This window comes from Pan paniscus, chromosome 14 (genome assembly GCF_029289425.2).
Source record: "Pan paniscus chromosome 14, NHGRI_mPanPan1-v2.0_pri, whole genome shotgun sequence".
NCBI lineage: Eukaryota > Metazoa > Chordata > Mammalia > Primates > Hominidae > Pan > Pan paniscus.
In genome coordinates, this window is record NC_073263.2 from 45744065 (window position 1) to 45847703 (window position 103639).

The 103639-nt window shown below is 44.1% G+C and overlaps 1 protein-coding gene across 5 annotated transcripts; it reads left to right on the forward strand.

The window, feature by feature from the left end:
• The first annotated feature begins 24815 nt into the window (after window positions 1-24815).
• ERICH6B (glutamate rich 6B) lies at window positions 24816-99250 on the forward strand. 5 transcript variants are annotated; one of them, XM_055096732.2, is made up of 16 exons: window positions 24827-24870; window positions 28587-28678; window positions 32940-32991; window positions 43516-44210; window positions 49889-49937; window positions 53354-53523; window positions 59926-59988; window positions 60617-60658; window positions 65648-65736; window positions 72016-72152; window positions 76687-76748; window positions 78946-79103; window positions 90162-90247; window positions 90433-90585; window positions 95507-95732; window positions 98809-99191. In XM_055096732.2, the coding sequence occupies exons 4-16, from the start codon at window positions 43574-43576 to the stop codon at window positions 99025-99027; spliced, it is 2091 nt and encodes a 696-aa protein (XP_054952707.1). In that variant the 5' UTR covers window positions 24827-24870; window positions 28587-28678; window positions 32940-32991; window positions 43516-43573; the 3' UTR covers window positions 99028-99191. The 5 variants fall into 5 exon arrangements, with proteins under 5 accessions (XP_003804258.1, XP_054952710.1, XP_054952709.1 ...); XM_055096733.1 differs by lacking the exon at window positions 28587-28678 and adding an exon at window positions 25236-25325 and having other exon boundaries at window positions 24833-24870; window positions 98809-99192; XM_003804210.4 differs by lacking the exon at window positions 28587-28678 and having other exon boundaries at window positions 24816-24870; window positions 98809-99250.
• Window positions 99251-103639: the final 4389 nt, after the last annotated feature.

Sequence of the window (103639 nt, forward strand, 5' to 3'; positions counted from 1 at the left end):
CCATAACGTGAAAGCAAATTTATTAGGAAAGTAAAGGAATAAAAGAATGGCTACTCAATAGACAGAGTAGCCAAGTCTTGATTTTCAAATAGTCAAATTTTGAGAGAGGTGAGAGCAGCAGTAAGAAGAATCTTTTTCTTATTATTTTACTGTTATTTGATTGTTACCAGAGAAGGTGACCTTTGAAATCTCTATTTTCAATTCCCGGCCAAGATGGCCAAATAGGAACAGCTCCAATGTGCAGCTCCCAGCAAGACCTACACAGATGATGGGTGATTTCTGCATTTTCAACTGAGGTACCCAGTTCATCTCACTGGGAATGGTTAGACAGTGGGTGCAGCCCATGGAGGACAAGCAGAAGCAGGATGAGGCATCACCGCACCCAGGAAGCGCAAGGGGTCAGGGCATTACCCCTCCTAACCAAAGGAAGTCATGAGGGACTGTGGCATTAGGGATGGTGCTATCCAGCCCACATACTACGTTTTTCCACTATCTTCACAACCCACAGACCAGGAGATTCCCTTGGGTGCCTATACAACCAGGACCCTGGATTTTAAGCACAAAACTGGGTGGCCATTTGGGCAGACACTGAGCTAGCTGCAGGAGGTTTTTTTTGTACCACAGTGTGCCTGGAACACCGCGACACAACTGTTCACTCCCCTAGAAAGGGGGCTGAAGCCAGGGAGCCAAATGGTCTTGCTCAACAAATCCCACCCCCATGGAGCCCAACAAGCTAAGACCAATGGGCTTGAAATTCTCACTGCCAGCACAACAGTCTAAAGTTGACCTGGGATGCTCAAGCTTCATTGGGAGGGGGTCGTCTGCCATTACTGAGGCTTGAGTAGGCGGTTTTCCCCTCATAGTGAACACAAAGCCACCAGGAAGTTTGAACTGGGTGCCAAACCCACCGCAGCATGGCAAAGCTGCTGTAGCCAGACTACCTCTGAAGATTCCTCTTCTCTGGGCAGGGCATCTCTGAAAGAAAGGCAGCAGCCCCCGTCATGGGCTTATACATAAAACCTCCATCTCCCTGGGATAAAGCACCTGGGGGAAGGGATGGCTGTGGGTACAGCTTCAACAGACTTAAACATTCCCACATGCCGGTTCTAAAGAGTGTAGCAGATCTCCCAGAACCATGCTTGAGCTCTGCTAAGGGACAGACTGCCTCCTCAAGTGGGTCCCTGACCCCCATGCCTCCTGACAGGGAGACACCTCCAAGCAGGGGTCGACAGACACCTCATACAAGAGAGCTCCAGCTGCCATCTGGCAGGTGCCCTTCTGGGAGAAAGCTTCCAGAGGAAGGAGCAGGCCGCAATATTTGCTGTTCTGCAGCCTCCACTGGTGATACCCAGACAAACAGGGTCTGGAGTGGAACTCCAACAAACTCCAGCAGACCTGCAGAAGAGGGGCTTGACTGTTAGAAGGAAAACTAACAAACAGAAAGCAATAGCATCAATATCAACAAAAAGTACACCCATGCAAAAACTCCATCCTTAGGTCAGCAACAGCAAAGATCAAAGGTAGATAAATCCACGAAGATGAGGAAAAACCAGTGCACAAAGGCTGAAAATTCCAAAAATTAGAATGCCTCTTCTCCAAAGGATCACAACTCCTCACCAGCAAGGGAACAAAACTGGACGGAGAATAAATTTGATGAATTGACAGAAGTAGGCTTCAGAAGGTGGGCAATAACAAACTCCTCTGAGCTAAAGGAGCATGTTCTAACCCAATGCAAGCAAGCTAAGAACCTTGATAAAAGGTTACAGGAACTGCTAACTAGAATATCCACTTTAGAGAAGAATATAAATGACCTGATGGAGCAGAAAAACACAGCATGAAAACTTCATGAGGCATACACAATATCAATAGCTGAATCAAAGAAGAAGAAGAAAGGATATCAGAGATTGAAGATCAACTTAATGAAATAAAGCATGAAGACAAGATTAGAGAAAAAAGAAAGAAAAGGCATGAACAAAGCCTCCAAGAAATATGGGACTATGTGAAAAGACCAAATCTACGTTTGATTGGTGTACCTGAAAGTGATGGGGAGAATGGAATCAAGTGGAAAAACACACTTCAGGATATTATCCAGGAAAACTCCAACCTAGCAAGACAGGCCAACATTCAAATTCAGGAAATACGAGAACACTACAAAGACACTCCTGGAGAAGAGCAACCCCAAGACACATAATCATCAGATTCACCAAAGCTGAAACGAAGGAAAAAATGTTAAGGACAGCCAGAGATAAAGGTCGAGTTACCCACAAAGGCAAGCCCATCAGATTAACAGCAGACCTCTCTGCAGAAACTGTACAGGCCAGAAGAGAGCGAGGGCCGATGTTCAACGTTCTTAAAGAAAAGAATTTTCAACCCATAATTTCATATGCAACCAAACTAAGCTTCATAACTGAAGGAGAAATAAAATCCTTTACAGACAAGCAAATGCTCAGGGATTTTGTCACCACCAGGCCTCCCTTACAAGAGCTCCTGAAGGAAGCACTAAATATGGAAAAGAAAAACCGGTACCAGCTACTGCAAAAACATACCAAAATGTAAAGACTATTGACACTATGAAGAAACTGCATCAACTAATGGGCAAAATAACCAGCTAGGATCATAATGACAGGATCAGATTCACACATAACTATATTAACTTTAAGTGTAAATGGGCTAAATGCCCTAATTAAAGGACACAGGCTGGCAAATTGGATAGAGTCAAGACCCATCAGTGTGCTGTATTCAGGAGACCCATCTCATGTTCAAAGATGCACATAGGCTCAAAATAAAGGGATGGAGGAAGATTTATCAACCAAATGGAAAGCAAAAAAAAAAAAAAAAAAAAAAAAAAAAAAAAAAAAAAGCAGGGGTTGCAATCCTAGTCTCTAATAAAACAGACTTTAAACCAACAAAGATAAAAAAAAAACAGATAAGGGCATTACATAATGGTAAAGGGATCAATGCAACAAGAAGAGCTAACTATTCTAAATATATATGCACCTAATACAGGAGCACCCAGATTTATAAAGCAAGTTCTTAGAGACTCACAAAGAGACTTAGACTCCCACACAATAATAGTGGGAGACATTAACATACAACTGTCAATGTTAGACAGATCAACGAGACAGAAAATTAACAAGGATATTCAGGACTTAAACTCAGCTCTAGACCAAGCAGACCTAATAGACATCTACAGAACTCTCCACCCTAAATCAACAGAATATACATTCTCCTCAGCACCATATAGCACTTATTCTAAAATCGACCACATAATTGGAAGTAAAACACTCCTCAGCAAATGCAAAAGAACTGAAATCATAACAGTCTCCCAGACACAGTGCAATCAAATTAGAATTCAGGATTAAGAAACTCACTCAAAACCGCACAACTAAATGGAAATTCAACAACCTGCCCCTGAATGACTACTGGGTAAATAACAAAATTAAGGCAGAAATAAATAAGTTCTTTGAAACCAATGAGAACAAAGACACAATGTACCAGAATCTCTTGGACACAGCTAAAGCAGTGTTTAGAAGGAAATTTACAGCACTAAATGTCCACAGGAGAAAGCAGGAAAAATCTAACATCGATACCCTCACATCACAATTAAAAGAATTAGAGAAACAAGAGCAAACGAATTCAAAAGCTAGCAGAAGACAAGAAATAGCTAAGATCAGAGCAGAACTGAATGAGATAGAGACACGAAAAACCCTTCAAAAAAATCAATGAATCCAGGAGCTGGTTTTTTATAAAAATTAAATAAATAAATAGACAGCTAGCCAGACTAATAAAGAAGAAAAGAGAGAAGAATCAAACAGACACAATAAAAACTGATAAAGGGGAGATCACCACTGATCCCACAGAAATACAAACTACCATCAGAGAATACTATAAACACCTCTACACAAATAAACTAGAAAATCTAGAAGAAATGGGTAAATTCCTGGACACAAACACCCTCCCAAGACTAAACCAGGAAGAAGTCGAATCCCTGAATAGACCAATAACAAGTTCTGAAATTGAGGCAATAATTAATAGCCTACCAACCAAAAAAAGCCCAGGATCAGACGGATTCACAGCTAAATTCTACCAGAGGTATACAGAGGAGCTGGTACCATTCCTTCTGAAACTATTCCAAACAATAGAAAAAGAGGAACTCCTCCCTAACTCATTTTATGAGGCCAGCATCATCCTGATACCAAAATCCAGCAGAGACATGACAAAAAAAGGAAATGTCAGGCCAACATCCCTGATGAACATCAATGTGAAAACCCTCAATAAAATACTAGCAAACTGAATCAAGCAGCACATTAAAAAGCTTATCCACCATAATCAAGTTGGCTTCATCCCTGGGATGCAAGGCTGGATCAACATACACAAGTCAATAAACATAATCCATCACATAAACAGAACCAATGACAAAAACCACATGATTATCTCAATAGATGCAGAAAAGGCCTTCAATAAAATTCAACAGCCTTTCATGCTAAAAACACGCAATAAACTAGGTATTGATGGAACATATCTCAAAATAATAAGAGCTATTTATGATAAACCCACAGCCAATATCATATTGAATGGGCAAAAGCTGGAAGCATTCCCTTTGAAAACTGGCACAAGACAACGATGCCCTCTCTTACCACTCCATTCAACATAGTATTGGAAGTTCTGGCCAGGGCAAGCAGGCAAGAGAAAGAAATAAAGCGTATTCAAATAGGAAGAGAGGAAGTCAAATTGTCTCTGTTTGCAGATGACACGATTGTATATTTAGAAAACCCCATTGCCTCAGCCCAAAAGCTCCTTAAGCTGATAAGCAATTTCAGCAAAGTCTCAGGATACAAAATTAATGTGCAAAAATCAAAGGCATTCCTATACACCAATAATAGACAAAGAGAGAGCCAAATCATAAGAGAACTCTCACTCACAATTGCTACAGAGAGAATAAAATACCTAGGAATACAACTTACAAGGGATGTGAAGGACCTCTTCAAGGAGAACTACAAACCACTGCTCAAGAAAATAAGAAAGAACACAAACAAATGAAAAAACATTCCATGCTCATGGATAGGAAGAATCGGTATCATGAAAATGGCCATACTGCCCAAAGTAATTTATACATTAAATGCTACTCCCATCAAGCTACCATTGACTTTCTTCACAGAATTAGAAAAAGCTACTTTAAATTTCATATGAAACCAAAAAAGAACCCGTGTAGCAAAGACAATCCTAAGCAAAAAGAACAAAGCTTGAGGCATCATGCTACCTGACTTCAAACTATACTACAAGGACACACTAACCAAAACAGCATGGTACTGGTACCAAAACAGATATATTGTCTATTATTGGATCAATGGAACAGAACAGAGGCCTCAGAAATACCACCACACATCTACAACCATCTGATCTTTGACAAACATGACAAAAACGAGCAATGGGGAAGGGATTCTCTATTTAATAAATGGTGCTGGGAAAACTGGCTAGCCATATGCAGAAAACTGAAACTGGACCCCTTCCTTACACCTTATACAAAAATTAACCAAGATGGATTAAAGACTTAAACGTAAGACCTAAAACCATAAAAACCCCAGAAGAAAACCTAGGCAATACCATTCAGGACATAGGCATGGGCAATACCTTCATGATTACAACACCAAAAGCAATGGCAACAGAAGCGAAAATTGACAAATGGGATCTAATTAAACTAAAGAGCTTCTGCACAGCCAAAGAAACTATCATCGGAGTGAAGAGGCAACCCACAGAATGGGAGAAAATTTTTGCAATCTATCCATCTGACAAAGGCCTAATATCCAGAATCTACAAGGAACTTAAATTTACAAGAAAAAAACAATCCCATCAAAAAGTCAGCAAAGGATATGAACAGACACTTTTCAAAAGAAGACATTTATGCGGCCAACAAACATATGAAAAAAAGCTCATCATCACTGGTCATTAGAGAAATGCAAATCAAAACCACAATGAGATACTATCTCACACCAGTTAGAATGGCAATTACTAAAAAGTTGGGAAACAACAGATTCTGGAGAGGATGTGGAGAAATAGGAACGCTTTTACACTGTTGGTGGGAGTGTAAATTAGTTCAACCATTGTGGAAGACACTGTGGCGATTCCTCAAGGATCTAGAACCAGAAATACCATTTGACCCAGCAATCCCATTACTGGGTATATACCAAAGGATTATAAATCATTCTGCTACAAAGACACATGCATACATATGTTTATTGCAGCACTGTTCATAATAGCAAAGACTTGGAACCAACCCAAATGCCCATCAATGATAGACTGGATTAAGAAAATGTGGCACATATATACCATGGAATACTATGCAGCCATAAAAAAGAATGAGTTCATGTCCTTTGCAAGGACATGGATGAAGCTAGAAACCATCATTCTCAGCAAACTAACACGGGAACAGAAAACCAAACACTGCATTTTCTCACTCATAAGTGGGAGTTGAACAATGAGAACATATGGGCACGGTGGGGAGCATCACACAACGGGGCCTGTCAGGGAGTGAGGTAAAAGGGGAGGGATAGCATTAGGAGAAATACCTAATGTAGATGATAGGTTGATGGGTGCAGCAAACCACCATGACACATGTATACCTATGTGACAAACCTGCACATTCTGCACATGTACCCCAGAACTTAAAGTATAATAAGAAATAGAAATAAAAAATAAAATTTCTATTTTCTTCAATTTGTGGGGGATTCCTTATAACCAAATACATTATGAATTATTTTGTTTTTTGAACAAACAAAAAGTACGTTTGCTTCTTAAAGGATATACTATTCTAGACAAATCTATTAAAACAATTAATCTTGATTGTATTTAATTCCTCTATGTCCTTCCTCTTGTTTATCTACTATTTATGTCTGGTCAAATTTAAAAGGAATGTAAAAAAATTTCCTGCTCTAATTGCTTTTCCTGAATTTCTAGTAGATTGCACTATGTTGCTACTATATTTATGCATAAGGTTATGTTTAGCATATAGTCTTTGTAAATTGAAACTTCAGTCATTGCAACATGTTTCTGTTTATCTTGTTGAATGTTTTACCCTTAAATTCCACTTTGCCTAGTGTTGCCATTTCTTTCTTTCTTTGCCTTTGCCTTCTGTCTCTTTGCCTATAATTTTGTTTGACTTTTATCAACTAACACATGTTTATTATAAATGTCATAGGACTGAGTGTTCTATGCAGATATTTTGGAATGCCTTTACTATCCCTTCTTTCTCCCCATCTGAATTTCTATGTTTATGTAAGATAGTTTAGCACTTTGTTTTCCAGAATATTATTAAAACTTTCTTTGTCCCTTGTATTTCAAGACTACTCATTTAATACTCATATTACACACTTCCAATCTGACATTTTCCAGTCATTTTATTTATTTATTTATTTATTTATTTATTTATTTTTTAGAGACAAAGTCTCACTCTGCCACCTAGGCTGGAGTGCAGTGGCACAATCATAGCAGCCTCGAACTCCTGGGCTCAAGGGATCCTTCCACCTCTGCCTCCCAAAGCACTGAAATTACAGGTGTGAGCCACTGTACCCAGCTCTCCAGTAATGTTTCACCATAGCAATAGCTAAGGTAACACCAACTGCTGTAACAGGTAAATCTTGAAATCAAAGAAGCCTAAGACAATGTCAGATTCTTTCACATTTCTGTAAAGTCAAATCTGAGGGAGGAAACCCTGGTCTGTGCAGTCACTCAGAAATCTAGGTTGAAAGGCTTTGTCTTTCCAACTCCTGGCTTCACCCTAAGTGTCAGCATCTGACTGGCAGGGAGAGAAAGGGACAGCACAGGCCAGCCTGAGGGAAGCTTACAGTCCTTCCACCTGCATTCCACCAGCCAGATCTCAGTCCCGTGGCTACACCAAACTGCAAAGAAGTTGGAGAAGTATAGCTTTGCTATGCCCCCAGGACGAAGTGGAAATATATTTGGCCCATAAATTCTAGTCATTAAATATCCAGTTGATGAAGAACTACTCAACTTCACTCAAGAAATGCAACCCAGTCCAGGCACAATGGCTTATGCCTGTAATTCCAGCACTTTGGGAGGGTGAGGTGGGAGGAACACTTGAAGCCAGGAGCTTGAGACCAGCCTGGGCAACATAGTAAGACCCCATCTCTCCAAAAAAATTAATTTAGCTGGGTGTGATTGTGCACGCCTACAGTCCCAGCTACTCGGGAGGCTGAGGTAAGAGAATCCCTTGAGCCCAGAAGTCAAGGCTGCAGTGAGCTATGACTGCACCACTGCACTCCAGCCTGGGCAACAAAGCAAGACCTCCTCAACTCAAAAAGGAAAAGAAAAGAAATGCAACCCAAAATCACCTCGTCACCGCATCCAGCTCAAAATCCAGAAACTTTCCAGTGATGTAAAGTCTTCTCCATCAGGAGAAGCTATAGCCCTGAGCAGCAGTGACCTAACTTGGAGATTTATTTTATAGTTATTGAAGGAGCTCTTTCAGGCTTAGACAGATATATATTTTTATCATGTTTTACTCTTGTGCATTAATAAAAACGAGAATTTGACCCAATAAATTGGGTAAGGCACTCCTAAAGCGTCTTCCCATAGAATCCTAAACTGGTCATTAACTCAGTTGTGACAATTTCTTTTCCCACAAAATATCATCTTCTCTACCATCGAGAGAGTTCCTGAAAGAATGCTCCATTATTCTTTCCAGGATTTGCATCCAAGCTACTAACATCCATTCTTCAGATTTTGATGCCATCATTTTTTTAAAAAAATCTGTTCAGAATATTTCAACAGATTCATACAACAGTCAGTCCTAGGACTCATATTCATTTCTGGTCATTTAATGGTATGCATCAAGCCACTGCCCCAGCCAGAAGTGGGCTAGGAAGCTCCGCAATCCCCAACTGAGGCCTCACTCACACGTAGAGTCAGATCTGCCTCATCAGAAGGAGTAGAGGAGCTGGAGTTGGAAATGGAAGGAAGGTGGGATGCATTCCAGTCACCACCTTCCCAGAAAGGCCTCAGCTTTTTTCTTGTATGTTGATTATAAAAGATGAAAGATATCTAAGTAGAATATAAAGAAATGGTCAGGGTACACATACCATTCCATTTCTTCCCACCATTGGAACCATTATCTCACACCATGAGAAGCAGCTCAGCAGTTCACATCATAAGAACATGTATCTGCCTATGGGAACTGATGTGGGATAGGAACAGAAGATATGACACAAGAGGATTAGAAGCTGAAACTTCGGAATGGTTTTGGTACAAACACACTGCATTCCCCTCCCCTCCACCGCCGAGTAGAAATTCACATAAGACCAGCAAAAAGAGCATTTCAACTTCTCAGGGAATTCATCCAGAATGAGAACTGGCCAGCATGGCTTAGATGATGGCCTCAGAGCCCTCCATTCGAACGTGGTCACAGCTTAGCCATGGGCAATTTACTTAACCTTTGCTTCCGATTTCTCATCAGTCGCACTAAAAAGATATTACCTACTTGAATGTGCTGTGAAGATTAAATGAGATCACATAAGAGAAACCACTCAGGGCCAGGCGCAGAGGAGGCCCTCAGTAAATCTGCATTCCTTTCCTAATTCTCATAATATTCTCGCCTGCCCTAGGGGCTACTGTGGCATGGTCTGGCTGGGTTCCCCAGGCTGACACACCAGAGGATGCCAACACAGTTCTTGGTTGTGCTTGAACCAATTCACTCTCCAATGTGTTGCCCTCAAATGCTTCAAAGTTCCTTGTTGAATCCAAGGCTGGTGGCTGCTTCTGCTCTTCAAATTTGAGTGACAAAACACATGTAAAGTACTAAGAACAGGGCCACACACCTAAAAGTACCTAGTCAATAGGATCTATTATTCTCTTTGCATCCTCCTTCCACCCCTCCGCCACCTTGTCTGTTTCTACTGTGTAAAAGAGGGAAGATAAACTGTTCAAAGAATCATGAAGCTAGTGAATGAGAGCAAAGGGAAAAGAAATGAAACGAGCAAAGTGAGGGGTGTGCTACAAAGAAGAAATAGAGAAATTTACCCCTCTGGTGCAGAGGAGAAAAAAAAAATCCTGCAGCATGGCAAACAATGTGGATAATGACATGGAAGATAGAATTTTGCATACTGAACCTGCAAACCATAATAGCAGACTCCAAAAGCCTACCGTATTGCTGGGTAGTTGTGTCTTGGTGTGCACTCCGGGACACTTAAGTACAAAATTCTCACACTGTTTCAGGAACAAATGAACATAACCAGTGGGCATTGCCACTCAGAGTTCCAGAAATAAAAGTTCTCTAAGATGAGATTGCCTCGGATCTTAACAGGCTTGGAACAGAAAACAGGTCTTCATAGATAGTCCTCTGTACTGGTTTCAACCAGTCTTTCATGGACTTAAGTTGTCATCTTTTCAATGAGATATGGGGAGCCACCCTCTGGGGCTCAAAATAAAGTCTTGACTTGCCCAAGAACCCAGCCCTCTCACTATTTATGTTTAGCAATAAATACCTCATGCAAAAAGAATGACCTTGGCTCCTGGGGCTTCTGCTGCTTCAGAAAGAACTCAAGTCACAGCTTTAGCCACCAGGCTGTCATCTGAAAGGGACACAGGTTAGTAAACCAAGTGGTAAATAATTCCTGGCTGGTACATAGCTTCTAGTTTCCCTTCATTTAATTAGCTCAGCCAGGTAAAGGCTGAGTTGTTTAGAATTCTTATTAAATTCCTACTGGAAAAGTTAAATCAATTATATCCCAAATGTTTAGAAAACAAAAGCATTACCCAGGAGTCTCAATGTTAAATCTCGGATTGAAACAAAATATACTGTATGATTTGTCTTAGGAAAAATCAGCTTCCCAACCATAACCTGAACAAGCTCTGACTTAAATGGAGCCATAAAAGTGCTTCCTGCGGTACTCAGAGACAAGAGCTAATAATTCCTTTGTGAACTATGAAAGAAATCTATCACTGAGGCTTTGTTGGCAGGAACACAGCTTTAGGGGGTCAAAACACGAAGCATTCCCATCCTGACCCCACCACATGAACCCCTAATTAATTATGAGCATCCTAATGTGAAAAATACTTTCATAACTGAAGGGCGACCTATTCCCATTCATAAGCAGACCACGAATCAGTCATAAATCCCCAAACACCAAGAAGGAGCTGCTCAGTTTGTATCTGTGTTGAACTTCCAGTGTTGCATAATTTATATCCAAAATCCACTCTCATATATCTACTAAAATACCCACTCTGACCTTCGCTCCCAATCCCAACTGCATCAAAAGGAACTATAATCACTGGAACGCAGGTATCCAATCACAGTTCTGCTCTCTTGGAGCCAGGCAACTTTCTTCCCTTGATGAGTTCATCATCCCCTAGAACAGGTTATAGAAAGTGTTCACATTTTGAGATAATAATTCAAAGTCTCTTTATTTTACACTGTGGCTCATCATCCGCCTGGCTGAACCAAGTGAGAGTGTAGACAAATGGAGCGGCCAGATTCCACGGAGCCTTCCGTTTATCCCTGCCTTGAGAACACTGCCCTCAGATCCATGCTCACACCCTGCAATGAACCTGCCCTCAATTTAGCAGCACTCTGCTTATGCCTCACAGACCTTACATCCAAAAGCAGCCTGAGCTAACTGGCAGCTCATATCATCTTTTTATTACAGCAAAACTTTGCCTTGAGATGCAAAATGTTTCTTGATTCCTAAAAGACAATGTTCTCTTTGCTCAGTGTGGCCAGGGGAGAAAAGCTTTGAAAAATTCTTTCAATCCCTGGATACAGTTAAATCTGATCATCCTTAAATGCTGATGATACAAAGTTTACCTCTACCCCAAATCACTATACGAGCAGAGAACAAGAAACCCTGCGGCAAATAAGTGCACCATAAGAGGTTCCTTCCATCAGTTTCCAGGGAGATTCTCCAACGGGATCCAGGAAGAACTGTGAAGAAGTCTTGCTACCAATTGCCACCAGCATTGGGACAGCTCAGGATTTTCCTTGGCAGCTATGGGGTCATCTATGTCTAAGAAGGGGCTTGGTCCATCCAGGGTGGTAGCAGAGGGCTCTTGGGCTGGGACAACAGCTGAGCTTGCTTCAGACCAGACATCCCACGAGTCTGCTTCCAGAGAAGCAGTGTTCTTGTGGTTGGCATTTATCTGCCTTGTTCAAGGGACTCAGTCAGTGACCCCCACAGTAGGGTGCTTGACTGAAGCTCAGTCCCTCCAATCCACAAGGAACATATTGTGCTTGGCTCCCTACAAAGGCACATACAGCTTGTGAGTGTCACAAATGCAAGCTGATCACCCTGCTAAAAATAAGGTAAAGGAACTTGAAGCACACCTCTTTGCCCTTTAGCTTATTAAGAGATTTAAATTTTCTAGGCAGGATATAACACAAGAGGGAAAAAAAACTTCTATATGAGCCACCATGTACAGCAGAATTAGATCTGCTGTACAACCAAAGAGAGAGATCCACATGGTGTTTGATTTCTTTCTCTTTTTTTTTCTTTTTAACTATTCAGGGATTATTTTTTTTCTTATGACACTCTCAAATGTGGTTAAGGGCTCTGTACAGTAAAGCCAAGATAGCAATGTGCTGACCTGTTTGTTCTTCTTATATTTCTGGGCCTGTAGATAATCCCTAGCCTCTGTTACCCTGGGGTACAACTTCTTATGGCTGAATGAGGCAAAGAGCTTGAAGACACATAAGGGAACTATTCATCCTGGAGGGTGTTCTTTCATTCTTCAATTACAGAAGGACCAAAGGAAGCACTGCCCTGGGGGAGGAAACACTGACTATCAATATATGAAAAGGCAGGATTTTCAAAAACTAGTTTGCCCCTGTTGTTCTTTGGAAAAAAGTTATCTGAGTTTCAATTGTCAGAGCCATTCACTCTTAAAATGAGAAGATGGAAATCCAAATGAGACTAAGAATTGAGAAGCCTTACCACTAAGCAGGACATGATGCACAGAACCTAGTACGAGTAAGACCCTGATAAGGGTTAAAGCAAGCCCCCTGTCCCATCCCTGTGCCTGGGCTCTAAAAGAAGATAAAGGTAGTACCCTGCTTTGTAAAGAAAAAAGGTGCCCCTGGCAACTTTAGAGTATTCTGCGAAACTGTAATATCTGGACCGATGTTAAAATGGATTTTCCCCAAGTCTGTTTGCAGTCATTGGAACAATATGAGGTAAAGAGAAGCCATCAGCTTGGTTTTGTGAAAAACAAATTGCTATCAGCCTAACCTCATTTGGCTCCACAGTGTAACAGGCAGATGCTAGAAAGCAATAGATGTTATCTCTGGAAACTTCTGTTAGGCTCTGGGGTCTCTTATTACTACCAGCAACCTAAGGAATTGGCCTTTGAATGAGTCATTTCGAGGCCAGTGGCTGAAGAGGAGAGAAAGCCTGGCTTTGGGAATGAAGGAGCAACAGAAGGCAGGAAGAGAAGTGAGGTGAGCTCACTTCCCTCTTGATTCAGGGGTAGGCAGACACCAGACCTAGCTCAAAGTGCACCCAGGAACTCAGGGTGGGAGTGCTGCCTGTGGAAAAATTTCTCTGAGCTCCAGGGAGTAACTCTATTTGGTATCCTTCTGTTTGTCCCCTTCGATTCTATTGCTTTTCACTGCTTCCTCTTTACCAGGTTTTAAAAATGCTCTGCCAAAGTCAATGCTGAGAAAAGAAACAACAACAAAAGTTAATCTGCTTTTGAAACTCTTTTCTAATGTAGAGGAACATATCTCTATTCAGTGCTGGTGGCACCTCACGGTGGCTTTTGTTTCGTCCTGGCAATGAAAACCGTTTTACTTAGTCTTACTTTTCTGAACTTCAGCCTAACTAATGAATGTTTGAAAATTCTATTCTGAGTTGTAAATGAGTCTTGAGTAAGGTTTGGTAATGAGAAAGGTTAAATAAACTCTTGACTACGATCGAAAAGTGCGAATACATTTGTACTGTTATTGGTAAACCATAACCTTTGTTAAAGGTTATTAAACTCCTATTGGAAACCTTTGGAACTGCTAAAACGTTATTAAACTCCTATTGGAAACCTTTGCCATTTGTCCTAGTTTGACAGATGTTTGCCTAGTTATCACATTCCCACTGGGAATGGTCCCAGTTCATGCCTATTGTCTGAGCAAAATTATTCATATCTTCACTGCCATAAGGGTCCCAGGCTGGATGACAAATCTTACACTCACCCCAGCCGTAAATCACAAGGAAAACTTCTTTCCCATCGACCTCCCCTCCCCTAATAACCTTCTACTCCTTTCTAGCCCATTGCTTTTTTTTAGTTATACCGTAGATCACTAATAATGTATTATTTATATATATATATATATCCCACTTATATCCAGAAGAAATTAAAATGGCTTGCAATGCATTCACTTGACAAATATTTATAGGAAGCCTAAAAGGTCCATGAATACTACCTGAGGATATACCTATGCACGAAGCTGTTCAAATGAAAGTTAAAAGGAAAGGGAGGGTAATAAAAACTACAGAGAGCTGGGTGCAGTGGCATGTACCTGTAGTCCCAGCTACTTGGGAGGTTGAGGCTGGAGGATCACTTGAGCCCAGCAGTTCAGGGCTGTGGTGCACTATGATCACACCTGTGAATAGCCACTGCACTCCAGCGTGGATGACACAGTGAAACTCCATCGCCAAAGAAAAACCCACCCACCATATAAAGGAAGAAGATGACTAAGCTAGAGACCATGGACAAAACCATAATTCTAATTCCTCCTATATTTGACTTTGAGCTTCCTAGTAGTAAAACCAAAAATAAATTACAAAATATATCACATCAATTATATTTCCTGAGGACATGAAGCTTTAACATGAAATATCTTTGTTCTCCTGACACTAAATTCCATGAGAATTTAATTATACCTTCGATAAATATGTATTGAGAACCTACTATGTCTCAGGCACTGTTCTAAGTAGGTTTTGGAATACAGAAGTGAACAAAACAGAACAGATAAAAATCCCTACCTCCAGGGAGCTCATGTTCCAGTCGGACAAGACAGACAATAAATAGAATACATCATGGGTCAGAGAATGATAAGTGCTGTAGAAAAAAAGTAAAGCTGGATGGGAGAAAAGAGAGAGCTCAGAGAGGGGCTGCAGTTTTCATACAGCCCCCTATATACAGTTTCAATACATGGGGTTTAGGAAACCCCCCATTGAGAAGGTGACATTTGAGGAGAGTCGCAGAGGGGAAGAGGCAGCAGTTGTGTGGATATCTAGGGAAGAGTCTTCCAGACAGAAGGAAAAGCAAGTGCCCAGGCCCAGAGATGGGGGCACAGGAGACCAGTGTGGCTTGGCAAACATGAATCAGGAACAGATGATGAGGACATCAAGTCAGGGGTGGGGCAGGGAAGGACGGGAAGTGGAGACCTTGGGGATTTTCCTCCCAAGAAGATGGAAAGTCACGGGAAGATTTTGAGTGGAGAAGTGTTAGCACCAGACGCATTTTAAAGGATGGTTCTGGCTACTATGTTGAGCATGGATGTAGCGGAACAAAGGGCAGAAGCAGAGGGGTCAGTTAGGAAACTTGTGACAGGTCCCAGTCCAGAGAAGGTAATGAGAAACCATTCGATTCTGGACTGTGCTTGAGGCAACAGGGCTTGATAATAGGTTGCACGTGCGGAGAGAGAGAAAGAGGACTCAAGATGGTTGTGGGTTGCTTGGTCTGAGCAGTGGAGCTGCTGTTTACTGAATGACAAAGACTGAAGGAGAAGCAGATCATTGGGGGAAGATCAGGAGTTCAGTTTGGGCCCCATTAGATGTGATATGCCTACAGGACATCCAAGTAGAAATGTCAAGTCGAGCAGGTGGTTAGATATGAATCTGGGGTTCTTGTGAATCCTTACACTAAAAACATGGAATTGTAAGGTGGATGGCTTTAACAGATCTTTTTGCCGAAAGTATAGAAACATTTGTTTTAAGACCACTTTTATATTAGCCTGCAATAAAAATCAAGGGCATACTCTTCAATCATAGCTAAGTAAAGGCATTTCTGGAAGCAGCCAAGCTAGTATAGTAAATGTCCTGAAAGATGTTGCCTTCGGGAATCTAACTTGGAACAAGCGTAGAGCTTACTGAACCTGAAGGAATGGGCAGTTCACATGGACCTCAGGCCTGTCTCTTGCAATTGTGATTTCAAATTTGCCTTTGGCAAGGATGAACTCTTTGTATGCGTTCTCTGGGGTAGATGGTCAAATAGCAGGACCAACTTTTTTTTTATGAAAGCAAAAGAGTCTGATAAATTCTCACCCAGATCAAAGTCCATCTCACCCTTACTTGAAGGCAGGTCACTGGGATACCTGAAAGACCTATCAGAATTTTTCTTTAAAAGGAGCCATGAATTTACTCAGATGTCAGGCAAACCCAAAGCTGAGACCCTAGAATGATCAGCTGGTGTTTAGCAACAATTTGGAATTATTCAAATTAAGATTTGGTGTTTCCCTGGCGAAAGGATGGATCTCAGAAGGTAGCTTACACAGACAGATAAAAGGTAATTCTTTCCCCAGCCAAATAATAAAAGAATCTATAGTTCCTCCAGGCCACATCAGTCTAGAGAAAGAAAAATGTGCAACTGTCGGAAATGTAGCATAATATCAGCAACATAAATGGAGACACTTACATCACTGTTCAGTTTCACCTTGAGAGCATAAAAATCACAACTTTTTAAAATTTTTTGAAAACAGAAATTTAGTCTGTTTTGCTTAGCTTGGATCTATAACACCTCCTAGAACAATGCTACCACAAAGTAGGTGTTCAATAAAATATCGACATAGTAATCAATCTATCAACAACAAAAAAATTTTAAAACAAAACTTAAGAGCACCATCTTGTGGAAGGCCTTATCATGACAACAACCAAGACTCTAGTCACCAGCGAGTGGACATGGAAATGTCTGTGTGACAGGGATTTAGGTGCAATGGACTGTTGGAAGTGATGGGCTAGGAAAGTTGTCCTGAAGCTGTGTTTGCACAACAAATACACTTTTTAGATTCAGGTGAGGTCGATAAAGATTATAGGGGGCTACAGAAGTTTCCCCAAGCCAGACCTTGGCATTGCCCCGAGTATAATTGAGAGGTGTAGCTTTCAAAAATAGTCTTTGACAAGTTTCTCATCCCCATCACCAGCAAAGCTTGTTGTCATAACCCAGCCTCAAATTCTTCCTTTGTGCTCAAGAGATCCTTGGGGTGTGGTCTAAAGAGTTTTTTGGACACTTCATAGGACCTCTGTCTTCCTGTTCCTCCTACATTCTTCCCCATACCCTCTGATACTGGTATGGACTTGGCCTCTCTTCTGTTTTCTCCAACTTTCTCCACATCAGGAGGAGGAGGGGGAAAGTCAGAGATAGTCATCTTGTCACCTTCCACTTGCTTAGCTCCTCTGGGATCACCAAGCAGAGTAGCCTTGGGTTCTCTGTGTCCCACATCTCTTCCACTGAACTTCCCTTTTTTGGAAGCATTCCCACCCCCCTCCCAAGATCCTGGCACAGGTCACCAAGAGACAATGTTTAAAAACCCACTAACATACACCTGGTATGTGCAGGGTACTCATTATTCTTCAGGTTTTGTGAACACCTGGAGCTTATACAATTTGATGGACCCTCTTCAAGAAAAATAATATAAAATCATAAGTATGAATTTAGGTGCAAAAGTGAATATTTATTTAGAATGGGAAAAGAAACTGCAGGGATTCCCAAGCAAGTAGGCCGAATAGGAACAGCTCTGGTCTGCAGCTCCCATCAAGACCAATGCAGAAGGTGGGTGATTTCTGCATTTCCAACTGAGGTACCTGGTTCATCTCATTGGTTATACAGTGGATGCAGCCCACGGAGGGCAAGCCGAAGCAGGGTGTGGCATCACCTCAACTGGGAAGCACAAGGGGTCAGGGAACTCCCTCCCCTAGCCAAGGGAAGCCCTGAGGGACTGTGCCGTGAGGAACAGTGCATTCTGGACCAGATACTATGCTTTTCCCACGGTCTTCACAATCCACAGATCAGAAAATTCCCTCGGGTGCCTACACCACCAGGACCCTGGGTTTCAAGCACAAAACTGGGCTGCCGTTTGGAAAGACACCGAGCTAGCTGCAGGAGGTTTTTTTCATAACCCAGTGGCACCTGGAATGCCAGCAAGACAGAACCATTCACTGCCCTGGAAAGGGGGCTGAAGCCAGGGAGCCAAGTGGTCTAGCTCAGAGGATCCCACCCCCATGGAGCTCAGCAAGCTAAGATCCATTGGCTTGAAATCCTCGCTGCCAGCACAGCAGTCTGAAGTCAACCTGGGATGCTGGAGCTTGGTGGGGGGAGGGGCATCCACCATTACTGAGGCTTGAGTAGGCAGGTTTTCCCCTCAGAATGTAAACAAAGCCACCTTGAAGTTCAGACTGGAAGGAGCCCACCACAGCACCACAAAGCTGCTGTAGCCAAACTTCCTCTCTAGATTCCTCCTCTCTGGGCAGGGCATCTCTGAAAGAAAGGCGGCAGCCCCAGTCAGGGGCTTATAGACAAAACTCTCGTCTTCCTGGGAGAGAGCACCTGGAGGAAGGGGCGGCTGTGGGCGCAGCTGCAGCCAACTTAAACGTTCCTGCCTGCCGGCTCTGAAAAGAACAGCGGATCTTGCAGCACAGCACTCGAGCTCTGCAAAGGGACAGACTCCCTCCTCAAATGGGTCCCTGACCCCCATGCCTCCTGACAGGGAGACACCTCCCAGCAGAGTTTGACAGACACCTCATACGGGAGAGCTCCAGCTGCCATCTGGCAGGTGCCTCTCTGGGACAAAGCTTCCAGAGATAGGAGCAAGCAGCAACCTTTGCTGTTCTGCAGCCTCCACTGATAATACCCAGACAAACAGAGCCTGGACTGGACCTCCAGCAAACTCCAGCAGACCTGCAGAGGAGGGGCCTGACTGTTAGAAGCAAAACTAACAAACAGAAAGCAATAGCATCAACATCAACAAAAAGGACATCCACACAAAAACTCAATCCGAAAGTCACCAACAGAGAAGACCAAAGGTAGATAAATCCACAAAGATGAGGAAAAACCAGGGCAAAAATGCTGAAAATTCCAGAAATTAGAATGCTTCTTCTCATCCAAGTTGTGATCCAAGAATCACAACTCCTTGCCAGCCAGGGAACAAAACTGGACAGAGAATGAGTTTGACAAATTGACAGAGGTAGGCTTCAGAAGGTGGGTAATAACAAACTCCTCCGAGCTAAAGAAGCATGTTCTAACCCAATGCAAGGAAGCTAAGAACCTTGATAAAAGTTAGAGGAATTGCTAACTAGAATAACCAGTTTAAAGAAGAACATAAATGATCTGATGGAGCTGAAAAACACACCATGAGAACTTCGTGAAGCATACACAAGTATCAACAGGCAAATCAATCAAGCAGAATAAATTATATCAGAGATTGAAGATCAACTTAATGAAATAAAGCATGAAGACAAGTTTAGAGAAAAAAGAATGAAAAGGAACAAACAAAGCCTCCAAGAAATATGGGATTATGTGAAAAGTCCAAACCTACGTTTGATTGGTGTCCCTGAAAACGATGGGGAGATTGGAACCAAGTTGGAAAACACACCTTAGGATATTATCTAGGAGAACTTCCCCAACCTAGAAAGACAAGCCAACATTCAAATTCAGGAAACCACAAAGATACTCCTCGAGAAGAGCAACCCCAAGACACCTAATCATCAGATTCACCAAAGTTGAAATGAAGGAAAAAATGTTAAGGGCAGCCATAGAGAAAGGTCAGGTTACCTACAAAGGGAAGCCCATCAGACTAACAGCTGATCTCTTTGCAGAAACCCTACAAGCCAGAAGAGAGTGGGGGCCAATATTCAACATTCTTAAAGAAAAGAATTTTCAACCCAGAATTTCATATCCAGCCAAACTAAGCTTCATAATTGAAGGAAAAATAAGATCCTTCACAGACAAGCAAATGCTGAGGGATTTTGTCACCACTAAGCCTCCCTTACAAGAGCTCCTGAAGGAAGCACTAAACATGGAAAAGAAAAACTGGTACCAGCCACTGCACAAACATACCAAAATGTAAAGACTATCAACACTATGAAGAAAATGCATCAAAAAATGGGCAAAATAACCAGCTAGCATCACAATGACAGGATCAGATTCACACATAACAATATTAACCTTAAATGTAAATGGGCTAAATCCTCCAATTTAAAGGCCCAGACTGGCAAATCGGATGAAGAGTCAAGACCCATTGGTGTGCTGTATTCAGGAGACCCATCTCACATTCAAAGAACACACATAGGCTCAAAATAAAGGGATGGAGGAAGATTTACCAAGCAAATGGACAGCAAAAAAAAAAAAAAAAAAAAAAAAAAAAAAAAAAAAAAGCAAGGGTTGCAGTCCTAGTCTGTGATAAAACAGATTTTAAACCAACAAAGATCAAAAAAGACAAAGAAGGGCATTCATTACATAATGGTAAAGGGATCAATGCAACAAGAAGAGCTAACTATCTTAAATATATATGCACGAAATACAGGAGCACCCAGATTCACAAAGCAAGTTCTTAGAGACCTACAAAGAGACTTAGACTCCCACACAATAATAGTGGGAGACTTTAACACACAACTGTCAATATTAGATCAACCAGACAGAAAATTAACAGAGACGTTTAGGACTTAAACTCAGGTCTGGACCAAGCAGACCTAATAGACATCTACAGAACTCTCCACTCCAAATCAACAGAATATGCATTCCTCTCAGCACCACATAGCCTTTACTCTAAAATCAACCACATAATTGGAAGCAAAACACTCTGCAGCAAATGCAAAAGAACGGAAATCATAACAAACAGTCTCTCAGACCACAGTGCAATCAAACTAGAACTGAGGATGAAGAAACTCACTCAAAACCGCACAACTACATGGAAAGTGAACAACCTGCTCCTGAATAACTACTGGATAAATGACAAAATAAGGGCAAAAATAAATAAGTTCTTTGAAACCAATGAGAACAAAGACACAACATACCAAAATCTCTGGGACATAGCTAAAGCAGTGTTTTGAGATAAATTTATAGCACTAAATGCCCACAGGAGAAAGCAGGAAAGATCTAACATCGACACCCTAACATCAAAATTAAAAGAATTAGACAAGCAAGAGCTAACGAATACAAAAGCTAGCAGAAGACAAGAAATAACAAAGATCAGAGCAGAACTGAAGGAGATAGAGATACGAAAAACCCTTCAAAAAAAATCAGTGAATCCAGGAGCTGATTTTTTGAAAAGATTAACAAAATAGATAGACCACTATCCAGACCAGTAAAGAAGAAAAGAGAGAAGAATCAAACAGACACAATAAATGGGAGATCACCACTGATTCCACAGAAATACAAATTACCATCAGAGAATACTATAAACACCTCTACACAAATAAACTAGAAAATCTAGAAGAAATGGATAAATTCCTGGACACATACACCCTCCCAAGACTAAATCAGGAAGAAGTCGAAAGCTGGAATAGACCAACAACAGGTTCTGAAATTGAGGCAGTAATTAATAGCCTACCAACCAGAAAAAGCCCAGGACCACATGGATTCACAGCTGAATTCTACCAAAGGTACAAAGATGAGCTGGTACCATTCCTTCTGAAACTATTCCAAACAATAGAAAAGAAAAGACTCCTCCCTAACTCATTTTATGAGGCCAGCATCATGCTGATACCAAAACCTGCCAGAGATACAACAAAAAAAGACAATTTCAGCCCAATATCCCTGATGAACATCAATGTGAAAATCCTCAATAAAATACTGGCAAACCGAATCCAGCAGCACATTAAAAAGCTTATCCACTACAATCAAGTCAGCTTCATCCCTGGGATGCAAGGCTGGTTCAACCTGTGCAAGTCAATAAATGTAATCCATCACATAAACAGAACCAATGAAAAAAAACAAATGATTATCTCAATAGATGCAGAAAAGGCCTTCGATAAAATTCAACACCCTTCATGCTAAAAACAATAAACTAGGTATTGATGGAACATATCTCAAAATAATAAGAGCTATTTGTGACAAATCCACAGCCAATATCATACTGAATGGGCAAAAGCTGGAAGCATTCCCTTTCAAAACCAGCACAAGACAAGTATGCCCTCTCTCACCACTTCTATTCAACATAGTATTGGAAGTTCTGGCCAGGGAAATCGGGCAAGATAAAGAAATAAAGGGTATTCAAATAGGAAGACAGGAAGTCAAATTGTCTCTGTTTGCAGATAGCACGATTGTAGATCTAGAAAACCCCATTGCCTCAGCCCAAAAACTCCTTAATCTCATAGGCAACTTCAGCAAAGTCTTAGGATACAAAATCAACGTGCAAAAATCACAAACATTCCTATACACCAATAATAGACAAACAGAGAGCCAAATCATGAGAGAACTCTCACTCACAATTGCTACAGAGAGAATAAAATACCTAGGAATACAACTTACAAGGGATGTGAAGGACCTCTTCATGGAAAACTACAAACCACTACTCAAAGAAATAAGAGAGGACACAAACAAATGGAAAAACATTCCATACTCATGGATAGGCAGAACAAATATCATGAAAATGGCCATACTGCCCAAAGTAATTTATAGATTCAATGCTATTCCCATCAAGCTACCATTGATTTTATTCACAGAATTAGAAAAAAGCTACTTTAAATTTCATATAACCAAAAAAGAGCCCGTATAGCCAAGACAATCCTAAGCAAAAAGAACAAAGCTGGAGGCATCATGCTACCTGACTTCAAATTATACTACAAGGCTACACTAACCAAAAAGCATGGCACTGGTACCAAAGCAGAGATATAGACCAATGCAACAGAACAGAGGCCTCAGAAATAACACCACATATCTACAACCATCTGATCTCTGACAAACCTGACAAAAACAAGCAATGAGGAAAGGATTCCCTATTTAATAAATGGTTTTGGGAAAACTGGCTAGCCATATGCAGAAAACTGAAACTGGACTCCTTCCTTACACCTTATACAAAATTGACTCAAGATGGATTAAAGATTTAAAGTAAGACCTAAAACCATAAAAACCCTAGAAGAAAACCTAGGCAATACCATTCAGGACATAGGCATAGGCAAAGAATCCATGGCTACAACACCAAAAGCAATGGCAACAAAAGCGAAAATTGACAAATGGGATCTAATTAAACAAAGAGCTTCTGCACAGCAAAAGAAACTGTCATCAGAGTGAACAGGCAACATACAGTATGGCAGAAAATTTTTGCAATCTATCCATCCGACAAGGGCTAATATCCAGAATCTACAAGGAACTTAAACAAATTTACAAGAAACAAACAATCCCATCAAAAAGTGGGTGAAGGATATGAACAGATACTTTTCAAAAGAAGACATTTATGCGGCCAAGAAACATGTAAAAAAAACTCATCATCACCGCTCTTTAGAGAAATGCAAATCAAAACCACAATGAGATACCATCTCATGCCAGTTAGAATGGCAATCATTAAAAAGTCAGGAATCAATGGATGTTGGAGAGGATGTGGAGCAATAGGAATGCTTTTACACTGTTGGTGAGAGTGTAAATTAGTTCAACCATTGTGGAAGACGGTGTGGCAATTCCTGAAGGATCTAGAACCAGAAATACCATTTGACCCAGCAATCCCATTACTGCGCATATACTCAAAGGATTATAAATCACGCTGCTGTAAAGACGCATGCACACGTATGTATATTGCAGCACTATTCACAATAGCAAAGACTTGGAACCAACCCAAATGCCCATCAATGATAGACTGGATAAAGAAAATGTGGCACATATACACCACGGAATACTATGCAGCCATAAAAAAGAATGAGTTCATGTCCTTTGCAGGGACATGGACGAAGCTGGAAACCATCATTCTCAGCAAACTAACACAGGAACAGAGAACCAAACACCACATGTTCTCACTCATAAGTGGGAGTTGAACAATGAGATCATATGGGACAGGGAGGGGAACATCACACACTGGGGCCTATCGGGGGCGGGGGGGACAAGGGGAGAGATTACATTAGGAGAAATACGTAATGTAGATGACGAGCTGATGGGTACAGCAAAACACCATGGCACGTGTATACCTATGTAACAAACCTGCACGTTCTGCACATGTATCCCAGAACTTAAAGTATAATGAGAAGAAAAAGAAAAGAAAAGAAAAGGAAGGGCAAATTGCAAGCACTTCAAAGACTGAGGTCCTTCTGAAACCTCTGTGACAACTGACCAGGAATGCCTACATAGAAGTGGTTTGCAACCCAGCCTCCCACCCCACCTGACCATTCTGCCACTCCTGCAAGTCCACTCACAGTGGCCAGGGCATGGGAACTTAGCTTTCTCCAACCCTTGGCCCCAGATCAACCCCTTGTGGGTCTCTCTATCCCTTTCAGGGCAGTTCCTTTCCTGGGGACCAGCTCCAGTGAGCCCATTCAGGGCCCTGAGAGCCACATGTCCCATCTCTTCATCTACGCAGCCACCACAAGCTTAGCACTGGACCCCAGGATTCTAGAAAGTCCCAGCCTGGAGGTCTGACGTGTACGGTCTCCATTCAGGGAAACACAATCCCCACGGCTGCAACTTCCCCCGACACAGGCGACCTTCACGCAGACAGCAGGAAAACTTTCTGGCCGCCGCTGACGCCTGGTCCAAACAGTTCCCCGCCAGGAGAGAGGCTGGGAAAGGGAAGGCGAGGGCAGGTGCAGAGGCTTAGAATTCTCCGCCACGCACACACGCAGATTAGATGGGGCCCAGGGAGGCTGCGGAGTGCGGTTCCCATGGTAACCGAGAGCTGCCACAAACGCTGGGGCCTGAGATCGCGGTGGATGCGCGCGCGGGCGCCTGGCTTGGGTAAGGGCTGCGCACGTTAGCAATGCGCTCCTCCTCCTCTTTCTCCTCCGCCTCCCTCTCCACCCACTCTCCTCCTCCTCTTCCCCCTCCTTCTCTGAGGGAGAAAGCAGGGAGCAGAGTGGAGGATCTGGGCAACAAAGAAGCGCCAAGTACATAGACTTCTTTGTTTCTCTCGCCCTTTCTCGGCCTCTCCATTCCCTTGGCCTTTCTGACATCTGCTTCGACCCAGCTTCTTCCCATTGTGAAGGCCGTTGTTGGGTCATGATATTTCTACAAATAAAGGATAAGGGGTCACTTTCTCTCTAGAGAGCCCCTAGCTCTGGGGGAAAGTGCGAGTGTGGATATTATGACTTCTTCCTTGACAGCCTGAATATAGACCAGTCCCCCAACCAGGAACAAATTCCCCAGATCGAAAACTCCAGCCTTGCCCACGAAGCGACTCCTGTGGCCCAAAGGCAAGTCACTCAGCTTCCCCTGTTTCCTTCCCCTACCTCTCTAATGTGGGGGGTAAACAGCAGTCCTAACTGGCCTTCCAGGGAGATGTGAGCAGTGACCAAGGTCAGTGTTTTTACAAGTGTTCTGTGCCAAGTGATGGCTCAAAGTCACCCTCCTTGAAAGTTCAAACCTGAATATATTCGAAATTCTATTTATAAAAAAGGCCCTAGGAAATGATGTTGTAATGAGTGCACTGGGTGTCTATAGTGCTAAACACTGCACTGATTGGTCTAAGGGGGTTGCCAGAACGTTTTGATTTCATGTTTGCCCCCTGGCATGTTTTAATGTGGATCCAGATCAGCCCAGGCCTGGCACCATGGAATTCACGGAAGTAGGTCATCAGTTGTTCCCCTCATGGGGGAGAGCAGCAGACTTCAGCCAAGAATCACACAAGTTAATGAACAAGGTTATAAACAGCTATCGTAGACGATAACAACAACAAGAACACATTACGTTTGCAGAGCGCCATGGAATCCTTGGAGTCCTTTACAGAAATGAGGCTTCTCACCTTGATCCATCTAGGGTTTCCAAGCATCAGCTGGGAGAAGCCCAGTGAAAGCCAAGGGTCGCCCACTCCATCTTCTTCACCAGCTCCCAGCTTGCTGTCTTAGCCCACCCATAACTCATCTCTTGAGTTTCCCCCATAGCAGGAGGGAAAGTGAAGTGTTGGGGGCTGAAAAGTCCAAACCAGAAATTTCATTTGTGGTCAGCCTCCTGTGTGCCTCTCCTTCCGTTGGATCATCCATTCGATCCACATCCTTCTGTTGAAATCCTGCTACGTGCCTGACATGGTGCCAGGCTACAGTCTCATAGGTGAGGCAGACACACAAACCAAGGAGAAGTGCAATAGGAGAAAGGCAGTGAGAGAGCAGTCAGGAAAAGAGAGACTCTTTCTGGAAGAGCTTGTGTGTCTTCCCAGACGAGGTGACTTTGGGTTGGGTTTTAATGAGTGAATAAACTTGCTACAAAGTGATAAGGAAATTCAAAAGAAAGGGTGGGACTCCAAATAAAATCCCACTCTGGAGGAGCTGTCAGAAATATGTACTGGATCCTGCAGAGAAAAAAGAGGGCCCGTTAATAATATTGAGGTCTCTGGTTGGAAGGGACACATACAACTGTCTACCGAAGCTCAAGGCTTCTCTTGCACCAGCAGACAGGGTGAAGCCCTGTCCTCCCATTTCTCCTGTTGGAGATGGGGCTGATGTATCCTGCTAAGACAGACCCTGGCAGCAAACTCCTCAGCCCTTCCAGACCTCAGCCAAGAATCTGTATCCATGAGTCCCCCAGCCCAACACCGACTGGTCTCCTCCTAGACCTTAGTGGTTTACCAGCCTCTTCACTTGTGTTGTATAACTAAAAAAATCTTTGTATAGAAACATTTGCCTATGTTCTTCCTATCCCACTAAAAATAGCAAGTGTGAGTTTAATAACAGAGCTTATTCTGTGTTTCATATTTAATCCCTCCAAACTCCAAATGTGGAACCAGGCATCTGTGCCCTCTCAGACTGATGCTTTCTAGAAGAAAGGGGTTGCTTAGGCAGCACACCCCAAGTCCCAAGCCTGCCTCTCAGCTCTATATCCATAGAAGATCCCCAGTCCAGTTTTGACTGGTGGTTGTGATAAACTTCAGCTTTATGTTAGTTCACCGCTTCAAGTAATGCTTTTGGAGCATGACTATATGTGTATGAGCATGACTATATTCTGCACTTAGCCGTGACCATTGGCTGAGTGCCCTGGGAGCTACACCTGATCATGTTCATGGACACAATCAACAAAATAAACACTGTCAATATTCCTCATCCAGGCCTAATTTTCTGAACCCCTGACAAAAGCTGGAGCTTGCAGCCCTAATCAAACCAGTCTGTACAACCAGCTTTTCTACAAGGTCTCCGAGGTTTATGGAGGCACCAAGGAGAGATTCAGGTACAGTTCCCAGGTACTATTAGGAACCTGGTCCACAACCCACCAGTTCCCAGAACTCTGTAGCCTTTTGGCTGTGGATATTTTTTTCATTAGGAGGGGCTCACTGCCACAAGGGTACCCCGCTCTTTGAACAAGGACATAGGTACATAGGTCCAACATAGGATAACATGTCTACCAGGGTCAACCATTCTCTATCCTGCAAAATTCCTAACTCCTGGAAACTTGCAAACTCCTGACACCATCCTGGACTCTGTGGTATGTGCAAATGGGCTCTTTTGCCTGGATGTCTGAAGAGTCCAGTCTTCACATTGAGGATGGCCTCTACGTGACCTGGGAAATTATGCTTGGAAGAAATCCCTGAGCAGTCAAAACCCGAAAGTCCCTTTGCTCCCGGTCTTACCAGCCTTCCCAATGACTAAGTGGGGCAATTTCAGGTCATAAAAGATGCCCTTCCTCTCCGATTCTATGCCTCCCTGATCCCCCATTGAAATCTAGAATGCTTGCTGCTTCTGTAGTCTGTCATGTGAAAACACAGACCCTCTAGCCAAGGCAGCTGCCCTTGATTCTTTAGGGAGGTCAGCAGCGGGAGGAAGAGCCCTGCTGGCCAGGCAGGTTAGGAGGGAGGAGAAAAGGCTGTCACATGGGGCATTAACAGCATAGGCTCCTTCCATAAATAAGCTCCCCTGGAACATCCTCTGGCTAGCTTTTAATTAAGTGGGGACTGCCCAATTCTCTCATGGGCCCCATACCCCAGGGGCCAGAGGTAGTGCTGGCATCTGCTAGCTCCCCATCATCTCCCCTTACAGATGATTTCTCTTCCAACTCCTGTTAAAACTCTCCTCTTTTCTCATTCATTACATAATCATACTATGTTGTATTTTAATTTATTTTCCTGTCTTTCTGCTTAAGCAAGAAGCTTTCTTGAAGACTATCTATAGGTATGCCTTATGCAACCTTGTGGCCCCAGTGCCTGACACAGTGTCTGGGACATTAAAGAAGTCCTCAATAAATGTTTATGGAAGGAAAGAGGGAAAGAAGAAAGAAAAAGGAGAGGAGGGAGACTTGGAAGCTTATCATTTTCAGAAGCACATATTGGATAAGGTCTGGTGAATACACTAAATGATAATATCAGGACTCACCAATATTTGGGCAGCCTAGAGGGGTAAGGCAAAACCTGCAAGATGAAATGTAACATCAATCCATGTAAATACCTGTATCTGGTTCAAAAAATAAGTAGAAGTATAGCACAGAAGAAAAAACAGATAAAGAACATAAAAGCTACCTTCAAATATTTGCAGCTCACTGTGAAGCAAGTTGGACTATGTAGCTTCAGGGAACAGACCTCAGAAGGCTTGCTGGAAACCCAAGAGAAGAAGATTTAGCAGCAGAAGTGTGTGCCATTCGATTCATGCTAAGTATAGTGCCTGGCACATGGAAATGGTGGCTGTGATTTTTGTTATCCTTATTATTACAGTGTCATGGTCATTATTTATTATTTATTAGATCTGCCCAATAGTCAGTCTCACGAGGCACTGAGCTCCCAACCTTGGAAAGCCAAGGTCATCACTGGGGAGCCACCTGTGTCTGGGGTCACCCCACCTGTGTGGGGTGTTTGTCAAGCTGATTCCTAACCCCTGGCCTCCCCTTTCCCCTAATCCTATGACTCTAAGAACAATGCCCTGTATGTCCTGGGTAGTGAAAGCTCTAGATGCAATTCCTGACTGAGGAAACTGTCTTTTCTATAAAAGTTTTGCACTCTTTGCATTAGTTGCAGTGTGCTTCCCTCTTGCAATGCCACTGAAGCATCTCTTTGATGTTGAAAAACAAAATTGCTTTGTGTGAAAGCTTCTTTAATCTTATATAGATACAAATGCCTTGTATCTTTGGGGATATGCCAAACCACTCGGTATTTGAGAATTAATCTTATTAAAGAAAGCTCTGTTTAATCCCCAATGCTGTTTGCCAGAGATGTCAAATAATTCGACACCTGTTCCTACTGCTGCTTTACTGTGCACTCTTCCTGGATTTATTGTTAAGGAAAATGCATTGGCTTGATCGGGCTGGACAATGGGATTCTAGCATTCGGTTGGATGCTATAGCTATAGTAAAGTTGCTTTATAGTATTACCTCAGTTTCTTAATTAGTTAAAGAAAAGGAAAGAAAAGTTAGGGGTAGGGGACACTTGCCTGTTGTGAAGAATAACAAATGATATGATGAAATTGCTTCACTAACTATCCAACTCAATATGATTACTTATGGTAAAACATCAGTATTGCTAAGAAAAATGGGGTTCATATAAAGTAACTGTTGTCTCTTCCCAAGCATATAGGAAACCCCTGTCCTTGATTAGACCTAGTCTGTAAAATATCTTTTGCATATAAATGTATATTATATATAAATATATATATACACACACACACACACACACACACAGTCCTGCCACATAACATTTCACTTGACAGACCGTGTATACAACAGTAGTCCCATAAGATTATAATACTATATTTTCACTCTTCCTTTTCTATGTTTAGATATGTTTAGATGCACAAATTCTTACCATTGTTACAATTGCCTACAGCATTCAGTACAGTAACATGCTGTCCAGCTTGTAGCATAGAAGCAATAGGCTACACCATATAGCAATAGACTGCACCATGTAGGTTTGTGTGAGCACACGCTGTGATGTTCACACCGTAACCACCTGACAGGTTCTTCCTGACTGCTGCACAAACAAAATCAATTCACAGAGACCATGGCACTGCAGTAAGAAAGAGTCTAATTGACATGAGGCTGGCCACACCATGCAGGAGATGGAGTTATTACACAAATCAATCTCCCTGAGCATTTGGAAGTTAGGTATTTTCAAAGATAGTTTGGGGAAAAGGGTTGGGGGTGGCTAGGCAAGGGGTTATTGCTGCTGATTGGTTAGGGGTGCAATCATAGGGGTATAAGAAATGGTTCTCCTGCTTGCTGAGTTACTTACTTCTTTTGAGTGGGCCACAGGAGTAGTTGGCGGGTCCAGGTGGAGCCATAGGTGTCAGACATGAAAAACACCTGAAAAAGACATCTCAAAAGGCCAATCTTAGGTTCTACAATAGTGATGTTGTCTGCAGGAGTGATTGAAGTTGCATATCTTGTGACCTCCAGAATAATGGCTGGCAATCATTTATGTCTACGCCTTAGGAGAATTCAGCCTCCGCTCTCCTCCTGGCCTGGTGGTCTCTCATTAGCTTTACAAAGGTGGTTGAGTTTGGGGAAGGGCTATTATCATTTCAACTATAAATTAAATGTCTCCTAAAGTTAGTTGGCCTAAGCCCAGGAATTTTTATGAGCATCTTGAAGGCCAAAGGCAAGACGAGGGTTGGCCAGATCAGATCTCCTTCACTCCCATGATTTTCTCACTGTTATAATTTTTGCAAAGGTGGTTTCAACACAAGGGCAAAATTGCCTAATGATGCAGTTTCTCAGAGCGTATCCCCATCATTAAGTGATGTATGATTACATAAAAATGTCAGTCAAAATGAACTCACTGGCTCCCTTTCTCCCAATTCACTTCTGGATCTTCTCAGGAGCTATCAGTGAACAATCCAAACACACAACCATATGAGATAATCACTCAGTTACTAATTTTGTCAATTATTTGTCGAGCTCCTATCAAATGCCAGGCACTATTCTAGCTGGTGGGAATACAATGGTGAACAAGAAAGCAAAGTTCCTACTCTCAAATCTACAGACCAAAGAACATGGTATGTTCAGGAGTAACAAATATTATGAGGAAAATAAAACAACATGATAATACATGTAGTGATTGGAGGTGAGGGTCAGGGGTGGCAGTTTTAGAAAGCCTTGCTGGAGAGATGACATTGGAGGAGAAACTTGAGAATGAGCCAGGTGTTGGAAGATCTTCAAATGGATGAAGAACTTTTCAGACAGTGGGAAGGGCAAGTGGAAGCATCCTGAGGTGAGAACAGGCTGCAGCAAGGGAAGGAGGATTTCCAGAAGGGCAGGAGAGGATGTGGGGCCAACTTGGGTCGGCCCAGGAGGGCTTTCAAAGGGAAGTGGAAGCCACTGGAGGATGGCTGGGAGCAACATAGAAGCAGTGGAGCAATGTGGTCTATTTTATGTTTTTAAAAGCCACCTCTGAAGAATGGATTATTGGAAAGCAAGAGCCAAAGCAGAAAGACTGCCATAGAAAACGCTGGATTTGACGATGGTGATGGCAGTGGTGGTAGAAGGAAGAACGGATTCAGGACATTTTGTGGGAGGTGGTGCAAGAGGACTTACGGATTGATTCGTGGGTTTGGGAGGATGAAAAAGAGGAATCATGGGTGACTCCAAGCTTCTTCATCTGAGCACTCAGGGAATTATACCAGAGGTTCCCAAACTTTCTCCGTTCAGGGCACCCTCAACATCTCAGTGAATTTTTCACGGTGCCCACAGGCCAAAAGAAATCCCTAAAGGTTTCATGTATTGAATCGTTACATCCGAATAACTTAATGAATATCTCATCCTTGTGTCACATATTTATGTCACAATTTAATACACAGAAATTGAAGGAAAAAATAATGCTTTTATTTCCTTCTTAAATAGCCACTGCAGGGGAGAAAGCGTAATTTATTTTCTTTCCCTTTTTAGGTTCTTAGTGGAGACACTCTCCTGAAAACAAAAGTCAGATTAACAAAAAACATGCAAAAATGTATGAATGCTTGCTGTACCTATCATACAGGAGAGGACTCAATTAAAAAGTATTTCTCTCTCAAGGCAGTGGCTTAGGGATCTTGCTTAAATAGTATTTTAACAAAGAGCCATAAATACCATGTAGTGACAAGACAAAGAAAAGAGCAGTTCCAGTCTATTAAAAAGCAGGAAAGTGTGTGGGAAGAGAGTAAAATCTGTTCCCAGATTCCTCTGGTGTCTGCTGCTGCCTTCTCTGGGCCAATAAGCAAATGCCATCTCCAATAAGGCAGGATTTTTGTGCTGCCATCAAGCAAACAGAGGCTGAGGCCGAGTGTTCCCCTGCATTTTCAGTGCCTTTAACTTAACAATTCTCAGTATTTTGGAGGAAAATATTTTTATTTCCTCCCCACAATGACTTACTAATGAATCGTGTGTACCCATTGGGCATTGCACAACTTCCCAAATCTTGGAATCAATGGGACGTGGCCACCCTCATTTCGTGTTCCATACTAATTTTGGGGTGGTGCTTGATTTTTATCTCAACAACTGCCACATGCCCAGCTTTGCAAAATATGCCACAATTGAAAGGAATGTAGCATAATCTAAAGTTAGTCGATGTCCAACAGATGTCAAGTATCACTGTTTCCCTCAAAAATTTAAACTATACTGTGGTGTCCCTGTGAGTTCTCTGCAGTGCCCAGGGAGCCTTGGCGCACAGATTGGTGATGCCATTCAGGGGTGGCGGTGGGGTTGGCAGAAGAGGCACACCGTAAGTAAGGGCTGCTTTGGTTTGATTTGCTGTTGGACATTCAATGAAAGCTACTGACCAAGGAACTTTAAGGAAGAAACATACCACAAAACTAAATTCATCCAATGTTAGTATAGAAAAAAATCTATTTTCCAGCATTACTAAGAAATATGTTTTTCTCTGCCCAACTTCCTGGATAACTAACCAGAAAACATTTTTCTTTCAGCTGTTATTGTTGAAAACTCTCTTGGCTTGGACTCAGTTTACCCCCTGACATTGTAAGTACTCAGCCAGGAGCCTGACTGGGCTCCATTGTCCCATGTCTTGAAGATTACACAGTCATGATTTCAAGTAATTCTTATTGTCCTCCCTGTTAGCCACTCTGTGATCCTAGAAACAGCCATGTCAAAATAGACCTCCATGAAGTGGATTTTATTTTCCTACAGAAACAGCATTTCAATGCATTGCATTTCTCATTACGAACAGGGCATTCAATAAATTCTAGATGATACCACCAGTAGGGCTTCCAAAGAAATGTTCTTGTAGGGTTAAAGTCTCTTATCTGCAAGCTCTGAAATACAAAAAGTTCTGAGAACTGAGTCCTCCTGATAAGTTTGTGACACTCATTTTTCCACAAAACCTAACCTTCCAGAACTCCATTGGGAGTAAAATCCAACCTAAATGGAAGTGGGACTAAAAGCTTTTCTTTATCCCACTTATTGTAAAAGTTTACATGTTTGCTGCAGAAATACTAAGACTCACCACAGCGTGCTTCCCCAGAGCCCTCTGGGGTTGTTTTTTTATCTACAATGTAATTGATATATCTAAATTCCACAGCACAACTGGCCGCAAGGATTTTGAACAAGGGATAGTTAGTCTCAGAAACACAGGGTAGAAAGGAACCTACGGATCTTCTAGGTCAATCTATTAATTGCCTGGAGATATGTGGCAGAAGCAGCGAACATGTTCAGAATCATATACTTTTTAGGCGAGGTGCAGTGGCTCACGCCTGTAATACCAGCACTTTTGGAGGCTGAGGCGGACGGATCACCTGAGGTCAGGAGCTCGAGACCAGGCTGGCCAATATGGTGAAACCCCGTCTCTACTAAAAATACAAAAATTAGACACGCATGGTGATGGGCACCTGTAGTCCCAGCTACTTGGGAGGCTGAAGCAGGAGAATCGCTTGAACCTGGGAGTCAGAGGTTGCAGTGAGCCGAGATTACACCACTGCACTCTGGCCTGGGTGACAAAGTGAGACTCTGTCTCCAAAAAAAAAATATATATATATATAATATATATATTATATATATAAATAATATATATATTATATATATAAATAATATATATAATATATATATATATATATACTTTTGGGATCTCAACCAAGAAGACAGTGCAATTTCTCTTGCCACCAGCTGCCCACCACCCCGCGAGGCAGCCTAAACATGGCTCATAGTTGCTGAAACCCTGGCATCTCAGCACAGTTAGTGGGTAGAAAGGTATTTTTCACACACCCCAAAAATACCATTCTTCTGAGATCTGAAATTAAAAATGGCATTTGTTATAACAATTATCAATAATTCTGCTTTGTTGCTGATAATTGTGACTATTTAAGAGAGGTTAATTGAAAGGTTCTTTATCTGACTTGAAAATTAGTGCAGTCAACTTGTAACTGCGGATGTCTTTTCATCTCAGTGAATTTCATTTTAGCAAGTAGGAACTCTAAATATTATTTCTTCGTTCTTTTAAATAATTTTCATGAAAGCTTTTAAATATTTGAAGGAATCCCTAAGAACTTGAGTTATAAAGATTGGAAAGAAGACATATGTTGCTTATCTCCTCTTTCGCGGTATTTAGACTTTGGAATGAGACAGACATTGAATATCAAATATGGCACTACATAGCTATGGCCTCAGACCAGCTCACTGCCCTGGTTCTTAGTTGGTTAATAGGATAATTATACTTTGCCAGATTGTGTTCAATCTTTAAAGGAAAAAGGAAAAGAAAAGGAAAATACCTTTTTCTGTTCTAGGCACATAGTAAGTGCTCAGCAAATGACAGAAACCCAACTTCTCCCTCCTCCTCTTCTCCCCCTCTTTACTTTCTTTATCAAGGAGAATTATTGTTTAACCAGAGCTTGTGAAAGAGGCTGTGAGAGAGCTAAAGCCAGTGTGCAGGGGGAGACCCCTAAGAAGGTTCCCTGAGAAGGGCTCTCCTCCAAAACACACATGACATTTGGCACTGGGGAAAGAACATTGCCCTCAGCAAGAGCAGACCTAGGTCCAGATCTTAGTCTGGCCACTTAGGACTTGCCTGACCTTGGTGGAGTTATTTGATTTCTCTGAACCTTAGTGCTGTCATCTATAAGATGGAGATGATAGTGTTTACCGCATAAGGCTGCAATGATGAATCCATTAAACAGGGCCCACGAAAGCACTTTGCAGCACAAAGCATTATACAAACAGCTAAAGCATAGAGAAGAAGCGGGACCATACTCCAGTCTGGAAACAGAAGAACCTTTTCCTAATTTAGATAAAAGGAGAAGAAAAAGCAGACGTCGCAAATTACAGCCCAGTCCATGTGATATTGATGCTGGGCAGAATTCTAGAACATTTCACTTGGGACAGGGTACAGGCAGCAGGGCTCCCTGGAGAGTGAGGTGGGGGCACTGCACCTCTCTGACCACCCTTAGAGATGGGAGGACACCTTGAGTGGGTTGGGAGTCAGGGAACCAAAGAGGAGGGGCTTCAGGAAGTTGAGGGGGAGGGGCCTCGGGAGAAAAGTGGGAGTGGCCTCAGGGATTCCAGGGGCCGGGTCTCAGGGAGCACGCTGGGAAGAGCTTTAGAGAGTGGAGACTAAAGGGCCTCAAAAGCTTGGCCCAGCCAGCAGCCTGTAGAAAGAGCTGCTTTCATCCAAACCTTCTTGGGTTTGTTTTGTTTTGTTTTGTTCTTTTGAGACAGGGTCTCGAAACCAGCACAGTGGCTGATCTCAACTCACTGTAGCTTTGACCTCCTGGGTTCAAGTGATCCTCCCATCTCAGCCTCCCACGTGAGCTAGGATCACAGGTGCACACCACCATGCCCGGCTAATTTTTTAGTTTTTTTTAGAGATAGGGTCTTACTGTGGTAGCTAGGCTTCTTCTTGGTGTTTTGTTTGTTTTTTTTTTTCCAGCCAAAAATGTTTGTAGTAAGATTTTCTTCCTCCCACCTTTGGACTATTTTTGATGCTCAGGTAGAAAACAATTTTTTCTTTCAAACAACTTTTTTTTCACACCTGTAAATGAAGACTGTAAACTCTTCTGTTTCCCCTGAAAGTTGATTTTCCTTACCTATGAAGTGAGGGTGATGATGCCCACATCAGGGCTTGCTGTGAGGGTGGAGGGGGCCAGAGTTTTGGCCACACAGAACCTTAGCTCCCCTCCCCACAGCCTCCCCTGACTGATGGATGGAGATGGGCAGCATGAAGGGCTTCTGCCGCAGCATCCCCGGGGCTTTCTGGTTGGACATTTGTATCAGTGGTTTGGATGAGGATACAGATAAGACTAAGCTGGGAGGAACTGGAAATGGCTAGCAGTCAATGAAAAATTATTTGGATGAGCCAAAGAAAATGTAACGTCCTGGTTAGAGGGGCAGGAGCCCCCTTCCCCTTTTGGAGTGGGTGCTCCAAACATCCTCACAGAGTCAGCAGAGTTCCCTCTTCTCAGATACACCGCACTGCACTGTGAGAGATGATCACAAGTGTGCCCCTGTCTCCATGTGTCTGGGCCTGGGCTCGACTTCTGTTCTGGGCCACCTGTGTAGAGAGCTCTTGGCCCACAACAGTGCATCTGGGGAGAAGACCCTAGAAACCTCACCATCCACAGAAGGGTGGAAGGAATGGGAAAGGGAGGGGTCTGTATTCACACATTCACTCAACACACATCGTACCCGCTGTGTGCTGGCCAGGGCCCTAGGCCCTTGGGCTACACCAGTAAATCAAACCAAGATCCCTGCTCCCAGGGAACTTACTTTGTAATGAGATGAGCAAGACAGCACACACCACAAATGAATAAGGTACTTGGTACATTAGATGGTGAGAGGCACTCTGGGGACAAAGGGGAAAGGATGGCAGGTTAAGGGACATGGAAAGTGCTAGGAGCAGGCAGGGGAGGACCCAGGGCAGTGGGGCATGCCTCACTGAGGCACTGGGAAAGGGGGTGACAGAGGGAGCAGGACTGTGGCAGAGATCTGGGGACAGGACCCAGGCACAGGGAGAGTAAGGGCCTTAACCAGAAATAATGCCCTGACCAGCACCTGGCATGTTAGGAAAGACCAGCAGGTCTAGGACCAGCAGGGCAGGAGCCAAGGGAGGCAGGGGGAGAAGAGTCGGGAGGACATTGCAGGCACTGAAAGGGCTTTGACTTCATCTGGGAGAGGGGAGCTATCACAGGGAAGTGAGGGGTCTGCCCCACATCTTCAAAGCCAGCGACTCTGTGAAGAATAGACCTGTTAAGGTGTGTGATTGTTAATTTTATGTGTTAATTTGACTGAACTAAGGGAGGCTCATTATTTCTGGGTGTGGCTGTGAGGGTGTTTCTGGAAGAGATTAGCACTGGAACTGGTGGAGTAGGTAAAGAAGATCATCTTCACCAATGTGGGTGGGCATTGTCCAAGCCACTGAGGGCCCAGCTAGAAGAAAAACATGGAGGAAGGGACAATTTTTTTCTCATTCTTCTTGGTCTGGGACATCTATCTTCTCCTGCCCTAGGACCTTGGAAGTCCTGGTTCACAGGCCTTCAGACTCCAGGACTTACACTAGGGGTCCCCCTCCTCCATGTCTTAAGCCTCCAGCCTTGGACTGAATTACACCACCAGCTTTCCTGATTCTCCAGCTTGCAGATGGCAGATGGTGGGGCTTCTCAGCCTCCAAAATTGTGTGAGCCAATTCCCATAATAAATATCCACTTACATTTCTATATATATCCCACTGGTTCTGTTTCTCTGGAGAACCCTGAATGATATAGAAGGTAATTGCAATAATGCAGGCAAGATGTGTGTGTGGCTCAGAGCAGGGTGGGAAAATGGAGGGATGAGAAGAGATGAGATCCTTTGAAGAAGGAGCCAGACTGCTCTCCTGGTGGATATGAGGTTGGGTGAGAATGAAAGAGAAGAGTCTTAGTCCAAGGGCTGAGAGGTCTGGGGAGGAAGACTAGGATCCCAGTTTAGGCACAGTGAGTTTGAGACGTCTGTTAGACATCCCAGCAGAGATGCCAAGAAGGCCGTTGGAGTTGAGCCTGGAGTCCTGGAGGAAAGTCTAATTGCTACCTTCAAACCCTTAAAAGGCTGTCATGTAGAACTCTTCATCCTGGCTCCCCCAGGACTGAAAAAGGCCAGTGATGAGTGGAAGTCAAACCAAGAAGACTGATTCAATCCAAGGACTTCTGGACTGCAGCTGTCTGGAAATTGAATGATGAGCTTTATAAAGCACAGGCTATCTTACATTTATGGATAACAACTTCCTGAAAGCATGGCTGAGAGTCAGAAAACGTGCTGACACATTGTGAGGGCAGTTCTCTCTGGGCAAACAAAGCATCACCAAGAAAATCCCTCAAGTCAGGCCGCTTTCCCAGGCAGAGGTACCAGCCTCCTGAGGAAAAGGGAGCTCAACTCCAGCACTGCCCCAGAACCATCATTTCTCCTGGGACCCAGCCACTAGGACCCAGAATGAAGGACAGACGGACCCCAATCTCTAAACTTCTCAGCTGGGCTGCAGACAGTCCCTGGAGCAGGGTAGTTGGAAAGCAAATCTCTTTTTTCTCTCCCCATGGCATGAACTGATTAAGGCCTCAGAAGGACCCACAACACACATTCACACACATAGACGTTTACACACACGCACCTTCAGAGCTGGTTAGGAATAAGTATGCAATAATAACAGTGCCTGACACTCCTTATGCCTGTACACACTGCCTCATTGCATCCTTCCAGGAGATAGGTCCTGTTGTTCTCAAATGGGTCATGGTCTGAATCACAAGTTGGAGCCAGGATGTTTGCCCCAGACACTGGGTATCAAGTTGCCATTACTATTTATTCCACCTGTAGGCTTGTCTTACAAATTTCTAAGAGAATTAAAGGGAGAGTGTCTGGAATGCAGTTTCTTTTTCTGATCTTTGAAATGAGAATGCAGCTGACTGGACCCTTTTTACAAGGCCTGATGAGAAAATAGGAAGAAAAGACCCGTCACCCGGAATGATGGCATGCCATTGATAAATGCTCCTCTGGGCTATCTAGGGGACCGGCTGATTTTGATCTCTTAAGCAGCTACAAAAATCTGAGAGGTAGGGAGCCCTGAAGTGTAAGCCTTTGATGGAGTGGCCAGTGCCTATGTGTGCTCCTCACCTCTCCCAGGGGAGAGCTGGACAGACTGGCTGTCAAAGAAAACCAAAGCTGGACAGCAATCAAAGCAGTAAAATATATACATTTTAAAATTGCTTAAAAATAGGCTGCCACTGTGTTCCCAAGGCTCGTCTTGAACTCCTAAGTTCAAGTGATCCTTTCCGCTTCAGCCTCCCAAGTAGCTGGTACTATCAGTGCGCACCACCATGCCCCACAGTAAAAATATATTTTACTCACGAACTATTGCAACAGGAGAAAAGAGATCCCAGTATAGAACTGGACTCAATTCTGAATACAGCATGGGCAAATGGAAATTTACAGCCAAGGACAGAGTGGGGAATCAACGGATAGGAAATTAACTCAGAGGAAACATCAAGGCATCATCAGGGTAGATGGGAAATTAACAAGAAACATCAGGGGTAAGGGAGATTCAGGCTAAACCAGCCTGACAGAATTCTTGATGAAGGCAGGCCTGGGGCATGGGGAGGATGAGAAATCTGATCAGGTAACAAGGATGGTCATATATGGAGGATGGGGCAGGATTTTTGCTAAATTGACTTAGCAGGCTTCTTGCTAAAACTGGACTTTATAGAACTACCATTTAATCCAGCAATTCCACTCCTGGGTATCAACCCAGAGGAAAAGAAATCATTACATCAAAAAGATACCTGCAACTGTATGTTTATCACAGCAATATTCACAATAGCAAAGCTATGGAATCAACCTAAGTGTCCACCAATGGATGATCAAAGAAAATGTGGCATATATACAAAATAGAATACTGTGCAGTCATAAAAGAATGAAATCGTGTCTTCCGCAACAACATGAATGGAACTGGAGACCATTGTCTGAACTGAAATAGGTCAGTCACAGAAAGACAAATACCACATACTCTCACTTTTGAGTAGGCATAGAGTGTGGAGTAATAGACGATGGAGACTCAAAAGAGTAAGGGAGCAGGAGAGGAGTGGATGGTGAGAAATTATTATTACAAGAAATTACTTAATGAGTACAATGTATGCTATTTGGGTGCTGGAGACCCTAAAAACCCTGACTTTACTACACAATCTATGAATGTAACAAAATTACACTGGTACGCCATAAATTTTTACAAAATAAAAAAATAAATAAAATGAAACTGGATTTTACAAGGAAGTGCACAGATGAGTCTGGGAGAAGGTTCAGGAGCCTGACTGGAGTTTGGTCAAGCAAAGAATTCTTGTCACCACTCTTCAATTGCTCTAGCCATCCCAGCTCTGTCTTAGGGTGAGGCAGCAGCAGCCAGTGGGAGTTAGAAGTAGACGGCAATAATAGGTGGTGTGTTGAGGTTTTAGATGAATAAAGCTGAAGGGGCCTCCTTTACAATGGAAGAGGCGTCTGCAGACATAGCTGTGGTTGGGTCCCAAAGCTTTCCGTAGCTCACCCTTTGCCCCAAAGACAGTGTCCTCCACCATCAGCTCATGTATTATTTATACCTCTCCTCCTCCAAAAAGCACTGGAGGCAGCCTACATGAAAAGACATTCATATACCACAGAACCATAAAATGAAGGATAAAAGGGCAAGCCAACTGCAGGCACAGCTTCCATTCTCCGCTGCTTCTTAACTGTCTGGCAAATGGCCACGGGAATCCTCTTGCTCCAGAGTTGCTTTAATCCTAACACTTTCACCATCACCACTGTGAAGCAAAACTTATGGAAAGCCATCATTTTGGACTTGGCTCCTGCACTAGGTCCCAGTAGACAAGACCAAATCAGAATGGAGTCACTCATGCTAAGTGCCATATAATCAAACTGAAACTGTAAGGAAACAGATCCCAAAACAGCACACTTTTTCCTGAAAACAGGAGATTCCAGTCTACCTGAGTGAGAATAATAAGTAAGTCCTCTCTCTGCTTTAACCCTTACCAAAAAAAGTAACCTGAAGTAACCTAATGTTAGCCAATCCACTTTTTTTTGTTTGCTCTGTTTCCGTGTTCCCACCTCACAGAGCCTGCTGTTTTGCTACTGCCTGATGGGAGCTCTCATTCTGTTTGTAGAATGGTTCTATTCATGAATCATGAATAAAAACCAATTCAATTAATAACTAAATTTGTTGCAGTTTTCTCTTTTGATGCCACCCAACACAAAATGCTTCATGATGGGTTTTAAAACTCTCCACGCACAGGCTCCCCCTTTACTGCTACCATCTTTGTCATCTCTCCGCACGGCCAACTTTCCCTGCCCCAGGCAGATCCGGTTACTCCCTACCCTCAGCCACTGACCTCTAAAGTGATCAGGCTACCAGTGAGGCCTTGTTTTTCTCTCCACCAACTCTTTCAGTCAATTATTTCCCAGATTTACATTTGGTGAAGCTATCACAAGGTAGGTTCTCTGGAAATAGACTCTAAAATGCAAACTGCTGAGATGCAACTGTTGAGATACAAAACGTTTCTTGGGGTCAGCCCCTGGAGGAAAAAGGGAGAGGAAGCAGGCTTGGGCCAGATGGAGATGGCACTTGTGGAGTAGGCTTGGTGAGCCTTGGTCAGCCTGCTAGAGAGCTCTGGGGTGAATGTAGCCTCTCAGAGGTGTGCTGCCTGGAGTTGACTGTGATTTTCTATCTCCACCTTGCCTGGTCCTCAGATACCGGCTGTCCCAAGAATGACATCACTATCAGAAAGGGACTCTGCAGCTGAGACACATCCTGAAGGAGCTGGCAGCTGGGGGCCACCTGTTGACCACACTCCTCACCGCTGGGTGGCAAGTCCTTCTTTGAAAAGGGGATCTGGGCAGTGCACTTCTGTGTTCACTGCCCCAGGCTAACCCTATTGGAATCCAGCAATCCAAGGGCTCCAACAGTGATGTGGGTGGGTAAATGTGCCATTTGCCCATGATGAATGGCCTTGTCCATCACACCTCTCATCTTGGACATCATGCTGCATTTGCTAAAATTCATCCTGGTGGTCTCATCTGGCTGGTTCCCCAGAACAGAGTTTCCCACTCAGACAGCCAGAAAGAGGCCGGCCAAGATATGTATCTCTTAAGTCCCCAGAGCAAGCAGAAGGATTCTGGTCCGGTTGCCTCTTCAGTCTGTCCTGTCCTGCAGAATAAATGTCATTTTTAAACCTTCAGGGTGCACTGCTGTAGAGCCACCTCTTCTTGGCCCTTCATTCAGTCACTGGCCATATGTTTATTGAACATCTATTATGCACCAGGCTCCGAGCTAACCATCAGAGATACGGTGGGGAACAGATTATAGAAGGTCACTATCATTGAGACACTTACACCTAATGGAAGAAAAAAATTGAACAAGAACACACAGAAATGGACACATAAGTAGACACAATGATAAGTGCTGTAGGAGAGAGTAACAGGGTGGGGGCAGGGAAGGAAGGATGGGGATAGATAAGGCCAGAAAGACAGGCAGGCATGGAACGGAGGTGACATCATATTCTAAGCACAACAGAAAGCCACTGGGAGATTTTAAGCAAAGGAAATCCTGATTTGATTTATATTTTTATAAGAACACTCTTTGCAGCAAATGACTAGCAGAGCAGTGGCAGGGGTCTCAGGAAACCCAGTAATTCAGTCTAGAGATGGCATGTTCACCATGGGGAATCACAGTGGGCCACGGTGGAGAGGAGGGGGAGTGGAAGAATTCAAAATCTATTTTCAAAAAAGAATAACACTGACCCCACCCATCTTTAAGGAGCTTATACTGTTGGAAGAACAAACGTGCAAACAATTTAATATAGCAAAATAGTTACTTTAATAAAAAAAATATAGAGGACATGGATGGAGCAGAAGAGGGAGCCTGGAAGCCTTCCTGGAGGAGTCAAGATGCTCAGTGTTAAAACATATGTAGCATTTGCCTGGTGAGCTGAGGGCAGATGGTGCTGCGGGCAGGGCTGACAGTGCATGTGGTAGCCATGAGGACATGACCCACAGACTTCTGACCACAGGGGCCTTAACTGACCAGAAGCCCCAGCCACTGTGTCCGTCCTATGCTGTGGGAACCCCTTCCATTGTGTTGGTCACTTGTGTTTAGTAATCTGTTTTTTTGTGACTCCTTTCTCCCCAGATTTCAAGCTCCTGGAAGACAGTCTCTGTCTTATTTATTGTGGTAATAAATACTTAAGGAAAAATAAAAATCTTCTCTAGCAGTAGCACCACTAAACAATGATTGCTTTCCAGCCCTCCCCATTGACTTCATATTGTGCAATAATTTCAAAGGCCTGGTCTTTAGGTGTGGTCTCCCCACCCAGCTCTCTGAGGGTAAGCTTCCATTCCCTCTTCTTGTGCCTTTTTCACTGGCCTCTATGTACTGATCTGCATACTTAAAGAGCCCTCCAAAGACTACTGAATGAAATAAGTGAACAAAAATGGGATTAAATCAATATGCATTTGCTATTACTGGCTAATAGGATTTTATTCCTTTCTTGGATACAGGATAATAAAGTGACGTTGGCTGCTGCAGAAGGAGTTCACCACCTACGACTTCCCCAGCATGTCTGCTGAAAATAATCAGTTATCAGGAGCATCACCTCCTCACCCTCCCACAACTCCCCAATATTCCACACAGACCTTGCCTTCAGAGAAAGAGGATACTGAAGTAGAACTAGATGAGGAAAGTCTACAGGATGAATCTCCATTTTCTCCAGAGGGAGAGTCTCTGGAGGACGAAGAGTATCTGGAGGAGGAAGAGGATCTGGAAGAGGAAGAGTATCTGGGGAAAGAAGAATACTTGAAGGAGGAAGAGTATCTGGGGAAGGAAGAGCATCTGGAGGAGGAAGAGTATCTGGAGAAGGCAGGGTATCTGGAGGAGGAAGAGTATATTGAAGAGGAAGAGTATCTGGGGAAGGAAGGGTATCTGGAGGAGGAAGAGTACCTGGGGAAGGAAGAGCATCTGGAGGAGGAAGAGTATCTGGGGAAGGAAGGGTATCTGGAGAAGGAAGATTATATTGAGGAGGTAGATTATCTGGGGAAGAAAGCGTATCTGGAGGAGGAGGAGTATCTGGGGAAGAAATCATATCTAGAAGAAGAAAAGGCTCTGGAGAAGGAAGAGAATCTGGAGGAGGAAGAAGCTCTGGAGAAGGAAGAGAATCTGGATGGAAAAGAAAATCTGTATAAAAAGTATCTGAAAGGTGAGTATCTGGAGGAGGGAGAGCATCTATGGGAGGAAAAGTATCTGAAAGGGAAAGAAGGTTGGATGAAGAAGAGTATCTGGAAAGGGATGAGTATCTGGAGGAGGGCATCCCAAAGGATGGTAACTCTAGTTTACCAGGATGCGCGGGAAAAAAGCACAAACCTGACATAGAGCCAGAGCGCAAATTGTCAACTCTATCCATCGTGCTGACAGGGAGGAAGACTCATTTACTGACCAAGTTCTGCTCACAACTATAATACAATAGCCTTGCCCCAAAGCACTGCACCCACAAAGCAGACAGGAAGACTTCATAAACATAAAGCACCTGCTTATAATAATAATTGTTATTTGTATCTTTCCTTTTTCATATTACACGAGTAATACATGTTCATTGCAAATGTTTTAGAAACTATATATAAGCAGGCCAGGAGCAGTGGCTCACACCTGCAATCCCAGCAGTTTGGGAGGCCAAGGCAAGAGGATTGTGTGAAGCCAGAAGTTTGAGACCAGCCTGGGCAACGTAGCCACACCTCATCTCTACAAAAAAATTGTAAAATTTAGTCGGGTGTGGTGGCACACACATGTGGTCCCAGCTACTCAAGAGGCTGAGATAGGAGGATCACTTGAGCCCAGGATTTTGAGTAGCCTGGGTAACAGAATGCTCATCTCTAAAAAAAAAAAAAAAAAAAAAAAAAAAAAGAGAAGAAGGAAAGAAAGAAAGAAACTATATATAAGCAAAAAGAAGACAGCAAAAATCACCACCACTTGACTATCAGATTTGATAATCACTTTCCACACTTTTGATTATATCTTCCCCAGACTTATTTTATATATATACACACACACATATATTTATATACACATATATACACACATACACACACACCTCTTTTATAAAAGGATCATGCTTTATATTGTGTTTGTAACCTGCTTTTAAAGATACACTTATTTATATATTTATATAAACACTGTATACTTATATGAATATCATTTAATATTATATACATTCAATATGCTATTAAGCTTTCTACAAATCATTTTAATGACTGCATCACATTGTGTTGTGTTGATAAGCTATAATATTTTTAATCAATCTCCTATTACTGACCATTTATTGCTTCCAATTTTTTGTTACTTTTTAAAAATGGCATTTTGGTGAACTGCTTTATCAGAGATCTCTATTTCCTGGAATACATTCCTACACTCTGTTGCTAGGTCAACAGACACTGGTATGCTTCTCAGGATACCGATTCGGCCCCCTTAAAGGAATCATTTTAGTCTGTGGGTAAGTATTTGACTTTGGAGTGATTTTTCTCATCCAAGGGCTAAATTTTTCCGACACTGTTTCAGCAACTGGCAGTATTTCCTCATGTTGGGTTTTATTATTTGGCAGCAGCCTCCTTGTGCTGTTTGCTAGCAGTGACTAATGTGCTTTTGCTCATATGCCCCTGCAGTGTCTTCTCTTGATGTCGTGACTGCATGGCCATATTCAACTAGGTACAGAAATGTAAAGGTTCAGGTCACCTACATCATCTTCATGCTGGCCTATAAGTAGAACTAAACTATTTTTCTGGATCCGGTTCTGCTACCAACTGCAAGCATCCTAGGCAGCCTGAATTTTTGCATTCCTAAAAATCTGATTACACACAACCTACATCCTAAAAGCTGGGCATTCTCAGCAGCCACACAGACATTTTACCTTTATGTCCCTCTCCATCAAATCAGATGTACCATCCTTGATTCCTACTCCCTTCCTGGAAATTTAGTTGTTGCATTGGAGAGGTAATTCCACTACTGCTGGGAAACTCTCTTTTCTGTGTGCCTACCATTAAGCTCTCTCTTGGAATCCTAATATCCCTGCTGTTCAAGTATCAAATGTAATTCTAATACTGAAAAATAGCATTCAGGGCTTTTTCTCTTGCACGGTATGAATCAAGCATTCTTAACATGTCCCCTCTATGTGCTGGATCTTTGAAAATATATTACCCACTAGAGTAGGACAAATACAATGCTGTCAAGCGAATGGAACTGTGTATAAAGCAAACACTTTGAAAATAAATGTCCTGCTAACAAAAATTGGAGAGGCACTGAAAAAACACTAGGGAGATGCTGAAATGCCTTTCAAGGCTCATGAAAGAATGTCTTGGTCTATGAAATCCTAGGGTTTCAAGATAGATTGTACAAAACAGGTTAAGAAAAAATTTATAAGAAATTTCTTAACTTTTCAAAAAAATATATCAATATTTTTTATGTAGAATAGTCTCCTAATACCCTTAAGATATAACTTTGTTTACCCTTGTGTTGAACCTCAGTGACTAACAAGAGTGCCTTCCTCACCTATAGCAGATGCTCAGTACATGTAAATTGAATCAAGTGATCATATTCACTAACTAGAGCCAGTCACACTCACATATACATGGGCGCACACAAATTTTTTTTAACCTTATCCATTAATTGGCATCTATAAAATGAGCCCTAGATATGACAAATGGGCTTATCTCTCATGCTGATGCATTAACTACTTGAGGTTAGTAGTGGAAAACTATGTTGAGAAGAATTTTGAGGGATTGTCTGGGCTCAGCAGCAAAGAGTGCTGTGAGCAACTAGTGATGTCTGCCACAGGAGCAGAGAGTGAAGGGGGTGCCTGAGTGTCATTTATTTATCTACTTAATAGCAGATAGGAGTCTGTCATGAAGAGCACATTTTCCTTTCTCTCAGGAGCTTGACTGCCTAGGTTTGAATGCCAGCTCTCTCCCTTTCACTAGTTGCATGAGCTTGGGCAAGTGACTTAACCTCTCCATGTCTTGGTTGTCTTCATTGTAAATAGGAACAGCATTAGACCTACCTCATAGGATGTGTGGGAGGATTAAAGGGGTTTAATTGGGTAAATCATTAAGAGATATGCCAGACACATAGCATTTTAGGCCTAAGCAAGTGTTAGCCATTATAAGTATTATTATATTACATGATGTATTATTATTCCCTTGCCATTGACTTGTGCCTGGCCACACACCCCTAGCCACATTACCTGCTTTGTGAAATGGACATAACCAAAAGATGAAACACAATGAACCAGGCTGTGGGAGGGATCTGCACCCTCCACTCATCTACCCTATAGCGGTCAACTTCAGAGATTCCCATAGCCCTGGACAAATCAGGTTACATCAGACTAACAACCCCCACCCACCTCTCTTCCTTAAAGGGTTGATTCCCCCCAAAGTTTATGGGGAAATCCAGTAAAATTGGGTGAGCAACTTGAATATAAATGCAGCATCAATTGCCAGTGAATAATTGGTTGGTCGCATCTGACTGGCCTGCTGGGGGAGTTCAGATTTTGGATGCACAACATGGGTGTGAGTGCTGTGGTGTACAAGTCAGAAAACCCAGCACACGATGGAGTCTAGACCTTGGGCATGTCACTTACCATCTCTAGGTTTCAGTTTCCCCATGTGCAAAAACACCTTTCTCACAGTGGGTTGTAATAAGTAAATGAAGTAACATACCTGAAATTGCTTTGAAACTCCCCTGTACCACACAATTGTAAGGTATAAAATACTCTTCTAATCTTACAAGAAGAAAGGCAGTAGAGGAGCCTCCAGGCTACATTGCTCTCCTGCTGCCACAGAACATGCTGTAGAGTGAAACCACCCCATAATGAGACCCCCTTTTAGTTTTTTTAGTACCCAAGACATTCCTAATGATAAATTCTACCCTGTGGCAAATAATGCTATAGAGATGTCACAGTACATTGATTTTGATTCATCATGTTTTTGCCTAATCTTTTGATATACATAGTGCATCGAATTTTATTTTCTTTACCCTGCTAGATCCTCCTCGGCAGCTCCAAATGCCGTCTGGCCTAAATGCTGTAATTCAGTTGCCATTTCCAGTTGAGAGTTGGTGTCCCAACTACCATTTCCAACAGGGAACCTAGCAATTCTGGAAATTTCAGAAGAAAGGTGCAAGAGATACTAACAAGGCAGAGATGAAAAAGCCAGCCAACTTTTCATGAAAGGAAGTTCACCTCTGTGACCTTGAGTCAGCCACTGGTGGGTGGGGGAATGCTGAGCCCCAGAGCTGGTTTCTTCTGCCTCCAATGTGCTCCCAAAAGAACAGAATCATTTTCTGCACGTGTCTTGTCCCAGTGAAAGTTAGGGAACATAGTCTGATGGCATAGGGTACATATTGTCTATTTCACAATCTGTATCTCCTTTAATTGTCCCAACCATTATCTCTTCCTGCCCATTTCACAGATGAGCAACTTGGAGCTAGAAAGAGGGCATGTGACTACTCCAAGGTCACAGAAAATCATTAGAAGGGCCAGGACAGGCTCCCAAACTTTCTCTCCTCTTCTAGTCGCTTCTCCTCCTTTCCTCCCTTCCTTCCTCCTTTCATGCTTTGTTTCTGCTTTTTAATAAGTTGTGTACCTATTTTAATTTTAGAAAAGTGACATCAAAAAACGAATATCTTCTTGTTCCTTTTTTAAAAAAATGAAAAATTTGAACAGTAAAAAGTAGAAAGACATCCCCCAACCCACGAACATTCAAATATAAACAAAGCTAATTCACACATAAGTGATTTGTATTCTGTCTCTCTGCCGCCATTGTTTGCATTTTTGGTAGTGATGGTCCTTGTGGTGTCGTTTGGTTTTTACTGTTTTAAACATGCTGTCTATACAAGTTAGTACTTTACTTTTGTAACTTAGTATTATAACTTCACCATTTGCCCATGTTGCTTAATTTTTAGAGACATCATTTTATTTTTATTTATTTTATTTTTTTGAGATGGAGTCTTGCTCTGTCGCCCAGGCTGGAGTGCAGTGGTGCCATCTTGGCTCAGTGCAAGCTCCGCCTCCTGGGTTCACGCCATTCTCCTGACTCAGCCTCCCGAGTAGCTGGGACTGGCGCCTGCCACTACATCCAGCTAATTTTTTGTATTTTTAGTAGAGATGGCGTTTCACCACATTAGCCAGGATGGTCTCGATCTCCTGACCTCATCATCCGCCCACCTCAGCCTCCCACAGTGCTGGGATTACAGGCATGAGCCACCTCACCCAGCCGAGACATCATTTTAATAGCCAAGGGATGTTCCTCAATAATATTTTCTTGCATGGGTAAGCTATGGATAAGTGGAAGTGTTCACATTTCCCTTTCCAATTCAAATGTTCTGGTTCTCGTTTCTCTACTGCTTCCCCTGTTGCCATTTTGTATTATCAGAATTGGTGGCATAATTTATCCCAAGTCTACAAGAAATTCTTTATGCCATATCATTCAAGGCAAATAATCAGGTGATTATGTGACACAAGCAGGTCCTTTAAAATTAAAAATAATCCTTAAAATACATATATCCCCTGCACCTCAGTCACCTCTGCTGGACCGATGTCCTTCATCCCGATACAGAAGTAGGCTTCTGGGATAACCATAGAGATAAGCAAAGCAAACTCGAATTTCCAAAATCCATGATTGCCTGAAAAGTATCTTCTTGAGTTCTCACTAATTTTATAAAATTTCAACCTAGTAATTTTTAAAGGAAACCATTAAGAGACAATACTAAAGAAAAGTAAAAATAGAAAATTTCTATAACTAGGGCCCTCTCCACGTACTTAACAACGTATTTTTAAATAGAAAGAAAGATGCTTTTTTGCCAATATTGCTTTTTTATTCTTTTTTCCAATAGAACCCAAGGCAAGTTATTCATCACAAACCATGCTTCTTCGTGATGCAAGGTAACAGTTTTCTTTTGGGATAAATTAGGTGGAAACTCCTGCTTGGGGACAATGTTTCAGCAGCCCTTGGAGAACACAAGACAGGGAGTGGCGTGGAGTAGGGGAGGAAGAAGGAGTTTAGTGGGGGTTCCTGGAAGTTACAACCCTGCTTGCCTCTGCCACTCAGTCACTCACAGGGGAGAGGCAGGTCCCAAGATCAGAATCCTGGGTACTCAGAACCACTAGAGATGAAAGGGGCAGAGGTCGTCTGAGTCTGGAGAGAAGGTCTCAACCAGGAGAGACCGCAAAGGGCTCGCAAGCAGTGCTCTCAGGGGAGCAGATGAATGAATGCCCCCAAGGGAAGGTGCAGTCTGTCCCGGAAGAGAATAGGCTCAGGCATATTTCCAAGGCCTGAATTCTCATTCAGTGAATACTCATTAAAATCTTGTGACAGGACTTGGCACACACTAGATGGTCAATGAAATATCTGTGGAATAAGAGAGCCTCTGTGGAATATGCTGGGCCTGCTACGTGCCCAGCTGCAGGGGTCACAAGCTTTGTCCTTGACTTTTTGTCTTGTCCCCTACACTTTCTCCCCAAAGGATAATTTATCTCCACTAGATCTAAAAAAAGCACGGGACCATTTTGGTTATGGCAAGAAGCAGGAATGAAATCCCAGTTTTGCCAAGTAGGGGACCCATAAGTTACAACTTGAGGGCACAGGGCTCCCACACGGGGCTGTCCCTTGACCCGGTGAGGCAGCCCCCCTCCAGCCCTGCACTGGCTGCTCTGTTCCCCACTGCACACCTCCAGGGGCACTGCAAGGCCTCTGACAGGTAACTCCACTGCAGGTGATGCACAAATGAGGGAGTGGCATTCCAAAGGCCCCCGTTCACCCCAATCGCTGACACTCAAAGCAAGTGAAGCAATGTGCCCAGACACAGTGAAGGTGCCTGACAGTGACGTGACCACCTTAAAGATATTGAGAACTGGGGCTTTGGAGCCAGACTGCCTAGGTTTGAAACTCAGCTCCTCCACCCAGGCAGCTGTGTGCTACAGGGCAGCCACTTAATCTCTTGGTACCTCAGTTTCCTCATCTGTAAAATGGGGAGAGGAAGAGTTCCAGCCTCACGGGGTTTTGGTGAGGATGAAATGTATATTTACTCAGCGGGAGGCTGAACAGTGGCCAGCATACAGCACACTCTCAGTAAGTGCCACAGATCTGTGTCATCCTCCGTTCTGCACCCCACGAACCACCAGGTAGAAAACTTAGCAAGAGTCAGGATTCCTGGTCAGCTTTATTCCAAACATACACACCCAGCCAATCCTTTGTTCATATTTCAGCTGAGGGGGTTTCCAATGGGTTCCCAGGGCCCATGGAGAGCTGTGAGGATCAGAGAGGCCCTGGGGGGCCTTCCTGGTGTCCACACCAGGCTTGGGTACCCAGGGGCCAGATCTGGGCCTCCAAGTTCTGAGAGGCCCAGGATATTCTTTACATGAGAAAGCTGAGAACCCAAACCTTCCACAGACTCCTTTAGGCAATAAGTGTTACATTCACATGTGCATGTGTGTGACAGGCAAGGGTTGGGGAAGGATAGCAGGTACAGATCAAGCATGTCATGTGTCCCTTATAAACAGAAAGGCTATCAGCCACCCCAGGCCTGGAGCGGCTCCCTCTCTCACTTCCCCACTTACCGAAGGTCCTCCAGGCACATGCCCGGCCCTCCCCTCGCTAAAGCACTACAGAAGCAGGCCTCGAGTGGTCCAACTCCCCAGCATCCAGGATCCAATGGCTCCTCCCTGTGTCCTCTCCATTGCAACATAACACAGGGCTAGTGTTCAGCCCAGGTGGCTAGAACCCGGCTCTGCTTCCCGGCAGGTGAGACCTGGCAGGAACCCCAGAAGGCCCTGAGATGATCCAGCCTGGAACAGGCATGACAGACAGTGTCTGGGGGGAAAAGTACATGATAGTGGAAATGACCAGAGAGGCCAATATTGTGAGACAACTCTCTAAGTTTGTTTGGCAGATTTGACTTTTCTAAGTCCTTTCATGAGGACTGGCATCATCTCTGTGGGTCCCAGTGGGCACCAGGTGAATGAGGTACGACAGTCATCATCTCGCTAGAAGGATAAAGAAACAGGCCCTAGAGAGTCTCCTCACCTGGCCTTGGGGCCTGGAGCAGGGCAAGAGTTGACATGGGCCTAAGGAACTCACCTGCATCCGCCTGTTCTTAATCCCTGCGGTCACCTGACCTAGGACCCAAACATCTGGCCACTTGTTCAGGGACCCCTTCTTGATGTTGTATCCTAAGAACTTAGCTGCTAAGCCCCAGGCTGCTGGGCTGGCACAGACCCAAGCTCCCCTACTGATCCCTCAGAGGCACCTGCAAGATCTGCCTGAAACTCCTACAGACCCTGAAGGGAGACTTCCCAGGGCACCCACCTGTGAGAAAAAAACAGGCTTCTGCTCTCTCCCTCCACCTCTTTGCCTGAGCCCTTACCCAGACTCCAGCCCTTACCCCACTCGCTGCCCCTACACTGAGTTCCCTGGTGCAGATGGGGACAGGCCTAACTTACTTCCTCTGCAAGAGCAATAGCAAACAAGTAACTTACCCCAAGTGCCTCTACTATGTTGCAAGAGCCAACATTTAAGCTCAGGCGTCAAGAGCTGACACCAAAGTCTATGCCTTTTCTACCAACCATAGTCACCACCTATTTATATGTTAGGCATCTTTCCTTGTCCCATCTCTGCCAATTGGGCCAGTTGACATGAAATAACTCCAGGGCCAAGACACCCCAAGGACCCCTCTCATTCATTTGAATTAGTTTCTTGCCCCTAGTTAAAAGCCAGAGACTCCTGAGAAAGAACATAGTGTGGGTTGATGTGTCAGGGTCATCCCTCTTGATCCTAAGCTACCAGGTAGTGAAGCCTGCACCTCACACCCAGTGCCCCGCCCTCAGGCCCTTTGGAAAGCCTTTTTGATGGTGGTGGTGTTTGTGGTGAGCCGATTGCAGGGACAGACCTCACTGCTTGATTTTAAACTGCTGCAGCATCTAATTCAGTATCTTTTCCACTCTGCCCAAAACAACTGTGAGGTAGGGAAAGGCACTAGAATAAGCAGGGTTTTGAGCCAGGGAGGAAGGAGAATGTTCTGGAACGTCTGTCAGTTATGACCATCTGGCCCAGTGGCCTTTGAAGGCAGCCACAGATCCTCTCACGGTTTAGTGAAGCAGCAGCGGCAATTTGTGGCTCTGCTGCCCAGAGTGACACACTGGCCTATTTTTCATGATTCACAGCTAGTCTCTTCAAACCTTGAGATGTCCATCATCTGGGTCTGGACATCAAGAGCACCCCCTCAACCCCTAACATGCCTTAGAAGGGGTTCCTGACCTGGCCCCTGTCTGGAAGTTGACCTTCCTGTTCTCCCCTCTGACAGGAGTCCAGACGCTGGCCCCTCTCAGGTGACCACCTTCTTGACTGTCCCGTTGACTTTCGCTACCCCTTCTCCTGTCTCTGAATCTGCCACAGAGTCTTCTGAGTTGCTTCTGACATTGTACAGGAGGAGCCAGGCCAGTCAGACAGACTGGTGCTACGACAGAACTGCCGGTGAGGGAAGCTGCGCTCTGTCGATGAGGCGCAGCCGGGCTCTGTGGGCTGGGGGAGGAATGGTTTTGTGCATGTGAAATATTGTGGCTCGAGTATTGCCTTTCATGCTAATGATATCCTACTGTTTCTGTTGCCCTCTGAGGTCTCATTTTGGGTAAGATGTTAACTCCTCTCCTAGCCTTGCTTCCTGTTTCATCCCATCCCAGACCCCCCTCAGAGAAAGAGCATCAGTAAAGTACTGAAACAAATAGCTTCTTCCATCTTTCCGTCTCTTCCCCTGTTTTTCATTCGTCTTCCTATTCTTGTTCTACATGAACACAGGCACAATTTCCCTCAGGGACACAGGCCATTTTCTTCCCAGATTACACACTGGCTCCCTGGGGTGACAGGCCATATCCAGATAATCATGTGGAAAATGGAAAATGGGACATGGGCCCACCTCAGACAGTCTCAGTGGGGGTCAAAGCCAGCCCTGATTCAGAACCCACCAAAACTATCCATGTAGTGAACTTTCGTGGCTACAGCTAAGACACACAGGAGAGAGTCTGGCAAAATTGCATTAAGGGTCTTCATTCTCTACCCAATTAAACCCCCAAATCCTCACTCTGGGACCCTGGGGGTTGAAGACCGAATAGCATTTCTTGCCATTATTAATTATTTAAATCCAGCTTTAGTGGGATCGATCCATCACTGATTCACAGATTTATTTCACATCTGTAGTCATGGCAGCAGTAAATTAGATTCCCCCGTCACCTCCCCTCCCTGCCCCTATCCGTGGCTGCTAAATTTTGTAGCTCCAATGTGGTTAAATGAAATTAGGAGCCAGAAACCCTACAAGGGAGAATGGAGAGGCAGAGGACAGGCACACACCGCCAGCATGTGCTGAGGAGTGTTTCACAGGCTACATCGGTTCACTGGGGACCTTTTTCAGCGTGTGTGCTCCCACGGAGCCCCAAGAACTGGAGCCATCTCAAAGTCAGTAAGCATGACCACTGAGAAAATCTGAGCATTTATCTAAATATTCATAAGAAGGATTCTGAAAGTCATTTCCTGAGTAGCATTGGCCAGTCAAGTGCCAATGCTAAGCTTGAGAGAATGTGGGAGAGGAGAAAGGTAATGGGAAAAGGCTGGGGTATGCAACAGAGGGGACTCGAGCCTGTTCACACCACTGTGGACCCAGCCCCGAGAGGGGCCCCATTGAAATCATTGTTTCATTGGCCCTTCATTAGCATTATTAATAGAGCTAATTATGTCTGTATTTCATTGAGGTTGTAATCACCATGTATATTCGGTCTGTATGGGCACATTTTGCAGCTATGTCTTGGAGTTCCTTAAAGCCAACATACACTGAGTGTTTAGTAAAAGTCTGACCACCCACAGGAAATGTCCACTGATCAAATATTGTGACACTGGTGGCTTGAGTCAAAGATATGGACTGTGTTGGAGCCTCTAAGCCAGGCTCAATGACACCCCAGTTTCCTGCAGTTACTTGGGGTGGGGGGATGGTCATTAGAACAAAGATTGAAACACAAGGAAAGGCAAGCAATTCCCTAAAAATTCATGGAGGTTTTTCTCTCCCCTTCTGTCTATAGTTTCCAATCTATCTTTCTGGAGAGCATTGGTGGCAACAGGTATATGATTGTGTCTGGCCAACAGAACGGCGCAAGTGTGACAAAGAGGGACAAAGAATGAATAGATTTAGCAGCTCCTGGGTCCTGGGTCACCATTAAATGCCATGAGTATGTTTATGGGCTAGACAGCCAGTCAGCTATCAAGAAAGCCATGGAAAGGAATATTCCATCTCCAATGGCAGCCTTCTAGGGTCAGGGAAGCCTAGGTCCTGTGAGCCCTGCTGAGAGAGGGAAAAGGCAACCAGCTACCTAGCCACGCTCTCTACCAAGCCATACTGCGAACTGACTTTGAAATGCTCCAGTTTTCACTCCAAACAAGCATACTCTGATGAAAGTCCCAAATGAACCAAGGAGCACTGAGCAGTGTCCATGTTCCCTTGCTTGGTGTAAAACACAGGCTGGCCACATGCCTGAAGATGGCGACAAAGATGAACCAGGAAGCACAAATCTCCAGGAAGGTAGGGAAGTGCAAAACCCAGTCAGGAGGAGGTGGAGGAAAGGGACGCAGGAAAACCATCCATGCAGGAGGGGAAAGCGGTCTTCCTGCAGGTGGGGTACACATTACTAAGGATTCCCAAGCATGGCAGATGCAGACAAGCAGAGCTTTCAGCCCAGGGAAGAAGCCGCCTGGTCACTTGGAGAAACACAGGTGACCACAGCAAACACAACCCAAAGAACTGGGCATGTGGAGCTGAGGCCAGCAGGAGTCAGCAAAGATGAAGCCAGGCATGGGCACTGCTGCTCCAGGAGGCCCAGAACTGGGTGTCCCTGTCACCAAGCAGTCGTGAAAATGTAGCTTTTCAGCGCTTATCAGAACCCCTGCCTGAAACATCCTGGAATCTGCATTCTTAACCAGATCCCCAGAGGATGCTTAGGGACACGAACAATGAGGAAATGGAGAACCTCTAGTTTAAGATGAATTGGTTTCAAGGCACCCGCTTCCAAAGCATGATTTTATTATGGAATTGTTCAACCACAATGAGTCAAAAATCGTGTTCCACATGGCTCAGCCTTTCTCGACAAATAGGACTTTGGCCAAATATGGAGGAAAAAATACCCAGGTAAATACTTGGGACCTATGACTCCAGAGGGTGGCAGGTCTGACATGGAAAGGCTGCAACAGGCACAGGAAATGCCTCGTGATCCATATGAGGAGACACTCTGGAGCACTGGAAACACTAGTTATGGCCTCATGTGTCTATCCAGGCACAGAGCAGGATCATAAACCAAGTCAGCCAGAAATTCTAACGCAGAGCATTACATCCATGCTCACAGAAATTCTCCATACTTAGTGCCTGGCACATAGTAACCACAAATGAATATTTATTAAATACTTGTGAAATTGTTGTTGAATGCTCATCTGATTCAAGGTCAGATCATGGTGATAAAAGGGTATATCCTACTACAAAAAACCAGTCTTCGTAGGAAAGGAGCTCTGTAGATAGAACTACGTACACATAGAGACATTGTGTGTATAGAAATGTGGGTGAGAATACGCAGAGGTGTAAGGAGAGGTCAGATGGTGTATTAGTCTGTTTTCATGCTGCTGATAAAGACATACCTGAGACTGGGTAATTTATAAAGAAAAAGATGTTTAATGGACTCACAGTTCCACGTGGCTGGGGAGGCCTCACAATCATGGCAGAAGGGAAAGGCACGTCTTACATGGCAGCAGGCAAGAGAGAGAACTGAGAACCAAACAAAAGAAGTTTCCCCTTATAAAACCATCAGGTCCATGAGACTTATTCATCACTACAAGAACAGTATGGGGGAAACCGCCCCCATGATTCAGTTATCTCCCAGCAGGTCCCTCCCACAACATATGGGAATTACAAGAGCTATAATTCAAGATGAGATTTGGGTAGGGACACAGCCAAACCATATCAGATGGGGAAGAGGATCGAAAGCTCTCAAAAGTGCAAACTGGTGTGCTTCCTTCAGTGGACTCAGATTTTGAAATATCACATGCAGAGGTTAAAAAGATGAGGATGCTCTCAACAATAAATGTAGGAAAATGGCTGTGAACTTTAAGAATAGTGTCAGGAAAACCGAATCAATCCCAGGATAAACATTCTTACCAAAACATAATAATAATAATAGTGATCATACAGGCAGCAACAAAAGACAGAGGCCCATTTAAAATAGAATTGAGCCAAAAAAAATCAAGACAGACAGGCTAGTACTGTTTAGTGTAGTGTTGATGAATGATTCAGGGAAAAATCAAGTTGTTTAATTGCTATTTAATTTTGACTTACTGTAAAAGAAAATTATCCTCAAACTGAAAAGAGTGCAACAAAATTAGGTGAGAAATAGCAGGAACTAAAGATTGGTGAAAAGAAATCAAAAGAGAATGGTAACTGCTGTCTCCTCATCTGGATAAAATATACTCCAGAATGTGTACGTACTGAGAGAATAGCTTAATCATGCTTCTGGTTTTTGAGGAATTGTGGGAAGTTGGTGAAATGAGTCTGTGACCAATCTGGGATAAATACTGAGAGCAAAATGACCACAAGAAACCAGCCTAAGATCAATAGAAGCCAATTACATAATGCTGGCTTTTAGGTCACTTTTTGACAAGGTTATCAGATTAGGGAACTGTGGAAACCCCATAGGGTGAAATTCCACAAGGCATTTCATTTCCAAAGGTTTCCTGATGTTCCTGGACAAGATAGAGATATATTAGGTGGGTGCTACTGTAAGATGATGTCATCACTAATAATTGACTGAACAGCACCTCAAGATGCTGTTTCATAGATCAGAGTCAACCCAGTTTCCAGCAGAGAGCCGTGGAGCTCTGTCCAGTACAATATTTTTTATAATAGGCTTGGATGCAGATTTAGAAGGAATATTTATATTTGTAGATGCCCTGAAGCTGTTGAATGCTGTGGATAACATAATCAGATTCTAAAAGATTTTGGCAGGCAGAAACATCAGACCAGAATTAGCTAGATGAAAGATATTGGTCATTGATATCAGATCCTGCTATCAGGCCCCCAAAAACAGCAGGCTGGAGAAGTGCAGAGTAAGGAAGCCCTGTTTGTTGTTAGATGCTTTCTTCAACCACAAGCTCAATAATTCAATAGTATAATTGATGTCACTGCCAGAAAAGTTAACACAACCAGATACAACTGAAAGGTTATGTAGAGAGGATTTCATCCTGCTGTGCCCCGCATTGGAGTGCCATCCCTGGAATGGCACGTTCAGTTTGGGGGATATCACACTCTCTAAGAACTAGAAGGAGCTTGGTGGGGGCTCAACAGAAGGGCTGGTGTCCTGGACAGTAACCTGGAGACTATGTCACACAAAGAACTGCTGAAGCAAAGGAGGATGTTAAGTCTGAAAGACACATGACTCTGAGACGTAAAAACTGACTTGAAATATTTGACAATCTGCCACACAAAACCAAGACCTGAGTCTTACACTCCAGACTGAAGGGCTAGAATGGGACACTAATGCAATCCTAGAGAAATATTTTAAGAAAAGAAATTATTCCTAACAGTCAGAACTGTGCCATGGCACAGTGAGTTTTCTTGAAATTGGAGAGCTCCTTGTCTGTAGAAGTGCCGGCCTCTTGCTGAAGAACTAATAGGCACTGATATGGCAAGTGTTCAAAGTCCTCTTAACGCCACAGGCCACAACACAAGTTTTTGTTTTTGTACCCTGTCCATCTTGAATTTAGGACACTCCCATAAGCTAATGGAGCAGTTTACTTGGCTTTTTCATCATGGGCCTATTAGTCCCTGCTATTAAGAATGGAATGGGCCAGGCGCGGTGGCTCATGCCTGTAATCCCAGCACTTTGGGAGGCTGAGGCAGGCAGATCACCTGAGGTCAGGAGTTCGAGACCAGCCTGGCCAACATGGCAAAACTCTGCCTCTACTAAAAATACAAAAAGTAGCCAGGTGTGGTGGCACATGCCTGTAGTCCCAGCTACTCAGGAGGCTGAGGCAGGAGAATGACTTGAACCTGGGAGGCGGAGGTTGCAGTGAGCGGAGATCTCACCACTACACTCCAACCTGGGCAACAGAGTGAGACTCTGTCTCAAAAACAAGAATGGAATGTAGGATGTGTATGTGTGTGTCTGTCTTTGAGTGTGTGTACACACACATGTACACACATGTATTTAGCATTCAGGAATAGGAAGACAAACACTAGGGAAAGAGGCAAAAAGGAACAGGGATCATAAAGTTCCAGAAGACAGAAAACAAGGGTAATCAAGAACTTACAAAAGTCCTAAATATATATATACAGTAGCTTCCCATTGCAAATCTTAGCAGATCTATCCTAGGCAATCCCCATGTTTCCCATCCAGCCCCCATCACACACCCCATGGCCACAGAGCAGACACACTACTTCGTACAGTGACAGGCACACCGCATTGTGTGTCTACATGGCCTTGGAGCCACTTGGTTCTATGGTTCCTACAGCAGGAGGGATATGTCTAAAGTCTTCCTCTTACCCTGCCTCAGCCCTTCCAGCTATTCTGAGGACCAAAACTAGCCTCATGGTAACCAGAGGAGAAGGCCACAACAGGGTTACATTTTCTGACAACTAATTTATTGCAATCCTAGAGTGATTTACCAAAGCCAAAGAGGGTGGGGCACAGTGGGGCATCTATATATGCCAGCTGTGCCGCCAGCCTCAGTTCCCCCCAACTGTTGACCAGCCTTGGGTGCCAAGAAAGAACCTGGGACCCCACATACCCAGTATGAACCCACTGGAAAATGTAAGGTTTAAATCATTAATAGCCACCCTCTTCTGCCTTTTAACAGTAAAATCTTTAAAATCGAAATCAGAAACAGAGCAAGAAACCACCACGAAGCCGGCTCCGGAAGGTAAAGTTTATGATGATTTTAAATGATCTGTAGAAGTTAGTCATCCATCCCAGAGAAGGTAAGAAGCACAGAATTAGCCTGCCCCCAGCCAAGGAGAGCATGCTGTTGGCCATTTTAGAACAGAGCAGGCTTAATGGAGGCCAATGGCCAAGGCATTATTTCTGGAATTTAATGTTGAGGCTCCAGGCTCAAGTAACACATTGAACCAGAAAGTTAAGTGCTCTGGCATTTTGAAAGGAGAGGAAACAATATTTATCACTGCAATTAGGAGGGTAGATAATGTTGTTACCCACACTTAGTTCATGCAATGACATTTACTATATCCCTACTGTATATGAGGCAGGATATAAAGTAGACAAAACCCATCTCATCCTCTCAGAACCTGAACTCTAGTGGGCAAGATACAATAAGAAAAAAGGGAGGGGAATCAATATTCGGTGAGCATGTTCTGCGAGCCTCCAACTGCTGAAGATCAAGGAAGCCTTTTATCCCAAAACACAGGCACTCCACCCTGAGGCTTCCCAGATATCTAGGAGATGATTTTTAAATTGATTCCATAAGGGATTAAAAGGACTGGACTAGTTCACTATACCGTATCCTGTTAATAATTTTTCTTATTCTTTTTTAGAGCATGTTAACACTAAAGTACAGCAAAAAAAGGAAGAAAATGGTGAGCATCTGACATAATACATCCAAAGATCCCTGCTTTCTTCAGAGTGCCCTGGGTGGGGAAGGTGCCCCTAGCAGGTGGCTCCCTCTCTGATCCAGCATGACCCAGGGCCCAGAGGGGACTGAGGGGCATCCTGGGCACACGGACCCCAAACCTCCTCAAGAAGGAGGCTAAAACGAGAAACAGAGAGAGGGTCTCTGAAGGAACAGGACTGTAAGTCCATCTTCCTACTCAAAAGCTTGGGATAGGGACTCCCACATTTAAGAGCATCCAGGGAGTTGCTGGATTCCCTGAGGCCCTGGAAGCAGGGTTTGACTGGGATACCTGCACCTCCCCAGATAGACTCAGGGTCCTATGCCATCTTGGTAATGGGTAAAGTGGAGCCCCTACAAATGGTGCAGTAAGTGTTTATTAAATGTGTATTAAGAGGGGGCTGGTTGAATCCTACGAGGGGGAAGAACAGGGGAGAATCCTTACAGCAGCAGAATCCCAACTTGTGAGCACCGCTCCACAAAACAAAAGCCTGCAATTAACCAGACCCATCCTCATTAGAAACAATTTAGGGACTAAGATCTGTTTTACTTGAACATAGGGGTAGTGGGAGAAGGATCAGGTCTTACACACACACAGCAGCTGCTTATACCTCCATCCCCACCCCATGGCTTATCAAATAAACTCTTGTAAACTCTAGAGTAGGCATCCCACCCAACCCATCGCACCGCCAGAAAGGTACTACTGATCAACAGTTCTCTCCATCTTATTCCATTTCCATGGGCATTTTAGAGCTACGATGTTCAAACTTTAATGTGCAGGACAACTACCTGGTAATCTTGTTTAAAAGCAGATTCTCATTCAGCAGATCTGAGATTTGAGATCTGACCTTTCTTTTGTCTTTAGACAGGGTCTCACTCTCTTGCCCAGTGGCATGAGAACAGCTCACAGCAGCCTCCACCTCCCAGGTTCAAGTGATTCTTCCATCTCAGCCTCCTAAGTAGCTGGGACCACGGGTGCATGCCACCACTCCTGGCTAATTTATGATTATTAAAGAGATCAGGTCTCACTCTGTTGACCAGGATTGTCTCAACTTCTGGGCTCAAGCAATCCTCCCTCCTCAGCTTCCCAAATTGCTGGGATTATAGGCGTGAGCCACCGTGCCTGGCCAGATTTGGTCTTTTTAACAAGCTCCCTTATCCATGGACCACACTTTGAGTAGCTAGATTTTAGAACAATTTATAGATTTGTGTCCATAGCAGCCACCAGCCCAACCCAACCCTTTAGCCATCTGCCTAGGATAGTAGGGAATTCACTGTGAAACATGGAGGAGGTAAAAACAGGATTGAGTTTCATCTGTGTGCTTGTCAATCAGTGGCACTGGGTTGCTCGTTTTGGAGCTAGTCCTGGGCTAGTCGCTTACTAATCACTTACTGTTCTCCCCCTCCATTTCCTCATCTATTGTTAAAGAAAAAATTATCATTAACATTTGTTAAAGCACAGTAAGAGTAAGTAGACTTTATTCAGAACCACTGTGGTAAGTTTAGAGACCACAGCAATCAGATTTTGCAGGAGGAGAAAGAGCTTGGGCTCAAGTCCAAATACATCATAGGCAAGTGAGAATTTATACCCAAGGAGCAGTGTAGAGGTCAGTGGATGGAAAATCACTAAGAGGAAACATCAGGGGCATGGGGAATTCTGAGTAAACCAACCTAATGGGATTCTTACTAAAGATGGGTCAGGTGATCAGATATTAACCAGGTGGTGGTGGAGGATGAAGAACCTCATTAGATATCGAGGGAGATCAGATATTGAGGGTAGCGGTTCTTGTTAAACCAACTTAGCAGGGTTCTTGCTAAAACTGGATTTTATAAGGAAGTGCACAGATGGACCTAGGAAAAGATTCGGGAGCCTGACTAAAGTTTGGTCAAGCAAAGAATCTTTGTCACGTAATGTGGGAATTATAATATTTGCCCCTCAGGGCAATTACACACAGCTCATTTATCCCAAATTCAAGAATGGTAGTTCTGTCAAGAAAAATGTTAAGAGGCTGGGTGCAGTGGCTCATGCCTATAATCCGAGCACTTTGGGAGGCTGAGAAGGGAGGATCACTTGAGGCCAAGAGTTTGAGACTAGCCTGGGCAACATAGCAAGACCTCATCTCTACAAAAAATTTAAAAATTAATCAGGCATGGTGGTGTGTGCCTGTAATCCCAGCTACTCAGCAGACTGAGGTGGGAGGATTGTAACAGTGAGCCATGATCACAACACTGCAATTCAGCCTGGGCTACAGAGAGAGACCCTGTCCCTAAAAAAATGTTTTAATAAAAAAGAAAAATGATAGAGGAGAGGCACTGGAATAAGGAAGAGTTAAGATTTGTTCTTAATCCCAGCATTTTGGGAGGCTGAGGCCGGCAGATCACGAGGTCAAGAGGTAGAGAGCATCCTGGCCAACATGGTAGAACCCCGTCTCTACTAAAACTACAAAAATTAGCTTGGCATGGTGGCACACGCCTGTAATCCTAACTACTTGGGAAGCTGAGGCAGGAGAATGGGTTGAACCCGGGAGGCGGAGGTTGCAGTGAGCTGAGATCGCGCCACTGCACTCCAGCCTGCTGACAGAGTGAGACTCCGTCTCAAAAAAAAAAAAAAGATTTGTTTTTAATCAGTCCAGGAGAAGACATGCTCCACCTGGGGAACACTGTGTGCTAGCATTGACCTACATTAGCACTGGTCCTCTGAGCCACCCTCAGGATGAGTCTTATTGTCCCATTGCACAGATAAGGAGCTGGGGTGCAAGGGGGACATGCAACAGTGACATGCCGGAAGTGGCCCAGGTTCCAGATGACAGAGCCACCACTCGAACTTGGCCTGATACTCCCCCCAGGCCCTTCCCATCCTCTCATGGATTGACTTCAGGAGGAGATAATGATATCACTAGAAGAGAGGTAGAGGTTGACAGATGTCCCCAAAGGGAAAGTTAATTAGAAATAAGGCTTTTTCTTCTCATTCAGCCCCAGTCACAGCTATGATACTGCTTATTACACTTGACATGTTGACAGTGCCCAGCCACGTTAATAAGCTTAATTATTACATTGACTCGAATGTTTCTGAGCACCACTGTTGAGTATTCAGTGCTGCCCAGTTCACCTTATTCCCGTAATAAACACTTCCTTTTGTACCAGCTCACATTATGCATTATTCAAAAAAAAACTACTAAAATATGGCAATCGCAAATGATGGGAAGTTGCTGAGTTACCAGGGCCACAGCCATACTCATCTCCATCTCTGGCAGGCACATCTGAGGCAGGCTCAGAGCACCTTCCACCACAGCCTGCTCCTTGGTCTCTCAGGCCCCTTTTCTACCAGTTCATTCATTTCTCCTCTCTAATGCCACCCACAAGGAGCTTCCCCAGTGCTTGCTTGAATTCCCAAGGATTCTTGCTGGGTTTTCTTCAATGGCTTTTTAAAAATGTCCCTGGTCATTTCCATGGCAGACAGTTCGGGAACACATAGTGTTTTTAGAATCAAGCTGAGCATGCCCTTGCCTTTACCCTGTTGTGGGTACCCCAGTGGGGGTGGCATTGTGTGCACCTGTGGGAAGTGATGGAAGAATTGCCAGGGAATTCTGGAAGCATGGGGCCCACCTCATACGTGGCAAGTCTGTCAGGCACAAGCCAAGGCTGCAGAAGAAGGTTTGCAAGTAGAGAGGCCCCAGGACAGTGTGGGTAAACGCAGCCCCAGCCCAGTAAAATTCTCCATCCCAGGAGGAGCCCAAAGGAGTCAGAGTTTTTGCTACAGAGCCAAAATTGGGAAGAAGAACAAAAGTAATGTGTAGAGATCACAAAGAACATCCCATCTCTGTCCCCAAAGGCATAAGAAGGACACAAAATCAAACAGGATATCAGTCTAGGGCCAACCTGGCAGGGTTCCCAGGCTCTCCAGAGGGGCTAGCTGGAAAGGGCTGGTGTCATCAGAAGCTGAGACAATCAGCCACCATCATTTTCCTGGGGGCCCAATTATCATGCCAGAGCCACTTCCTCTGAGTTCTTCTCTCAGAATCACCTTCCCAGGAGTATGGAAGAGAGGCTCAAGCTGTACTGATCAATTCCACAATTCAGCTTGCACCCAGGCTCCCCGGAGGCTCTAAGCCACTCTCCTGGCCCAGAGAGTCACCAGCCTGCAGCTGACCGTTTTAGGAACAAGGGCATTCACTGTCTCTGGGAGACATTCTCCATCCAACTCACTGGCTCGGGGATTCATCTCTTATGCTCTGATTAGTAATTATGAATCATACGCAATTCTAGAAATTGGCAAATTTTGACAAGCCTGGTGGAAGACAGATATATTTCTTGAAATTTCCAAGTGAAAATCACACTCGGAATGAGTCTCCCTCGGAACAAAATCTAAAGTCCTTCCCACAGCCTACAAGGTCCTTTGAAAGCTGGCCCCCGCCCACCACCTGCCCACCTACTCCTCCTTCCCTCCCTCACTCGCCCGACTCCTCTCTGACCTCCCCTCGGGATGTGCAACTTCATGTCTGCTCTACTGCGAGCATACCATAGGGTTCCCCCTGCCATGTGTCAAACATGCCCCTCCCACACTCACCTCAGGGCCTTTGCACCTAGTCCTCTGCCGGAAAGTGCGGCGAATGTTCATTCTGCCTGCGTGGCCTTCTGCCTGCGCATTCCTTACTTCACTCAAGACTCATTCAAAGACCACTTTGTCAGACTGACCCTCACCAGCCACCAGGAACATGCACTTGCTTTCTTAAGTCAGCTACTGAGACTGACCCTCTTATTCCTATTTTGTTAGTATCCCCAAGTTGAGTTTTAGGTCATGTGATTAACCTATTTAACATCTCATTGATGATGTATGCATTTTTTGGAAGGGCAAAGGTAAATACCATCAATCTATTTCTATTCTTTTTAAATTTTTTATGTTTTTGGTTTTCTTTCCACATGCCCTTCCTTTCAACGCTCCTTCCAAAATTGAAAGTCCTGGAGTTTGCTTCTAAAGAGAACTTTTGGGATGGTATAACAGATGAGTCCATTGACAAGCTGGAAGTGGAAGATTTAGATGAAAACGTAAGTTGGATAAAAACTTGAGACCCCCCGCCTTCCTCCAAATGTAGGGTGGCCAAAGCCTAGCCCAGGCAAGCTGGCTGAGGTCTTGGGTTCTGAGGACCTGGGTTTTCTTTTTGCCTCATATATCCCAGACTGGGTGTTAGAGAAGACAGCAACCCAGAAACTCCAACAAGCACAGACAGAAAAGCCCCAAGGAAAGCCTACTCCCTCTATGTAGCTGGGGCAACCTGGCAAGACAGAAAACTCCAGATGCTAACCTCTCCACTCCAGGCAGCCACCACAGCAAATAGCAGTGGTGTTTCTCTCCCATCTCTGCAGGCCTGTGACCACTACCACCCTGCAGAGAGACACAGAACCAGCCCTGGAAATTCAAAAGGGTGCTCTCCCCAGCTGTTCCCAATCACCAGAGGGGAGATGGGGAGTCATCACGGTTTCAATAAGCCTTACATCCACTGGATGTTTTCTTGTCTTTAAGACAAAATTTGTGTTATGATTTTGTAAATATGCCACATGAATGTTTTGCCTACGGGGGTAGACTAGTGGCTCGAATTTCCTGCATCAACTTCCTCTAGGGCTTACACTCCATGCTGATTCTGAGGGAAGCATTATTATTCCTCGTGTTCTCGACTGCTAAGAAGACTTCTCAGATTGTAGGTACCGACTACAATCCTAAAAATGAAATCTTGTGTCTCTGGAACCCAAAATTAAGCAGATATATGTTCCTAAATTTATAAAAGAAAACGCAAAAAACTAAATATTTCATTTTGTAAATGTTTTTAATTGAGAAATTTTCTGGTCTCAGTTCATATTTAGTCCTAAATTCTATACTTGCCCCTCTACAGCACCGTATTACTAAGATTTACTGAAATACTGCAATGAAGGGAGGAAAAAAATGACATAAATTTAGATTTACTGCTTTGGATTTAAAAGGCAGGAAAGTAAACTCAGGCATTTTGGAAAGATTATTCAACTAGAGTTGAAACCTGAAGGAATTGTTTTAGTTAGACACAAATTATTCAGAAATCTTCAAGGCTCCTGTCCATTGATGTTTTGCTATATCAGGTGGCACTGAATTCTCAGGTGACAGACACATCTTCCATGTGTGTGTTCTGGAAGGACATGGCAGATTTGGGAGCATTCCAGAGTTTTCCTTGGGACAGGTGGGCTGAGCAGGGGAGCTCTCATCACAAGCACCGTGCCATTCCAGAACTTTGCTACTGAAGGATTTTAGGCAAGAATGTGACACCATTAGACTTGTTTTTAATTTCTTTAAGTACTTCGATTCAAACTACCTAAACTGTCTAGCTTTTACACTGTGAAGCTACCAGCTGCACACCATTTTAAAATATTGAAGTAGGAAAGAAGGCTATGAAATAAATGTCTCAAGCCTCTACTTCCTTAATGAAATAACTGCTGTATACTGCTATTTATGTATCCTGGAAATTTTAACGCACATACACATATACATATATTTTAAAACACATGCATATCCACAAATGGAATCATGATGTACATTCTGTTCAATAACTTACTTTTCCCTTAATAACATATTTTGGAAAGCTTTGGTATTCCATTACATCTTGTACCATAATTTAACTAGCACCCTGTCAATGGATGTTTAAGTTGTTTCCAGTCTTGTATTGCGTGTGTGTACATATAAATATATATGTATTCAATGCAATGAATGGTACATATATTATTACATACAAATGCAAGTGTATGTAAAGAATAAATTTCTAGCAGTTGATGCTGGAACCAGAGCTATCTGCATCCTTAACTCAAAAAGCATTGACAAATTTCCCTACCAGTAAGTTGTACCATTTTCCTATTCCCACCGAGAGGGCATGAGAATGCCTCCTCCATCATATCCTCGACCACCAAGGGTCATAATTCTGGCCCATCTGATAGGGTGGAAATAGCATCTTATTGTTGGTTTTTGCATCTCCTCCATTATGAAAGGTGCCGGGCATTTTCACAATTATTGGACATTTGTGTCTCTCTGTGACTGGCCAGTTGGTGTTGTCTTCTCATCTACCATGTTGCTTATTTCTCTTTCTTTCTGATTTGTGAGGGTTTTTAATATATGAAAGACGTTAATTCTTTTTCTGACATACATGTAAATTTGTTTCCAGTTTGTATTTTGTTTTCCAACCTTCTTCTTGGTATTTTCCATGACAGGGTCATTTTTTATGTGCAGTTAGTCTCATGTATCAGTATTTACTTTTCTGATTACTAAGTATTGTTTCATGTGTAGAGAGGTCTTTTCACTCCTCAAAAGAGTTTTTATAATTCATTTACGTGTTCTTCTAGCTCTCTAAGGGATCTCTTTAAAACTATGTGGACTTTATTTGGGGGAAACAATATGGCGTAGGAGATCTAGCCAAAGCCCTCAACAATACTGAGTCCTTTCTCCAAGGAAAGGATCAAATTTGCATTTTTAAAGGTCACTCTGGTGGCTTTGTGGATGATGAATTAGAGGGGAGAGGCTGAGGGCAGGAAGATTAGTAATATGTAGCGGTACAGATGAACACATGGGAAAGCCTGGCAGCTCAGGGCAGTGCCCAGCACAGCTGCCATGACATGGTACAGATTTCTACTCTAGAGGCTGGAAAGCTGAAGAGGACAAGAAGGGTACATTTGTAGGGTGAGGTAGAAAGTTCTATTTGGTACACACTGAGTGTTAAGTTTCTATGAGATATCCAGATAAAGTTCAATTGAAAACCAGAAATATACAATCTAGGTCTCCTGGGAGAAAGTTCTTGGCTAAAGATTTTTATTTGGAATCTGTATTAGTTTGCTAAGCCCTGTTGTTAACAAAGTGCCACCTTTGAGTGGCTTGAACAACAAAATTTACTATATCATAGTTCTGGAGACTCAAAATCTGAAATCAAGGTGTTGGCACAGTTGGTTCCTTGTGAGGGCTGTGAGGGAAGGATATGGCCCAGGTCTCTCTCCATGACTTGCAGAGGACCATCTTCTCCTACATCTGTTCACCCCATTCTCCCTCCATGCATGTCTCTATGTCCACATTTCCCCTGGCTGTAAAGACACCAGTCATACTGGATTAGAGCCCACCCTAAGGACCTCATGTCAACTTGAGTACCTCTGTGAAGAACCTATCTCCAAACTATCACAGTCTAAGGGAGACTTCACAGACTTCATTGCAGTCTAAGGTATTGAACTTCAACATATGAATTTGGGTGGCAGGGAAGCGGCCAATTCAACCATAATAGAATCCTTAGCAAACAGTTGAAGCCTTAGATGGAGAGAGGATCACAAGGTATTTTTTGTCTGACTACTGCAGGTAGACAATACCCCCTGTCCCCCAACTCATAAAAACATTCCAGCATTAGTTGGTGTTTACACATGAGCCTAGGCACTTTCTTGGTTTGCAGTTAGTGTGAAGAATAGTTTTTGGTAAGCAAGGAGGAATCCAAAAACAAAATGGTTGGAGGGAATGATGCCATATCTTCTTATCTAAATGCCATAGACAGAAATAGGACCCCTATGATTAGGGTGTAAAGACTAGTCACTTACGAAAACTAGTCATGATATACATTGTGAAACTCTAGACACAGCAGTGCTACTCCAGGGTCCAGGTGACAAAGTATGTCACAGGGCTGAGGAGTCCTTTCCTCCTGACATCTATGCCACTCTGTTCCCCAAGCATTGAATGTTCAGGGTGCTGTGGCAGCACATATGGCACAGACACTGCATTCCCAGGATAGGCAGTGATGCAGCTTGGCAAAGCAGCACGTCTCCAAGCAACATGGTAGGCAGCAGATATGGACAAGTAGGGACAGAGCAGGAGGAGAAGAATGGAGTGAATGCCACACGGAACCTGCAGCTGCAGTGGAGCAAATGCCACACGGCACCTGCAGCTGCAATGGAGTGAATGCCATATGGAACCTGCAGCTGCAATGGAGCGAATGCCATATGGAACCTGCAGCTGCAATGGAGTGAATGTCACACGGAACCTGCAGCTGCAATGGGGCAAATACCATATGGAACCTGCAGCTGCAATGGGGCAAAAAGCCACATGGAACCTGCGGCTGCAATGGGGTGAATGCCACACAGAACCTGCGGCTGCAAGACTTGTTTAAGTAAACTTCTGAGGCACATTTTGAGAGACTACCAGAAACCAGAGGGGTGCAAACCAGGGAGAGGAAGCTAAAGCCCTCCTATTTGGAGGGGGTCTATCAACCTATAGTTCAGTTATTTTGACAACTTGGCTCATTGCTATTTTTAATTTACTATCACATGTTTGTTTTGTTTTTTTCTTGTAAAGGCAGGGTCTCACTATATTGCCCAGGCTGGTCTCAAACTCCTGGGCTCAAGTGATCCACCCGCCTCAGCCTCCCAAATTGCTGGGATTACAGGTGTTAGCCACCATGCCCAGACTTCATTTTTTATTTCAGTGATACACTTATGCATCACAAATGTTGCTGTGAAAATTCTTTTGGTTCCAAGAACCAGATATTAACCCAGGAGAGGTCTCTGGGCATGGGAGACCTCATCAATGAGGTCCCCAATACACCTACCATGATGATAGGGATAGTTCCACTCTGTAGGCTAGGCAAACAAATGGAATAAACCCCATAAGACATCACATACGCTGGCTGCATAGAGTGGGGTGGCACAGTCTAGAGAACCTCAGTTAGACCCACCCAGGTGGTCGGCCATCCAGCAGACCACAACAGACATTCTATTTTCTGGAGAACAGAACATAAAATGCAAGCAGAATGGGAATAGATCACTGGCCTAGGCAAACAGAAAGCCACTTCATCCCAAAGGAGGGATTGTCAACAATGAGGAATTTAGAGGCAGGAATATGGGCAGCAAAGGCCTTCACCTCAACCTGTCCTGAAGCACTGACTCAAGAAATAGAGACAGACAGGGCTCAGAGGCTAGGAATCAGGCAAGTCGGACCTAAAGCACCCCAGCTTTCTCCCAACCTAGAAATACTGGCCAGCCATAAGCCATATCCTTGTATCTGTCCCAGATCATGTGAAACTTTGGATATGTTGGTCTTTCACTTGCTGTAGGAAGATAGTGAGTTAATGGTATATTTTCCATGATCATACATTGAACAACAGCAATCTCAACCTGTTGGTAAGCAAAAAACAGGGAACATGACCGATCCCTGGCTGTCCTAAGAAGCCAGCTTCACTTTCCATCAAGAGGGATCCAAAACACAAACTCTTGTGAGGACCCACCTATGGGTCAATCCTGGTCAGCAGCACAGACATGGAAAAGAATGATCAAACTGGCCAAATAAAAAGGCAGCTTGTGGACAAGTGCTGTGGCACACACCTGTAGTTCCAGCACTTTGGGAGTCTGATGCAGGCAGATCACTTGAGGCCAGGAGTTCAAGACCAGCCTGGCCAACATGGTGAAATCCCATCTCTACTAAAGATACAAAAATTAGCTGGGCATGGTGGCACGTGCCTGTGATCCCAGCTACTCAGGAGGCTGAGGCATGAGAATCACTTGAACCCGGGAGGCGGAGGTTGCAGTGAGCCCTGATTGTGCCACTGCACTCCAGCCTGGGCAACAGAGTGAAACTCCATCTTAAAAAAAAAAAAAAAAAAAAAAAAAAGGCAGCTTGTAACATCATTACTTTGGAAGAATCTTTAAAAGCAGAACTGCCCAATACAGTGATGCACAAGGTGCTACGCTACTTTTCTGAAGACTCATTCTTCACATTGAATAAATAAATCACCATTGGGAGCTTGGCCATTTGTAGAATGCAGAAAACTTGTTATGCTCTTAAAGCATGGAAGCATTTTTACATTCCATAGCCATCTCCACATTTGAAAAAAGAAGATAATTGTATGTTCTCCAAAGATTTTTTGGCATGTTGATGTTTAAAAAAAATTTTAAGGAAATTGAGGAACAAGAAGAGGATATGATGATAATGGAAATACTCTTTAAAAGAATTCTTGCTAACCATCCTATGGGTCCCGTTTTCTTTTTCCTTTTGTTTTTTTATCTTCAACTTTTAAATTCAGGGTACAGGATGTGCAAGTTTGTTACATAGGTAAACGTGTGCCATGGTGGTTTGCTGCACAGATCAGCCCATCACCTAGGTATTAAGCCCAGCATCCATTAGCTATCCTTTCTGTTGCTCTCCCTCCCCCTGCCCCTGGTTCCCATTTTTGTATTTTTAGAATAATATGTTGAAGTGTCACACAGTACCTTTGAGAGTCAGAAAAGTGATTAACTAACAAATCATTAATTTCCATTTTCTGAATATTTCATTCTTTGATCCTTTTGTAGTTTTTGAACAGCTCCTATCAGACAGTATTTAAAACAATAATCAAAGAAATGGCTGCTCGCAATGAACTGGAAGAGGATTTTGACATTCCTCTAACTAAGCTACTGGAAAGTGAAAACAGATGGAAACTGGTAATTATGTAAGTAACTGGTGAGGCCAAGTGATTGGTCAGTGGATTTGGGTATGCCAGAGGTGGCAGCAGGGAAAGTGTAAATTGAGCCATCAACAAAAAAGAGCAAGTCAGGACCAGACAGGTTCCCTGAGTCAAGGAGCAGGAACAGGCCAAGCACAGGGAAAGGGTAAGATCCAGGGGTCAGATGGGCAGAATGATCCAGCTGCCAGACCAAAATCAAACTCAAGAGCAAGGACATTGCAAGCATGGGAGGTACAGGATAAGATCAAGGCAGATGGTGACAGAGGCTGGAAATTCAGGGTAAGAAAAGGCTTGCAGGGACCATGAACTTGTACAAAAGTCTAGGGAGCAAAGTTCAGACCCCTGGCGCTTAAGGAGAAGACACTGGGGAATCAAGACCTGGGGCATCTGCCCACCAAATTCCCTGGCTTCACGCTAGATGAGCTAATGCTTTTCCATGCATCCTGAAGGAGGGAGAGCCTTGAGCTTCACTGACCTGGGGTCATGGCCGGGGCCCCTGTAAGGTTATTGTAGACCTGTGTCACTGGCATCAGGTCTTTCTAGCTGGCAAGGCCCCAGGTCACAAAATGTTCCAGCCATTTGTACACTGTATTAGTTCATTTTCATGCTGCTGATAAAAACCCAAGACTGGGCAATTTACAAAAGAAAGATATTTAATGGACTTACAGTTCCATGTGACTGAGGAGGCCTCACAATCATGGCAGAAGGTGAAAGGCACATCTTACTTGGTGGTAGACAAGTGAAGACAGCTTTTTCAGGGAAACTCCTCCTTATAATAACCATCAGATCTCATGAGACTTACTCACTATTACGAGAACAGAACTGGAAAGACCTGCCCCCATGATTCAATTACCTCCCACTGGGTCCCTCTCACAATGCGTGGGAATTCAAGATGAGATTTGGGTGGGAACACAGCCAAACCACATCATCCCACCACCAGCCCCTCTTGGTCTCATATCCTCACATTTCAAAACCAATCATGCCTTCCCAACAGTCCCCCAAAGTCTTAACTCATTTCAGCATTAATTCAAAAGTTTACAGTCCAAAGTCTCATCTGAGACAAGGCAAGTCCCTTCTGCCTATGAGCCTGTAAAATCAAAAGCAAGTTAGTTACTTCCTAGATACAATGGGGGTACAGGCATTGGATAAATACAGCTGTTCCAACTGAGAGAAATTGGCCAAAACGAAGGAGCTACAGGCCCCATGCAAGTCCAAAATCCAATAGGACAGTCATTAAACCTTAAAGTTCCAAAATAATCTCCTTTAACTCCATGTCTCACATCCAGGTCACGCTAATGCAAGAGGTGGGTTCCCATGGTCTTGGGCAGCTCTGCCCCTGTGGCTTTGCGGGGTATAACCTCCCTCCCAGATGCTTTCATGAGCTGGCATTGAGTGTCTGAGGCTTTTCCAAATGTACAGTGCAAGCTGTCAGTGGATCCACCATTCTGGGGTCTGGAGGACGGTGGCCCTCTTCTCACAGCTCCATTAGGTGGTGCCCCAGTAGGGACTCTGTGTGGGGGATCTGACCCCACATTTCCCATCCACACTGCACTAGCAGAGATTCTCCATGAGGACCCCGCCCCTACAGCAAACTTCTGCCTAGGCATCCAGACGTTTCCATACATCCTCTGAAATCTAGGCAGAGGTTCCCAAACCCCAATTCTTGACTTCTGTGCACTCACAGGCTCAATACCATGTGGTGGCTGCCAAGGCTTGGGGTTTACACCCTCTGAAGCCACAGCCCAAGCTCTATGTTGGCCCCTTTCAGCCATGGCTGGAGCAGCTGGTGTGCAAGGCACCAAGTCCCCTAGGCCGCACACAACACAGGGACCCTGGGCCTGGCCCATGAAACCATTTTTTCCTCCTAGGCCTTCAGGCCTGTGATGGGAGGGGCTGCTGTGAAGACCTCTGACACCCTGGAGACATTTTCCCCATTGTCTTGGTGATTAACATTCGGCTCCTCGTTACTTATGCAAATTTCTGCAGCTGGCTTGAATTTCTTCTCAGAAAATAGGATTTTCTTTTCTATTGCATTGTCAGGCTGCAAATTTTCTGAAATTTTATGCTCTGCTTCCCTTAGTAAACTGAATGCCTTTAACAGCACCCAAGTCACATCTTGAATGCTTTGCTGCTTAGAAATTTCTTCCACCAGCTACACTAAATCATCTCCCTCAAGTTCAAAGTTTCACAAATCTCTAGGGCAGGGGCAAAAATGCTGCCAGTCTCTTTGCTAGAACATAAAAGGCTCACCTTTGCGCCAGTTCCCAACAAGTTCCTCATTTCCATCTGAGACCACCTCAGCCTGGACTTTTTTGTCAGCATTTTGGGCAAAGCCATTCAACAAGTCTCTAGGACGTTCCAAACTTTCCCGTATTTTCCTGTCTTCTTCTGAGGCCTCCAAACTGTTCCAACTCCTGCCTGTTACCTAGTTCCAAAGTCAGTTCCACATTTTCAGTTATCTTTGAGCAGCACTGCACTCTACTGGTACCAATTTACTGTATTAGTCTGTTTTCACACTGCTGATAAAGACATGCCCAAGACTGGGCAATTTACAAAAGAAAGAGATTTAATGGACTTACAGTTCCACATGGCTGGGGAGGCCTCAGAATCATGGTGGAAGGTAAAAAGCACATCTCACATGGTGGCAGACAAGAGAAGAGAGCTTGTACAGAGAAATTCAATAACATTCAGATCTCATGAGACTTTTTCACTATCACAAGAACAGCATGGAAAAGATGCCCCCATGGTTCAGTTACCTCCCACCAGGTTCCTCTCACCACACATAGGAATTCAAGATAAGATTTGGGTGGTGAGACAGTCAAACTATATCATACATACACCCAGCCTGTGGTGCAGGCATGCTCTCAGCATGGAAGCCTGCTCTTTCCTTTATCCACTGTCAGAAACCTGGAGAGCCAGGTATGAGTTTGTGCCCCCATGGGTCTGTTACAGACTCTCCAGCAGTGGCACCAGGGACAGGCTGTGTGAAACAAGGTGCCCTACCTAATCACGTGGGCAAGTTCAGGTGTTCACAAAAGTCAGGAAGAGATTGACTGCCAGCAACTTCCACTGTGGACTCAGTAGAGGCATGGGGCAAGAGACCCCCAGGGCTTCTCTGGGAAATGGGAAGGCAAAACACAAAGAACTCCCAAGCTTTTGGATCAGCAAAAACAAACACCAAATAATATCTCTATACGTTATCCAACTGCCTCTGTGCCATTTCCTCCCTCTCTTCCCATTTACACAGTATCAAAGGCTGATTCTAACCTAATTGCATTCAACAGATATTTCATGTGCACCTACTATGTGCTAATTTAGGCTCTAGGGATACAGTAGGGTGTACCCCAGTCTCTGGTATTGAAGAGCCACCTGATGGGGATTCCACTGGCTTGCAAAGGTGGGCAAAAAACAAGAGACGAACAGCCAGTCTTCCCAAAAGGGACTTGGGTGCCTCTGGCTAGATCCCCTCACTGGAGTTTAACTCTTATCTGTGTTTGGTATCCTGCTCTAAGCATAAAGGATAGGCCCCCACTCCACCCATTCCTTGGTCCTTATTTTTTCACAAGTGCCAATAGTCTAGGTAACTGCTTCAATTCCATTAAAAGTCCTTGCATTATAAGTGAATAACATTTGGTACAAATGGGCCATGGACTCATTCTCAAATTTCCCTATTGCTTCTAGGGTACAAATAAGGGAACCATTGCTCTGTGCTAGGTAACAGTGCGGCCCTTTCCAGCAAAGGATGTTTGCTTCCTGGAGTTACTCTGGGCTAAATTAATATGCCCTCTTCAAGGAATCTGATCTAAGGATTTAAAATCTGCAATGGCAAAGGCCTCCTTTTCAGATCCAATTAAGCCTGGGAAGCTTACTCTTTCTGGCACATTCCCTTTCAAAGGGGCTCTGATCTGAGAACTAGAAAACACAGCTGCCCTGGAGAGCACCCTTATTTGGAAGGAAAACAGTCCACACCACTGAAACGCCAGGATGACTCACTCTGTGTCTTGACATGAGAGGGAGAAAAGGGCTTGATCATGTTGAAGAGCTGTGACTCGTGTGGCTTTCATGATAAGTCCTTTTGAGTAAGGCTATTTGAAATTGTCCTACTAAATGCAAAGGGGTTTCAGGTGGTTCTGGGTTTCACTGGGATATAAACAAGCTGCAGAAAATCAAATCCATCTGTGTGAGTTAATAATAGGGCCATACTTACATTTGGACCTCCCTGCTCTGTCAGCTGCCCCCAAGATTACCCTCGTTGAATTCGTTTCGAAGGGTTTAGGGTTCAGCCGTATGCCCTGGTTGTGGGTCAGACCACACGAGGGAAGCACTAAGTGGATATCACGCACCATCCCTTTACTCTGGGCATTGACTTGAAGAAAACTGGCCTAGAAAGCAAAGCCATTGGCCCCATTTCCACCTGCGAAAGAGACTCTGCAGGCTCCAGTACTGTCTGCACTGTGTGTGATGGCATGTATGCGTGAACTTAGTCTTGGATTCTAAAGATGATCCACTTTACTTTTAGGTTGAAGAAAAATTATGAAAAGTTCAAGGAAACAATCTTATGGATTAAGAGGAGACGTGAAGGTAGGCACCACTCCACCATTTTCCACCACGTGCTGGCTCTCCTGTCCGCATCCCACCACCTCTCCCCTTCTGCATGTACTGTAAAGAAGGTGGAAGGGCTCATTCACTCACTTCAGTGCCTACAGGGCTAACGTGGTCCTGGCTGCCAGGAATGAAATACCGAGCATGACAGACACAGTCTAGGGCCCCAGTGAGTTTCTCTCTTGGTGGCAGGGGCAGGTGGGGGATCCAAACACAGAGCGAGTCACCTTGGCATTTCCATGGTGTGGACTGTCTTACTTCCCAATAAGGATGCTCTCCAGGGCAGCTGTGTTTTCTGGTTCTCAGATCAGAGCTCCTTTGAAAGAGAATGCTCCAGAAAGAGTGAGCTTCTCAGGTTTCATTGGTCTATTCTTGGAAGGATAGACAAGAAAGTAGGGAATTACCATATAGAATGGTTAGGCCCTGTGATGGGAAGGGGACACTGTGGGACCACACAGTAAGGGATTAACACAGATTTGGGGGAGTGGGGTACTCCAGGAAAGGAATATTAATGCAAAAATTGGAAAACAAATAGCTCCTTTACCAAGAGACTAAAGGCATTTGGTGTCCAGCTATTAAGATTTGCAAATCATGGAAGTTACCAGCTTCATGGATCTAATCATGGAAGGCTTCAGTGAAGGGACTAAGCTATCTTCATTCAAAAACTCATACTACAACACGAAGTATCTTCCAGGTGACTGGACCCAATTAACATGAAAATGATAGCAATATTCATGGGAGACATAGCGCTAATCAATCATGGTACTTTTTCTCGCTGAGCCTTGTCTCTGCCTGATTCCCTCTCAATAGACTACACTTACCCCCAGTACCAATTCATGCCCCTGACCTAACTCTTAAGGAATAGCTGCTGCAGGCCCTGCCTGCCTCTCCTGAATCCTGTCACCTCTAACTCATCCCCACTCCAGCCTCCAACCACACAGTGCTTATGCTGGGACTCCTACTTTGCATGCTACAGATTTACCTTCCATTGGAGGTGGAAATCTTCTCAGCTTCAAAGCCCGGTTAAGTTCCCTCCCATGAGCTCTCATGGAAGCCTGTATTGACCTCAGTGATGGGACACACAGCGCTCTCCTAACTGACCTCCCCTTAAGTAGTGAGCTGGGGCTCCTCACCCCCACCAAGAGCATGTTGGCTGATACCACAGCTAGAAGCCCCTCACCACGGCTCCAGCCACTCAGCTCCCACTGTTAAGCACTTATCAAAAGCCACTAGACTTGTTTTTCAGTTGTCCTTACTAGTTTAGTTCCAAAATTCAATTGTCATAAAAATGGACAAAATGAATATAAAAAGAAACTTGTTGCTATGAAATGAAAACCAAGTTGAATGCTTTAAAAAACAAAACTCAGCCAGGTGTGGTGCCTCATGCCCATAATCCCAACACTTTGGGCAGCTGAGACAGGATAATCCTTTCAGGCCAGGAGTTTGAGACAAGCCTGGCCAACATGGCAAAACCTCGTCTCTACATTAGCCAAGTGTGGTGGCACACGCCTGTAATCCCAGCTGAGGCACGAGAATTGCTTGAACCCAGGAGGCAGAGGTTGCAGTGAGCCAGGGTCATGCCACTGCACTCCAGCCTGGGCAACAGAGCAAGATTCTCTCTCAGTCAATCAGTCAATCAATCATTGGTGTGATTTGAGCAAAAATGATCACAGAGCCCAATCATCAGACCTGTACATTGTCTTACCTTTTAAATGACATGTTAATATACACTTCCGTTTTACCTTTTTTTGATGACTCCCTGACTTTCACCTGTTTTTTCAATTAGCAGCCACAGCATTCACTGGGTGAGCATTCCTCTCATTACGTTGTAGTTGGCATTATCATTGTGTCACCCACTCATACCCACACATCTGTACAGGTTGACCATCACTGTCATATCAGGCATCCAGCACTGGGCTGACACGCACTAGGCACTTGATAAGTACGTGTTGAGTGAATGTGTGACCAAACAGAGTGAGCTGGAATGTCAGCCCCAACATTTCTCTCTTCAAAGGCCTTAATCTTCCCACTACCCGACAGCCTTCCTGACTGGGGAAAAATGGCAGATCTCCCAAATCCTCAAACTCCCTTTGGCACCTTGAGAGAGACAGATCTAAGTTTCCTTTCTCTTTCCCACCAAAATCTTATTCAATGCAATCATTGAATTGAATGGCAGCTCAAAAGTTAACAGAGATGACCAGTTTCACATTTCATTTAATGAGCAAACCAACACCTGAGAAGCCTGAGACAGAAGAAATCCAAAAGCCTCAACGTGTTGGTCGTCGTAGGAAGAAATTAGAACGAGATAAGGAATGGATACAGAAGAAGACGGTGGTAAGAGGGACAGTACATGGCTGTTTTTTACTTTGCACAGGATTTTTTTGGCTCTGGTGAGGTGTGCATACACCACCAGAGAGCTGTAAGGAACAACACACAATGTAAACACAAAAATGCATCCAAGATATCAGAGGTACACCTGAGTGTGTGGGTTGTTGGCAGACTGACTAGGATTTTTACTAGGATTTATTGAGTCTTCTGCCTGCAGGTTCTCTATTAGGCAATTGGATGGGTTTGAGAGTGGAATAAAGGAAATGTATATTATATAGGCCCCAGCCAGATACTGCGGCATGCATCTGTAGTCCCAGCTGCTTAGGAGGGTGAGGAGGGAGGATCACTTGAGCCCAGGAGTTCGAGGCTGCAGTGTGCTATGATCACACCTGTAAATAGCCACTGTACTCTAGTAGCCTAGGCAACATAGCAAGACCCCGCCTCTAAAAGGAAAAAGATATATATAGATCCATCCCCCTAACAAATTAGAATCCATATCAAAAATCAATCACACAGTGAATGGATAAATAAGCTATGGTACATTCATACAATTAAATATTATTCTGCATTAAAAAGAAATAAGCAATTAAGCCATGAAAAGTCATGGAGGAAACTTAAACACATATTACCAAGTGAAAGAAACCAATCTGAAAAGGTTACATATTATGATACCTACTATATGACATTCTGGAAAAGACAAAGCTATGGAGACAGTAAAAAGATCAGCAGTTGCTAGGAGATGGGGGCAAGAAATGATGAAAAGGTGAAACACAAGAGTTTTAGGGCAGTTAAACTCTTCCATATGATTCCACAATGTTGGATACATGTCATTGTACATTTGTTCAAATCCACAGAATGTGCAACATCAAGAGAGAACCCTAATGTAAACTCTGGGCTGTGGGTGATAATGGTGTGTCAGTGTAGGTTCACCAATTATAACAAATGTACCACTCTCGGGTGGGGGGATGTTGATGGTTGGGGAGGCTGTGCATATATGGGAAACTGTACTTTCCACTCAATTTTTCCATGACCTGCTCTAAAAAATGAAGCCTATAAAAAATCTATCACATGGTAGTATTCATAAAGACTGATACTATTCTACAAAGATCTGAGTGAAAACTAGTCTCAAAATATTAGAGTCATTCATTCCATGCAAATGAACACCAAAAGCGAGAAGGAGTAGCTATTCTTATGTCAGACAAAACAAACTTTAAAGCAATAGCAGTTTAGAAAGACAAAGAGGAAGATTATATAATGATAAAAGGCCTTGTCCAACAGGAAAATATCACAATCCTAAATATATATGCACCTAACATTGGAGCTCCCAAATTTATCAAACAATTACTACTGGACCTAAGAAATGAGATAGACACCAACACAATACTCCACTGACAGCACTAGACAGGTCATCAAGACAAGAAGTCAACAAAGAAACAATGGATTTAAACTATACCTTGGAACAAATGGACTTAACAGATATTTACAGAACATTCTACCCAACACTGCAGAATATACTTTCTATTCATCAGTGCATGGAACTTTCTCCAAGACAGACGATATGATAAGCCACAAAACAAGTCCCAATAAATTTAAGAAAATTGAAATTATATAAGCACTCTCTCAGACCACAGTGGAATAAAACTGGAAATCAACTCCAAAAGGAATACTCAAAACCATGCAAATACATGGAAATTAAATAACCTGCTCCTGAATGATTATTGGGTCAACAATGAAATCATGATGGAAATTTAAAAATTTTTAGAACTGAATGACAATAGTGACACAACCTATTAAAACCTCTGGGATACAGCAAAGGTGGCTAAGAGGAAAGTTAGTAGCCCTAAATGCCTACATCAAAAAGTCTGAAAGAGCACAAATAGACAATCTAAGGTCACACCTCAAGGAACTAGAGAAGCAAGAACAAATCAAACTCAAACCAAGCAGAAGAAATAACCAAGATCAGAGCAGAACTAAATGAAATTGAAACAAAAAAAAAAAAAGAAAAATGAAACAAAAAGTTGGTTCTTTGAAAAGATAAATAAAATTGATAGACCCTCAGCAAGATTAACCAAGAAAAGAAGAGAGAAAATCCAAATAAATTCAATTAGAAACAAAATGGGAGATAGTACAACTGACACCACAGAAATACAGAAGATCATTCAAGGCTACTACGAACACTTTTACATGCATAAACTAGAAGACCTAGAGGAGACAGACAAATTCCTGGCAATATACAATCCTCCTAGCTTAAATCAGGAAGAATTAGTTACCCTAAACAGACCAATAACAAGCAGTGAGATTGAAATGGTAATTTTAAAAATTACTAACAAAAAAAAATTCTACCAGACATTCAAAGAAGAATTGGTACCAATCCTATTGACACTATTCCACAGGGAAAGAAAGAGGGAATCCTCCCTTAATCATTCTGTGAAGCCAGTGTCACCCTAATACCAAAACCAGGAAAGGACATACCAAAAAAAGAAAACTACACACCAATATCCCTGGTGAACATAGATGTAAAAATCCTTAACAAAATACTAACTAACCGAATCCAATAACATATCAAAAAGATAATCCACCATGATCAAGTGGGTTTCATACCAGGGATGCAGGAGTTGTTTACCATATCCAAGTCAATAAATGTGATTCACAACATAAACGAATTAAAAACAAAAATCACATGATCATCTCAATAGACACAGAAAAAAGCACTCAACAAAATCCAGAATCCCTTTATAATTAAAACTTTCAGCAAAATTGGCATACCAGGGACATACCTCAATGTAATAAAAGCCATCTATGACAAATCCACAGCCAACATAATACTGAATGGGGTAAAGTTGAAAGCATTCCCTCTGAGAACTGGAACAAGACAAGGATGCCCACTCTCACCACTTCTCCTCAACATAGTACTGGAAGGCCTAGCCAAAGCAATCAGACAAGAGAAAGAAAGGGCATCCAAATTGGTGAAGAGGAAGCCAAACTGTCACTGTTTGCTGATGATACGATTGTATGCCTAGAAAACCCTAAAGACTCCTCCAGAAAGCTCCTAGAACTGATAAATTAATCCAGCAAAGTTTCCAGATACAAAATTAATGTACACAAATCAGTAGCTCTCCTCTACACCAACAGTGACCAAGCTGAGAATCAAATCAAGATCTCAACTCTTTTTACAATAGCTGCAAAAAATAAAATAAAATACATAGGAATATATCTAACCAAGGAGGTAAAAGATCTCTACAAGGAAAACTACAAAACACTGCTGAAAGAAATGATAGACAACACAAACAAATGGAAACACATCCCATGCTCATGGATGGGTAGAATCAATATTTTGAAAATGACCATAGTGCCAAAAGCAATCTAGAAATTCAATGCAATTCCCATCAAAATACCACCATCATTCTTCACAGAACTAGAAAAAAAAAATCCTAAAATTCACATGGAATGAAAAAAGAGCCCACATAGCCAAAGCAAGACTAAACAAAAAGAACAAATCTGGAGGCATCACATTACCTGATTTCAAACTATACTATGAGGCCATAGTCACCAAAACAGCATGGTACTGGTATCAAAATAGGCACATAGACCAATGGAACAGAATAGAGAACCCAGCAATAAACCCAAATACCTATAGCCAACTGATCTTTGACAAAGCAAACAAAAACATAAAGTGGAGAAAGGACATCTTATTCAACAAATGGTGCTGGGATAATTGGCAAGCAACATGTAGGAGAATGAAACTGGATCCTCATCTCTCACCTTATACAGAAATAAACTCAAGATAGATCAAGGACTTAAATCTCAGACCTGAAACTATAAAAATTCTAAAAGACAACATTGGAAAAACTTTTCTAGACATTGGCTTAGGCAAGGATTTCATGACCAAAAACCCAAAAGCAAAGGCAATAAAAACAAAGATAAATAGCTGGGACTTAATTAAACTAAAGAGCTTTTGCGCAGCAAAAGGAACAGTCAGCAGAGTAAAAAGACAATCCACAGAGTAGGAGAAAATCTTCACAATCTATACATCTGACAAAGGACTAATATCCAGAATCTACAACAAACTCAAACAAATTAGCAAGAAAAAAAAATCCCATCAAAAAATGGGCCAAGGACATGAATAGACAATTCTTAAAAGAAATGCAAATGACCAACAAACGTGAAAAAATGCTCAACATCACTAGTGATCAGGGAAATGCAAATCAAAACCACAATGCCATACCACCTTACTCCTGCAAGAATGGGCCATAATCAAAAAATCAAAAAATAATAGATGTTGGTGTGGATGCGGTGAACAGGGAACACTTCTACACTGCTGGGGGGAATGTAAACTAGTACAACCACTATGGAAAACAGTGTGGAGATTCCTTAAAGAACTAAAAGTAGAACTACCATTTGATCCAGCAATCCCACTACTGAGTATTTACCCAGAGGAAAAGAATTCATTATACAAAATGGATATACTTGCACCCACATGTTCATAGCAGCAGAATTCACAATTGCAAAAATGTAGGACCAACCCAAATGCCCTTCAACAAATGAGCGGATAAAGAAACTGTGGTGTGTGTGTATGTGTGTGTATATATATATATACACACACATATATATATATGATGGAATACTAATAGCCATAAAAAGGAACGAATTAATGGTATTTGCAGCAACCTGGATGGGATTGGAGACTATTATTCTAAGTGAAGTAACTCAGGAATGGAAAACCAAGCATCATACGTTCTCACTCATAAGTGGGAGCTAAACTATGAGGATGCAAAGGAATAAGAATGACACAATAGACTTTGGGGATTCAAGGGGAAAGGGTAGGAAGGGGGTGATGGATAAAAGACTACAAACTGGGTTCAGTGATTACTGCTTCGGTGATGGGTACACCCAAATCTCACAAATAACCACTGAAGAGCTTACCTGTGTAACCAAATACCACCTGTTCCCCAAAAACCTATGGGAAAAAAAATTAGAGTAATTGAGAGTGAGCGAATAATCAGGTCTAAAGCTCAAAAAAGAGGCATTAAGGTGGGAATTTAAAAGATGTGATAGTCTTCATGTCTTCAGTAAATACACGTGGAGAACATACGGCGCCCTAGGCACTCTGCTAAGTTCTGGAGATACAGAGGCAAATGAGACACAGCCCCCTCTCCCATGGAGCTTATATGTTCCAGTTGAGGAGAGAGTCAATACACAGAAGTACTATTTGGTGCTATGTTGGCTATTTTTAGGAGCCACGAGGAATCAGCAGCAGAGGGGGCCCTCCAGCTGGGCTGAGAGAGAAGATGCTCTCATGCCTATAGAGTAATCAGGAAAGGCCATTTGGGACAAGTACCATTTGAGCCTAGGCATGTATGAAATGAGGGCGTGAGCCATGGAGACTCCTGGGGAAAGGGCATTCTAGATAGAGCCAACAAGTGCAAAGGCCCTGAGGCCTTTGCCTCAAGGACAGCCATAGGCAAGTGGGAAAGAAATAGGAAATTAGCTTGGGTGCCCAGGTCAAATAGAGCCACTGCCTCAAGGACACAAAGCTGTATTCATCTGGACAATGCTCATTAGCTTCTGAAGCAAATGCTTCCCAAAGCCAAGTGGCTTAATGAACAGATGTCTGTTTCTTTCTCATGTCATGTCTATTTTGAGCCTTGTATTTCTTTTGAGTGGCTCCCTTTCAAAGTGCATGTCGGGGATCTGGGTCTTTTCATCATAGGTCTCTACCATATTGCAGTTGTCTATGTCCAGTTGTATGGACAAGAAGTGAAGCCAGGGTCCAGGCTTAAATTCCATTGACCAGAATGGACCCCATGACCCCAGCTAGCGGCAAGAGAGCTGGGAAATGGAACAGCTTGCACTAAGAGGAAAAGCAATAGGACAGCTTTACATCATGAGTGTGGCCTCAATTGTGGCAAAAGTGAAAGAGCATAGGAAATCAACACAGTTAACCAAGGTATGGACCTTTCTGACCTCCAGACAAGGAATGAGAAGTTCAGTATTCCTTCAACACTTGGGCCTGCATTGAGAAGGGAAGTCTGTGGGACCAGTCAGAACTCCTATAGACAGGAGAAGGGGGCTCTCCAGGTTGTAGCAGACAATGGTAAGGGCGTTGGAAGCCCTCATATAAAGTCTTCAGCTTTCTCCTATCCCTGGCCTCACTTCTTCTAATAGATAAAAGAAACCTTACTTGGCTTATTGCTCCAATTAGGCTATATAACTCCATGTTCTTCCACACTCCAGGCCCTATCCTGCCTCAGATCTTTGCCAGCTCTGGCACCATCTACCCACCATGGCGCCCCCTCCCCACTAACATCTAAAATGTCCTCCCTGCAGCCAAGAGGAAGATTCTCACCAAGATCTCTAAGCAGAGGATCCTTTCTCACCTACCATTCATGTTGGGCTGCACCAAGCACCCATGAGGTGTGGCAAGGAGTGGCACATTTGGTTTTGTTTGTTTGTTTTACAAACAGGCAATAAATCCCAAGCTGTTTGCTGAGTGCACACCTTCTGTGTGTGCTGGTGTTCAGGCCAAATCCAACCCCTCCAGGCCAGGACCCAGGGCCTCACAGCAGCCATGGTGAGCTCGCAGAACAGCTCTGGCACAGCTCGGGGTCCCGCCTGCAGGACAGGCCAGAGACACAGTCTCTTTACTCTGCACTTTAAGCTCTTGCCTCCTATTCTGTCCCCAAGCAAATGCTGACGAGCTTCAGGCTCTTAGACATGCTGTTTGTTACATATTTCCCAGTGAGAGAACATGTGCCAACTCCAGCTCTGTGTAAGAGATTTTGCTTTGTCCATGGGGTTCTTGTCATCAGGAAAATTTCATTACATGACAAGTGAATTCGACGAACAGAAAGCATCTCAAGAAATTCTGGCTTTTGGGTGGCTTTTGAAAATAAGACCTAAGTGACAAATACCCGCTACCAATGAAAAACATCTGGACATTTCCAACAGGTCACCAGGCAAACCAACTGTGGGTAAAATACAAAGCACTTTTTAAACCAAGTCTCTATCAACGGATGGATGAAAAAGGAAAACGTGGTCTATATACACAATGGAATACTACTCAGCCTTAAAAAAGAGGGAAATCCTGTCATTTGTGAGAACATGGATGAACCTGGAGAGGATTATGCTAAGTGAAATAAGCCAGGCACAGAAAGTCAAATACTTTATGACACCACTTATGTGTGGAACATAAAAACATCAAACTCATAGAACAGAGAGTGGCCAGGAGCTGAGGAGTAGGGAAACGGGGAGGTGTTGGTCAAAGGATACAAAATTTCAGCTAGACAGGAGGAATAAGTTTAAGAGGTCTATTGTACATCATGGGGACTAAAGCTAATATTATATATTGATATTATATATAATATATATCAATACATTGCATACCTGAAAATTGCTGAGAGAGTAGATTTAAGTTTTCTCACCATAACAAAACATATGTGAGGTAATGCATATGTTAAATGGCTTGACTTAGCCAATCACAATGTATACATATATCAAAGCATCATGTTGTACAACATAAATATATACAATTTTTAATTGTCAATTAAAGAAAGAAAAAATTTTAAAGGGCTTTTTTTAGGTTTAAAGAAAAAAGCAGTGCTTTGTATACTAAATGTCGCAGGTGGCTGGGAGCTTAATGGTCAGAGGCAGCATCAGGGATAAATCTGAAGCTTGGGGGTCAGATTGCTGGAGCCTGGCTCTCTTCTAACTAGATAACTTTGTGTAAGTCATTTAGCCTCTCTTAAACAGGAATTCATGATAGTGCATATTTTGTAAGGTCAGTATGCTGTGGAATTAAAGTATTCAGTGCAGTGCTCGGCATAAGGAAACAGCCACTGTATGTTGGTTATATGATCATTGTCACCTTGAGGAGTGCTTTCTACCTGATGTCTAGGTGGAAGCCAACAGACAGCTTTCTCTCAAACAAAACTGCATCTCTGTCTCTTATCACCTTAAATGTTGCATTCTGCTATAAGCTTTCTTTGGGCAAAGAATTCTTCAGTTTACAATAATAATTTGAGCCCATCCAGTGACCACAGCGCCCACCGTGGCCCCAACCCTCCACCCCTAGATTTAACTGGCAATGCGGTCCCCAGCTTCATACCAGTGTCAGAAGGGAGAATCAGCACTTAACTAACAAATCAGGCCTCACTGGAGAATTCAAGCAAAGATTGGACAACTGCTTTTCCAGAACAGAAAGGAAACTCACGTGTCAAAAACGGTGACTAATAAACATACTAAAAGAATATGGCTGCACAAATACCAGAATCTGATCAGATAAAACAGTTTAAGGAATGTCTCGCAACTACAAGAAATTTCCAGAAAACTGCTTTTTTCTACTGAGTTAAAGACTTCACAACAAGAGAACTAAAACCTGAAGAGACCATCCGCTCGGAACATTGCTTACGGAAATATTTTTAAATCATGCAAAGAATAACCATGAGATTTCAGGAATATCATTCAGCAGCCAGACAGGACTCCATGGCCAACCATGATAGAGAAGTCCTGATGGATGAACTTTTAATAAAAAATGTTCAATAGCTATTGCACTAGAAACGAGGACTCATCCAACAGAATCTCCTGAAAGCAGTAGCCGCCATGCTAAACCATCGCTCATGACTGACAAATGGAAACTACTGGGGACACAAAATCTCTATTTCCCTGGAATATCAAAATAGAAGGCCTTATTGTTCAATGACAATAAGAGGCAATATTTTTTGAGGCCTTAAGATTCAGTAGCTGGGTCACTTGGTTAGAAAAACTATTGTTTCTTCAAAAAAAATCAAAATAAAAATGGCTTGAAAATCACTAATCTGACTTCTTCTAGTTAAGTTAATGTGGGATACTAGATGGTCTGCAAAGCCTTCCTGCTGCAAACACCTGGGAATTGAAATAAAACATAAGAAGCATCCTTTTCCATGCAGAACAGAGAACGTAAGAAAGTAAGGGAAATAGCCAACACCAGAAATAAAGAGAAAACTACAAAACCAGAAGAGTGAACTTCTGAGCCAGGTGTGTGTGCTGAGGAAGCAGGGGAACAACGGGTCTTGACAATCCACCAACATGGGGACAGGGGACAATTAGAGGACACACACCCTTTCCAAGCACATGCAAAACATCTATTATAATTGATCACATGCTAGGTCAGAAAACAAATCTCAGCAAACACCAAAGAAGGGATATTGTATAGGCTATGTTCTCTTGCCCCAGTGCATTTTAATCAAGAATAGTAATAACATAACCAAAAGTCCTTTATACATTGGCAAATTTAAGAACACCCTTGTAAATAACTTGTGTGTCAAATCTGAAAATATTTAGAATGCAGTAAAATGAAAGGCAAATAACTACACTCATGGGAAACAGCTAAACAGTAAATTGAGGGGAATGTTACAGCTTTTTTCTGAGTCTGTTTTGTGCTGCTGTAACAGGGAATCACAGACTGGGTAGTTTACAATGAACAGAAATTTATTGGTTCCAAAGGCTGGAAAGTCCAAGCTGGAGGGGTCACATGTGGCAAGGGGGTTCTTGTTTCATCATCCCATGGTGGAAAAGCAAAATGAGGGCAAGAGAGAGAACGAGAGCAAGAGATCAAACTCGTAGCCTCAAGCCCTTTCATAATTATTATTAATCTACTGATGAGGTTAGAGTCCCCATGACCTAAATACCTCCCATTAGGCTCCATCTCCCAACACTATTGCATTGGGGATTCAATTTCCAACACATGTTTTTGGAGGGACACATTCAAACCGTAACAGCTTTAAACACATATTTTAAAAATCTACAGCCATATCACCCTGAATGCTTTCAATCTTGTCTAATCTCAGAAGTTAAGCAGAGTTGAGCCTGGTTACTACTTGGATGGAAGACTGCCTGGGAATACTGGGTGCCAGGGGGCTTTCTTTTAAATGCTTTCTCTGATAAAGGAGGAGGAGGATGTGAAGGAGGAGTAGGAGGAAGATCTTGAAGAAGAAGAAAGACAAAAATAGAAGAGTTTAGTATTCAATTCCAGGAATTAGGAAAATAAAATAGAATAACATAGAAAACCCACAGAAAGTAGAGGATATAAATGATAATGATATAAGCAGAAATTGATAAACTATAAAACAAAGAAATAATGGAATAAACAAACCCAAACTTGGTCCTTTGAAAAGATTGATAAAATAGGCAAACTTTCTGACGAGGTTGATTCAGAAGGTATAAATAATAAAGAGAATGAAAACAGCGACGTAACTACAGAGACAGCAGAGATTTCTTTAAAACACTATAAACTTAAAATGTTTATGACAATAAATTTGAATGTTTACCTAAAATGAACAATTTTCTAGAAAAACAGTTTGCAAAAACTGATTGAAGAAGAAATAAAAAATTTGAGTATACCAATGTTATGGGTTGAATTGTGTTCCCTCAAGAGACATGTCGGAGTTCTAACCCCCAGTGCTTCAGAATGTGACCTTATCTGGAAATAGTCTTTGCAGATGTAATGAGTTAAGATGAGGTCATCTTGAAGTAGGGTGTGCCCCTAATCCAATATGGGGTCCTTCTAAGAGGATGGCCACGTGAAGATACAGAGAGCACCACGTGAAGATAGAGGTAGAGACTGGGGTGATGCATCACAAGCCAAGGAATGTCAAGGATCTCTGTCTATCATCAAAAGCCAAGAGAAAAGCATGGAAGAGATCCTTCCTCAAAGCCTCTAGAAGGAACCAACCCTGCGGACCCTTTGATTTCAGACTTCCAGCCTCCACAATAGTGAGATTAAATTTCTGTAGTTTTAAGATGCCCAGTTTGTGAGACTTTGTTCAAGCATCCCTGGGAATCTAATGCAATCAATAATCATTGGGGTGATTGAAATGACAGTTTAAAATCTACACACACACACAGATCCAGTTCAGCCTCCTCATCATATAGACAAGTAAACTGAAGCCCCGCAACTCCCCAGCAAGTTGATGAGGTAGCACGTGGCATCGGAGAGCAAGCAGATGGGGTCCACACCATGCTCTGCAGTAGGACAGTTGGTACCCATGCACTTTTCACACTTTTCATAGGCTTGTCTTTTCTTCCCAGGTGCATCAAGGTGATGGAAAATTAATTCTCTACCCCAACAAGAATGTCTATCAAATTCTCTTTCCTGATGGGACAGGCCAGATACAGTATCCACAGAAGCACAGGGATGCTCGTATTGACATATATTGGCACCTAAAATGTCTATGATTTTTTATGGGGTATGGGGTTTGACTGAGGTGTGGGGTTTGACTGAGGCCTGCATCATCTGCAGGGCCCTACCTTTTCCAGGGGATCCCAAGGACTGACTACTTGTGCCTTAACCTTCTCCCAGTTATCCATCAGGAAACCTGGCTATGCTCATCTTATATGCGAAAATGAAAAAGTTCACATACATCATTCTGGAAGACAGTCTAGAAGGGTGGATCCGGGCCCTTATCAACAACTCAGGCAATGCTACCTTCTATGATGAAAACAGTGATATCTGGTAAGCTTGGGTCATGAGTCCCTAACACTCCTGCCCATGGAGAAGCAGCTGGAAAAAGCGTGACTCCCAGACTGTATGAACTTCCTCCCTGTCTCAGAGTTACACATGTTGGAAATGGGAGAATGAGCACCATGATGGACCAGTCCATGAGGTCCCTGACCACAGAGGAGGCACGATGTTCTTCCTGCACCGTTGCTCCTCCATGGGTGAAATAGCAGTCAAGGCTCCACAACCACCACATTCTATTGGTTTCATCTCCTAAACACCTCTTAAGAGTCACCTTTGTGATAATTTGCTTAGGAAGACCCAGTGCCTCCCTGTTCTGGGTGCCTCAGAGAGGAGGGTTTGGTGACGGTTTGGAGACACATGCATACAGAGTCCATGGTCCAAAACGTGACTTCTAAATATTTCACTATAACTGAAGTTAGTTCTCAAGTTCCCATTTCTGGTAACGGTGGAAAACCATCTTACCAATTCAAGACCACTCAGTCACTTCAAAATGTTTCTCCATCTCTTTGAGGTAAAGGACTCTCTTTTCAGGATTTTTTCCTTCCCTCCCTCTTCTAAGTGGTCATGGTGTGGGGACTTATATATACTTTTTTTTTTTTTTTTTTTTTTGTGACGGAGTCTGCTCTGCAGCCCAAGCTGGAGTGCAATGGTGTCATCTTGGCTCATTGCAACCTCTGCCTCCCCGGTTCAAGCAATTCTCCTGCCTTAGCCTCTCGAGTAGCTGAGATTACAGGCATGCACCACCAAGCCCAGCTAGTTTATGTATTTTTAGTAGAGATGGTGTTTCACCATGTTGGCCAGGTTGATCTTGAACTCCTGACCTCAGGTGATCCATCCACCTCAGCCACCCAAAGTGCTGGGATTACAGGTGTGAGCCACCGCGCCCAGCCAAAGGGACTTATATTATCTTGGATCAACTTTATACTTTCTTCTTGCTGGTCAAAGCCAAACATAGTTCCAAAAAAGGATTTTCATTCTGCAGACTTTGGTTTTTAACAATATTTTCTCTGCTGTGAGTCTTTTTAGACACCATTTCCTGATTGTCTTCTTTGTTCTGGAGGTATCTGCCCTCCCCTGAATGCCTTGTGTATAGAAAATGCTGTCCAAGAGTGGACCAAGGTCTTGGGTACAGAAAGCACAAAGGAGTGGGGCAAGAAATTCAGTTAATTACCTCAGAGAGGATCTGGTGACAGACCATCAAGCAAGCCAGGGAGGGAAGAGCTCCCCCTCTCAGTCCTATCAGCATGTCCTGGCCCCTCTGCACCTGAGCATCTGGATGAGAAACAGACGGTCCCTGTGTATCCCTTCATGGCACCCCTCACCCCTGTAAAAGTCAAACCACAGGGCCAGCCTCTCTCCCTCTCTCTGTGAATGGGCTGCCCTACCTGCAAACTGATTCCTTCCCCCAGGGGCAGCTGCTCCAGAGGAAAAATGTTACCCACAGAGGAAGGGCTTAGTCCCTGAGGGAATTCATCAGCAAAACTGCAGTCTCATTGACCTAGGAGAAGATTTTATGGAAAAGCCTCCCAGAGTCACTTGTGAATACAAAGCCATTTGGTCAGGGCACGACCCTGACTGCTAGAATTCCCTCCACACCAACAGGACTTCTCCGTGGTGCCTCGTGCACTGGGAGGGACTTAGAGCCAAGCCATTTCAAGAGCTGAATACTTCTTAGGTCATTTTTTGATTTCCATTTCCTCAGGGAAGATGGAAGGCATGGCTGTCCTTTGCCAGGTGTGTGGAAACTAAAATCCAACACCCATCTTGACTCCCAGCCCAAGGGGTCTCAGGCCAGGCTTCCTATCGGGGTTCAGGGTCCCACACAGTGTTGAGACCTGCCCAAACTCAGGGTCCCTGGTGGGTGGGTTCTACTCATTCAACAGTTCAGGATCTTTTCACCCCCTGAGCAGGAACTTCCCAATTCTGACCATTTCTAGATGTTCCAGATCCCATCTTCCAAAGGGGGACTTAGCCCAGAGCTGGGCACCCTCAGGCAGGAGCAGATCTCTAACACTAGGGAGTGGGGGGTGGCCTAGTGTTGCTACTGGAATCCTAGGTTCTTTGGATCTCCCAGGATAGAAATCAAGAGAGATCACCAAACATAGCAGCAAAGTAAAGTTTATATCAGCTTGTACACAAGGGAACCAGCACTGAGAAAAGAAAAGAATGGGCTACTCCCTGAGTGCAATGTGTGGGTTGGTTTTATAGGGTCTTCCTATAGGAAAGGGTTATGTTTATGACAGGGCATGTACAGGAGCAGTTTTTCTAGTGCTTGCATGGTGGCTCAACGTGCTTCTTCATACATCTTATGTAACATTCTCACTTTAAATCTCCACCCCTGGGTGTGGCTTTTAGCATTAGTTTAAGTCTAACTGCACATCCAGGGCTCCAGGGAAGTCCGTAGCCACCTGAAATAGGAGCTTCTTGGGTCTTTTGTTACTGATTGGTTAAGAGCTAGCTAAGCTAGAGCTTGAGTGAGGGGCTTTTATTCTTTTCCTCCAGACCACCTTAAAATTGAGAACCCACCAGCCTGCCCATCTCAGTGTGAGAGCTCTGATGGGAGCCATTTAAAAGGTTAAAAGCTAGCAGGATCTGCTCCCCACAGAGTGAAGTAAGAAGACTCTTCTCTTTGCTCTCCTCCCCATCAATGATAACAAGGAAATTTTAACGTTTTCTCAGTTATTGCTGTGTATAGACATTTAATCCTTACACAGCCCTCTGAACAAAGTACTATTATTGTCTGCTTTTTACAGTTGAGGAAATGGAGGCATAGAGAGGTTAAGTGACTGGCCCAAGGTCACACAGTTTGCAAGTGGCACAGCCAGACTTTGAACTGAGAGTCTGGCTCCAGAGCCCAGGTTTTTGTTTGTTCATTTGTTATTTTTATAATTTCGGTATGTATATAGCCTCTTATTTAGAGAAGGAGGAATGAGGTTGGACAGGCTGGGGTCCCAAGACAAAGGACCTTAGAAGTTTGCTTTTTGTTCAATGGAAAGCGGGAAGCAAGAGGAGGATTTGGGATTGAGTGACTGGAAGTCCTCCGCACTGGAGGTGAGCAAGGCTTCCCATAGCAGGCCTCTGAGCCACCTTCTCACTCCGATGAGGCCCCTGTGTTCCGTGAAAGGTTCATATATACAAAGTGACCCCCAAATGCAGAGGGAGCTGGAAACCAAACAAGGCAGACAAACCCGGTTTGTCTGTACAAGGTGATTACTAGGGGAACTTACAGACAGAAGTGCAGTCTAGGGTAGATGCAAGACAGGTATATCTCTGCACCAAAACCTCCCAGACCTGGGGCCTACGTCTTGGGGAAAAAGTACACGTGCCCTGGAAGGAATGTGTAGGCAGCTATGGGCGTCAAAGCCTGTCATGTATGCAACAATATCAAGGGTTGTTTTCAAAGAAAGGCAAAGTTTACAGTGAATAGATATTTCTAGATAAAGTGTAGTACGTTGCCACACCCTGGACAGCTCAGACAAGACCCGGCAGACAGTAACCCAAGCTCCCCAAGCCCTCCTTCTCCAGACAAACCCAGGCCTCAGCATCGCTTCCTTTCTTCATGTGATTCCCTAGAGATGTTGCTGCCCCAAGGGCACTGATTCTAGGAACTGCCCTTTGGGATTTGAAAAGCAGAAGCCAGGGCCAGAGGAACACGATGGGTTTGAAATGTCAAGAGAGGATGGCTCAGAGGGCAGGCAAGCCCCACAGAATACGGTCAGGAATGGATGAGAGAGAAATCCATCCACCCTTCATTCCCTTGTACCTATCGATATGGGTGCCCTGCACAAGGCTGGGCAACAGGAATTCAGCAGCGCAGCAGACAGACAAGGTCCCTGCCCCCAGAAGTTTGTGCTTTAGTGAGAGAGAACAGATGATGGACAAATACAGTCAATTCTCATGATTCATGGTAGTTATAGTCTATAAAGTCATTGAGAACACTGAATTGGCCAATACTGAACCCCTTGCTCCTAGGGGAAATACATACATATATAATATGTAACTCACGTGGAACCAGGGACATGCCCAGAGCAGTGGGAAATTTGATTTCCCAGTGTGCACATTGCTGGCTGAGATTGAACAAGGCCACGCTCTGCCCTTCTGCTCAGCTCTCCTGCAGAGGCAACCAGAGGACACAGGTGTCCCTACACAGGGCAGTGTTGTGCAAGAAGCTGCAGCTCTGGGGCTGGTGGGACAGGGTTTGAATCCCAGCTCCAGCAAGTGTTACTGGGATAGCCTCAGGCAAGTCACATGACACTTCTGAGCCTCCTATTCTCTTTTGTAAAATAAAAATTAAACAAAAACAAAAACAAAAAATGGTATCTAGCAGGATGGGCTGCTTCTAGGATTTAAGATGATAACCTATGTGAGATGTGTCTGTGTGCATATTTCCCCTAGGAGCTATGGGTTGTTTTGGTATTCACTAAATCACTGGCTTTCTAGAACATAATACAGTGAACAATGAGAATTTACCATATCTATTCGTAAATTATATGAAGGAAACCAACAAGGCATGGCAACAGAGTCCCGTAGGGAACCAGGTAGGCTGCTCAGGCTGAGGAGGTGACGTCTAAGCTGAGACCTAGAGGATAAGTAGACGCCAGCCATGCCACGTGGGGCAGGGGAACTTTGCAGGCAGAGGGCAGAGCATGGCAAAGCTGTGAGCAGGAAGAGCCTGTGTGTGCCAGGAACTAAGGAGAGGGAAGGAGGGCAGGACAGGGCCATATGGTGAGGCCAGCACAGGGGACAGTGCCTGGTGTTGGGTTGGTTGTCCATGTTGGAGCTTCTCCTACCCATCAAGTCCCTGTCAGTCTTTCTGTGGCCAAGTGGGGAAAAAGAAAGGGAAGGAGAAGAGGAGGAGCAGAGGCCCAGGGCTGAGCGCCCTGGCTGCCTGACATGCTTTCTCTTGGTCCAGGTTGAACCTGAGCTCCAACCTGGGCTACTACTTCCCCAAAGACAAACGCCAGAAGGCCTGGAACTGGTGGAATCTGAACATCCATGTCCACGCACCCCCTGTCCAGCCCATTTCCTTGAAAATCAATGAGTACATCCAGGTACAAATAAGGAGGCAGGATAAGATCATCTTCTGCTTCACCTATGAACAGAAGCAGATTTGTTTAAACCTGGGCACCAGGTACAAGGTAAGGTCACGACTCCCCATACCCTCCACCAGGTGGGGTGCCGACCTGTACAAAGGCCACTGCTGGCTTGGACTTGCCCATGCCACAGGCCTCCAGGCTTGTTCTATATATGCCAACCCATATAAAAACAAGGCCACTTTGGTTTACCTGATGTTTAAGTACACACAAATACATTCATGTGACTTCCCAGCACCGTGAGCTTAGGATCTGAGGAAATTCACATTGAAATGCTCAGGCTAACTGGGAAGAATGACTTGCATCTGTAACCCCAGGGCTTTGGGAGGCCAAGACAGGTGGATCCCTTGAGCCTAGGAGCTTGAGACCAGCTTGGGCAACATAGCAAGACCCCTTCTCCACAAAAAAATTTTAAAATTAACTGGGCGTGGGCCAGTTGTGGTGGCTTATGCCTGTAATCCCAGCACTTTGGGGGCCGAAGCAGGTGGATCACTTAGCACCAGGAGTTCGAGACCAGCCTGGCCAACACAGTCAAACCCCATCTCTACTAAAAATACAAAAAAATTAGCTGATCCCAGTGGCTCATGCCTTTAATCCCAGCTACTCGGGAAACTGAGGTAGGAGAATTGTTTGAACCAGGGAGACGGAGGTCGCAGTGAGCTGAGATCACACCACTGCACTCTCAGCCTGGGCGACAGAGCCAGACCCTATCTCAAAAAATAAATAAGTAAATAAATGAATAAAATTAACTGGGCATGGTGGCTCTCGCACTTGTAGCCCCAGCTACTTGGGATGCTGAGGCAGGAGGCTCACTTGAGCTCGGGATATGATCCTGACAATAAAACACAGATGTCACCCTGCATTATCTCACTGGACACTCACAGTGGCCGTGTCAGAAGTCAGGGCCAGAAACAAGGGGGAGTCTGTGTCCCCAGGCCTGCTGTTGTGTCCTCTTCCCTCCTCCCCAAACAAACTCTTTTCTAGACAGATGATCCCCTGGAAGTTCAAGGCACACTCCCCAGGCAGGCAGGAGAGGACCAATGCTGTATTTGTTTCTTAGGGCTGCTGGAACAAATCAGCACAAACTAGGAGGCCTGAAACAACAGAAGTTTACTCTCTCACAGTTCTGGGCCAAGTCTGAGATCAAGGTGTCCATGGGGCCACCATCCTCCAGAGCCTCCAATGGGGGACGCTTCCTTGCTCTCCCAACTTCCGATGGCTTCTGGCATTCTTGGCTTGTGGTGGCATCACTCCAGTGTCTGCCTCCACCTTCACACGGCCTTCTCCTCTGTGTGTCTGTGTCAAACCTCGTCTTTTTTCTTAAAAGGACACCAGTAGTTGGATCTAGGGCCTACCCTAAATCCAGAAGGAGCTCATTCTGAGAGCCTTAACTTAATCATATCCACAGAGACCCCGTTTCCAAATAAGGTCACATTCACCAGCACTGGGGTTAGGACTTGGACATCACTTTTGGGGGACACAGTTCCACCTACTCAAAATGGTGAGGCTGGACCCCCAGAGCTCCAACTGTAGTGGGGGAAGAAGGTGGGCTCCTGAGACCCTTCCTGAGGACCAGAGTTAAGGAGAGGAATGAGGGTGTCCTTGGCTCCCCCCGTGAGGCCTAAGCAAGGTTCTCTTCCTGCTCAGCTCCCCCGGCCCATTCCACAGGGAAGGCTCCACTTACAGACCCCCACCCCACCAGAGAGGTGTCCGGGGCCCCTGGGAGCAGGACTGCCTTGGCAGACAGACGGATGGACATGTCCCCTGGGAATGAGGCAGATGGAGAAGTGGGCTGATAATAGCAGACTCCAGCAGAATAGATGCAGCTGTGTGCAGAGTATCTGAGAAGAGAGGAGGGAGTGTGCTAGGTTTAGGGTGGCCAGACACGTCGGTTTGCTCAGGACTGAGGAGTTTCCTGGGACATGGGACTTTCACTGCTAAAACTGGGAAATTTCCACACAGGCCTGGCCTGCTGACCCCCCTAGGTTCCCTCGTCTGGGAAGGCCTCCTATTTTGCAGGTGAATAATGACATCCCAGCATCCTTGCCTATCCTGGATTTCTCAGAGCAGCCAATCCAGTGAAGAGGAGGCCAGCACTACCAAGCCTGAGTGGCGGGACCAGCTGGGGCTGGACAGCATGAGGGCCTGGGGCACCGGCCTTTGAATGGCGGAGGGAGGAGGGCGGGGACAGGAAGGAGGTGCCCAGCAAGGTTGCAGGAAGGGCTGCTGTGGGCAGAGAGACCAGGGGGCCTGACGCCTTGGAGAGCTAGAGTCCCGGGGAGGGGCAGCTGTGCCTGTGCAGGGCATGTCCCAAATGAAGCAAATCAGCACCAGTGTAACTAATCGGAGCCAAAGAAATGAGACAGAGCCTGGCACCGGGTCAGCCCAGGCGGGCAGTAGTGTGCCCGGGGAAGAATAGGCCCCTCCATGCCCAGCCTCTCCACTTCCTGGGTGACACTAGCCTGTGGTCTGAGCCCATAGTCTTCTATAATATGGACATAGGTTATTACGTGGCTAAAACAATAAAATATTGTGTGAAGACATTTCATACGCATAGGAATGGAGCACATGGGTATCGTCCTATCTTATCCCCTCCAGGAGACTCTGTCCTCAGTCTTCTGCAGGCTGCAGACCCAGGCAGAACTTGGCATAGAGGCGGCCTCCCTGGGCCAGGCCTTCATCTCAACAAAACCCAGATACACTCCCAAGGAGCCCAAGGTGGAGGCAGGTCTCACGGGCAGCCACTGTGAGGCATCCCAGCTCTTGCAGGGCCCCATGGTCGGGACCCCATGGGGAGAAGCCCGGCAGCCGCAGGAAAGCACCGCCTTTGGAGGGCAGGCCACGCCAGGGCACCAGAACTGCTTTCCCTCCAGTTTAGGGCCAGGCATGGGTGTGGCCTCAGCCCACATCACCATGGTCCACCTGACTGCAACACCAGCCAAGTGAGCGTATTTGGAAGCAGCAGGAAGGTGGCAGGTGGCGGGGCTGAGAACACAGATCTGCTTTCTTGAGCGAAGGCTCAGGGAACACTTGGTCCTGGCCACAGGAGATCTGGCCTGGGTCTGGGGCACCGTGCTCAGGCAGCGTGCATTCTCACCCAGTCCTCTGTGAATCCCCGCAGTTTCTGATCCCGGAGGTGCTGAGTGAAATGAAGAAGAAAACCATCCTGGAGGCAGAACCTGGCCCAACAGCCCAGAAGATCCGGGTCCTTCTGGGGAAAATGAATAGGCTCCTGAATTACGCGACCACCCCTGATCTGGAAAACTTCATAGAGGCCATCAGTATATCACTGATGGACAACAAGTACCTGAAGAAGATGCTCTCTAAACTCTGGTTTTAAGGCGGGGCTTATCTGGCATCCACCAAATGCCTTAGGAAGTTGGAGACCTTGGGAGCTCCAGGGAAAAAAAACCCAAAGACCTGTTGACCTTTTATGAGAGTTGGTTTGTAATTTGGGACCTGTCGTGGCTCCTTGGTTTGAAGTAAACATTTTTGGCAGAAGGGCTGACAGAGTCTGTGGCTGAGCACAGAAAAGGCTTGACAGCCCTGACCCCACAGCATGGAAGCAAGTTGTCGTTTCAGTGACATGTCAATGCCTGTCCTGCCTGCTTCTACGGTCACTCACTCAGTTCTTTTGTGGCTTTCAGTACGGGCCTTGACTCAGGACAACGACTGTGCTCACAGCCAAGCTCTATCTTTTGTTGGCTGTGTGATCTTGGGCAAGTAGCTTTATACCTCAGTTTCCTCATCTGTAAAATGGGCCTAAAAATAGCAATGATCACCACAGAGTTGGGAGTATTAAATTAGTTAATGCACGTACAGTCCCTAGAACAGGGTCTGGCCCATAGGAGCCACTCAGCGTCACTCCAGTTACTGTCAGCTTGGCCCTTCCTTCACGTCTGGGCAGCTCCTGGGGAGGGTCCGTGAGACAATCGGGTAGGCTGAGTGTCTGCACTTCCTTGGGCTGCGAAGGCACAGCCCCTTCAGCTTCCTCAGGCCTTTCTCTTCATGATGCTCCCTATTGTTACTGAGACTGCGCACGAACCAGGCGGGCCCCGTTGTGAGCACGGTGCAAGCTGTAGCTCGTGTGGCTCCAGGATGTGGGCAGTATTTTCTCAAGGACACTGGGATGCAGAGAGGTTAAAGGACTCACCCAGGATCACACACCAGTATGTGATGGTAAAGACTGGCATTCCAGCCTACTTGACTACAAAGTGATATCACTGTGGTGATAATATGAGTATGTTTATGACCCTGCCACCACCACCACTCCAGGGTATCTCAAAGACTCAAGGCCACTCCAGGTGCTACTGCCCTTATCCTACCTTGTTACACGGCCCCTACCCACCCCCACCCCACTCCAGGGAGCTCTGGAGGCCAGTCCCGGCCAGTCAGCTGCTGCTGACCTGGCACAAATCATGCATCAGCCTTGTGGGGGTCCAGCCACTCCTCCTGGTGTTGGAGCCTCTGGGCACCACCCCAGAACACAGCGCCTCCTCCTGAGGCTGAGAGAGGGGAGGCTACGTGTGGCCCAGTGCCTGGATCCCCCACGCTTCCTGCATGGCCCCAGAGGCTCTCTCCAACCCTGCCTGGATCCCACACGCTTCCTGCACAGCCCCAGAGGCTCTCTCCAACCCTGACCTCATTACACCTCATCCACCCCTGCCAAGCCAGAGGGAAACCCAGATGGCAAACCCACACCGGCCCAAACCCAGTCCCCGAAACCCGTAGGTGACCGAGAGCCTGAAAGGACCCACATGCCAGCTCCTCCCAGGAACTGGGTGGGACACTTGGGGTCACTGGTAACAGTTACCAACTTGAATAGCTAAAACAAAAGGGGAAAATGTGTCATCTGGAGAGAAGAACACTGACCCGAACTGAAGATGCAATGGGTCTCGGGAATGATTGGAGCGGAGAAGCTGCAGGCCCCATCTTTCTGCCTCTCAGTCTTCGACACTCATCTTGTCCAAGAGACGTTTTCTACGCATCTCAGGTCACATGGCTTTGTCTCCCAATCACTCTCAAAAACACCCCAGTGGTCTCTGCAGTTGGCCTTGATTAAATCAGGAGACCACCCTTGGTCCAATCCAGTGCAGTAAGAGCAGGTGGGATTACGTCTTGTAAATGGCTCCCAGCTGATCCCAGAGCATGAGTAGGGGCAGCTGTTTCTAAAAATAGGAGATTTGGGCTGGGCAGCCCCCAGGGGATGATTTTATACAATCTCAGGACACCTGCAAACTTCCCAGAATGACCTGAGCTCCAGCGTCAACCAAGACAGTATAGAAAACCCCAGGCCTGGCTGGGCACAGTGGCTCACTCCTGCAATTCCAGCAATTTGGGGGGCCAAGGTGGGCAGATCACTTGAGGCCAAGGAGTTAGAGACCAGTCTGGGCAATATGACAAAACCCCACCTCTACTAAAAATAAAAAAATTAGCTGGGTGTAGTGGTGCATGCCTGTAAGCCCAGCTACTCGAGAAGCTGAGGCACAAGAATTGCCTGAGCCCAGGAGGCAGGGAGGTTGCAGTGAGCCAAGATCGCACCACTGCACTCCAGCCTGGATGACAGAGTGAGACCCCGTCTCAGAAAGAAAGAAAAAAGAAAACCCCAGGCCAGGTGCAGTGGCTCACACCCAGAATCCCAGCACTTTGGGAGGCTGAGGCAGGTGGATCACTTGAGGTCAGGAGTTTGAGATCAGACTGGCCCACATAGTGAAATCCCATCTCTACAAAAAATACAAAAAATTAGCACGGTGGTGTGCACCTGTAGTCCCGGCTACCTGGTAGGCTGAGGTGGGAGGATCACCTGAGCCCAGGAGGTCAAGGCTACAGTGAGCTGTGTTCATGCCACTGCACTCTGGCCTGGGCTACAGAGTGAGACCCTGTCAGAGAAGAGAGGAGAGGAGAGGAGAGGGAGGAGAGGGAAGGAAAGGGAATGGGAGGGGAGGGAAGGAGAGGGGAGAGGACCCTTCCTCTAGCAATTAGCCATTCTCTACTGTGAACAGTGACACCCAAGTGCTGCCTTCATGGCCCTTCTCCCTGAGGCTCTCCCACTGTCTGCCACCAACCTGCACTTAATGCTTTGTCCTCACCCCCAAACCATCACCTGTGCAGCTGAGCTGGGACTAGGACAATCAGGCTGTCACAGGCAGGGTGCTACATGTCACTTCCTTGGCCTGACAGTCACACCTTGCTGGTGAATGCTGTCATTGGCTAACACACAACAGTTCCTTTGTTGCAAGGTAATGAGCCATAAATGACTACTGTGGTAGCATCCCTTTATATAGCCACAAAGTTTGAGTGCCTGGTTAGTTCCGCACCTATGCTCAGGGTACACAGAAACCCCTGTCCTTACCACACATCAAAGACAGAAGCTCCCAAGTGGATCTCAGCAACACACAAGTCATCCCTAACCAGGGCGATGGTATTGGAAAAACAGAGGGAAAAAATTAAACAGCTGTCTGGGATAGAAAATGCACAGGACTTGGTAGTAATGTGATGATGTGGGGAAGGCTGCATGACTTGGACAACAAAGTCACACAACACTTATAGAGCATCTTCTGCAGACACTGTTCTAGGTGCTGCGTATGAACAAAACAAAGTTCCTTTCCCAAGGAGTTTGTGATCTGGGTTGGTGGGGAAGACAAAAAACCAACAAGCAAAATACATCATGTGTCAGGTACAAAGACAACTAATGCAGGTGAGGGGAACAGCAAGTGATGGGGACTGGGACTCGCTATTCTATATAGCAGGGTTTTGCCACCTCTGCTCCACTGACATTTAGAGCTGGATGATTCTTTGTGGTCGGGACTATCCAGTGCTGTAGGATGTTCAGCAGCATTCCTGGTCTCCACGCAGTAGAAGCCAGTAATACCCCACCCCTAACACACACACACCAGTCACAACCAAAATGTCTTCAGATACTGCCGTACATCCAGGGCTGGGGGCAGGGGCAGGGATTGCCACTGCTGCAGGTCATACTTGGGTTTTTTGGTTTTGTTTTCTTATGGCCCAGCACATCTATCTTGGCAACTGCTCCATGTATATGAGAAGGTATATCCTGCAATGTTAGGGTTTCTGAATTTACTAATGGGAAACAGGACCATCCGGACTGTGATTCATTCTATAAGACAGCTGGCCTTAGACTCTTCCTTAAAAAAAAAAAAGTCAATGTCAAGAAAATAAGCATATGAAAACTCTTAAGAGTAGTTGTCTAAGCTAAAAGGAAGTAAAGAGACATGACAACCAAGTAAAATGTTGAACCCAGGATAAAGAAAAGCTATGAAACATTTTGGGGGAACAATTAGAGAAGCTGAAATATGGGCTTCATATTAGATACTACTGAATTTCTTTTTTAGGCGTGATAATGGCGTTGGGTTATGTAGGAGAATGTCCCTATTCTTTGGAAACGGATGCTGAATTATTTAGGGGTATAATTTAACAGTAAAGTGTCACGATGACTGCAACTTCCTTTCAAATAGTTCAGCAAAAGAACATGTATGGGTGTGTTTATATACACTAATAATGAAAACCCACTTGATTTCCTTTAACATGTGTAAAAGGGCCCAATCTTGTAAGACAAGTTATTTTAGAATATACATAGAAAAAAATCTGGAAGCTATATGCCAAACATTCAACTGTGGTTGGCAGTTATAAGTTGTCTTACTTGTAACAGCAGAAGAAAATTTAAAGATATGGTGTTGTTAAGCCAGGGGAGAAAATACAAATATTTTTGGAAAATAGAGGGAAGAATACAATACTACTAAATTTCAATACAACTATGTATGTCAGTACTATGCTGACAGTACTCATGAAATTGTCAGTTTCACAAAGAAAAAGTTAAAATGTCTTTTAACTAAGGAAGCATTAAGATGCTTCAAAAATGTCTTTCCATAATAATTTTCTTGCCAAAGGAATTTATACAGTACAAGTAAAACTGGCAAAATCTGAGTAAG

Bases quoted from the DNA above. Each gene is read 5' to 3' on its own strand.
- ERICH6B (XM_003804210.4), top strand. From the start codon at position 43,574: ATGTCTGCTGAAAATAATCAGTTATCAGGAGCATCACCTCCTCACCCT. The intron at 79,104-90,161 runs GTAAGAGGGACA...TTTTCTTCCCAG, and splicing joins GGATACAGAAGAAGACGGTG to GTGCATCAAGGTGATGGAAA. The intron at 90,586-95,506 runs GTAAGCTTGGGT...CTCTTGGTCCAG, and splicing joins GATGAAAACAGTGATATCTG to GTTGAACCTGAGCTCCAACC.